Source organism: Zootoca vivipara, chromosome 16, assembly GCF_963506605.1.
Source record: "Zootoca vivipara chromosome 16, rZooViv1.1, whole genome shotgun sequence".
Lineage (NCBI taxonomy): Eukaryota > Metazoa > Chordata > Lepidosauria > Squamata > Lacertidae > Zootoca > Zootoca vivipara.
In genome coordinates, this window is record NC_083291.1 from 38242112 (window position 1) to 38364007 (window position 121896).

Genomic DNA, 121896 nt, shown 5'->3' on the forward strand with positions numbered 1-121896 from the left:
AGACAGGGTTTAATCCTGTATTGGTTGTGTGTCCTGTTCCCATTTGGGATGTTAGCTGACAGGCAGCTGCCCCCTGCCCTAGTCAGATTTGGCATGCAGGACAAAAAGGTTCCCCACCGCTGGTGCACTGAATGGAGAAAGCCAACCATCTGGACTCCTACCACCCCACATGCTAAGCCACACACTGCTTTCCCAAAGCTAATAACTGAGCCCAATGTCGCATGGAGCAAAGCTCACCTTGACAGTCCTGCGGTGCCCAGAGCCATCCCAGTAGCTGAAGGTGATTTCTATTTCTTCACCTGGTGGGAGAAGAAAACCACAGAGGAGTTAAGAGAAGGGGAGAATAAAAACCTCTCTCATCAGAAGAAATAGGGAAACCTCCAGCATCTTCCTGTAAACAATACCCCTCCCCTGCTATGACCACACGCCAGGCTCCGATAGCCAGTGGTCAAGGCCAGGCCAACGACACCACATTCCACCACTCACTCTTTATTTTCTCCTGTTTGGCTTCCCACTCCTGGCGAAGTTCTTCTCGCAGGCGATTTTCTTCCTCCTGGAAGAAAGGGGACGCTTGAAGCAGGGGAGGGCAAAAGCTGTCAAGGTGATGCCTTGGTGGGGCTGGGGAAACCCAGCACCTTCCCTATGTTTTTGGACTCCAACTCCCATCAGCCTCCAGCCAACAAGGCCAGTGGTCAGGGATGATGGTAGTTGGAGTCAGTCCAGTAACTTCAGGAGAGGCCACAGGGTCCTCACTCCTGCCTTTGTGCAGAAAGGAACAATCCACAGAGGGAAAGATAGGAGCAAAGTGCCTTGCAAGATGCAGCTGGCAAGGGGCACTGGATTGGGGCATTGAGGATGGAGGTGGGTGGGTGCCACAGAAGGCAGATAAGCAGCATACCTCACGGTCACGGTCAGGCAGGAAGCTGGTGTCCACATCTGGGTTCTTCCCAGTTTCTTCTTCTTGGGGGGCAGCTCTGAGGGAGGTGGTTCAATCAGACAAGAGTGAGGAGCTACCCTTGAAACTTCACAGCCATCCCTTCATGGCCCCACCTTGCTTCCAGCATCACCACTACTACCCAGGCCCACCTGGGCTTCCCTCTCCACCTGGGAGCACCCAGCCTTCCAGTCCTCACCTTCCCGCTCCAGCTCTGCCTCTTCCTCTTCCTCCTCAATGCCATCATCTTCCTCCTCCTCATCCAGGGTGAAGGACAAGCTTGAGATCTTGCGCTTCTGCTCCTGCTTGCGCTCCCGCTCCCGCATGCGCTCCAGCTTCCTATGAGGAACAAGCCAGCATCAGCTTCACAGGGCATGTTCCCTCATGGGGAGGGGGAAACAAAGCATTCCAGAGATGATTGAGGAAAGCAGAGAGTTAAAAAACAGCAAGTGACCTGAAGAGGAAAGAGGGGTTGATGGTAGAATATCCCAAGATTGGTCGTACTTCTCAGATTAGGGAGATGGGCAGGAAGGGAACTTAAGAGTCACAAAGCTGCTACACTCGAGGGAAGCGAATAACAACATGTCCTTATTTACGTATTTAGGATTATTTATGTCCTGCCTTTCTTTCATCTTGGAACTTTCATGGGGTTGTCAGGCAGTCTCCCATCCAGATCAGACCCAGACCCAGTGAGTGGCTGCATCATAAGCCTTCAGGCAATACCTGTGCTTAACAATGCTCAAAGTGTTTCACAAGCATTACTGCAGTAATCTTCACAGCAACCTTGTAAGTTTGGCCAGTATTATGCTGCCTGTACTGCAGGAGGAGTCACTGATGCGGAGAGAAAATAGTGGCTTGCTCAAGGCCCTGCTAGATCAGATCAAGCCCCCACATAGCCCAGCAGCCTTGTTTCCAACCGTAGCCAGTGGTTGCCCTGAGAAGCTCACAAGAAAGGCATGAAGGCCTCGGTCCAGTATACTTGAAGGAGCGTCTCCACCCTCATCGTTCTGCCCGGACACTGAGGTCCAGCTCCGAGGGCCTTCTGGTGGTTCCCTCGCTACGAGAAGCCAAGTTACAGGGAACCAGGCAGAGGGCCTTCTTGGTAGTGGCACCCACCCTGTGGAATGCCCTCCCACTAGAGGTCAAAGAGAACAACAATTACCAGACCTTTAGAAGGCATCTCAAGGCAGCCCTGTTTAGGGAAGCTTTTAAGGCGAAAGATTTATACAATCTGAAGAGAAACCAGAGTATGTTTAGGGAAGCTTTTAATGTTTGATGGATTTCTGTATTTTAGTGTTTTGTTGGAAGCCGCCCAGAGTGGCTGGGGGAACCCGGCCAGATGGGCGGGGTATAAATAATAAATTATTATTATTATTATTATTATTATTATTATTATTATTATTATTATTATTATTATTATTCCTTGGTTTAGCTCTAGTTTTTTCTTAATTTTGTACAGATATAATGCCTCTGGACATAGAAGTTCCATTCGGTTAGCTGACCGGCTAATTAACAGACAGCAGATTTATCCCTTTTTTAAACTCACAAAGGCTTAGTGGATTTCAAAATTACGCAATGCATGAAGAAGCACCTTATTCTGCCTCTCCTGAACATGACTGATTGCATGTCTTAGTGTTCTTTGGTTCAAAATGGGATGCTCTCACTGCACAGACTACATCTGAATACCCACCAGGGATGCTGAAGGTACATTGTGCCAAGGGCTAGGACCAGATGACCTCCATAGCCCATCCAACTCTACGGTCTTAACCATTACGGTACTCCAGATCTTATACACCACTCTATAGTACAGGGGGAACATTCATGAAGGAGAGGAAAAAATATTCCCCATCCCAGTCTACCCAGAAAACCCACAACTCACAGCTGCAGCTCTTTGGACTGCTCCTTCTTTGCCAGCTGCTTCTCCCGTTCCTTTACAAGAGCTTCTTGCTTGGCCTTCATGTCATTGAGGGTCACCAGGCCTATCAGAAGAAAATGTGCTGGGAATCAGGCCTCCCGTGTGATGATTACCCAGCTCTGTGCAGGGAAGTAGTGTCTATTCATCCATCAAAGAATGGAGACCAGGACTCCTGCAGCTTCATGCCCCAGCACTGGGCTCCCTTCCCACACTCACCAACAGTGCTGGATTTCAGCTCAGCTTCCACTGCATCATAGTGAGCGGAGAATTTCTTGTCAATGTTTGACTTCATGATGTTCTCCTGCCATGGGAAAGAGGAGATTGAGTTTGCTGCCGCAAGAAGCGAGAGACTCAGTGATATTCCAGTTACTACTTCCAGCCCCACCTTCTTAGACTAAATCTACAAAGATGTACAACTACCCCAAGAGGAGGAGGAGGAACACAGATTAGGGGACATCAACCCATGTGCTGTTTGGGGTCAAGGCAGCCATAGGAAAATCTCACATGCCCTTAGTGTTCTCATCTCATCCTGCCCTTGCTTAAGATAAGCACTCACTCACACTCTGTATCCCAACTATTTTAGATTCATAGCCCACCTTAACCCAAATCTTGGGACAGATTATGTACATTTTCTACTGCTTCTGATTGAAAGAAAAAGAGGAAAATCCTTTTCACCAAGGAAAGAAGACGAGTTGGGCACAGAAAGGTCCTCAACCAGAATGCTTCACTTCACAGGCAGTGCTGCCAGGAGGAATTCAGTGTCTTCGAGGCTGAGAAGTCAGGCTCCACAAGAAAGGGCCAACACCCCAAACTATATTCGTTTTATCAACACCTTCAGCCACTGCCTTGTCAATCCAATAAGTGATCTACAGCACACTCACTACCCTATCTCTCTGGTGCCCTCCATATGTTTTGGACTCCAGCTCCCACCTGTCCCAGCCAGCATGGCCAATGGACAAGAGTGGCGGAAGCTGTAATTCAAAACATATGAAAAGTACCACACTGGGAAGGCTGATCTAAATGGTTGGGAGATGTGAGCCTAGAGAACAAAGTCCAAGGATCTGTAATCATTTTTGGAAGGAACAAGTGCCCTGCAGAAACACAGAAAGGTCCAAGGCAAGAAGAGAGCTCAGCTGAGACTTTCAAGCACATAGCATTTTTGTATACTAAGAGGGAACCCAGGGGAAGCAAGCAAGGTGAGCTAAACATTGTCAGAAGCAGTGGTACTGTTGGCAAGACTTGTTTGGGAAAGCTCTCAAGACTTAAGTGTCATTATTATTCAGGGGGTATAGCTTGTTATAAAAACACAGGGAAAGGGAGAAAGTAGTCTATAAACTCAATGCATTGCAGAAAAAGTATACGGTCACCCAGGTCCAAGATGGAATGGCAATACCTGTGAATGTATCTGGATGAAGACAGGAAAAAAGATAACACTGTGAATGTCTGCTTAGAGACCCACAAAATCAATCAGAGCCGTTGAATGAGGAATTCTCTAATAAAGAATTAGATTGTTCTCTGGCACTAAATACACACTGCACAATCTAAGCTCCACTGCTTCTAGGGAAACACCTTTTCTGTTTGGTGAGCTTAACACTACAGAAAAAAGCAGTGTTGCAGCCCAGGCACTTCATATAAAACTTTAAATCCCCTAATAAAGCAGAAGAAAAGGAAGTTGTGTATGCTCCCTCACTGGTCCTGTCATCCACCGCCTCCCTCAGGTACGGCACACTTGGGATTCCTGCTTGTGACAGCAGGTAGAGGGAGGGAGATGCCAAGACTGGAGTAGGTAGAAGCAGCTATGTTATGCCCTGCTGCTCAGAGGATAGGGGGATTTCAAAGGCATGTGCTTGGTGTTCAAGTTGCAAAGCAGCAAACCAATATTCAAGATCAGGTGTTTGGCCCTCCAAATGCTGCTGAACTACAACTACCAACATCCTTGGCTATTTGCCATACTGATGGGAATTGCAGCTCACTGACATCTGGAGGCCCCAGTGTTTCCCACACCTGTTCAGTATAATAAGGGACTAACTCAGGACTGGAAAAATTTCGTGTTTTGAGGCACATTTCTGAGCACCTATAATTTTTCTAAATTTGCTGCAATTACCATATTTGTTGGAGACAGAACGTATTTAACTATGCAAGGGACCTTGCATGCATTTGAGTCCCCCCCCCCTTTCAGCAGGTTAATAGAATGGTCAGAATCTCAATTCATTTAAATCTTAGTTCACTTTGACAGAGCAATAATAACAGACAATGTGATGGTGATGATCCAAACATGAAAGATATGATTAGTCAAATAAAAGGAAAGAGAAAGGATGACAAAGTCCAGGTTTTACAGGAGGTGGGGTGGAGGGAATGTCCTTCACCATACTCAGACAGTCAGAAAAGTATTTTGGAAAGATATGTTATGTGACAGACAAGTTGAGGAAGATGGACAATTTCTGACAGTAATAAACAAAGAAAACTGCAAACCATAGTCATGTAGAAGACGAATATTCACAAAAAGGGATACAACCACACAGGCATTTTTCAATCTGGTAGCCAAAACGTACAAGAGGTGGGATAGACAAAGTGATTGAAAAGAAGGCGAGAATATACAGAATATATCAAGCCAGAAGAATAAAAACCTCTAAGAGAAATCTGGTGATAGAGAGATGGGGAACCTGTGACCCTCCAGTTGCTTTTGGACTAGGACTCCTGTCATCCCTGATCATTGGCTATGCTAGCTGGGTTGATGGGAGCTGAAGGTCAACATTTGGAAGAACAGAGGTTCTCCATCCCTATGGAAAAACAACAAGTTGTGAAATCTTCCTAGAGAGGTTTGCAAGGAAAAACATTTAAGGTTGCTTAGGGCAGGGATTGAACTGCCCCATAGTACCCTTTCAACTCTATAATGGAAGAGAGCAGTGAGGTTAAAGAAAAAAAGAAAAAAACCATGCCAAGGGCCAACTGAAATGTAGTGGGGGGAAGGAATCACGAGGAAACTATTATCCACAACTATTACCAAAAGATAGATATGTTGGTTTAAAGTATTTCTACTCAACATGCTCAGTTTCAAAATGAGCTAGAGTGTTATATTACCTGCAACCATAATTTGAATACACTGTTAAATATTTATTAGAACTTCTGCTTGATTTTTAAATGCCTCAGTTTGCTTTCTTATACTGTATGAACACTACAGATTGCAGAAAAATGGCTTAAAGGTGCATTTGAAAAGCATCACATGTGAAAGGCATTGCAACTTTTTAGATGACTTTTGTGGTCACTTCCAACTCTACAAAATTCTATGATCATTTTGAAAACATCTTTCCGTATTTTTGCACTGGCTCTTCCTGACAACCTGGCAGCAAAGAATAGACAATTCCATGCTGCTGCCTTCTTTCCCATTCCCTGCATTCAGAGTCCTCCAATGCTTCTGCACCACACCCTCATGGTAATACCTCTCTCAGCAACCAAATACCCGCCCCCCCATCTTGCCCCTTGGGACCTTCTGCTTCCTATCACCTCAGCAATCCGTTGCCTCATCTGTTCCATATGTTCCCGCTGCCTCTCCCTCTTCTTCATCAGCTGGAGTGCCCGGCCAGCCTCGCTGGCAGCTCCTTTGTATTGCGCCATGGCTGTAGATGGACCTGTGAGGCAAAAATAAAAATCCCCACAGACATGAATGTATGAAGCAGCAGCTTTATAACAGGCAGCCATTGGCCCATCCGGCTCAGTACTGTCTGCTCTTGACTATTCATTTATTAGTTATTCATTTCTTAAGATACCGCTTGCTTGTAAAACAAAAACAAAACAACAACAACCTCAAAGCAGTTTACAGGAAGACAAAACAATAAAATTAAGAAAAAATTACAACACTACTTTAAAACCTACATAAGTTGAAATACCAAGAGATTTAAAAGTACTTTAGCCTGACTCTCCTTCCTTGAAGGTTTTTAAACACAGGTTGGTTGGCCCTCTGTCATGGATGCTTTAGCTGAGATTCCTGCATTGCAGGGGGTTGGACTAGATCAGGGGTGGTCAACTCCCAAGAGACTGCGATCTACTCACAGAGTTAAAAACTGGCAGTGATCTACCCCCTTTTTGGGTTCAGGTCAAAGTTGTTGAGCTTTTTTAGGGAGCCAAAGTTGTTGAGCTTCTTTGGGAGGTGCCAGTGATCTACCACAGCTGTCCAGTGATCTACCAGTGGATCACAATCTACCTGTTGGACGTGCCTGGACTAGATGATGGTCCCTCCTAACTCTTAAGATTTTATGGATAGCTCGGCTGGATAGAGCGTGGAGCTGATAAGGCAAAGGTTGCAGGTTCGATCCCCCTATGGGAGAGCTGCACAGGAGGTTGGACTAGATTCTACTGTCTACAATATGATTCTGCTTCAATTTTCTAACCATCTGGGTAGGGTTAGGGAATGTTTCTAAGCAGGCGCCGAAGAGAGTGCAGGGAAGGCGCCTGCTTGATCAATCGGCAGGGAGTTCCAAAGTGCAGGCGCTGCCCGCACTAACCGGCCGGGTTGTTGCGACTGCGGGCTCGCAGCGTCCCTCCTCCCGGCTCACAGGCAGGCAAAGAGATTTCCCGGCCTCATTGGCCAGAATCCTTTCAAGCGGGCTTGTGCACTGACGGCCCCTGCGCCCAGGGCGTGGTGGGCTGGCTCTACCACAGACCCCCCAGCTCTGCCCCTGAAGCAGCAGCTGCACCCAGTACAGCAAAGGCTGCTGCCCGGAGAGCAGGAGAAGGCAAGGGGGAAGAACCTGGACGACTGAGGGCCTCGGATCTGGCCGGGGAAACGGGCGCGCAAATGGACGGACCCGGTGCGAAGAAGCTCTGCGGCCTTGCCTGGTCAGGAGAAGGCAAGCAGGGGGTGATTTCGCCTCTCCTTTCTCCAGCCGCAGATCCCACCAGCTACCTTACTACTGTACGTCACTCGCGAGCGGAACTTCCGGCAGAGGAAAAAAATGGAGCCGCCCGCTATTGGTTAAGTTCCGCTCTCGCCCGTGGCATCACTATGGTGGAAGCCCTGGGTAAACTGTCGCGATGAAGCGGCTTCCGGAAACTTACTCAGGGAGGAGTCACTGCGCAGGACCCATTTCCGGTTCCGCGATTCGCGGCGACACGGAGCCAGCGCCCCCTACAGGGCCGCCGCCGAGCGGACGGAAACAGTGTGGGTTATTGACCCTTTATGTCAGGCATAGGCAACGTTGGCTCTCCAGATGTTTTGGAACTACAACTCCCATGATCCCTAGCTAACAGGCCCAGTGGTCAGGGATCATGGGAGTTGTGGTTCCAAAACATCTGGAGAGCCAACGCTGCCTATGCCTGCTTATGTGTTGTCTCTGGAGGACTCGGAGGGAAGGACAGCGCAAGCCTGTAAATACTGTACATCTACTCAGAAGTAAGCCCCATTGAACTCAGTGAGGCTTACTCTCAGATGTATAAGATCGTAGCCTATATAGCAGGCATGTCCAAAGTCCGTTTTGGGGGTCTAATCCGACCCTCCGGTTGGTTTATTTCCTAGGGTAAAATCATAAATAAACCCTCAACAACTTCAATCCTTTAAAAAGGTCAACCACTTTGGTTGCCCCTTTGGTCAGCCCTCACGGCCCTTCACTTCCATCAAATCTGGCCCTTTTTGGAAAAAATTTGGACACCACTGCTATATAGTCCTATTTTGTCCTCCTTCCCCCACCCCACCCCCATCATGGTAGTAAACATGGCCCAAAGCATCATGGTTATTTGCTGATTAAATTGATTTCTCTCTCAATTGCCCTTTAATCATTTGAATTGGTTCTACAAGAGGCATTTTTGGATCACTTGTTTTAGAAAATCACTGGTCCAGCTGGCTAAGGATGAGAGAAGTTGTAGCCCTACAACAGCTGGAACATCCTCCCTCCCCAAGGTTGGGAAAGGCTGGTTTAGGCAGTCAGCCTGCAGAAAGCCGTTTTCTTTTTTTGGTTTGCAGGGGGAAATACAGCATCCCCCTCTCCTTGCATCTAGCTGCAGTTGTTTTATGCCCTTCAAAGTTGTCACACTATCTGTTAATCGGTTTTCTTACAAAGATGGAAATGACTAATATGAAAATCAATGAAAATCAACAATAAAAACACAACCTGGGACAAGTTTTTTTGGGGTGTGGGGGAAGGCAACACGATGCTTCCTGTTCTTCCAGAGTTCTACAGGAAAGAAGACTTGCAAATCCTGTGCCCTCAAAACTTATTACATGGTGTAGAAATTAAACAAGTTAAATCTTTCCCTGCGCATCTCAGGTCTGTTGAATTTTTGTCTTTTAAAGGTACAGACATCCCAACAGAAAAAGGATTTGAACCATGGCTGTGTTATCTTGCCTTCATAAAAAAAACCAAAAAATAGAAAGTACTTTTCAGAGTACTGCAATGAAAGGAAAACTTCAACCTTCTCTGTACCTGGAAACTATACCCTTCAGAGACGTACAATTTCCAGCACTCTTAAACGTCTCATGATTCTTTCAGGGAAGCCATGTGCTTTAAATGTATGGTGCAGGTGTGACCAGTTTTATTTAAATGTTCTGATTGCATTTACAGTGATTCCTGCGTACTTCTATGACACCTGCCCAGATGTGGAGAATTCTGCAATTGGCAGCTGGGAGTAAGACCTGTGTGGATATCCTTTTTAAAAGATCCTGGTTTGAAACCTCTTCTGTTTAGAATTTCCCACCTTTCTAAATATTGTAAACCATATTTTCATTCTACTTGAGTTGGCTTTGCAGCTCAACAAGAAATAAGCGGCGCCCTCTAAATTCTTCAATATGCAAATTTCACAGTATCTGCCCAAGAGGTTTATCCATATATGAACTGGCCCAGACCCTGCAATCATCATCTGAAGCTCTTCTTCATGTGCCTGTCCATAAGAGTCAATTAGTGATTTATTCTAGAGCCTTTTAATGATTATTGCTCTAGTTTGGCAGAAGCACTGTGCTAGAGGGAGAATAAAAGCCAGCACTCTTATTGTAAAGAGACGCTCCCCGAGGGCAGAACTGCAGAGAAGGCCTAAGAACTCTTCACCAATTCTCCCCTGCAAGTAGGGTTGCCAGACTCAGTAGACAACAGGACTTCTGTGCCTTTAATTGCCCTGCTCTCTTTTGAGTCTGGAAACCTTAAAGAGAAACCAGCAGACCCTTTGCTTGGAAATTAAACAAAGGGTCTGCTGGTTTCTCTTTAAGGTTTCCAGACTCAAACGAGAGCAGGGCAATTAAAGGCACAGAAGTCCTGTCCTCTATTGAGTATGGCAACCCTCCCTGCAAGTACTGCTCCTGCCCCCATATTATCTTGGCAAACAGGGTTTCTGCTCCAAGAGGAAAGGGTCATAAACTAACTGGGCCAAAAGGTCTTAGCCCAAGGTAGATGAGAGAGAAATGCATGACGTCCAAATATGTGCCACACTTCTAGATACATATTAAGGGTAGTATTTTGCTAAACCCTGCACTTATCTGCTTTCAGATCTTGGTGACACACAGGGAGACTGGGGGAAATTTGAATAATCTGATCAATTCCAACAGCTGGCTTCCTAAAACAGCAATTCTTCATTTCCTTGCTTAACTCTAAATTCTTGGAAAAAAAGACGCTGAGCAGTAGAAAAAAGGCAGATGAGATGAAAGTTTGTAACCAGAGTTAAGCTGTGCAGGTTAAAACAAATTTCAAGTTTCATGGTTCACATGGCGCTGGGCTCTACATTGGAATTCCTTTCCAAAAAGATTAAGCCACAAAGGCCAGGCTGTGGGGCTTCTCCAACATTCTCATTATGCCATGTCTCACATGAGATTTTTCATCCGTCTCCTGAGTTTAACATGGTCCTTCTCTACAAAAGCCTCCCTTCTCTACTTAGGAGACTGACTAAACGTGACCTCCCCTCCCCTCCCCCTCTCATTCCCATGGTGGTGGTACCAGACAAGAGCCAGAGCTAGACTAAGTGAATTTATTACTTTGAGACAATTGAGCAGCTGTGGGGTGGAGGGAGGTGACCCCTCATATCCCCCTAGAGTTACAGACAGATTGTTAACCATAAAGCCAGCTTTGGCAGGAAGGAAGCCTCTGACACAAAACAGACCCCAGGCCTTTTTGCTCATGCCAGGGCCTAACCGCCCCCATCCAAACCTCGTTAATTATCAAGTGTGTCAACAAAAGTTAGACCTGCTTCATTAATAAGTTACAATAAGTTACAGCAGGTGGCAGCAAGTGGAAGGGGACAGAACCACCACCCTGTCCCTATGTCCAGCACACGAGAGACACATACACACACACACACACACGCACACACACACAAATCTTCCCCCACTTTAGGCTAAAGTAACTAAGAGGGAATTGAGGGGACAAAATGGACACAAGACAAACAAAGAGGCTGTGAGAACCTGAAGTGGCAAGGTGGGGGAGGGAAGGGACTGGCCAGAGGGACAGCATGTGTGGAAAGAGGCGGTTCAGAGGGGCCCTTCATGTCCCCCCCTCATCCTGTAGTGCTAGTCATTCCAGCCTCTTCTCAGCATACAGAAATGAAGATTCACACCATGATCATGATAAACATGGAAAGGAAGGAGGGCTGGTTATATGTAAGTGAGGGGAAGAATGTCTGTCACAAGTGAAGCAAGCAAGCCAATTCACTGGGATCAGAACTGGAAAAAAAGGGGGGGAATTGTGAGGCACAGAAAATAACATGGTTGCTGAGAGTAGAGAGGAGGGCAAAGTGGAAGAGATGAGGAATGTTTGAGATTAGCAGCAGGAACAAAGGCCAAAATGCATGCTCCATGCAATCACATGCCTTTAAACCCCTGGTGTCTGCTTCTTCTAGGAACAGATTTGTGATGGGGCAACTTGAAGTGGAAAAGTGATTAGTGTGCTTACTTCTGCCCGCTTTCAGATGTGTGTTTATCCTTACAAACATGCAGAGGGAAGGAGCTGCAGCAGAAGAGAGTGCCAAATCACCCCTGCCCAAGCCTGCATTTTCCTAGAAGTTGGTAGCCAGCAGAGGTTAAATGCATGCAATTGAATATAATACAAATCCCTGTTCTATAAGAGAATGGGTCCCCAAAGAATTTCAGTTGCACCAACTCTGATGCAACCTCAGTTGTTGGGGGAGGGGCGGAGGGGGTCTTTCTCTTGTGAGCAGAAAGATATGGAGATGGAGTGGAAAAATAAACTAGGAATGTCTTCTTGGTCACAATTAGGAGAAATCAATTACAGTGGTACCTCTACTTACAAATAACTCTACTTACAGATTTTTCTACTTACAAATGGCTCCGTCCACCATCTTGGATGCGGTTTAGATAGGATTTTTTCTACTTATGAATTTTTAGATAGGGTTGCTTCAACTTACGAATTTTTTCTCCCAATGCATTCCTATGGGATTCGACTTACAAATTTTTTCGACTTACAAATGTCTGTTCAGAACGCATTAAATTCGTAAGTAGAGGTACCACTGTATAGCTGAATGAATATCTGGAAGAGCCAGTCTCAGATGAGGTGTGGGGTAAAGCCAGTCCCTAATGGGAGTATGGTCCCTTGCATGGGGAAAACTCAGGGGGAGGAAGGATGGGGATGGGGGGGGGGAGAGAAAGAGAAGGGGAGTAGTCACTGCTCATCCTCGCCGAAGACATCATTCTGGCGCCGTTTCATGCTCTCAAAGTCAAAGGGAGCCCCTGCCATGCGCCGGTAAATGTCTTTGATGTCATCGCATGTTGTCTCAAAGTGGGTGGTGGCATCATACGACCGTGAGCAGAATACCTGCAGGGGAAACAGGCAAGAAAAACCACAGCTGCATGAGATGGGCAATGGAAGCTAAAAAAGCCAGGATCTTCTTTAAAGCCAGCTATGGACCATGCAATAATGCTCTCCCTTCTCTAAAACACTTCAGAACACCAAATACATTGCAGAATCTCACCTGACTTTCAGTTCCATCATCGGTAGGCTCATATATGTCACTGATAGCCACAAACCTATTAAAAAGGAAATATGCTTATGAAAGTCTTACGGGTTTGAAATATGAGACAGTCTTCACTCCCCACACACTGCTTTTGCCATTTCTGGTCAAACAGGCTTTGAAAGTTTTTGAAAAAATAGAGAGTAACCTGCAAACTCTGTTTATCACAGGCAAAAATGAGATTCACACATATACCAGCAGCGATCCCTCTTTCAAAGCCATTTCTCTGTTCCTTGCTACTGAGTTGCTGACTCAACCCTGCAGCCTGAAGAGCCATGGAGGGCCTAGCTAGCCCAAAGTCTTTGTTTCCACAGCATCCTTCAGCAGGCATTCTATTAATTTATCTGAGCTTTTATCAGATCCAGCATAAACCTGTTTTAAACTTTCTATGTAATCTTACATCTCCCTGCCCCTTGTTTCCTTCCATCTCATTATAGCCTCATTTATTTTTCTTTTGTTAAACTGTTTTCTTATTCTATTCAGAGGCCTGGTGTCTTGATTGTGCCACTTCAGATTGCAAGTAGGGCTTGCATGAGGGAACATGCCCACTCATAGAAAACTAGCATGTTAGGGAGTGACTAGGCTAGAATCTTCCTGCCATCATTTTTAAAAATCTGGAACAGCAGTCACTCACTCACAGTCCAGATATTAGTGATTGCTGCATCTCTTGTCCTTGGATGTTCCTTCTTTACCCTATGTGGAAAATCTCCTAGAAATTACCATCTTTAGCTACCTTGAATGAAATGCAGCTGTTCCCAAGTATTTGAAGGCCCTTGTTATGTGTGTCCCCATTCCCTATCCTTTTATATTGTGAACTGTAGGCAGGAAGTTCTGTGTCCTAAAGCAGAAATTTTGTCCTACGGCAATCATCATCATAATCATAACCATAATCCTAGAGACTAATTCTATTCCCCGTGTTTTCCCCTGGCCCACTCACTTTTGATCAACAGGCTCAAGAATGTCGAGGGCTGGCTGCACTTCATTCTCAGGAGAGTCCGTCTCCACAGTAGTGCTGACAATTGCAATGTACTTGCCCTGCGCAGCCACATTGTGGGCAGAGGAGATCAGGCAGACATAGATATCTGGGTAGGGATGCAAAGGAAAGGGTCACAAGCCTGATGGAAAATAGCTCAAGCTAAGCAGCCCCCCACCCCAACACATACACCGTACCAACGTTATCTTATACTGGATGCCAGAGGATAAGAGTATGTGTTTTCATAACAAAGGAAAGGATCGTAGCTCAGTGGCTGTAAAGTCCCCTGCCTGAAACCCTGGAGAGTTAGCAGTAGTCATTGCTTAAATCCCGGGCCCACCATGAAGTTCGCTTGGGCCATCCTAGTCCACAGAATTGTTACAAGATACGGAACTGGGTGAAAAATGCAAGCATTATAATGCTCTTGGTACACTTCATATTGGGGATAGGGAGTCTGTGGCCCTCATGTTGCTGGACTCCCCACTCCCATCAATCCCAACTATCATGGCCAATGGTCAGGGTTGATGGGCCACTGGTCCTGAAGAGCCACTGGTCCCCTGTCCCAGCTATATATGATACTGTGGAAGAAGCCCCCAAACATTAAATCCTGCCTCCCCTTCCCCCAACTCTACCCACAGCTCCACATCCACCTGTACTCACCAGATTTGCGCCCCACTTGGTTCTGGGGGATTATGATTTGACAGGAGTTGGAGTCATTGGTGCCACGGATAGGGTGGCTCAGGATGCAGATGACACGCACCACCTTCCCTGCTGGGCGCACCCGATCTGGCACATAGCTGGGGTCGCAGATCAACTGCTTGCAGCGTGCCACCTGGAGTGGGGGAGTAAACATTATGTAGAGGGACACTGGCAGAGCCCAAGACTCCATGCAGTTATAGGTTCGAAAGGCCCAAGTGTATAACTAAGAAGCTTGGCAGAAAGATGGTATATAAATTCCAAAAAATAAATAAAACAGAACAAAATGCTCCCTCCCCAAATTATGCTCCCGAAATGAAAGTGGGTGGGGAACTTGAGAAGCCAGAACTGGATTTTTGTATGAAATGACTTTAAGATCAATTCTGATGCTGAAAATAAATTCCAAGGTGCTCAGAGGCATCTTGTTCTATTCTACACTCTCCTCTGAGGCACTATTTTGCACTGCTAGCTCTGTTTGGTGGACCTCTGGGATTCCAGTAATCTTCCAGAAGCCTTATGTTTTTCCATCTCTGCCCTTGCCCATATCGCTTGTCCTGGTTCGAGCTGGCAAAGTATCCAACAGAAGTGCCATGCGGCACAAGTGCTTGCTAGGTTGTGCTGCCTTAAGACTGCATTGGGAGGAATCACCTGTTTGAATTTGTCCCCATATCAAAAGCAACCAGCCAAAGATAAGGCTACACTAGGTTTACCTCACAAGCCACAAGCTCAGGCAGGAGAAAGGATGATTCCCCATTCCAATTGCTGCCAATCCACATGGACTAACAGAATCAGCTTGCGGGCAGAGAAGTGGGGGGGGGGAGTGGACCCTGGATGCAGATGAACAATGGTAACTCAAGCCTCTTGAAACAGGTAGTACCTCTTTAAAAACCAGGTACTTCACTTACGGAACAGTCTTCCGAGCACCATTGCTCCCAGGATGTAACTTGAGACATCCCCTTACCAGCCTTTCTACCACAGAGGGGTGAAAGGTCAGCTTCCCATTCTCACCTCGCCTTCAGATTTGACCCCGATGACCTTGCCACCTTCCATGACAATCTCATCCACTGGCTTGTTGAGCATGTAGGTGCCACCATAGATGGCGCTGAGCCTGAGGACATGAGACGGGTGGGTGGTGAAGGGCACTGACCAAAACAGACCACTCCCTCCTCAACCCCAACACACACCTCATGCAGTTCAGCTACAAGGGCAGAACTACTTTGCCAAAATATCTAAGCAATCCTTTTCCCATTACTTTCATCCCTCTGTTAATTAACAAGACAAACAAATTGCTTGTTTTCTGTGACTATGATCAAACATAATTGAGTTTCTTTAAAATCTTTAGATTTTTAAAGTATTACCCAGTGCCTTATGCTTATGAAAGCATGCAGATGGGATCTATGAAAAAGCGATCAAGGGGTTCAAGTTTCTGTGCTCCTCACATGCATTTGTTTCTCCCTTGGAGTAACATTCATGTTTCCTTGTACAGAATGTAAATGTGTCCATCACCCCAGAAAACTAGAGAACTCTGCAAAATCTTAGGTACCAAGTTCAGAATAAAGCATATACATTAATGCAGATTTTGCATATAACCTATTTGAACAGCTCACATGTAAAAGCTCAGAGTCTCAATATCTTGGAACAGAACTGGGGGTGGGTGGGGTGGAAATAGTAACCGTGACTGGACTCCATGCCATTTCTTTCTACTGGTCTAAGGATGAGAAGTGGATCCGAGGCAGCAGTTGCTCCATGTATTTGGTGCCCTAGGAGATAGCATACCTGGCAAAGCCCTGGGGTAGTTCACCCAGACCATAAAGTGGGTAGAGATAGGGACTCTTCCCATAGCGGGCCAGGGATTCACTGTACAGTTTGATGCGATTGATGGTCTCCAAGCAGGGCTGGTCCAAGTAGCTGTGAAAAGAGAAAACAGCCTCAGTCCCACCAAGAAGGAAAAACAGGCAGCAGAGGACAAGAGAACTGGAAGTTTCCTAAGGGAAAGATCAGTGCTGTTTTGTGGGCCTGAAGGAGCCAATGGCCAATTCCCCTTTTTTGCAGGGGAGGGGGGAGTCCATAATTTTTCATAGGAGTTTTCCTTGGGCATCTCCCCCTGCCCACCCTATTTCTAACAAGTCAATGTTAGACACCAGGTCACTCTCAGCTGACAAGAAGCTACTAAAATAACCACAGGATGTGGCACAGCTACATAGCCAGGGGGCATGGGGAAAGCTGTGCTCCCTGTTAGGAGGGTTTAGGATCAGCTACTCACTCATCGGTGCGGTAGAGCGCCAGCGCATGGCCTGTGAAGTCAATGACATCCTGGCCCAGGTCAAAACGTCGATACACCTCGCGCATTGTGGTGGCGTGAGGATCCACCCCTTCCAATGTCTTCGAGTCATTCTCATCAAAGTTTGCCACAAACACCAGGAACTTACGGAAGCGCCGCTTCTCAAACATGCCCATGAGATCTAAAGGAGGAAGATGGCTTGGAATAGAGACGGCACACTGGAGAGTCGCATTGAATTACCAGGGCCCTGGCTCAATGGGAGAGCATGTTTTGCATTAGGAAGGCACCAAGTTGAATCCCAGGCATCTCCAGCTAAAAGGATCTCAGGTGCCAGGGTGCCACCAACAGAGTACAAGTTCAACATCTTCAAGGGAGGAGAGAGGGAGAGGGTGCTTCCAAACTTGGAGAAGAGTGGTGTAAAGGTTGGCATCAAGACACTCCCTGGACTCCAAAATTTTAGGTAACACTTAGAATGAATAAAGTGTGGCAAAAATGTTCCAATTTAGGGCAAGCAATCCCATCTTGTAAACTGCATGGCAATAAATAATGTGGGTCAAATAATCAAAAGGCACCTGTGAGCCCAAGTCTTCACCCACAGAGAAGGCTGCCCAAGAGAAATGCTCCTGACTTTGCTGCTCTGATTTTGTACCCTTCCTTCCTCTCAGCCTTTTCTGGGGGTGGGTGTCCTGCTGTGTCTCTACACTGGGCGTGATTTAGATCAGTCAGTCTCTCCTGATGTGGTGATGCAGCAGAATTACCTGCCTCTCAAAGGATGCACGTCCATAGCAGTGACTCACAGACACACAAGGCACAGGCTCCTCCAAGAGTAGGCCCTTCTCAAAGAGCAGTTTTTCAGGTGCAAAGACTGAACTATGCCTCCAACTTTAGTTTTTTTTGGGGGGGTGGGGTGGGCTCAGTTATTAGAAGTTTTAAAAACTCTAGAATTATCTTGCCAATGTCATTATTATGGATTCCTTTAAATTATTTTATAGTCATTTAGCACCATAGGTGGAATTCAACACCGACTAAAGTATTCATTCGGTCAAGCACAAGCATTTTGGCTTGCTAGGTGGAATGATCCCTCCTCTTCTCCCCAAATATGCTGTTTGAAGGGTTCTCCCAGAGGAAGGAGAGCAGGGGAAGCCCTGGTGCGCAAGTGGAAGTCCTTCCACATACAGTAGTTTTTGCTTGTGGGACTCATTAGTTCAATCCTGCCCAAAATGCTTTGTCTGCTTCCTTGAGATTCCATTATCTATATATAGTGGTCCCTCGACTTACGAATTACTCGACATCCCATGTTTTTGACTTATGAACGGGACAAATGGCCGCACACTTACGAAATTTTCTACATCCGAACGGAAAGCATTGGCAGTTTTAAATGCGGTTTCCTCGACTTACGAATTTTTCCGAATATTTTTTTTTCCTATGGGGAACCACTTTTTGACTTACGAACTTTTCGACCTACAAATGTGCATTCGGAACAGATTAAGTTCGTAAGTCGAGGGACCACTGTACCAGTATATAAAAATGTAAAAAGGGCATGTGGGTATGTTTCCACTTTTTACCGAAACCGCTTGACCGACAGTGTTCAAATTTGCGCACAACGTCCCATGCTACTGTGAGAGGAAGCATATACCGTTTGCGTAGACAGATGTCACACCTGCGCAAAGTAAAACCCCAAAACCCCATGTTTCAGAACACACAACTCACCCAAAAGTGCATGCTGGGAAAAAGAAGCCAGAAGAGGTTGCAAAACAGCACCCTCTAGCGGCGGCTACGCTGGTACTGCAGCTAGAAAACATTCCCTCTCCACAGCAGCTCAGCTCGCCTTTACAGACTAGGCCGAATGGAGGTGGGGACTCGCCTGGGTGGGTGTTGGGGGAGGAGGGGATGGAATAGGTCATGGGTCGGGACAGGGTGGGGGAAATCACAGGGATGACCTGAGGGGGTGGAGGGGGGAGATGGGATACGTCATGGATTGGGACAGGGGGGGGGGGAACACAGGGATGAGCCACAGCAACGCGTGGCCGGGCCAGCTAGTCTACTATATATTTTGAAAAGTTGTTTGTCTGTTTGCTATGTGTTTAGGTATCTCTCATGTTATTGTAACTAAATTTTGCATGATGGTTCCTGAGATCAAGGAGCAGGTTCTTGTTCGTGTTTGAATACAACTGGATGCCATTTTTAATCAAGATGGTAGACTGAAGTTTTCAAAACTACACTGATCCTTAAATTTCTGAGCAGTATTGGCAGTGAGGCTGCTAGTTGCATTATAAAGCAGGAAATGTATTTTAAAATAAAATGCAGATAAGTATAGATATGAAGGTAGATGCAAACACTGAGGATCTGAGTTTGTTTGTTAATGTTTGTTTGTTTCATTGCATGTTACTTTTTTTGTACATCAGTAATATATATTTACCACAAAAGGAATACAAAGGTCCCTGTGAGCCAGACACAGTACAGTTTTGCAATAAATAGGCTCACTTACTGGATGCCAGAGCCTCTGTCTCGGTGGACGGCACTTTGTAGATCTTTCCTGCCTTGTAGACAAAGCTGCCTTCCACCACTTTGAAGTCTAGATAGCGTGTCACTTCCGTATACAGCAGCATTTTCACCAGTTGGCCTGCGTGGGGGAAGGAAAGCCTCATTTAGAGCCCTTCTACCTGCCACCATAGATAAGGGGAGTATTATATATTGAGCCAGGATGAAGATACATGAGACCTGCCACTTTCTTGACGGTAAAGAGGTTTGGGTCTGACCAGTGTTTTGACAGGCGAACTCCAAGAACCATTTGTATACCACCTTAGGTTCCATAATGAAAGAAATCCAGGATAGTAAAGTATCGGTAAAGTAAATAAAATGCACCTAGTACAAAGGTTCACAGTAAATGATAGGTGAATAAGAGGGGAAATGCTTGCCAGATAAATGTGTGTAGTGCATACAGGCAGAGCTGTGGGGTGTGAGTGACAGAGCTCCATCAACTGCAGAGGGCCACTTTTGGCTGCTTGTTCTTCAGTGCCCACCAATGATATGCAAAGTCCTGACCCACTTCAATGAGCCAAGACATCTCACGATACTATTATGTGGGCCTGTCCTGTGCCACTACAGATTGTCCTTCTAAAGAAGAGGGTGAAAGGTTGTTTTCTGCTGCTCCAGAGAAGCGGACACGGAGCAATGGATTCAAGGTACAAGAAAGAAAATTCCACCTAAACATTAGGAAGAACTTCCTGACAGTAAGAGCTGTTCGACAGTGGAATTTGCTGCCAAGGAGTGTGGTGGAGTCTCCTTCTTTGGAGGTCTTTAAGTGGAGGCTTGACAGCCATCTGTCAGGAATGCTTTGATGGTGTTTCCTGCTTGGCAGGGGGTTGGACTGGATGGCCCTTGTGGTCTCTTCCAACTCTATGATTCTGAGATTCTAAAGTGATTCTTCAAGCTCATCTCACCCCATTTTGAGTAAATTCTCTGGCAAATAGACCAAGAGACAACAAGGGCATGGACTTACCATTGGCCATGAGGAATTTGGGGATAAGGTCAACATTCCAGTCCCGGCCACGCCCCATAGATTCAGGGGGACCATCACCAATCTCAAAGCGCTTGTAGAGCTGGTAGTTGAGGAAAAACAGTACATCACACAAACTCATTCAGACAGGGCACTTCAATTAGAATATACATATTAGCCTAATACAAATGTATCAGTGCAACCAAAATGCAGGAGGGGAATCTATCGCAGCTGTATCAGCCAGAGAAGCGTCAATTCAAAAAGGAGACCAGGATACTGCAGGAAGCAGCCCATCACCCCAAACCACTTCTCCTATCTTCCAGTCTCCCTAGTGCAAGTTATCTATGAAATACTAGAACTAGCATGCAAACATTTACTTTGCCTTTTCACACAGCTGAAAGGTATATGGCCAGAAGGATTCTGGGAAGTGAAAAGATGCCATATAGAATAACAATGTTACTACATATTTATATCACACTTTTCCTGAGCATTTTTCAGGGTGGATTTGATTTAAATCAAATTCATTTAATCGCAATTTAAGTAATAATTTAAATCACTAGTCAGTAAGACTTGATTTAAATAATTTTTTTAACAGAAAGACTCATTCTTGCTGGTACAATCTTAATATTTACAACCAGATGAAGGTTTCATTTTTGGAATAATAAATTTTCAGAGTAGTTTTTACAGTTATATAAAAATTACTGATTTGGTTATACTATTAGAAATACATTGACAGATACCCGTATATTCCGGCGTATAAGACGACTGGGCGTATAAGACAACCCCCAACTTTTCCAGTTAAAATATAGTTTGGGATATATTCGCCGTATAATAAATATGACCCGGCGTATAAGACCTCTGACTTTTGAGAAGATTTTCCTGGGTTGTACTTATGAAATTATGGTGAGGTTTAATAAGTTAACTGTTTATATTTGGACAACTTTTCTCCTGTACTTTATTGGAAGGAGAAAAATAATCATTTCCTTAATAACATTTTATTTAACTAAAACAATAACATTATAGCATATGTATCCATGTTTGTTAACTAATGTGGTTAAACAATTTTATTTTATTTTTTAAAAAACCCTTAGACTGAGTTTTAGCACACATGAAAAACTTAAAACAAATCCTTATTTCCTGATGAATAGCCTTTGGACTATAATGTAACTTAAATAGAAAACTATCGTTAGAAAGATTTTTCCTCCAAAAGCATTTTATTTTAAAAATCTTAAATAAAAAAGAAAATCTGATTTAAATCAAAAAAAATCTGCTTTTTTAAAAATCATTTATTTTTATCCACCCTGACATTGTTCAAAGCGCTTTGCATACATTATCACAGAATGGGTGAATTACACCCTTTTCACAGGTAGGGGAGTGGGATCAACAGGGAATGCCTTGGCTCAAGCCAACTACCGGTATTGAGTTCAGGACTGAGGAGAGATTTTAAATGGGAGATTTCCCACCTTAGCCATCAGAGCACACTTTCTCTTAGATCTACTCCAACAAAGGTATAAACATGCCCTATGTTCCTGGTTCCTTACCTCTTCCAGGGGGGTGATTGATGAGCTCTCGCCCCCGTAGTAGGGATTCCGGTCCATGTGCAGGACCTTCTTGCCGTTCACAGACATGATGCCAGAAAGGATACATTCCTAGGACAAAAGGTGAGCAGGGTTATGGATGCCCTACAACATGATTAGTTCAAAGTATGTCCCCACAGCATGGTGGGTTTCACAGGGCAGGGTTGGGGAACCTGTGGCTCTCCCAATGCTGTTGCACTCCAACTCTCAACAGCTGTAGCCAGCGCGGCCAATTGTCCCAACCATACCCGGACCAACAAGAACAAGCAACCAGATTTTAATTCTTTATTGGTGAAGCAGTAGGTTACATCAGCAAGAGATATCCAGGAGCACTCCCTGCTAACTCGATGTCTAGGCAACCTACAACTGCAGACCTATGCTCTGTCTCAGATAGATAGCTCTTTCTTGAGTGGGGAGACAACGGAGGGGGGATTCCCGGGGATTTTGAAGCCGTGACCCCCTCTGGGAGCTTTGCAGGCTCTCTAGGCTCCAGGACCTCATTTGGCTGCCTCCTGCTCCTTTCCTCCTTGCTCTGGCTGCCCACTTGCCCGGTCTCCTTCTCCTGAGCCCCTTCTTTCTCTTCTGCTGGCAGCTGCCTCACAGGGGCTACAAAACCCCACAACCCACTAGTCCCTTCCCCTGGATCCTCCTCCTCCCACTCTGTCTCGCCTGCCTCCACATTCCCCCACTCCTACCCATCCCTGCCACCAATGTTCAGGGATACTGGGAGATGTTGTCCCAGAACACCAGGAGGACCACAGATTTCTCCACCCGTTTTACATATAGTCCTGGCGGATCAAAATCAACACAAAAAGCAGGTTAAGAAGTACACACGTGTATGTGAAGAAGGGGAATAAGCCTGAGGCTGTTATTTCCCCATGCCATGTCACTGCGTGCTCCAAACCAGTATACAGGGGTGCTCAATTACAAACAGTGGAGCTGGCACCAGGCAGAAACTGGTCTCAAGGAAGTTTGGGGAAATGACAAGGGTTTCTGCACAAACAGAATCCACAGCAAGACTTGTACTGGGATTTTAGGGGTAGACAGCTACGGTGAAACTTACAAGGACCTAGGAGCCAAGGCTAAGGTCTGTAGAATGCTCTTGTTGGTTTCACCTCACCAGCTTACAGCTATAATAAATACTCAAGGCAAAGTCTAAAGTCTAGCTGCTGTTGGGTGGGTAGATTTATGGATGGGAGAGAGAGAGAGAAAAGGAAGCTCAAAAGGGAGATTATCTACTCTCCCTGGCTGGATCCCACCGCGGTAACACATGGATACCTGAAATCACCAACTCCTTTGGGAAGCACATATGTAGCAACATGCAAATTCCCATATAATCCACCCCACACACATAATTTCAACCAATTAAAGTTATTTGTTTTCAGTTTTCAGAGTGGCAGGGTATTCGGCCACAAGAAGATGGCAATCATGCTGTTCCTGCAATGCAGGTGGTAGCCAACCTGTGCCCTAATTTCATGCAGCAACTTGTCCCTCCCCCAGCAGCCTACTGGAAGGGAGAGGGGAGAGAAAGAGAGAGGGGTGGGGGGCAGCAGAGAGAGAAACACTGTGCTGCAAGCATAAGGCTTATTATTTCAGCTCTGTGAAAGTTCCCAAAGCAATTGCATAATGTATTATTAGTGATGTCACAAGCACTATTCAATAGGCTCCTGGGACATTCATGCAACTCCATTCCACAGTCATCTCTACTAGCTGTAGAAGGAATTACATTTCATTATAAGAATGAAATTGCTCTTTGAGTGCAAGGGAAACAGTGGATGATCCCTAAAACAGAAATGCTTCCATAAGTAGGATATCTGGATACCACTCCACAGATGAATACTAACTGCATGTTTGCTGTATTGTGAACTGTTCATTTGAAAAGGTGCATCTATACTACAGACTTAAAACTGGCTGAATAGTTATTCCCTCCCCTTCAGGAAACCATGGTTCTACCAGGAGGACTAGAGACTAAAAGAGAATACTTTAGGAACACTCTCACTTAAGCTACAGCTCCATGGCAGTTAAAATATGTTTGTGTGAATTTGCTGTTAATGCATTACAAGTGGTGAAAGAGAGCTGCTTGCTTGCTTGCTACAAGAGGATGAACAGCTTCTCATGGGATATCAGTTCAGATTCATCTAAGGACAAGCCTGGTTTGTAAGGCTAAGGTTGGGAGGAGGAATGGAAAACATTTTTCTCCTTAACAGATTCTGTCTTAATTGTTGCTCCATAACACAAGATAGGCTGGTTCCATTGTGAAGGGTCAGAGTTCAATGGAAGAGCATGTCTTTTGCATACAAGAGGTTCCGGATTCAATCCCTGGTGTCTCTACTTAAGAGCTAGAAACTAGAACTAGACAATTAGTGAGCTAGACAATCCAATGGTCAGACCCATTACAGGGCTGTTTTCTATGTTCCAGAAACATGGGAAATTCAGTTTAGCCCCCTACCAGATAGGGCTGCATGCAGAAGATTGAGAAAAAGCTGTGTGTGTGATGAATCAGAAAACATCATCCTTCTAAATTATAATTTCAGGGGGGAATGGAGCATGAACAGGGCAGAGTAGACAGTGCTCTCCACACTAAGGCCAGGAAATCACAAGAAAAAGAAGGGAGGGAGCTTGGGAGGATGCCAAGCTGAGAGCTGCATCCCTTTGATGTTCATGGGAAGAGGAGAGATAGAACAGAAATTAAGTTCTGCAAAGCGCAATTAATCTGTAGAAAAACATACCAATTACACAAAAAAGAGGCATCAATCCACTTGTTGAGGGCAAGAAGAGGTGCCTACATTGCTTTCCAGAACAGGAAATCCCATATTGCAGTAATGTGTAAAGAGGGACAAGTCAGTACTGGGGCGGTGATGGTTAACATTCCCGTCAGGAGTAGGAGCATGGAGAAAGTTTTTTAAAACTCTGGGAAGAGAGAGCCGTTTATTCAGTTCTACTGAAAACCATAGATAGCCCAAAGCCAAGCTGATACAGTAAGAAGACACAGAGCTGCTAAGGAGGCTTGAAAGAAAAAAGACCAGGAAAAAAAACCCCTTAACATCATGGAGACTGCAAGAGTCAAACAGTATGTGCTTCCTAGACTGCAAGGAATTGCAAGGGGAGATGCAGACTAACCACCTAAGAAAAGAAGGAGCAGCATTTACTTTAGTGGAGCAGGTTTCTTTTTTTATAAATATGCTTAAAAGTTCAGAATGGGGAAAACACTGGCATGGGGCTGCATTAATAAGAAAAACCAGGAAACTGCATACAGTAGATGCAAGGTTTATCTCTGCACTTCGACCACCTCTGCAGTAGGTGCAGGGGCGCTCAGGACCAGGCGTAGAACACCCTGCGCTTCAGACCCTTCAACCTTGGGTGCTGAAGGGGCAGTCGGTTCACTGGGACTGCAGGATTTGGAAGTACAGTTAAAGGGATGCACTGGAAGAGCTTGAAGGGATGCTGCTGAAGGGATGAGGGGGGCATAAGGAGCATGGGAACTGCAGCAGCGCCCCTTCCTCCCCCTATTGAGATGTAAAAGAGGACAGGGTTGCTAACAGACCAGAAAACACACACAACTGGCCTGCCCCTTGAACACCCTGTAGCTCGATCTCCACAAGTCGCAATGAATAGTTTTCCTGCATTGTCACAAGGCACTGCTAGATGCACAGCAGCCAAAGCCAGCTGAGGGCTTTGCAACCCCCGAATGAAGGAAGGCCGCTGGGTGGGATAAAGGGCCGGGCAAGGGTGCGAGCAAATGGGCGCCCATCGCTTTCACCCGTTCAGAGGGCGGCTGATGGCGTCGCGTTGCATCAGAAGAGTTGAAAGCGGGGGCTAAAACGCGCCTGCCGTCCAAGGCGGAGGGGGTGCCGGGGAAAACGGAGCGGTGCAAAGAAGCCCGAGGCGGACGCAGCTCTGGGAGCAGCAGCTGCTAATTTGGGGGACAGGTGCAATATTATGTGCAGAGGGGGTCGACTGCTGCTGCTTCTGGAGCTGCGTTGCTGCAACGAGAAAGGCCTCGTGGGCTGCGGGGAATTGCAAACCCCGCCCGGACATGGCAGGGATGCTGCTGCTGCTGCTGATGGAGAGGGATGCAGGAGGCTGCAGCGGGAGAGCACGGGATGCAAGAGCAGCAAGGCGAACGCGGCTGATGCTGAGCGACGGCGGGGCGGGAAGGATTGCAAAGCCGGGGGGCGGGCGGGGTGGACACTCACGGTCAGGCCGGTGCCCAGCACGATCACGTCGTAGGCCTCGTCCATGGTGCCGGGTGCGGAGCCGCCGCCGCCGCCCCCCCAGCCCCGAGCGGAGCCAAGATGGGGCCGCAGCACTGGCAGCCCGGAGAAGGATCCCTCCGTCGCAAACGAGTCCCGGTAGAGGGATCAGTCAGCCACCGGGAACCGCCCCGCCGAGGTCATTCTCCAAAAGCTCTATGTCGTGAACAAGGGGTGGGCGGGAGGGAGAGGAAGAGGAGTTGAGAGGCGTTAGCCTCTCTCCTTTCTCAGCCTCCTCTCTGCCCAGATGGTGCTTCCGCGAGAGAGGATGCACACAACAAAACAAGTTCCGGCTCTGCTGCTGCTCTTTCTATTTCTGTCATTGCAGGTGGGGGGGGGGGAGAGCAAGGAAGAAGCTCGCAAACCCAGAGGACCCCCCCCAATCTCTCGTCCCCATGGCAACCGTGACAGCACCATTGGCTTCTTGCGTCCGCCTCAGATAAACAAAACCCGTATTGCTGAGAGGAAAACTCCCTCAGTCCGCCCAGTTAGTGGAGAGTTTGTCAGTCGCGGCGTGAAAAGTCATCCTCCTCGCCCCCCCCCCCCGCCCTGAAACAACCCCAAATGAAGGAAATCCCTTCGAAACTTATTCTCGGGTCTTGGAGGAGTTACTCCCGCTAAGGCAAATAGTTCTGTTCCTAATGAAACCCTCTTTGTCAGGGTGGGCACCCATTGCTGAGGGGGATGAAGGTGCCAACTTGAATAAAATGGGGGGCAGGTAGGCCCCGCCCAGTCGATCGCATGACGCAATGCACGCACACTATTTGAATGGCAATGCCCATCAACTTGGGAAGGGATAAAAGGCCCCCTCAAATATTTTCTTGGGGGGGCCGGGGGTCGACGATCCCTGCACCCTAGGAGTTGACTCCTATGCGTCGAAGTGTTGCGTGCTATTTCAGTGTCTTATCGCTGCTATCCCTTATGATTAGGTCTGGGTCTGCGAGGGGAAAATCCTGTCGTTAAAACGGGCCCAGCTGCTCTACTTCCCTCGCTTTGCAGGCTCGCTAACAGCCCCCACCCCACACCATGAGGTGTGCAATGGAGAATAGAGATCTTGTTACTTTTCCACGGTATTGTTAACAAAAGGAATTTAGGGCAGCGTAATTAGCATTGTCTCACAGCTTTGCAAGTGAGGAAAGTTATATTGTCATAATTCTTCCGTCCGAATCAACACAAACAGAAAGGGACAACAGCCCCCATTCTTCTTGGCATTCAATCATGTTCCTAGCAAAGTCCACCTTCAAATAAGCATCCTGGGGGCTCCAGCCAACAGAGGCTATCACACAGGTATTAGATAAGTGGACCTTCCTTGTAGCTCACCATGCAGTTTATTATTCTGTGGAATCTTCCATTTGGAAAAATGGTAAGGTACATAGACCACTTACATACCCAAAATATATTTAGGGTTACAATGATTCATAGGAGTCCACTCTTCTTATGTCAATGTTGGCATTGCTTGTTAAACTGATATAGGGTTGCATTTAAAAAATAATACACAGGCACTCCACTGTATATCATGAGGAGTAAATTTTATCCTTTCCATACTGGTAAGGAAGCTAACCTTTTCCTACCTTCTGTAAAAGCCCAGTTGTCATACCTAAATTGAAGGAGCCTGCCTTGATAGTCTAGTTCTTTACATTTATTGATACCAGTTGGGTATCATTACGATGCAAAAGTTTAGAGGCACCAAGCTTATGCTAGTTGCTGAACAATATACTTTTGAAGATCTGAAACATATAGAAGACAAACACATTCTTACTGTGTTTGTGTGCTTGTTTGTGTGTATGCACACACGTATGTATATATTATGATGTCTTAAAATACCCCCAAAATCACTGTAATGTTGATCATTTATCACTGGACTACAACAATGGTTGCAGGAAGGGGGAGAAAAGAGAGGAAGATTACACACTGAGTAGCAAGACATTTCTAGTGGTCAACCCCAAAAGAAAGCTGCTTCGGGATCTTTTCACTTGCAGAGTTTCCTAGAGGACACAGACACACACACCCCAGAACTCTCTTTTATTCACATCGTTCAAGTTGACTTAACAGCAAGGCGTCACAGGAAGGAAGCCCCCACCCACCCTGATCATGGAGTCCCAAATACTGAGTCACTGTAAACAGAATTAATCACAGATACCACATAAATAAATAAGGAGGGGAGCACTTATAATACAGCTGCAAACAAGGGTTTGGGAAGTGGGCAAGGTAAGGAAACTATTAAACACCACCACCACAAACTTAGATGATGTACATCAGAAAGCAGGCCTGATTCTGTCCCGCTGGACAGAACTGAAGGGGAATGCCAGTGCATCCTTGAAGATATTTACCTTCAAGCAAAGTTCAGTGCAGACAGCCTTGATGCTGCAATAGACATAGCACTTCCACACAATAGTAAAACTACACCTCCCCTCTTGTCCCTTGGGATGTTTTAGGCTGGAGAAGCTAGAAAGAATCAAAGGAGAGAAAAGAAGTGACCAAGGAATGTCAGTGGAGAAGCAGCTATTGGGCAAAAGGAAGAAAGGCTGGGACCAATAGGGTTTAATGCATTGTGCTGGGCAGGTGGGGGGGAAGGAGATGTGACAACAGATGGAATGAACAGCACAAACCCAGCCCTGTAAGAAAGATCCCAGGGCAGGGAATACATCAACTGGCCCCTACTCTGTCTGGGGCACAGATATGGTAGGTCCCTTGGGGTCATCAAAACGGTCCATAGTCTTGAGACTCATGACCATGTGGAGGCCATAGGTGAAAATGGCAACAAGCAGCAGGGAGGTCAGCAACCCCATCCAGATTCCAGGAGAGAAGAAGCCGGCACAGTCACTGGCGTAAGAAAACCTTTCACCTGTCACGTTATAGCTCTGGATCTAAAAGGAAAGAGAGTTCATGCGTTAGTGACGGAGGCTGATTTGTGGCCCCCCACCTCACTCAACACATTCTGTTAACACAGCATAGGATGAAACCTAGTTTTACTTTAGAGGCTGTAAGAGGGCTGTGGGAGGGGGTATAAGAGTCCCTTAGGGTTTGCTCAGAGAAAGGAAGTGATACCCACACATCTCCCATTGCTAGAAGAGCTTGTAAAGCCTTGATTCAAGGTTGGGGTCACAAAACAGTACAACACAGGGAGACTGTCAATTAACTGTCTTCCTAAAGGATCTAAAACAGAGGGCAGTGGGGAAAAACTACTGACAAATCCTACCACAGTACATGCTCCCACTGCAACATACCTGAAAATTCATCATGAGCACCCTCCACTGGCTAGCAAAACTGTTGTTAGGTATTAACATGGCTTCCGAGGCTGTTGGATGACTGGCCACATAGGTGCAGGCAAAAGAATAATCACTGGGTGCCACAATCTGGGTGGCATTGAAGAGAGCTGGGGGGTTCTGAGGCCTGACCAGCTCCACATTGTGGAGGGTAAACCAGTACCGTGCAGAAACTGGGTACAGGATGTTCGTCATGCGAAACCTGAGAGGAGAACAGGGGTGCAAAGAAAGTGAAGACCAATAGCTGGTAAGGTCACCTGGAGCAGATCTCTAATATCCAGTTAGACTCCCCCATCACCCCACCCCAAATCATGAAGTATTTCTCAAACCTCAATTGTAGAACCTCTTTGGAATGGCAGGGCTCTGTCATCTTACTCCCTGAAATAGTTCCCATCTCCTTTTATTGGGGACTTCTAAACCCCTCTTAAAAGTTTTGACTAAATGTTGCCCCCCTGGCTGCGTATGGCCTTAGACTCAAAAAGGGAGGCATAAATTGCTACGTGATTATATATGATGTCATAAAAGCAAAACTCCGAGGAGCTGTGTCCATCATACTTACGTGATTTTCAATGGAGCCCCACCCACATTTGAGTATTTCAGTACCAACCTACAATGCGGAAAGAAAACAGAAGCGTTAAAACCTGCAATATACATCCCCTCAAGTCTACATAGCCCTGGGACAACATTTCCCCTCCCACCCATCATTTCTATAGCCTTGCCTCAGCCCTTAACCAATTTCGTGAGAAGAGGGAGTATTTTAAGCCCAGTTTCTAGTTCGTAAGACCACAGAGAGTCAAGTTGCAGGGAAATGCAGGCATTCTGAGATCTCGTCCAGGAACCCAGAGACAGTGGTGAGCAGGACTCTTCATGGTTTGGAGACAGGGCTTCCACCCCCGCCCCCCACCCCCATCATGGCTGGAGAAGCAAAACTGCACCAATCTGTAATTATTTGGAGATTGTTTGCGAGCCACCATCTGGCTGTTTGTGCATAGTGCACATGTTGTCTTGTGTCCGAGTTTTATTGGCGTAGCTCAGAAGATAAGCCATTTTTGGCTTACAACACACACACATTTGATCCTCTTCAGCACCACTGGCAGCCAACATCCTTACTGCACCCACACACTTTCCCCAACTGTCCCAGCCCTCTCTTCTTCATTCCTACCATCCATCCATCATGCACCTAATCTCAGATCCCTTGCCCAGCCCTCAACTCACTCAGAAGCATTAGATGTCCACTTGGACTCATCCACATTGACCGAGCGTTGCTCTCCAAATGTGAGGTTAGTAAGATCATGCCATGTTGTGCCATTAAAAGCCACGGAGAAGTTGCTGGCCCAGAAGAGTATCAGTGGGGTCCCAGTGGCAGGGTACCGAAGTGGTGCAGCCGCAGTTTCCTTCTGGAGCAGCTGCCGACCCAGCCTCTCAGGAACCATATCAGAGATATCTCGAACAACCTGGAGAGGGAGAAAATAGGGCAGAAGGGGATCAAAATGGGATTGAGAGGCTCCAGAGAACTGCCGGTGCTGCAACTTTAAGTGCCTTCCCCAAATGAGCCTCCCTTCCCCACACCTCTTGCTTTGCTTAGGCAAGCTCAGGATGCATTGCTTTAAGAGCCATGGGTATCCATAGTCATTGTGGTAGCCAAACACAGCAGCGCCCACTCAATAATGACACTGGTTCCCTGGAAAACTTGCCCTAAAAGCTTACCAAGCTCCTATAGCAGGCTTCCTCAACCTCAGCCCTCCAGATGTTTGTTTTGCCTACAACTCCCATGATCCCTAGCTAGCAGGGGATGATGGGAATTGTAGTCTCAAAACATCTGGAGGGCCGAGGTTGAGGAAGCCTGTCCCATAGTGTTGGGTTTCTGAGCAAAAAACATAAAACAAAACAAAACACTTTGTTTTTAAAGAGTGTTTGGATAACCCTGCTGGTTTTAGAACTATCTTAAGGTATTTTTAGTTTACTGTATTTTAATTGTTCTTAAATGTTTGCATCCCATTAATGTGCCTGCCTTGGGATCAATGTTTGGCGGCCTAAAGGCAGGGCATAAATGGAACATATTAAGTTAATGAGGTGAAAGGACATTTCCGGGAATGGGGAAACACTCAGAGCAGGTATCTAACCAAGGTAGGATAGGAATCTAAAGAGCCATGTACCCGTGAGGGCCGCAAAGCAGTCAGGATGGCCGTGTAGGGGATGTCCTCTGACTGAAGAGCACTCAAAACTTGTCCAAGGATTTCATCTGCAAGGAGAAATCTTGTTTTAGAAAGAGAAACTCTCTAAAGGCTAGAGACTCCCACTTACAAAAGCACAAGCTCATGAAAAAACTTCAGCCCTAAGCAGCGCCACTTGTATCCTAAGAATCCAGCCTCATTTATAAACGCACCAAACTTCCTGGCTTTCCTATAAGACTAGTGTCCCTTCTCAGAGAACAACAGTCACTTTACAGCTATGGCTCACTTGCATGCATTAATTCACAGAGAATTATGCAAATTGTAGTTGCTCCCCCACTCCCTATTTACTGAACATATCCTGCCCTTCTTCCTGAAGGAGCCCAAGACCTCAAACTGCGAGGCAACAAATACCCACCGAGAAAGCAAGGCCAACCTTGGTGTCAGTATACCCTCTAGACCTTCCAAGCAGCGACCTCTCAACCCAAACTCAGCCCCATCCTGAAAGCTTCCAAACAACCCTGCTCCACAATGCTCACCATTGCTGGTCAGAACTTCCTTTGGGGCCATGAGACTAGAGCTGGAAGGTGGGGGATGAGGAGAGAGAGAGAAATAAGTTCTGTTATCTTCTTTATATAGGAAATGTCATCAATGCCGTCCTAGCTGGCGGGAAAGGTTTGTGTCATTGGTTCAATGGCACCTGTGACCATACTGCGTCTCCATGTACAATTATCTGGGATAGAAGAGAGTCCACAACGTTGGCAACTGAATGTACATTTTAAGACCATGCAGTAGCACTGATGGGTTTGTTTGGAACACCAGGGCAGCTGTCCTTGGCCTGATGCCCTCCAGATGTTCTAGGCTACAATCCCCATCAGCCCCAGCCAGCATGGCCAACCATCAGGCATGGTGGGAGTTGTAGTACAACAACTTCTGGAGGGCAGCTGGTTGGGGAAGGCTGTGCTAAGGGAAGTATAATATACACTTGGGAACAGGGAGTTTTGAAGCAGAAAAGGAGGGATGCGTCCATATATCCTATAAGAACAGGAATGTATAAGTGCCAAGAAACAACAGCAGGCTGGAAGGACTAGGTGCAGCAGAACAGGTTGAAGACATTAAGATCTTGGGGTGCCAAATGATGCTGAGATGTCTAAGGCTTTAAATTCAGCAACCGTAAGAGCTGGAAACTTGCTTTTTCAAAGTTAAAATAAGATAAGTTTCTCAGGATGTTTAATTTCATGCTAAACAGCACGCTCTGTTCTTTGGAAGTTAACCTCACGGACACATGAATACACCAGGGCAGCTCATGCATTAGGGGAGGTAAAGCAATTTGCTTTAGTCGCAAGATTCCCCCACATCACTGTGCTGCTGCCAGCCCCACCAGGGCTTCATCTGCACTGCTAACCTGGCCCCAATGCCTTCGCCATTGCACCCTTACCGCTGCTGCTGCATTGTGGCAGCAACACAGCCACAGGTACAGTTGTGGTGATGGGACTGGCAGTAGCGCAGGCATGACAGTGGGGGGCCCAGACCTGCCGGGGGGGCGGGCATTGTCGTGGGCCAGTCAGAAGATTCCACTTTGCATCCAGTGCCATGGGGCCCCTTGGCAACGCAAAGAAATGTACTGGTTACAAACCCAGTGGCATACGGCAGTCGTATCAACAGCAGGGCTGGCAGGCTGGCATTGAGCCGCAGCTCCTGCAAGGTGTTCTGATCTACGTGAAGAGGAGATATGCCCAGCTTGGCCTTCAAGAAGGCGGGGACAGCACTGGCTGCAAACCAATCCACAGATGGAAGCACCAAGGACGACGGAGCGGCACCAAGTGCATTCTGTCAAAAAGACAGGGTTAAGAGTTAGAGCCAGAGCCACAGGATTTTCTAAGGCAAACAGCATGCCTCCCCCAGCCTGGTGCTTTCCAGATAATGTTGGACAACAACACCCATCATCAATGGCCACATGGCTGTGGCTGGAATTCAGAGCTCAATCCGAGACATGCAACTTTCTGAAAATGTACAATGCGTTGAACATGAAAGTTGTGTGTTGAGAAGGCTTATTGTCAATAACCCCCACTTGCAAGGCATCTAAAATTCTGTGTGGCCACAAGAGGTACACTAATGAACCACAGATAGTTTGCAGTAAAGACAGAGATATACGTTTGTATTGCATAAGAAATCCAGCAGCCGTTTAAATCCAGACATGTCCATTTTGCTTGATGAAAAGGGTCGGACTTTCCAGAATGAACTTAGTCCATGTTCTGAACATATAGTGGAAAACATACACACTGCTTCTCCTTTGATCAAGCTTATGCACCCTTCTAAGAATGCTTCCAGGCGGCTTCTTCCCCCAGCAACAGCAGTTTAAAAACTTAAAAACAGTGGGCAGGTTGGTAAGAGAGGCAGAGGTGTTATTTCATAGAAGTCGTACATGTAGGATGAGAATTTGGCACTAACACTGCTGGCATTACATTGCAGATTTACAGTATTTTTATCCTGCTCTCCATCATAAAGGAAAATGAAAGGAATGCTAGGGGGGGCTTACATATCTCAATAATAAGACAGTCCCTGCCTTCAGGCTTACAATTTAGAAGTCACAACACAAAAGGAAAAAGGAATTGGCGAGTGGGAGAAGCAAATTTAGGCACTAGTTCTTAGTTACAGAATTTTTGAAACAACTAGTTAGACTGGAACGAGTTCAAGGAGAGAAGGAGCCAGAAACTGCTAAGTCTTTCAGCCGAGTCAACGGACAGGCCCTGCATTCCCATCTCTCCCTCTGCTATTGTCTGATAGAATGGCTGCTGCTAGATGACAGTGGAGGCAGGAGCCAGGTGAACTACTAAAGGCCAGCATGACAATCTACTGATTCCTAGCATAAAGTAATTCTAAAAATTGTCTCTAAGAAGAAGGTAGTGTTTCCCTGCCCAGTGCATGTGATGCTCAGTTCATGCACTGGCTGTTTCACTCTTTCCAAGGACATCATTCCCCACGGCAGTGAATCATTTCCATCTCTAGAAAGAACTTCTCTAAAGCCAGAAGTTAGGTTTTGTGCAACACACTTTTGAAGCATTTCAGAATCCTACCCTGATGAAAAATATTTAGCATCTTCAGCAGGGTATTCTATGTTTCTTTTATATTGCAATTTGTAATTTCTTTTCCAAAAAATATAATTTATTTAGGTTTCTCACACACCTTGGGTTCTTTGGAAGAGCCAATATCGAGCAAAGCCTCTGACAGCTTAGAAAGAAGTTATTGTTGCATTATCTTTTATTTAATTCAGAAGAGAGGTGAAGGTACAGAGAGGAAATGTACATGTACTTAATTTTTTGTCTGACCTACACCCAACTATTGGCATCTTCCAATTCTAGCCAATACAAAACTTAGTTAGAGCTTGCTAACGTTGTAGCTAGAATAAAGGATAATCAAAGTTTTATTGCACACTTTGTCCAAGGCTGCAAGTTTCTCCCTCACCCCCCAGTTCAAGTTATTTTTCTTCACTTTATCCTCTAATCCAGCCTTTCTTAACCTTGGGTCCCAAGATATTGCTGTACTACAACCCCCATCTTCCCTGACCACTGGTCCTACTGGCTAGGGATGATGAGAGTTGTAGTCCAACATTTGGGGACCCAAGGTTGATAAAGATTGCTGCAACCCAAGGAAGTGGAACCTGTGTCCCTTAACATGCCCATTATCCCTCACTATTGGCCATGCTGGCTGGAACTGATGGCAACATCTGAAGGGCCTGTATACCAACAGAGGATCAAAGAGCAAGTGCGAGATGTTCCAACTTACACTGCAGACCATGAAAAGAGGAGGAATGGAAAAAGCACAATCCTAGTTAGCTGTACCAGAACTTGAATTTACAAATGCTCTTAAAGTTCCTCTTTTTTATTTATATTCTTGACACAGCACAGCAGTGCAGTGGCCCATCGAAAGTATAGACGTATATATAAAAGCAGGGGGAGACACCCGCAACTCACCTAAAGTATAGCTCCCCATTTCTCACTTACCTCCAGATTGGGGAAGGCACTGTCTGGCTTGTTTCCAAAAACCCCTCCATAGGCTGTGAAATCCTCAACACTGAGCTGGGAAAGAAGATTGATTTTAAACAACTTTTTAAAAGTACAATTTTTAATGTTTCACAGTGATGCTTTTGTATTGTGTTTAAAAATATATTTTCATTCTGATTGTAGTTCAAACACACAGAATAAAGAAAAAACTAGGGGCAGGGGAAAGCTTTTGACAGCAAGCACTCTGCAGGCTCCCAAACCCTCCAGATTAGAAGCAGCCTAGCTTCTCCAGCCTCCATCTTATATCCCCCCCCAAAAAAATCATGTTAAGAAACAGTAGATGCAAAAAACAGCCTAGCCACAATTAGACTCAATCATCAGAGGAACTAGCAAAGAGAAGGGGGGGGTGAGACATGTAATGAGGAAGTGATAAATAGAGAGTCATGAGACACCCAATTCACATGACCAGCAGAAAAAAGTTTCTTCTCCTTTATGCTGTACAAGCTCTGAAAAGGCTACAAGCAACTCTTTCTGCCAAAGCACCAAATGGATGAAATGGGTGGAAACAGCCCTTTCAACAATTATTGAATTATGCAGTTGAAAAAAGGCAATTTCCAGAAGATAATTCCGACCTCTGAAATGAGAACTAGATTAAGTGGGGGAGAGGTAGCTGAAGGGTATGCCTGCAGTAAAAAGTGAATAACTGAAAACGGCCACGTCCCAACCATAAAAGAGCCAAGCGTGTTTTGCTTGGAGAAGAGGAGATTAAGGGAAAACATGACAGTGGTCTCCAAATATCTGAAGGGGTGTCATGCAGAAGATGAAGCAAAATTGTTCTCTGCTGTCAAGAGAGCAGGACTAGAAGGTATGGGCAAAAATTGCAGGGAAGCAGGTTTTGACTAAATAGTGGAAGAAACTTCCTATTGCTGAGAGCTATTTAAGCAGAAGCTGGATGGCCATCTGCCAGGGATGCTTCCTGCATGGCACAGCCTACACTGAGCATAGGTTTAAGCTAAATGACCTCCATAATTCTACGAACTCTCAGCACTGTCACAACAAACCCCAGGGTTCCTTAGGAAGGAAAACTTTTCACTGAAGATCTGCATCCGCGGTGCATTTGTGTCCTCAGCAAAGAGTTCTGCCAGGGGCCAGACTCACTTTCTCCTGAAGGAACAGCAGCACATTGTGAGGTCCGCCGTCTAGTGCAGAGTCCAGTAAAGCTGCAAGCTGAGTTTCTGTCACCACATGGCCCTCGTGTGGTACTGCCAAGGGAGACCATAAGGAGCTGTATTCACAGAACGAAGAGAGACAGTGAGAAAGGGATAGACACAGAAACAGGGTCATAAAAAGAGCAGTTGTGGGCACATAGATGGTCTTTTATTTCACAGGTGCCATCTCCCTACTCTTAGACCAGCAGACAGGAATACAGTCGTACCTTGGACTTCCAAAGCTTTTGAAAACCAAGTCACGGCTTCTGATTGGCTGCAGGAAGCCATGGAAGCCCCATCGGACGTTTGGATTCCAAAATATTGTTCACAAACCGGAACAATCACTTTGCAGCGTCCGGGAGCCAAAACATCCAAGTTCCAGGGCGTTCGGGATCCAAGGTACGACTGTATATTTGTCTGTTTCATGAGGACTGAAGGGCTACTTCACCCATTACAAAACAAAGGGCAGAGAAACCCAATGAAGGTTTGTGTTCACTATATGGTTGCTGATGAGGCCAACTCAGGCCCCATCTACACTCTGCTGTACATTTAAAGCAATATCATACTGCTTTAAACAGTCATGGCTTCCCCTACAGCATCCTAGGAAATGTTTACAGAGTTCTCCGGAAAGAGGGATTGACTGCTAAACCACTTTGAGAATTGGAGCTCTGCAAAAGAAATGGGTGTGTGTGTGTTTCTCCAAACAACTCTCAGCATGCTTTAAAAACTGCAGCTCCCAGGATGCTTCATGAGAAGCCCCAATGGTTTTGATGATGCTTTAAATGTATACTGTAGTGCAGATGGAGCTTAGTGCTCAAAGTTATGTGCCATGTGCAGGCTGGGTTCAAACCCCCCAACTCAACCATATTCTCAGAGGGGAAATCACCATTGTTAGCTTCTACAACTGAAAAAGGAGAACAAACCACACAATTCCAAAGAGGAGCAAGACAGTACAATATCAAATATCTTCTCTAAAACCTGGATTCTACTTAAACAAAAAGGGGGTGGTGGTAGGAAAACCAAATGCCAATCCTTCTCACACCCACACCAGGTTGGTCACTAAATGTTTCAAGGACACAAACACTTCTGCACTTGCACAGTCTTAAATCAGACTCTGGTCAACTGACCATGGGTTGTTCATCCTCATCCAAGTCTATTGGCTAAGGCAGCCTTCCATAGTCTAGTGCCCTCCAAATGATTTGGAGTACAATACCCATGGTGGCTGGGGCTGATAGGAGTTGTAGTCCATAATGTCTGGAGAGCACCAGACTGAGGTGAGGGCAGTCCAAAGAAGCCTTTTTAAATTCCCAATTCCACCTCCAATACAATTTCTCACTTTAGAACTGTAGCTCCGCCTTGCCAGACAACACCACCCTTGCAAACATGCATTTGTGTTGCGTTTCTAAGTACAGTGCAGCACACTTTCAATACCTGAAGCCGCTAGTGTGAACAAGGACAGCCCAGAGCAACTGAAGAGACATTGGGTCAGTGGTTCTCAAGCTTTTCTTGTCTGGGCCATACTTTCAGAATAGAAATTTGCTTGTGGCCCACCGAATACATTGGAAACCAAAAGGAAACAACTCCTGGCAGTGCTTAATTTATAACACAGAACACAACTGCTTTATAATATGATCATGGGACATCTAGAGGGTACAAAACAATGCAGCTACATAAGAACATGAATCAGTACATTCAGTAGAGCATGAGACGCTTCATCTCAGGGTTTGTGGGCTCCAGCCCCAAGTTGGGCAAAAGATTCCTGCACTGCAGGAGGCTGGAGTAGATGACCCTCGCGGTCCCTTCTAACTCTACAATCCTATGATTCCCAAAATATAGTGATTGCCCTTGAATCTTCCCCCCTTTGGAGAACCACTGCATTCGGGGGAAGAGGCTAGTTGCCCGTGCGCATCAAGCCGTCTGCGGATTTGCCCCCAGGTCGAGGCGAGCCTCACCGCACACCCCCAGCCCAGGGCCACCCACATACCTGCGGCTGGACCAAGCCACCAAGGGCACCTGCCCTGTCTGCGCGGACACCAGACCCAGCAGCGCCAGCAGAAGAAACCCGGCCGCCTCCCGCAACGCCATCTTGCCTTCCCTTCTTCCTTGCTCCTTGCAGCAGCAACCCTTCCCCTGCGCGCCCCAGCCAATCAGGACGCTGGGAGATGCGACGCCCGGGGAGGCAGCCAGTCTGGGCGCGAGGCGGGGCCAGCGGCAGCCAATGGGACCCTCCAACTCCGCGCTGTTTCCTCCTCCGCCACCCGGCCTCCGACTTCCTGCCCTTCTTACCCCTGTTCTGCAAAACCCGCAGCTCCGGTGATTCATTCCCGTCCGCTGTCGCGCGTTTGGCTCGGCGAGAGGCCAGGCCAGCTTCGCCAGCTTTGGCCACAGTGACGCAGGCCTCGGCTACGTCTCATGTTGACTACTGTAGCGCACTCGATGTGGGACTGCCCTTGGAGAGTGCTCTGACCCGGGCTGGTTATCTAGGAGAACACGGTTCCCTTGCTAGAATACTCTCCTCAGAGAGGCTCGCTTGGCACCTTCATCTATATACAGTATATATATATATATACCGGTAAATGCTATAAAGGTAAAGGTAAAGGTCCAGTCGTGACCGACTCTGGGGTTGCGCGCTCATCTCGCATTATTGGCCGAGGGAGCCGGCGTATAGCTTCCAGGTCATGTGGCCAGCATGGCAAAGCCGCTTCTGGCAAACCAGAGCAGCACATGGAAACGCCGTTTACCTTCCCGCTGTAGCGGTTCCTATTTATCTACTTGCATTTTGACGTGCTTTCAAACTGCTAGGTTGGCAGGAGCTGGGACCAAGCAACGGGAGCTCACCCCGTCACAGGGATTCGAACCACCAACCTTCTGGTCAGCAAGCCCTAGGCTCAGTGGTTTAACCACAGCGCCACCTGGCTATATATATATATAAATGTAAAAGGGGCATGTGGGTGGGTCTCTACTTTTCTGAAACCGCTTGACCGATTGCATTCAAATTCGGACACAACGTCCCATGCGGCGGCAGTCCAAATGTCCAAAAAAAAAAAACCTGTTCCACAACACACCACTCAGCCGAAAGTGCATGCTGGGAAAAGAACCAGGTTGCAAACCAGCACCCTCTAGCGACAGCTACACTGGTATTACACCTATAGAACCTTCCCTCTCAACAGCACCTCAGCTGCCGTTTACATACTAGGCCAAAGCCTTTACAGACTAGGCCGAATGGAGGTACTGACTCGCCTGGGTGGGGGGGGGGAGGAGGGGACGGGATAGGTCAGGACATGGTGGGGCCAGTCACAGGGATGACCCAGGGGGTGGGGGGAGGAGGGGGCAGGATGCGTCATGGATCGACACAGGGTGGTGGCAGTCACAGGGATTAGCCACGGCACCGCGTGGCAGGGCCAGCTAGTCAAGTAAATAAAAATATACTTAACTAACTTACCCATTGTGTTGCAGCTAACTCAGTTCGCCCCCCCAATCCCAGTTGCCATGTGTCCTCTTTTTTTCAGGTCACACCCTCTTTTTCAGGGGAACGTTTTTAAAATTTGCCAAAATGTCTCTGGCTATACTTTCTGGATGATTCCTAGACATGACTGTTGATTGAAAACTTGCTTTCCCCTTCTCTTCTCCTGCCCCCCTCAGCAATATATCACAGCTTCTATAGCCTACGTATAAAGGTAAAGGTACCCCTGACCGTTATGTGCAGTCGTGGATCACTCTGGGGTTGTGGCGCTCATCTCGCTCTATAGGCCGAGGGAGCCGGCATTTGTCATGTGGCCACCATGACTAAGCTGCTTCTGGCAAACCAGAGCAGTGCACAGAAACGCCGTTTACCATCCCGCCAGAGCGGTACCCATTTATCTATTTGCACTCAACGTGCTTTCAAACTGCTAGGTGGGCAGGAGCTGGGACAGAGCTCACCCCATTGCAGGGATTCGAACCGCCGACCTTTGTAGGGGTATTTAAAACATCCTCTTTTTTGCTCTTTGAAATATGGCAAACCTAACTCCCCCCCTTTAAAATTAATCCTGGCTACACCCATAGCAGGCGGTCGTAGTGACACTGCCAGTTTGTTGATATAATCAATGAACAATTACCATGTATTCAGAAATTTATCCTTCTTACCCTGCCCATTTATCATCACGCTGCTGTGTTGATTCAACTCCCAGATTGTGCCATTTCCCATACCTGGGTAAAACAAAGATCGTAAAATGAGAGCCTCCCTCCATTTCCCACATGACAGCTATTTCCATTCTGGCAGTGGCTGTTAGAAAAGAGACCATGGTCAAAGATGGAATATTGTGGTTGTGATCTCCCCCACCCCCCACCCCGGATCCCTGTTTAGTTTATAACCCATTATGATTATTTCAGTAATTATTTATTTACCCAAAATGGTACACAAGAGTTTTTGCACCATTTGCTCCCTACCGGGATGGGGCTTTCCAAACCACTGGAACAATGGAGAGACAAGTAACCAGTCATTTTTCTTTCCTCTTCTTGGCAGGCCTATTCACCCAACATGTGCATGGTTGGTCCTTAATGCAGGAGCCGGGAAGCTGTGACCACCAGGCGTTGGAAGCCAACTCCCATCATCAGCCCCAGGCAGCAAGGATGAGGGAAGCTGTACGCCAACAACAAGAACAATTCACATCTCAGAATACTGTGGTCTTGTTCCCACAATGTTTGTTGCTAGACACTGGAACATTAGAGGATGAATTGCTTGTGTGAATCAGCTGTCATGGGTTTAAGTTCACATGCATTTGATGCGTGGCAAAAGTCCAGTCTGTGGTGTCCATTCACAGGTGAAACTTATTGCTGGGCGTTGCAGTGATCGGGTGATGAGTATTTGTGTGTGTACAGTCCTTAAAGCAAACTACAAAACAAAATACTTGTGTCTGCACTAGTAATTTCTGAAACGGTCTTCAAGGATCGCTCCACTAACAGTGCATGGCAGTAATCCCACTCTGGAGTTACCAGAGCATGGATAACTGGGGCAAGACTATCCTGGTTCAGAAACAGCAATGGCTGGTGAGAAGCGCTCTTGGGTCTTTTTACACAAGCACAAAGCCTTCAAGAGGGAGCTGCAAGCAGCTTGATGATTAGTGTACCTTATGACAAATGACAAACAGAAATTCAACAGGTGAAGCTTTCACCAGAATGCAAAGGTGGCGACAGAGGTGGGGAAGTTTCGCTTGCTGTTTAAAAGTAGGAGCCCTGCCAGAAAGAAAGAAAAAAGGCAAATCTTGCTATATAAATAGGACTTCAAGGCCAAGGCCAGGCCATCCGTTTTGGCTCCCCTGTCACTCCCCCCCCTTCCTCTTCCTCACTGCCAGCTATTAGCTGCTTTCCCCGTTGGCAAGAGAGACAGAGAGAGACGCAGCAATGGGGTGGGGAATCTGTGTCTCTGCAGATGCTGCAAGGACTACAACTCCCATTATCCCTGACCCTCGGCCATGCTGGATGGGGCTGAAGGGAACTGGAGTCCAGCAACACCTGGAGAAACACTATGATTAAGATTTTGCTTGTGTTTGTGTAACTGATTAATCAATATGGTGAGCTGGCTCAAATATATTTAATCAGTTAACACATGCAGACTAGAAAGTAAAGTACACTGGATAATTTATTAGAGCACCAGATTCTATGTACTTTGTCTTCCATCAAGGCAGTCCCAGGCTTGCCTGCTTCTCAGCACCCAAAACAGGGGCGTACCCAGGATCAAAATTAGGGGTGGGCAAGGGGCGGGGGCAAGGGGTGGGAGGGGAGGGGCCACAGTGGGAATGTGGGCGGGGCTACATGGCCTGCGTCCTCCCAGCTCTTCTGAGGAGGCAGCCCCAGGCTCTTGTTCCCGGCGCGAAGCTCCAGAGGCGCGGGGGGAACGCAAGCCTGGGGCTGCCTCTTCCGCGCCTCCCAGGTCTTCCGAGGAGGCGGCCCCAAGCTCCCATTCCCGGCGCGAAGCTCCAGAGGTGCGCGGGGAACGCAAGCCTGTGGCTGCCTCCTCCACTTACAATCCCCGCTCCTGCTTAGCGCTCCTCCGCTTACGCTCCCCTCGCGCCTCTGGAGCTTTGCGCTGGGAGCCGGAGCCTGGGGCTGCCATGCTGCGCCCCTTAGCCTTTTGCTTCTAGGGGGGGCAATTGCCCCCTCCTGCCCCCCTGCCCACGGCACTGGTCGCCCCTCTGGGCAGCTCGCCCCATCCCCCGGGTGCACTGTTTCTGCCCCGAGCGCAGACGGCTCAGCCTCCTCCTCCTCTGATTCCCACCCGGCTCCCCACTGTGCCTCCTGGGCTGGCTCCGCAGCCACTGTCCCTGGCTGAGCTGCCCCTGCAGCTGCTCTGCATAGACATCAATGCACCCAGCCAGAAAAGTGAGTGTGAGTGCCTCGATCCGGGGAGAAAGTGGGGGGAGGGAGGATCTTGGAAGGGTTGAAGGAGCCTGCAGTGTGTGTGTGTGCGCGCGCGCGTGTGTGCGTTTGCTGCTGCTGACTGACTGTATTTTGAATTGGGGGAGTGTCTGTTTCTCCTGCTGCAGGGGAGAAAACTACAAAGAAGTGACTTCTTGGTGGGGGTGGTCGGGGTGGGGTGGGGAGAACAAGCGAGGATCCCTCCGTCTCTTACGTTTACACCCCACCGCTTTTGCAGCTCGATAGTGGGAGGGGGAGAGGAGAAAGTGCGATGGGTTCTGGAAAGGGGAAAGGGGAAAGGGGGGAGGGCTGGTCTGTTTCTTTCTGGCTGGGGCCACGCGCCCCGCTTTTTGCATTGAGATTTCTTCTTTCTTTTTAGCTTGGGGGGGGCAGCTGGCTTCTAGAGTAGGGCAGCTGCCCTAACGTGCCCCATGGCGGGTACGCCCTTGACCCAAAATCTATCAATGTCCAAGAGTATCCGAGAGGAAAGAGTTCCCTGCTGGCTCCTGAACACAAAGCAACATCTTGGCTCTAAGGATGGCATGTTCAGTGCCTCCTCTGACATCAGTAGCCCATGGGCAAGTCCAGAGTCCAGCCAAGACTATGGGGAAGCTTCCTGTTGCAACCAGCTATCAAGCCACAGGAGGCCCAAACAGGTCCATAGTTTCCACCACCAAGGAGAGATGCTCCAGGAAGGAGCTGATGGACACACGCAGAATCCGGGCTTCATCTGCTCTCCATCGACTGCAAAAAAATAAAATAAATATATTTTGTGTAGAGTGAAACATAAAACGTCAACACTTGCACTACACTTAACACAATGAACATGCCACTCCTTCTGCCAATATCCTCTTTCTATTCCAGTCCTTGAGCTTCTCTTTTACTCTTGGCAGACACTGGGCCCCTGGTCCAATACATATTGATGCCAGAAAATATACTGTTTCACTTAATTCATTTATTCTTATCATAGCACCACCTGAACACAAAGGACTCAACAGAGAGGATGGGAGGAATGATTCTTATTCTCCTCCTCCTCTATATAGTATCATCAGCTTGTATAGCACTTTACAGAAAATACAAGGGGATAGATCTCTGCCCTGAGAGGCTTACAGTTTAAAATTTGGCACAACAGAGGAAGGAAAGGGATGTGGGTGCAGGCGAAGGACGCGATGATTTGACTGACAAGTGCTCAGGTTTAGTTAGAGGCCTGGGTGCTGCAGTGACAAGGGCATCCCACCAACCTTCATTCACTAGCAGTGGGCACAACACCCCACTTGGGGAAGGGCCCCAGCTTAGTGGGAGAGCAGCCATGCAGATGATCAATCCCTGGTAGGTCTGGGAGCTATGCCTGTCTGTCCCCCTTAAAAACTGCAGGTGGGCCTGTGCTAAATGGATGGGTGATAGGCAGATTCCTACGTCCCCAGGAAGTTGTCCTGTGTGCAGAAGCACATTGATCCAAATGCAGGTCTTGCTCAGCACACCACTTTATTTTACTTGCACCCCACTCTTCCTCCACGTTATGCTCAAAACAACCCTGCAGGGTAGGTCAGGCCAAGAAACAGACTCATTCAAAAGGGTTCAGCTCCAAGGGCCTTCTGGCAGTTCCCTCATGTGAGAAATGAGGTTACAGAGAACCAGGCGGAGGGCCTCCTTGGTGGTGGCACCCGCCCTGTGGAACGTCCTCCCGTCAGATGTCAAGGAGATAAATAACTATCCAACTTTTAGAAGACATCTAAAAGCAGCCCTATATAGGGAAGTTTTAAATGTTTTATGTTTTTATATCTATTGGAAGCTGCCCAGTGGCGGGATACAAATAATAATGTTGTTGTTGTTGTTTAAACCCTGGGTCAAGTCCAAGAAGCCATCCATTACAGCGCCACCTTGTCTCTCATCCTCCTGCAGCTTGTGCAGGAGACCTTCCAGCAGGCTGCACCCAGGACTCAGAGCCCACCATCTGCCCCGACTGGCACCACCCCTTGCCTCTTGTAGAAGGGGGCGCCTGGCCAATACTCACACATGCAAGATGTCGTCCGTCACGTCCAGTTCCTTGCTGATCCCTTCTTTGCGGGGCTCAGGGTCAGGGGCCAGGGAGCCCAGCGCAATCTGAGCCAATGATGATGATGGGAAAGGGATCCTCAGCTCACTGATGTTGGGGGGGGGTAGCGTTAAGGAGCATAAAATGTACAAGAAAATCCCCCCACACTCACACACAGGCGCACACTGCCTACCTTTCCAACAAGAGACACGTTCTCTATTCAAGGTCACCTTTGTATTCCATGTTTAATATTCCTGGGAGAGCTTCATCTAGTCCCTGGTTTTCAGCTGAGGTGCTCTGACACGGATTAGAATCCCTGCTTATCCATGACTGTGGATGGGAGAAAACTCAAGACCAATGTTCAAATTGCAGGGTGGAGGGCAGAGGGGGCCACTTTTGTTCCGATCTCTTTCGCCTACTATTTTTAGAGGGGGAGGGGGAGTTGCATCAGGGAAGCAGGGGAAGATGTGCTGTACCTAAAACAGGAGAGGGCCCAGGAAATGTGGATTTCATTAAATGCCTTCCTAGGGGCCCCTAGGAACCAGGGGCCCCTTTACCTTTAGGGACCCAGGTGGCGCTGTGGGTTAAACCACAGAGTCTAGGGCTTGCTGATCAGAAGGTCGGCGGTTCGAATCCCTGCAATGGGGTGAGCTCCTGTTGCTCGGTCCCAGCTCCTGCCCAACTAGCAGTTTGAAAGCACATCAAAGTGCAAGTAGATAAATAGGGACCGCTACAGCGGGAAAGTAAACGGCGTTTCCGTGCGCTGCTCTGGTTCGCCAGAAGCAGCTTTGTCATGCTGGCCACATGACCCGGAAGCTGTCTGTGGAAAAACGCCGGCTCCCTCGGCCTATAGAGCGAGATGAGCGCCGCAACCCCAGAGTCGGACACACACGACTGGACCTGATGGTCAGGGGCCAATTACCTTTACCTCTTTCCCTTCACCCACGCAATCACCATTCTGTCGTATTTGCAGTTAGTGGTCAAAAAGCATTAAAGGGCAACTTATCCCCATTTCTCTCCTCACAAAGAATCCTGCGCACTGTAGCTTACCCCTCACAAAGTGCCCATAATACTTTGCGAGTGAAACCCTAGCAACCCATCACCTTGAATTCCCAGCAGATCTAGAAATGCAACTTAGCACACATGCATTTTATGCAAATGCATGTCGTGGGTCTGCGCTTAGAGTCCCTTCAGCAACACCCTTGCAAGTGACCACGGACTCCGGCCCCCTTCCCACCCTCCCAGCAACAGTGTCCGGATCCAAATCGCACTTCTACTCTGAACATACAGCACAGGACGCGTTCCTATTTTATTTTTACGGTTTCAGTTGCAGGACTGGGCAAGGCTTTTGCACTTCTGGCACGTCAAAGGCGCGGGTATTTTAGCAGGAGCTGAAATCCCGTTTCGATCTGCAACCGGTGAAACCCATTTCAACCGCCTTTGCGCCTCCTGCCTATTTCCTGAAAGGCGGTTGCCAGAGGCTGTCGGGGCCAGAGGCGCCTTTACGCAGAAGCAAGTCCCGCAGCCGGGGACCTGATCCCCCCACTCCCCTCGCTCTTGCCCCGCGATCCCGGCGTTGTTCCCTCCCCCCCCCACCTACGGTAGTTCCTCCCTCCCACCCAGGAAAGGAGGACCCCAGCAGGAATTCCCGCCCCCCTTGAAAACAGATAAGGTGGTGGGGGTGGGGAACCGCGATACCTCCCTCCAAAGGACCCAGGCGTCCGACAGCCCACCCGCCCCCTCCGCGGGCGCATTGCTGCCTCGTCCCGCCTGCTTCTTTCCCGCCGGATACAACGCGAGGCCTGGCCGGGACACAGCGCTCCCTCCGGCCGCCGCCGCTCCTTCCATCGCCGCCGCCGCCTCCCCCTCGCTCTTCCCCACGTGGGCGCCGAGGGGTGGATCCCAAGGAGCTGCCAGCCCACGTGGGTGGATCCTTCCGAATCCACCAGCATTAGCTGTAGAGTCTGAGACGAGGTGGCGGCGAGCAATATGCGTTTATGAATATTATAGGGACATATACCCAATGTGTGGTGGGTTGGGGTTTGTTTTTGTTTTTAATGCATTTTGTTGGTTTTTCCGCAGAAGAGCAATAAACACAATCAAAAGCAAAACTCGGGAACATAGCTTGCCAATCACTTTTGGTATAAAGTACAGCAATTTAACCTGCAAGCTTTCAGCTTTCTGCGCTCAGCAGTGTGTTTTGTTTTTGTTTGTTTTTTAATTAAAAATTAAATTAAAAAATTGGGTTTGAAGGATCTGGGGGGGAAAGACTTTGGCAATCTGGCACACCATTGCACCCAATGTGTTTTGACTACACACGATTTTGGCTTTAGGTGCGATTCCAGAACACAAGCCCCACCTAAGTTGAGGGCTTTCTGTGCCACATTATCAGAGCAGGCCCACTGAGGAGGCAGGGCAAAGCACCTGCTTCAGGCGGCAAAAAAGCAAGAGGCAGCGCTCTGCCCACCCCTTCTGCCAACTTGTGGACAGTGGAACGCTCCCTTCTTGCTGAGCTTGGCAAGGGGGGAGTGTTCCTGTGTGTGGTGGGAGCAGAGGTCACATAATGGTAATTAATTTGTTGCTGATTTAGGCCTCTGCATAGAGAAACGGGTTGCAGCAAGGAAACTACTGTCCTCTTGTCAGTGGAGAAATCTATGAGACACTAGAAAGTGCGGATGGAACTTTGGTCCCATTCACACTATACATTTAAAACAAATGGCTTCCCCAGAGAATTATGGGAACTGTAGTTTCTTACATGTGCTGAGCATTGTAGCTCTGTGAGGGGTAAACTATAGTTCCTACGATTCTGGGGGTGGGGGTGGGGCCATGTGCTTTAAATGTGCTTTGCATCTAGTGACTGTGACCTTTCACACATGCTTGATTTTCTGAGAAAGCTGTAAAAAAACAAACAAAGGTTTACGAGTACGGCTGTAGATTTATGGTGAACACGATGGTTTGTAGAATCCTGTATAGCTTTCCAAGTTGGTCTCTGCCCAGGCCAGAGCACTTCTGTGGCATATAACCAGGCCCAGAACATTGGTACCAATTGAGTGCCACATTTAGTGCCATATGCACTTCATTCTAATACAGTAATATTGGAATTTTCACAAAGGGGAATTACACACACTAAAATAAATATTGGAAGAGGAAGTGTGAGTCATTGGTGCTCTCATTCCCCAATATACTCTGTGTGTGTGTGTGTGTGTGTGTGTAGGAAGGAATTCTTGCTGCAGGGGAAGGTGGTCCGTTCCCTTCAGCAATATACCGCCCTGAAGAAAGAATGAAATTTCCACAAACTAATGTGGAAAATGTTGCAAAATGCCATTCTGGCCCTCCTGAATATCTGAGTGGATAGTTCTTCTAATGCCTGGGTATCCCTGACTTGCAGTGGCTCTCTAAGGATCTTTCTTAGCAGCCCTATCTGGAAATTCCTGGGACCCCACCCAGGAAGCATGAACTCTGAAAGGGGGCTATAGCCCCACCCCAACGTGCACTTACTAGGGAGTAGCGGTAAGTCTTTGGAAGCACTCGGACTTCCTTCAAAGTAAACTTACTTAGAGAACAAACTGAAAATTGACAACTGTCTTCTGTAAAATAGGACACCTGAGCATCTTATATTTGCTCTTCATCTGTTAATGAGTGAATGCCTTTTCCACATTCTGCATAATCTAAATAGGATCTGTTTGAAAATTTAGGTTACTTCCTAAACAACAATGCAAAATTAAGAGACAGTCTTTTGAGCACCTTGCTTCATTTAGCTCTTAAGGGAGAGATAGAGAGAAAGAGAAAGAGAGAGGAGGGAGAGGGAGAGGGAGGGAGGTTGCATTGGAAGTAAGCAGGGACACCGCAGGGGCTTGAACCCCGTCCTGGAAACCAGGAGCGCCAACCACCAGCGTCTTTTGCTTTTTTTTGGCCAATGCAACAAGGTGAAAAGCAAAACCTGAGAGAACACTCTGAATACAGAATGTTCTCTCAGGAAAAAAGAAAACCCTTAAGAGTTATGAAGTTGCAGACAAAACACAATCGAGGTTTTATCCCTTGCCAAGCAAGGGATATTCACCTACCGTAGATGTGTTTAAGTCACAGAGTGCCATGTTGACTGCCATTAATTTGCAGAGACTGGTTCCAGTCGTTAAACTCTGCCTTTATGCTCACCTTTTTGTTTGTCCCTCTGAAGTGTGAATTCATGGGCCTGGAAGTTCCTTCTGCTGGTCTGTGAAAAGCAATCTGGACTCATTAGTTTGTCCCCGGCCCTTTCCCACCAATTCCAGAGAAATGTTTTTTAAACACAGCTGTTCTTACTGACCTGACTTCTGCAGGAAGAGCTGGCTTCACCTGAGTGTGGTGGGCTCTTGGACAGAACTGTGAAGAGATCAAGCGGGGGAAATGGAGAAGCCAGCACAAAAGGATTGTACTGAAAAAGATCACTGAATTGTGAGGTGTGAAGTTCACTTGCCGTTAAGTTTCCTGAAGGCTTGCAAAATTCTATTTCTTGTGTCGCTGAGATGCACCTGGAAGAGACTAGGGTCTTCAGCAGCCCTCCCCTCCAGACACAGGAGCAAAAACAGCCGGTTACCTAAAGCAGCGCAGTCAAGACGCAGGTGCCTCTCAGTCCTACACTGAAGATGTTCACTTGATGCATCAAGAGCTCTGACACTGCCTCTTGTCAATGGAGCAGATTTGCCTCCGGCACAGGTGAGGTCTGTAAAAAAAAGAGCTGGAACAAAACAAGGATGGCTGTCCCACCAAAAGATGTACCTTATTGTGTGGTGATGGCACAGGAAGGGGCCTCCCCTGCAGTGGTGTCCCGACAAGAGACGTCCCTCTAGGTAGAAGCACGGAGAACGACTGCATTAGGCTTTTGAGTTCGCAGCTCTTCTGAAAAAGTGATTGAATAACCAACATTGCTCAATACAAGCTCTTTGGAATATTTAGTTTGCATATTTGATGTATGATTCCATTTAGAGCCTACCTTTTCTCCAACAGGCTCAGGGTGCTTGAATGGTCCCCCTCACGGCAACCTGAAAGAATCTTTGTACAAAGAGTTGCAGGCAGAACACAACAGAAGTTTTCTCCTCAGTCAAGCACAAGATACTCACCTAGTTCACCTTCAGCCAGAAGACACACAACTGTATTCCTGCTATAATTATTACGATAGAGCATTTAGAGATTACTTGTTAGTTATTAGTGCCTATCACCACCTCTGATAATTCAAAAGGTTTTTTAATAGAAGCTACGATTGCAGTTGAAGGTAACCAAGTGAGAGGTTACAGGCAAAGGAAGAAGTTTGCTACACCAGGTTTTTAAATATATTACCTTAGGAACAGAAGTACTGGCAAGGATCCAAATTTTAGTATTTGTTGGAAACCCAGCAACTATCAATCCTATCATGCAAGTTTTCACCAAAAAGCCAGTAATACAATTTGGGTCAAATTCAATTTCTAATAAAGTCTCAGCATTTATGGATCATGTTCCCTGCAGTAAATAGTCATACCTGTACCTCAGGCAAAGAAAATTGGGAGCTACATGCCTCCTTTATCTACAGGATTTAAGGGTACAGACCTCTATTCCAAAACGTTTCACAATTGTGGGTTATTATTATTTTGTGTGGCCCCGCTCTGGTCATTAGTGGAACAATCCGCCACCCCCTTATGTATGAGTAAAAATGGCCAGAGTCGGGATTCATAAGATTTCAAATATTTTCTCAGTCAGTTCAGCCTTACCATTAACAGACAAAATATTCTGCCCTTTATGTACAGGAAAAAATGGTTAAGGCTCATCCTTCCTAATTCTGAATATGTTTGTGCTTAAACGTTTACTGGACTTTTTTTGCTGAAAAATGGCTGGCAAAATGGTGAAAACCTCTACTCACTCTAATGCCTCTACCAGGCCGCCTCTACCATTGCCATCAGTAGATTGACCCTCAAAATGCTTTATTGGCTTTTTAACACTGAAATCAGCGACAGACAAAGGAAGCCGTTTTGATGCATCAGCTTTTAAAATGGGTATTCTAAATGGGTATTCTACCTTAGGAACAGAATTACTGGCGATGATCCAAAATGCTGGCATGTTTGGAACCTTCTGGATTTATACACATCTGAAGGAACAAAAACTCAACAATATTTTGGTGACCCTCTTCTGCAGTTGCCCAGTAACTACAATTAGGTATAATACTCTCACCCTTGGTTGGTTGCTTTTTGCTGCTGCTCCTTGTGGCATTCTCAGTTATTTCCCCCTTTTTTGCTCCCCCCACAACCAATTCTTGATCCTAGTGGCTTCCAAACCTTTTATCACATACCCTTCTCACTTCTAAGTCTTACCTGTGTTAAAATCTTACCAATCTTGGTTTGTCCAACTTCTAGAGCGAGGTTCTGGAGCAGGTGGTCGCAGACCAGATCCAGGTGCGCTTGGAAGAAGCTGATTTTCTGGATCCATTTCAATCAGGGTTTAGGCCTGTTTTGGCACAAAAACTGCCTTGGTCGCCCTGTACGATGACCTCTGTCGAGAGACAAGGCGCTCAGTGACCCGGAGTGCCTTCCATCACCTTCAGCTGGTGGCCCAGCTACGCCCCTCTCTGGACAGGGATAGCCTGACTCCTGTTGTCTATGCTCTGGTAACCTGTTATTGGGTTGTTATTTTTGTTGATTTTGTGTATTTGATGTTTTATGTGAACCGCATTTAGACCTTCAGGTATAGGGTGGTATAGAAAACAAACAAACAAACAAACAAACTTCGGCAACAGAAACAGGCTTCTTTTATGAAATGGCTTCTCCAGTTGTGTTATGTATTGGTTTAATTTGTGTACATGAGTTTCTCTGCTAGTCCTGTAACTACCTTTCCCGCTCCTGGGCGATTCAAATGGGTGCGGTGACAGTTGCTATTGGTTAACTTGTTAGCACAATTTGGATCCTCACTCTGATAGGTTCCAGCCAAAATCTAAATGTATCCTTTCTCCAACCCCTGCTCCTGAGAGTATCAAAGGAGCTCACCCTTTCCCTCCAGTTCAGTCAAGATTCCTACTGCAATAAAGAAGACTGTTCCTGTTATACTTGACTCCTAGCAGTTCCTTGCTAGTATGCTGAATCACTATTCTGAGCTGACTTCACGAAGAGCTGAAATCACGCTCACGACTTAACAAGTTGCCTTTTAAAAGAAAGGCCTTCTATTTTCTGCAATGATTCTTCACTCTGCTTGAAGCAGACTTCATATCCACTTACCCTTTCCTCTGCTCCTTTGTACATCCAAAGACTTGTTGGTTGAAAGGTATATCAACTTGATTTTGCCCCTCATGTTCTTTCATTTTGTCTTAGTTTTCCCTTGGCGTATCTGCTTTTCTTGATTCTCTTTAAAATCTTCATCTTAGTATTTTTATGAGTTTTCAGTTTAAATATTGCCTGGCTAAGCTTTCTTTTGGGGGCTTTCTCAAAGTCCATCATCTGTCCACAATTTATTCTCCCTGTTTTATTATGATTAATTTTTTGTTGGTCTTCTATTTTCTTTCAATTTCCTTTTAATTTAAAATGCATTGCCTCTCCTAACACATTTTAGGGAGTTACTGAATTAAAATATCTATCTATTTATCTTCTATCTATCTATCTATCTCTATCTATCTATCTCTCTACAAGCAACATTTAAACTTGCCAATTAGGGAGATCAGAAGTGAACGTTTGTTGTATCTGTTTTTAAAGTTGTAAATAACAACTTCAGCTCTGACCAGTGAGAGGGCTAAAACCAGTATTGTAGCCAGGGACAGTCTCACTCACTAGACTCTGGCTCGCTCCTTCCACCACCTGTTGGTCATAATGACAAATAAAAAAAGTCCCTTGGCGCATTAATACAGTGGATACAAATGTGTTTGCTTTCAACATAGGATCATTGTGCATGGGTGAGAAATTAGTACCGGCCCCACTCCCTAATAACAGGGTTCCTGGGGTGCCAACTTGAATAAAATTGGGGGGGGGCGGTAAGCCCTGCCCTACATAGTCACATGACACGGCACACACAATTAAATGGCAATGCCCATCAACTTTGGGGGGCGGGTTTCCCGGTCCCCTCAAATATTTTTTTTGTGGGGGGGCTTAAGAGGAGTTAGCTCCTAAGCTGGGGTATGTGTCATTCCTGGATCAATGTCTTTGTTTGCTTGGCTATGTGTAGCACCTGCTGTGCCTTTTAATGACATTTTGCCCATGTATCGCACTGATCTGAGCATTAAAGATTTTGGTAGACACTGCAGTGTGAGTTTGAATTATTCTTTGAGTGGGAGCCAGGAAACTCTCATTCACAGAGTGTTTTTTGGAGGTTCTCCTTGTTGGAGGGCCCCCAAAATGGATAACCTATCGCTTTAAGAAAATGATTTAAGAAACTGTTAAATCTATCTATCTATCTATCTATCTATCTATCTATCTATCTATTCTATCTACAAGCAACATTTAAAATTGTCTACTATGGAGATCATAAGTGAAAATTAGTTGTATCTCTTTTTAAAGTTGTAAATAACAACTTCAGCTCTGACCAGTGAGAGGGCTAAGACCAGTTTTATACCAGGGACAGTCAGCGGTGGAGGAAGCCGCTCGGGCTCTTGGGGCACGAGCTGCCCATAGGGGCAGGGTGAGGGCGGGGTGAGCCATCCATAGGGGCAGGGTGCATTGTGGGGCCTCCAGAGTCTGCCTGCCTCCTCCCACTCAGTCCCCTACATCTGGGGGGGGGAGGCACCAGGCAGACCGTTTGGACAGATTGGAGCCTGCACACTCCCAAGCCACTGCGTCCTGGCATTTTGTCACCCCTCTCAGAGGTGACACCTTGGGGCGGCTCTGCACTTACCACACACCCCTTCCTCCGCCACTGGTGGCCGGTGGTGTGGGGGAGTATTGCCCCCCCTTATCTATCTATCTATCAATCAATCTTCTATCTATCTATCTATCTATAAATGTAAACTGGGCATGTGGGTTATTATCCACTTTTCTCCGAAACCACTTCACCGATTGCGTTCAAATTGGAACACAACGTCCAAAGCGAATGAGCGAAGGCTCTTATGAGGTTTTCAAAGACATATGCCACACCTCCACCAAGTGAAACCCCAAAAAAACCCTGTTCCAGAACGCACCACTCAGCCGCAAGTGCATGCTGGGAAAAGAACCAGGTTGCAAACCACCGCCCTCTAGTGGTGGCTACACTGGTACTACACCTATAGAACCTTCCCTCTCAACAGCACCTCAGCTGCCATTTACATCCTAGGCCAAAGCTTTCACAGACTCCGCCAAATGGAGGTATTGACTCACCTGGGTGGGGGTTGGGGGGAGGAGGGGACGGGATAGGTCAGGACATGGTGGGGCCAGTCACAGGGATGACCCAGGGGGTGGGGGGAGGAGGGGGCAGGATATGTCATGGATCGACACAGGGTGGTGGCAGTCACAGGGATTAGCCACGGCAACGCGTGGCAGGGCCAGCTAGTTACATATATTTGGCTCATTAACACCCTATGTCCTTTAATTATCCGTGGGAGGGGGGATATTAGAGTTGTTTTTTACTTCCGCTTTTGTTGTATTGTGTTTTTTGTTTTAATCTGTATTTTAATGTTGTGAACTGTGATCTTCGGATCAGAGGCAGTATACAAATTTAATCAATAAAATAATAACAACAACAACAATAATAATAGAACAGCTCCACTGCCTATTGGTCTGTTTCCACTTATAATTCAAAGTGCTGCTTATGACCTATAGAGCCCCATACAGCTTGAAGTCCAGACTATCTGAAAGACCGTATTCCCTCATACAAACCTGCCTAGGTTCTGAGATCTTCGGGGCAGGCCCTTCACTCGGTCCCACCACTCTCACAGACACACTTGGTGGGGATGCAGGATAGGACCTTCTTGGTCAGGCATCCCCAAACTGCGGCCCTCCAGATGTTTTGGCCTACAACTCCCATGATCCCTAGCTAACAGGACCAGTGGTCAGGGATGATGGGAATTGTAGTCCAAAACATCTGGAGGGCCGAAGTTTGGGAATGCCTGTTCTTGGTGGTGGCTGATACCATAAGCTGACCACCCACCCTTATAAAAAGGGTTTCCTTCTGTGGATGGGATGGCTGTTGTTAACCAAGATAGAGCACCATATGGAAAAAAACTCACACTTCGGCAGAAAAAGAAATAAAGACTGCACTGGATTGGAAAGAGACAAAGATTTTCCAGAATCAGCTGAAAATCAAAACAGTATTGGTACCTAAAGTGGCCACATCACTGAGGTGCATCAGGCCAAGGGAGCTGTCTTAACTGCATGAGTCCTCTGGGCAAGAATTGGTGCAGATTCTTCCAGCACTTCATGAATTAGGCCACAAATATCTGAAAGACTGTCTCCTTCCCTACAGGGGTCAGTAAACTTTTTCAGCAGGGGGCCGGTCCACTGTCCCTCGGACCTTGTGGGGGGCCGGACTATATTTTGAAGGAAAAAAAAGAACGAATTCCTATCCCCCACAAATAACCCAGAGATGCATTTTAAATAAAAGGATACATTCTACTCATGTAAAAACACGCCGATTCCCAGACCATCCGCGGGCCGGACTGAAAAGGCGTTTGGGCCGCATCCGGCCCCCGGGCCTTAGTTTGGGCACCCCTGCTACAAACCCTCTCAGGTGTTAAGGTCAGCAGAGGGTCATCATGCTCAGAAGTTGTGGACTGGGTAGCAGCCCAGAAGAGAGCAGTCTTTTTAGGCTGTGGAATCCCCTCCCCAGAGAGCTGCATCTGGCAGATTTCATTACGACACAGCTCTTTTGACACCTGAGATATTTTTTCAGGACCTGCTCTAATTGCATTTTTAAAAACCGGTTTCAATAGATTTACATTGTTGTAACGTGCCCTGGCGAGGGTGGCGCTGTGGGTTAAACCACAGAGCCTAGGGCTTGCCAATCAGAAGGTCGGCGGTTCGAATCCCCGTGACAGGGTGAGCTCCCGTTGCTCGGTCCCAACTCCTGCCAACCTAGCAGTTCGAAAGCACGTCAAAGTGCAAGTAGATAAATAGGTACCCCTCCAGCGGGAAGGTAAACGGTGTTTCCGTGTGCTGCTCTGGTTCGCCAGAAGCAGCTTAGTCATGCTGGCCACATGACCCGGAAGCTGTACGCCGGCTCCCTCGGCCAATAACACGAGATGAGCACCACAACCCCAGAGTCAGTAACGACTGGACCTAATAGTCAGGGGTCCCTTTACCTTTAACATGCCCTGAGACCTGATGGTGAAGGACAGGTAAGAAATATTACTGTTGAAAAGGGAAGGTCCATCCTGGCCAGTGCCATAAGAGTCATCTTCCCTCACTCCCCACCGCCCGCAGTGGTAAGTCAGGGTAACATTGCAATGGGTATGTTCGTGTGGCACTTAAATCACCAGAGAGAGAGAGAGAGAGAGAGAGAGAGAGAGAGAGAGAGAGAGAGAGAGAGAGAGAGAGAGGGATGCAAATGAAGAGAGAAGCCCTGGCAACTTTCTAGCACAATGTCTCCTCTGGTCAGCAGCAGGGAGGCATTTTCCTTGACACTGTAAACCACAGCCTTTCTCAGCCTGGCATCATTTAAATGTTTTGCACTACAAATCCCATCAGCCACCTGGCTGGGAAAGGCTCCTATAAACAGAGGCGAACTGATATACAGTGGTACCTCTACTTACGAATTGAATGCGTTCCGAATGCACATTTGTAAGTCGAAAAAATTTGTAAGTCGGATCCCATAGGAATGCATTGGGAGAAAAAATTCGTAAGTCGAAGCAACCCTATCTAAAAAATCGTGAGTAGAAAAAAATCCTATCTAAACCGCATCCAAGATGGCGGACGGAGCTCCGTTCGTAAGTAGAAACATTCGTAAGTAGAAACATTCGTAAGTAGAAACATTCGTAAGTAGAGGTATACCACTGTAAACGGATGAGGCATCCTTTGCATGTGTCTCTCTTTCTGAACAAAGAACAGCATGTGCAGATAGCCATCGCCAGTCCTACCCTCCCCCCAGCCACCAGAAAGAATTCAGCACAGGCTGCAGCAGGGTTTAAAATCATTTACTGGAAAATTGCCAAGTATAAAATCCACATTGGGGCCAATATTCTACAAAAAAGGAGAGAACTGACAGAATCAATCACCGATCATTTCCAGCCCCCACTAAGCAATGCAGGCCGGTGCAAAAAGGGGTCACTGCAAAGAGGGGCAGAGCCTGCTTTACCGTCCCCTCCCCAACTCCTCCCCTTGGTCCTGTACATCCATCACCGGCAGCTGCCAGTCTGAGTCCAAGCTCCTTCCAGCACCTCTGCTTCTGGTCACAGGGAACTCCACATTCAATAGTCTTTCTGTGTTTCTCCCCTCCCTTTGGGAGACAAGCACAACAACAGAGTGTGAGGCACACGGGTGGGGGGTGAGGCTCCATGAGGCATGTAAGGAGCCTTCATCCATCTCTCTACATGCAATGCCAGTCCACTTGCGGCGTGGCATGGGCAACAGGTGGCAAAGTGGGAACGTCAGAGGTAGTTCATGCATTGTGCCGCGCAGGACTGCACAATCCATGCTTGGGTGGGAGAGCCTCTGGTGCTCATCCTGTTCACATCACTAGCCCTGAAGCTTGAAAGTCTGATGCAGTCTCTCGGCCTGGTCCTTCAGTGCCTGGATCTCCTCCTGAATGAAATCAGTCAATGCTTTCCGCATCTCCATCTGCAAGCACAAGGAGCCATAGTCAGCAAGTCCATGCAACACACGGCAGCTCTCCGCCTATGTGCGGATGGGTACACCAAGAGCAGGTGTATCCCCAGAACTATTCCCCACCTCCAGTTCAAACAAATTCACAAGCCTGGGGCCCAACCTAAGCCATCGTTTGGGATCTCAAAGACTCCAGACGCATAAATCATAAAATCATCATGCAGCTAAGGTGAACCAATTTATAAATCAGCCAGGTAGGCAAAGCTTGAGCCCCTCCCCCCAGTCTCTCCCATTCCCCTCAATGCCAGCCTGAACTCATCATACCTTCAACAGCTTCTGCTTCTCTTAGCAGATCAGTCTTACTCAGGCATCCCCAAACTGCAGCCCTCCAGATGTTTTGGCCTACAACTCCCATGATCCCTAGCTAACAGGACCAGTGGTCGGGGAAGATGGGAATTGTAGTCCAAAACATCTGGAGGGCCGAAGTTTGGGGATGCCTGGTCTTACTTATTCTCATCATCGATCTCCCACATCTAGAAAGACAGCTGTTGGTTTCCAATTGTATTATAAAAAGGAATAGTCCCATGTTTCAGGGAATTATATGAGAGCCACAATGGCTGTGTTTTGCCTCCCCTGCCAGAGGTATTATGCCTCTGAATACCAGTTGCTGAGAATGGCAGGTGGGCAGAGTCCTGTTGCACTCATGGCATCTGGCCACCCACTGTGAGAACAGAATGGTGCCCTAGATGGGCCACTGGGCTCTTTTTTATGTTCTTATGAAAGGCTAAGATAAGAAGCAGGCTTGGCACACAGTCTTCCCTCATTGGGGGGGGGGATTTGTAACTGCTCATCCCTGCAATGCCCCGTTTTACTAGTGCCCAACTCTACGGAGAATGAACCTTAAGTATGAATCCAGCTCTGAACCCATCAGTGCCGTATGCCAAGCCCTTAATGGTCAGCCATCCTATTTCTTCCCTCCTTTGCACTCACCGCTGATTTGTTCTCTGCCCGCAGATGCTCCAGCAGTGGACGGGCACTGAATGGCTTCCCAATTAGCACGGTGATCTTCTGTAACAAAAAGAAAAGGCAGCATGAGCAAACCGGTAACAAGGGAGACAAAATGCTTCACTTGCACAAGTCCTCAACTTGCTGGTGACTTAGAATCCCCTGCCACTCCTGTCTGCAATGCTAGGAGCGCCTCCTTCCCATCTCCAACTCACCTGCCCAGCACGGGGCACGTATGGGGGTGCATTGGGGAGTACATCATTCATTCCTAGGGAGATGGGGGGGGGGGACAACAACACAAACAGTTAGTTTTGATCCCAGCCCCACCGTAAGCCATATATATATAAAAAATGACAAAATGGAATAGGATTCCTGTGTATTTAATAGCTGTACAGAAGGGATCATTTTAGCAGGAGCTGAAAAGAGTCTCCACTACTAAATTCGTAGCATTCCATGTGGATTGTGCAAGTAGGTTAAACATACAGCCTATCCAGACAAAGTAGAAATTGACATGTTTTTAATTATATTTTGATTTTTTAAATAATAATAATAATACCTGGATTTAAGAGTTTTTATGTTTGTAAGATTTTACCAAAAATAAAAATCATGTGCTGGATAAATGTTGAAATTGTGTGTGGAGCCCCGGCTCACTCAGCAGCGGCAGAGCAGAAAATTGGGAGAGGCTCCTCCCACTTCAGAGAACAAGGTTTAAATAGAGCTACCTCTGGAAGTAGAAGGGAGGAGTTCCTTGTTCCAGAGTACCCTCCAGCATCAAGTGAGAAGAAGAGGTCATGCTGGTTTTTCAAAACCCATTCCCACATCCTGAATCTCAATATTCTCACTAAATTACTTCTGAAATACAAAATGTTGGTTCGGAAAGTAAGATGGAGAGTTAGTTTGTGTCACATTCTGCCAGCCTTCCTTGTGCACACTTTGGGCATTGCCTTTGGAAGCACCCTTGGGTGGGAAATCTGGTCCCTGCCAAAATCAACCTTTCTACACAGATCTTAAAGGAAGACAAGGGTCCTGTTCCACCAGAAATCTGAGAACCCTTCTATCTTCTACCTATGTGATTGCCACCTGCTTAATGTCAGACCTTGTCCCTCTCCTGATTCAGGCCTCACCTACATGCCAGAGTGGCAGTATAATAGGGTGAAGGCGGCATTCAGCCAGAAGACGCCCAATGCCTGGAAGAAATAAGAGGAAGGGGAAGTTAGAGAGGATGAAATGGCCCCAGAATGCTCCTCTCCTACTAAAAAATACCTACCCCATTTGAAGCGCATGCATTCCTGAGTCATGTTTACTTTCCCTGGAAGAGGAAGATGGAGAACAGTTAGGGCAATTGGTGGGCAGTGTAGGTTAGCCTCTGAAGCAGACAATATCAGCACCACACCTATATCTATCTGCCACCCCCAGTATGCTCACAGAACCACTTCCAAGCATTGCTACCTACCTTCTGGGAACACGTGAACCCAGTCTCCGTGGTTGAGCTTCTCAAGAATGTAGTCCATGCCTTTCTGATAGACTCCATCTCCTGCAGGGAGAATGAACAGATTAATGGCAGTTCAATCCCGCATGGAGGGCTCATGCAGCCCTAACTAGAACATTCTCTCACCATGCCTCGACAAGTCATAAGCATTAAAAATAAAACAGATTTTTGCCTTTAAGTGTGATGCTTAATTAGAACCCTTTTCATTTGCAAAGCGATTAAAAATCTCTTTCTTCACAGCATCCTTGTTGATAAGCCACTATTATTCCCATTTTACACATGTCAGCTGGAAAATAGAGGCTGGGAGAAATGGAGGCACGAGGCTACAAACTGAGTAAGTGAATTACTTCTCAGGCCTGGCTTTGCTACAGCTGTCCTTGGCCCAAGCCTTATCTGGGCAACTACCCCATTTATAACCCAAGAGCTGCTTGCCTGCCCCATGTCTATTAAGCAAACCACCTGCTTACCACGACAGACAGGTACACATCGCCCAAGGCTGAAGAAACGGGAATGCAGCTCCTTGGTGAAGCAGATGTCTGCAGCTGTTGGAGTCCTGGGAGAGCAAAGATACTGTTAAAACCACATCACAACAAGTTTTCATCTGGGCTCTCCAAAACCTTGGGAGCTCAAACTGAATATGATGGGCAGCCCTACAGATACCCAGGAGCTTTTATTTTTATTTATTCAATTTGTATACCGCCCTAACCCTGTAGATCTCAGCTCATTCCTTCCTCACAGGGAATAACCACCTTTCCCAAAACTTACCAGCGCATTTTCTGCAAGTTCCAGACGTGCCGTAATTTCAGGATCCCTGGGGGAGGCACAACTACATTAATACAGGGGACAATCCAAATTAAATCTACCATAGCTAATGCAGAAAAATGCTGCATGCACAGGAGTCAGGCTTGGGGTTCATCCTTAAGAAAGGCAAGTTAAGCCTCCTTCATGAAGGTCCTAAGGGAGTGTGGGGAGCACCCATTCTTGCCCACCGTGCTCCAGACCTCAGGAAGGTGATTGGCCTGGTCTCTCAAAACAGAAGAGCAATACCTTCCCCTTCCCATCCACCAGGTGGCAGCACTTCCCTTCTAGTACCCTACCCCACAGATGTGGATCATCCATGCAGGACTGGTGGTTGCAGACCGTCAAAAGAGGGGTGCCTTCCTGGCGCTTCTCAATAAGCTCATACAGTACTTCTTTGTTATGGACATTCACCTGGTTCATATACCCTGAAAGGGGGGAGAGAGCAAAATGACAGCTCAGTGACAGCAAAGGTACAAAGAGAGTGTACAGTAGAGAGAAAGGTTGAGGAGTTCCTAGGCTCCGATTCAGGCTGGAGCAAGATAGGTCACTCTGCCTAGGTTCCCAGTGCTCTATCTAGCCATTAATAACAATGGATAGCTGCAATAATTTGTGGCTTTCCATATTTAGCAGTCATATGGCAGTTTTGAGCAAAGTATTAGGTAAATGAAAAGGTAAAGGACCCCGGAACGATTAAGTCCAGTCAAAGTATTACACACAGTTCACATACGACGCTGCCTTGGTACTGGCTACACGGACTGGCAGCAGAACTGTCTGGTTCCTGGGTTCAGGGGTCTTTCCCAGACATGCCTGGAGATGCCAAGGATTGAACGTGGGACACTCTGCATTCAGAGCGCAAGCTGCCCCACTGAGATGCACACATTTGTTTTGCTGCGACCCTTTAAACAACCTTGCAAGGCCAATACTGTTACGTCCACCATTGCCAGAGTGCTAGTAGCGAATGGGTTGCCTAAAGATGCCTAGCGAGCTCTTGGCAGAGATGAGCTACAAGAGCTCTCATTAGGAGCATGGGATGGGGAGAAATGGGGAAAACAGAAGACCTAGTTTTATACAAGACCTGGCTCCTGGGTTCTGGTGGCCCTCAGGCAAGACTGAGTGGCTATAAAGCAGAGGGAGAGGCCAAGATATGTAAACCACGGACAGCTCCCTCACTGGCTTTGCATTCACCAGGTCCTCTCTCTTCTCTCATAAAAAGTCCAGGGCCAGATTGTGGCCTTCCAGGTCTATCTAGCCTCAAAACTCTCCTCTGGCTGCACCACTTCTGAGCCCTGCTTTTCACCCTGCTTCCTGAGAGATTTTGTCTCTTGCTCCACCCACTTTTGCTTCTGGCTCCACCTCCCACTGGCATATGGCCCCCAGACGTTTGCCCAAGAGACAATTTGTTCCTCAGGTGGAAATAGGTTCCCCACCCCCACCCTATGCCCACCCCTGTCACTAATCTAGTTTTGACCCCTAGAGCTCAGTCTCCATTTCCCTGCCCAGCAGAAGAGAGTCAAAACCCCGGGATCCCGTCCACTTCTACATATTAAGATTCTAAGGAATCTCCACATGTCTTCCTGAGCTCCAGGCCCAGCATGAGTCTCTTGTACTGCTGTAGCCTTCCAGGGAGCCTAAATGGCAATGCCGTCGAGCATTCTTGCACACCCTGCCATGAACCTTTTTTGTCCCTTTTGTGACAGTAGCTGTGTAGGGGCAGACGTTACAGGTACTCACTGGTCCAGAAGCAGCTGTAGGTGCCCACCAAGCCCATGACCACCCTGCTGGCCAAGATCCAGGGCAGATGCGGGGCCCGGGGAAAGGGCCATTTCACCTCAAGGGGCATCTTCCCATCCCTGGCAATCCTTGAGGTAAGAGTGTCAGCTGTCCCTGCCAAAGAGAACAGCAGAATGCTTTGCAACTGATCACATTTGCCTATGGCTCTTGGTATACAGTGGTACCTCTGGTTGCGAACGGGATCCGTTCTGTAGCCCTGTTCGCAACATGAGCAGTACGCAACCCACGTCTGCGCTTCTGCGCACGCGCGGGCCGCAATTCAGTGCTTCTGCGCATGAAGTCATTTGACGATTCTGTGCATGCGCGAACCGCCGAACCCGGAAGTAATCAGTTCTGTTACTTCCGGGTTTGGCACATTTGTAACCCGTGTTGTATGCAACCCACAGCATTCGTATCCAGAGGTATGACTATACAGTATAGTCCTCTCCCCTGCCAAGAAAGTTCTGTTGCAACATGCAGGTGGCAGCACCACATCCTGCCATCTCACCTCTACCTGAGGGTTGTCAGGACATTTAAAAAAAAGAAAAGAAAAAAGTGACTAGGCTAAACAACAGGATTAAGCAGAACAGTGCAATGATGAGAAGCAGAGAGGTTGTAATTGAGGTTATGTGGGACAACCCTATAGAAATTGCAAAACTGCTGTTGCAAGTCCACACCCAGCAAAAACTATTGCTAAAGCACCTCTGTTGTGTTGATTTACCCCAGTTCTAGAAAAAGTTTTGAGGTGGAGGTGTGAAAGGGTGGGAAAGATCACTAGTTAGTGGTGCAGGGATTTTAGTAAACACATTAAATATAGATATACTGTGAATGAAAGCTTGGAGAGAAGTGGTAATTTTGAGAAGTACCAGTATTTTGAGGGAATGCCTTCTTTCCACTTGTCATCCTTGATGCATCCATTCTTTTTTAGATTGGTCCTCTAATCAGAGGAGCGATCTGAGCAACACAACAACACAAACTCAAGAAGTGGCTCTCAAATGTTTTAGGTGGATATTTATTGCACTTTTGTTTGTATTTATTTATTTCACTTCTTGATTGTAGAAAAACCTCGAAGTGGTTTACAAAAAGAACAGTACAATAAAACTATTTTTAAAATAATAATCCTATATAATAATGTCCATGTTGTCCCTGCGTCCAGATGTCCCGTGTGTCCCTGGGGTACTGCGCATGTACCCCAGAGACACAGGGATTGGACGGAGGGACAACGGCCAACCGCCGCTCCGCCAACCGCCGCTCCGAAGCCCAGTCTCATGCTGGAGGTGCACGGCGAGGCGGCGGGGGAAAGAAGCGCTCCCCCCGGCAGCCTTGCCGCGCACCTCCGGCATGGGACGGCGCTTCCTCGGCCGAAGCGGCAGCGGGCGCCGAGGGAAGCCGGCTTTGGCTTGGTGGCGGCGGGAAGAAGAGGAGGAATTCCTCCTCTTTTTCCCGCCGCCGCCAAGCCAGTCCCCAAGCCAAAGTGCGGCGCGGCGGGGGCTTTTCGCCGTTTGCCTTCCCGGAGCGAAGGGGGAGGCAAACGGCGAAAAGCACCCGCCGCGCCGCACTTCGGCTCGGGGACTGGCTTGGCGTGCGCGGCGAGGCGGTGGGGGGGGGGGAGAAGCGCTCCTCCCCCCCGCCGCCTCGGCACGCAGCGCCGGCATGGGACGGAGTTTCGGAGAAGGTCTCCGAAGCCCCGTCTCATGCGGGAGGTGCGCGGTGAGGCGGCGGGGGGGGAGAAGCGCTCCCCCCCCCCTGCGCCTCACCACGCAGCGCCGACATGGGACGGGGCTTCGGAGACCTTCTCCGAAGCCCCGTCTCATGCGGGAGGTGCGCGGCGAGGCGGCGGGGGGAGAGAAGCGCTCCTCCCCCCCCCCGCCGCCTCACCACGCAGTGCCGGCATGGGACGGAGTTTTGGAGAAGGTCTCCGAAGCCCCGTCTCATGCGGGAGGTGCGCAGCGGGGGGGGCAGGAGAAGTGCTTCTCTCTCCCCCCCCCCGCCGCCTCGCCACGCACCTCCCGCATGAGACGGGGCTTCGGAGACCTCCGAAGCTCCGTCCCATGCTGGCGCTGCAGGACAGCAGCGTTCTAGCGCCCGTTTTTAAACGGGCTGAATTCCACTAGTAATAATAATAAAACATTCAAAAATTAAAAACCAGGAATAAACTTAAAACACATCAGAATTCTAGAAATCTGGGTAATTTCTTTTGTGAGCCGAATCTTCTTCCCATGTGCTCTCCATCCCCAAGCCCACGGCTCCCCACCTGCGCCCAATACCCTCCCACATCTCTCCCATGGAAAAAGGGACATAGTAAGGCAGGCATGTCCCAAATCCGTTTCGGGGGCCTAATCCGGCCCGCCGGTCGGTTTAATCCGGCCACTGTGATGGTTCATCTCCTGGGGTAAAATTCTTTTAAAAAGCTCAACTTCTTCAGTCTTTTAAAAAAGCTCAACACCGTCAAATCTGGCTCTCTTTGAAAAAGGTTTGAGCACCCCTGTACTAAGGGAACATTCCTAAGGGACCTTCCCGCATGAAATCGGAAGCCCAGGTCGGCTTTCCTACATCAGGGGCGCCCCTGGAGAAGAGGGGGGTCCGCGCGCCCCTTTCCGACCTTTGCCTTGGCGCCTCTCTCTCTCTCTCTGCCGGGGGGGGGGGGTGTCTGGGAGCCCCTTTCCCTCCCCGGAGCCCCTCGCCCTCGCCCTTCTCTACCACGCAGCCGCTGCCGGCTGCCGGCTGGTTTCTGCAAGGCCCAGAAACCCAAGAGGGGCAGCTTCCCCACCTCGGCGCTGGGGGAAGTGGGTGCCAGACGGAGATGACAGACTCCGGGAATGAAGCGAAAGGAAAGAGGCGCCTTTGTTCACCCACCGCGCCTCCTCTCCTCTTCTCCCCATTGCACCCCACTCACCTCCTGCTCCTGCTAGCTGCCTTCAAACGCCTCTTCTTTCTTATCGCGGCGAGAAAGAAGCAGCTCGGCCCAGAAGCGCCCCAGTTTTGCAAACTCTCTTCCCACGCAAATATTTTTATTTATTTATTTTAATTTTAATAAAGAGGCGTAATGAGAAACAGAGGGTCGTAAAGCGTTCTCGGACACTTAGCGGTCGTGAACTGTCGCAAAAGGTTAATCGAGTGACACGCGCGCTTTCTGGCAAGGCCTCGGAGCCGGATGGTGGTTCAGAGTGACGCGCGCGAACGGAGCTTCCGCTAAATGTTGAAGGCGCCCCATTAGGCAGCAATGTCGCTCTACCCCGTGGCATCTCTATGGTGGAATCCCTATTCGCCTCGCCTTGGGAGTTAAAAGTGGGAAATATCCTGCTTTAATTTAGTGAGGAATAATCACGAATAATGAACCTCCTCCGGCCTTGTTTTATGATACGAGTGGAGAACTCCGGCATTTTGAAAGACAAACAGAAACAGACAGGACCGGCTTTTGTTCTTAGATTAGGAACTTCCTTATGGGTTTTAAAAAAAGAGCTGGCTGAGCTCGCTTAAAACATGCTGCCCCCCTTTCATATAAGCATATTTTATTCCTTATCTCTCTGTGTGTGATACACATATATTTTAAATGGGAGCAAACACAATATTCCAAGTGCAATGTCCCTATATTTGACGCCCTTTAACAGCGCGATCCTATACATGTTACTCAAAGGGACTTGCTTTGTTTCAGGAGACTCACGGCGCAATCCTGGTGCACGTTTTCAAAGAAGTGCTACTGAGTTACTCCCAGAAAAGCGTGCATATAGAATTGCAACCTTTATTTAATGTAATAGATCACGGGATATTACTTTGTTTTGTATGTTGTTTATTTCAAGTCATAACCATAGCTGCCAAGTTATCCCTTTTTTAAAGGGATTTTCCCTTATGCTGAATAGGCTTCCTCGTGAGAAAAGGGAAAACTTGGCAGCTATGGTCATAACTACTTGTATCGGATCGGATTGCTATAAGATGTGCTACCTTTGCGGTATGTGTTGTTGCTTCTTCAGCTTGTAAAGCCCCTTGCATATACAGAAGGTGATATGCAAATAAAAAGTGATGATGGCGATTTGTAACTGAATCTCATCTCGCCACATGCAAATCCTTTCCCCCATGGAAATGCGTTGAAGCCGAAAGCGTGAATGGATGTAGCACGCGAGCATCCAAACGGCAGCCAGTCCTAAAGCAAAGATCTCTCTTATTGTGAAGGAGAAAAACAAACGCAACGGCGTGAAACGTTTGGCAAAGGACTACATTTCCCAGTAGCCGCTTTAGGGTTGACGCTAGAAGCCGTCTCCAGCTGGCCGAAGCTTCCCCGTGCCCCGGTTCCCATTCATCAGTCCCGGAGCCGTGCACGATCTCGGGAGCCGCCGGCATGTCTTCTTCTTCTGCAGCGGCGGAACCCGAGAGCAAAGCGCTGCCCATCGTCGTGAGGACGTACTTCTCCGAGGTCGTGGAAGACGACGGGAACTTCATCCAGGCAGTTTGTAGCCTGTGCAGGCACAAGAGGAAGACCATCCGAGGGCAGCACAAGGCGCCATCCAATTTCACCAAGCACGTGCAGGTACAGAATGGCAGCAAAGGGCCACTACGCATTCGTACGTGAGCCAGCCCGATTTGCAGATAGGTTTAAGATTAGCGATCCGGTAGCCCCCGTGGGCACGGCCGGCATGCAAACTCCCCGTGCCATCGTGCAAAAGGGCCTGCGGCTCAGGTGCTCCGTGCGCTTCTACGCGGCAGGGCCGCTTATTACGCTCAGGAGCGCTTTGCCGTTATTACCTATCCACCCGCGCGGCAGCATCTTGTTTCGGACCTCGATGTCGCCTGTTTCGAGTGCGCGCGTTCAAGCAACCTTGGCCGTCCTCAGGAGATCAGATTCAGGCCATGGGCCTCCTCCTGCAGTTCCTAATCTCTACCCTTAGGGCTGGAACAGGGATGTGGCTCTCCAGGTGTTGTTGTTGAGCTACCGTACTTTCATCAGCCCCAAGCCAACATGACCAGTGAGTGGGTCAGGCATGGTCCAGCAAGATCTGGAGAGCCACAAGTTCCCTGCCCCCAGGCTAAATAAAGAGTTCTCTGCATTGCAAGGAATGAAGTCTGGATTCTTACATCACCTGATTCCACAAATTGTGGCTGACCTCTCCAGTCCTCAAGGATCCTAGTCTTGGACTGGAGAAGGGATAGCATGCCACGTTGGAGAACCACATCAAAATATTTTCGTACAATTACAAATGCCAAACTACAGCAGATAAATTTATTGTCTTTAGGATGATCTTACTTTAAAATAATAATAATGAAATAGGAAATGATTAGAACATAAGAAGAATCTTGCAGGGATGGGGAAGCTGTGGACCTCCAAGTGTTGTTGAACTACGGCTCCCATCGTCCCTGACCACCGGCCATGGTGGCTGAGGGTGATGGGAGTCTGACGTCCTCTGGAGAGTCACCAGTCCCGTCATCCCATGTTTAGTGGCTCCAGCCAAAGGTCCATAGGAAACCATTATTCTGTTTGGTAAGGCCTGCCAGATGCTTCAGGAAAGCTCATAAAATGAGTGGGAAAGTACCCATCACCAATTTTTTTATGCCCAGCATTTGGTATTTTACAGATATACTGCCTCTGAATACTGTATGCTGATTCTAATCGGTTGTCATAGCTAAGAGACTTTGCAAAAAGCATACCTTAAAATCTGAGGTGTTATTAAGTTTTAGCAAGTTTAGTGGATCCTTTTGCTTCTTTGCTTTTTCCATTTAGCAATTTGGCAGCACTCCTGCAAATTTCTCTGTAAGGTTATGGAGACTGGATATTTTAAAATAAAAATAAAGGGGCTGGATTCAGCTAATGAGTGGACATCCACGTAAGGACTAGTGCAATGGGACTTTCCTCCCCACTGCAACCCCCATTGGCTTAGGTTGGGGTTGGGAGAATCCCCAGAACAGCACATGGGGTGTGGTAGGAGGAGAGGGGAGTTGATTCCATCAAGGAAGCAGAAATGTTTGTGCTGATGAAGCAATCTCCTTAGTGCTATGTTGAATTCCTCCCAATATCTGTGAGATCCTGACTCCACAGGCCACTGAGCAATTCATCAGGTCTGTCAGTATCTTTGCATGTGACAAGCATTTTTCTATTTCTGTATGATTCCCACAATAATTTCTATATCCTACAGCACTGATTGAAATAGTTCTCCTCTGTTGCAGAGAATCCATGGAGAAAAATATCTGAAGCTGATGCACAAAAGGAAAAATATCCATTGCAAACAAATTGGTACTGGCATGTTAAAGGTTTCTGAGAAAATTCCAAAATACTGTGAGCCTCGTTGGGACCCTTACTCACAGTATCAGCTCTGTGATCGGTCTTTATCCGAAGAAAACCTGGATCAACTAATTCTCAATTTTCTCATCACTGATATGCTTCCCTTGTCGATTGTCGACGGAAGTGGCTTCCACACTTTGATTAAAGGGATTATTCCCAGTGCTACAGTCACTTCTACAGAAACCTTACGGAACAACCTTGCAAGACAGTATGCCTTGGTTCTTGAAAAAATTAAAAGGAAATTGGACTCAGTTTCTTATGTTTGTACAACTGCAGATGTGTGGACGCATCAGGGGCAAAGTTATGTGGGCGTCACATGCCACTGGATCAATTCAGCTAACTTGACAAGAGAATCTGCTGCCTTAAGCTTCCAACGCTTTCCTGGGCCATGTTCATACAGCAAGCTTGCTTCTGTGCTGACTGAGATCCATTCGCAGTATGATTTGGATTCCACAAAAATAACACACATTGTCACGGACAACAGGAACCATTTCCAGAAAACCTTTCAGCTGTTCCCTGGACCCAAAGAGCAGCTGGACCAGCAAGAGGGGAATGATGTGGAGAAGCAAGTGGATCCCACGGATGCTGATGCCTGTGTCAATGTGCGCATTTATGAAGCCTTGTCAAATGACACCATTGATTCTTCGGACCTCTTCTACCTGCCACCCCGTGTGGCCTGCTTTTCCTGCACACTCAGCTTTGTGGCTGCGACAGCTGCTTCCAAAGCACTGGCCACCAACCCTCCATACAAGCACCTTTTCCAAAGCGTGGCAAGCAAATGCTGTGCTTTAAGGAATGTTTCCCAAGATAGCTTGAAAAATGCAGAGCTTGTCAATTACGCCCTTGGAAAGTCTCTCCCCAAACCAGCCTCCGTATGGAATTCTGAGTTTGACTGTTTCTGTCGCATATACGACATGCGTGACACGGTGAATCTCATAATGGCCTGCCTCCAGCTTCCAAAATTTACCAACCTGGAGCTGGAGTTCTTAGGGGAGTGGTTGGAGGTGATGTCTCCGATCGCTACAGCACTTGACAAGCTTCAGACAGAAGAGGCCATCGAGTCTTTCTGTGGTGCTGTCCTGCCCATGGTGCTTGTGTTAAACAGCCGACTTGAGTCGGTGTCTCCAAAATACACTTCTTGCCTGGCAGATGCACTGAAGGGGGAGCTTCAGAAGCAGTTTGCGCACATGCTGACCTTTGACACAGCCGTAAGTAGTAAAAATACCAAGCCACTAGTCGTTGCTTCTGTATCACATCCATTTTTTAAATTGCGTTGGCTGCAAAGTCAAGATGATAAGAAGATTGCTCAGGAGCTTTTCTTACGGGAGCTGCTCCGCTGTGACACTCTGTCGTCGAAGGCTGACAGTCAAGCAGCAGCAATGAAAGCTGCCGACGATTTTTATGGCTTTGATGATCAGGGAGTGGCGGCAGCTGAGTCTGCATTAAGAAATATTGGGGTGCAGTTCCTCAACGATCCATCGCATGAGCTGAGGCAACTGAAAAGATACCCAGCCATCGCCAAGCTTTTTATCAAGTTCAACACCACTCTGCCAAATTCTGCTCCTGTAGAAAAACTGCTCTGCCACAATGGACAAATCCTGGGACCCAAAATGGCCTCCCTTCAGGATGACGTGTTAGAGATGATGATGTTGTTGCAGAAAAACTCCCAGTTTCTTGTATGATATATGTCCATAGAGCAGTGGCCTAAAGCCAACATGGTGCCCTCCATATGTTGTTGGACGGCAACTCCTATAATCATCTCTACCCATTGGTCATACTGGCTGGAGTTGGAGTGCCACAGGCTCCCACACCACTGCTCTGCAGGCCAGTTTTTCCACATGTTCCACCTTCAGAAAAACTCTTTCCATGTTGCTCCTTCTGCTGAGGCACCAATGAAACTGTCACATCCCTCCTATGCATTGCAGAGTGTTTTGGGGCATGTTCTAGGGCTGGCTCAAGAAAGGTGCTGTTGTTGCTGTTGCTGTACTAAGCAGCGTAGCTATGTTGGGATACAGGGACTCACCAGTAACTTGCCAGTACCTTGCCCTTAAGTAGACCTCAGTCCCTACCACCAAGCAACGACAGGGCAATGAATCCTGAGGAGGTCGTGTTTGCTCTCCTTGCCTCCATTTGTGCTAGAAGGGGCATGGTAGCTCTTGTTCATCTGCTTGGTGGGAGAGATACCTGGAGGATATAAAGCCACAGGGAGAGGGAGGAGGGGCAGTGGAAGGACAGAGAACAGGCTACCTAGGCATCTAAGAGGGCTCTCCACACAAATAAGGGTGGCTTGGCCCATGCAATCTTACGCAATCTTGCTGAGTTTTCCCCAGACAGTTGCCCATTGCGCCTGCATGGTGAGGACCAGACCTGTGTTCACTCAGTTCATGCTGAGCACTGGACAAGCTTGTTGGCTTTCATAAAAACTTGAAATTTGAAATTTGCTGCTTTGAACTGTATTCTTTTGATAAATATTTTACACTATGTTTTATGTAAAGCATAGCATTGATTAAGTGACATATACATTTTGTTAAAATAAAACATTTCCATGGTCTTGAACTGACAGTGCACCCTGACTGTATATTGCACAGGAAGATAATAATAATAATAATAATAATAATAATAATAATAATAATAATATATTTATTATTTATACCCTGCCCATCTGGCTGGGCCTCCCCAGCCACTCTGGCGGCTTCCAACAGAAGTAAAAATGTTCACACTGCGTGCGCAGATGTAGCAACCTTCTCCTCTGTAACCGCTGAACCAAATTGCATCAAATTAGGGCAAAGCGTACCTTACCAATCAGGGAGGGATCTGGCATAAACATTTTTTTAAAAAAACCCACCTTCCATACCTAAAATAATGATTAAACACAAAAAGTGGTGCCCAAATTAGACATCACCAGCAAAACCTCTGAAGACTCCAGCAGCATCCAATAGAAAGGCAGATCTCCAAGGGTGGGGCCAAATTGTTATCTCATCAACCACCGTCCAGCAACCGCCAAAATGACCATTCCACACCCAAAGCCTAAGGACAGACCCCGGCACCACCACACCCACCCCACGATCCAGGCCCTACTCCGACGTCCCCACCAAAGCCATAACAGCCGGATTTAGAAGGCGATTGGGCTGCATCCGGCCCCCAGGCCTTAGGTTGCCTACCCGATATAGAATCTTGCCTAAGAAAGTGAGCTGGCAAATCCCCTGGTTCAAATCTCCCCTCAGTTATGACCCCATTAGATTGCCTCAGGCAAGTCACTCTGGTAGCTTCAGCTTTGCATGCAGAAGGACTCAGGTTCAATTCTCGGCATCTCCAATTAAAAAAGCACTTTGAGTAACAGTTAGTTAATTGGGGCAGTATCCAACTAACTTGTTCCATCAGTGCAAGGATTTCACTTATCTTCTGGCACATATCTGCAATAAAGAGGTAATAATGGTGGCCTACCTCACAGAACAGTTATAAGAAGTATTGAGAGAATATATATAGCTTTCAACAATTGGGTTAAGCACTATATAAATGCTAGATATTATTGTTGGATGATTTATATAATGTAGCAGACATGTCAGAAGAATACCCACATTTTCATGGTTCACTGTTGTTTTTTGTCAAAACATTTGCATTTATAACATTTAAATTTCAGAAAGCCACTATATATGATACTTTTTAAAAGTGCAAATGAAAAAAACTGACCATTGAAATTCTTCATAACTCAACAAGCAACAGCTGAAACCCCAAACAGATAACTGTTTCATGTGGAGAAAGACTGTACTCAGAGCTGGCCTACCCATGAAGCAAGTTGGGGCGACCACCTCAGGTGGTAGGATTCATCACCTGAATTGGCAGCAGATCCTGATGTTGATCTTCTCCCCCCCCCCTTGTTCCTGATGGGGAGCAGGGCACCATTTTGGGGCCCTGCCTATACTCAGTGAAACTCCTGCATAGCATTGCACCTTCTAGCCAGGAAGTTTTGATTAAAACAATGAGGAGGATGTAAGGATGTTTAAGATTCTTTTGTGTTCTTTGCTTATCAGATTTTCCACAGAAATTGTAGATTTGGATTACAGTAAATGGAGAAATAACATGGGGTGGCATTTTGACGAGGGTGATGTCCTGCAGATACGGCACAAAACATGCACGCATGAGCAGCTCTTGAGTGCACAATAAACTACTGTAGAAGTGCCCACAAGTTGCTTCTTCAAGTATACATGGCACAGACCTCTGAGGGCTCGGGTAGGTAAAAGTATATATAACTAGTATGTCTGTATTGCTAGCAGACCTAGAAGTTAACTGGCAGCCATGCGTTTAAGCTGTCCTGGTTCTTGGTGTCTGCCTCCAGTCCCAACCCCTGCCATGTATATGATCTGACCTGTTATCCTGGTATGTCCAACAAGCAGTAACACACATTGCATTGAAAATGCTTTTGCTTTCTCAGATGTTGAGCTTGGTACTTAAGGAACTTTTATTAGTGCTAGTGAAGACATACAGTACTGCATAATGGATTACCATAGTATTACCACATCAGTTTTAAGCAAGTTGCCCCACACTTTCACTGAATGTGATGACATTCAGTTGTTGCTTGATATAGTTTCACTCATGGGCGTAGCCAGGATTTTTGTGAGCGGGGGGGGGGGCAGGCCTTTGTTGGGGGGCAGAACCTAATTTACCTATTTATTTATATTTATTTATTTATTTGGGGGGACAGCTGCCCCTTCCTGCCCCCCTTGGCTACGCCCATGGTTGCACTGACCATACATGGTTGTGATGACAAAACCAGGTTGGAAGCACAATTTACTATTCCATAAGCATGGTTTTATGAAAGCATGGGTCTTTCTGACATTTATTCCTATTATTATTAGTGCTTAGAGTTATGTCCTTTTTGTGTATGTGCTGAGTTGCTGTGTTCAAATGTCTATTGATTTTTTATTTCAGTGTGCTGATGTACACGTTTGATTTTGAGTCACTTGAGATTTATTAGATAGGGGAATGTCCTGAGGATGCCCTGGGGAACAATGAAGCCTGTGGGATTCCTGAAACAAAGAAATGTGGGGGCGGATGGAGAGATAGGAGTATGCTGAGTAGCCAGTAGAACAAGAATTGCACTTGTTTTACTGGTTTGGGAATTGATCAGAGAGGAGAGAGAATGAATATGGGAATTCCTGTTTGAATTGCAAACTAGTTGCAACATAGGGTATGGGATAAGAAAGGCAAATCCTGCACCTTTTCAGACAAAAAATAATACTCGAAACTGTTATTAAACTATATCCATTTTGTGCAGTATCCATCCTATCACCATTGAATGGAACTGGAGTTAATATGCTTGCAGGGATTATTGCCCCCCCCCCCGTAACAAGAAAGGGTGGTAGATGTACACCACTGTGCTAAAGGATAGGGCTGCACATGTTTCAAGTGAAAAAAATAATAAAATAAAAGTTTATGTAAATAAAATATTTAAATTGTTTTTCTAGAAATTGCAAGAGATCACAATATTGCCAAGCAATAGTGTTCACTATCCCTCCTGAACGAAGTGTGCAGAAGCTTTACATACATTAATTAGTGTGATGATGTATCTGTCCTTCCACCACAAACATGCCTTGATCATGAGAAGGTGTCCCTCTGACTGCCATATGCTGTATCATAACATCAGACAGTAAATAATGTTTGCTTTCTTGGTTGTTTAGATATGTGGCTAGTAAGATGCAAATACTGGCAAGCAGCAACCATTTGGTTCCTTTTTTAACATATGTAGGTCTGGTTCATACATTTGGCAACCCCTGTTTGACCACCTAAGGAAGCACCCAGAAGACTCATGGTCCAGGCCAGGGAGAATCAAGTGGTACCAGTCGCCACAAAGGTAAAGGGACCCCAGACCATTAGGTCCAGTCGTGACCAATTCTGGGGTTGCGATGCTCATCTCGCGTTATTGGCTGAGGGAGCCGGCGTACAGCTTCCAGGTCATGTGGCCAGCATGACAAAGCTGCTTCTGGCGAACCAGAGCAGCGCACGGAAACGCCGTTTACCTTCTCACCGGAGCGGTACCTATTTATCTACTTGCACTCACTTTGATGTGCTTTCGAACTAGGAGCTGGGACCGAGCAACGGGAGCTCACCCCGTCACGGGGATTCAAACCGCTGACCTTCTTCTGATCGGCAAGCCCTAGGCTCTGTGGTTTAACCCACAGCGCCACCCTCGTCCCTGTACTGACACCTTAATGTGGCAGCTAGACATGCCACATGATCTATGTATATATTGGGTCAAATGATACACACCAGGGGCAAGTCATCGAGCTCTATAAGCCCCATCACATTCATTGAAATGCACTCAGTATATGTGTGGAATAGGCTATATTAGCCATGCCAGCCACCTGCCCCTCCTGTCAGTCATTGGCACGAAAACGCAACACCGAAATGGGCTGATTTGTGGGTTACCCCGGGATGGGAGCCCGTGAGAGGGTGCCCTACGAGGACGGGGTGGGGAGGCAGAACGAAGCCAGCTTCCTTTGTACGTTTTATCCACCTTAAAAAGTTCTGCCCCGTTTTCTGACGAGCTTCCTCCATAAAGCGGCTTACAGTTTTATTTAAAACAGAAGGGTTGCACAACGCAATGCGCGTTCGCAAGGGAGGCCCCCTTCCTCGAAAGCGGGCTCGGGGAGACAGGCGACTGGCAAGGGGCCCAAGCGCTCCCTTCTCCCGCCCGGCTCCGCCTCCGCCCTCCTCGGAGCTCGCCGGCTAGACCCGGGAGCGAGCGGGGCGGAGGAGGCTCCCCGAGTGGCGCCTCCTTCAAGCGCGGGGCTTGACTGTCCCGCCCGCTCAGTCCGGCTGTTCTGGAGAGGCAACGGCGCAAGGAAACGGGCACGGCGCTTTCCAGCCCGCCGCGATGCGGGTGAGAGGAGCGAGGCGAGGCCGTGTGGTCGGAGGGCGGGGAAGGGGCTGGGGGACTAGCGGGCGACTGAAGGGCAAATGCGGGAAACAGCCGCCCTAAGTTGCAAGGCAGGAACGGGCGCAGCGGGAGTAACAGCAGGCGCTGCATCGGATCCGCCCTTCCCTTTTTGCCTTGACCGCGGCGGACGCCCATAATATGTTCGGCTGCTGGATGGCTCCTCGGTGGAGTGTCTCAAGATCGGGAGCCCCCTTCCCGACCAATTAAAGGACAGTCCGAGTCTGGGGGAGAAACTTCCTGTTCCTTGCAAATAGACACCGCATGCAGTTCTAACAGGTTAACTTGGAATGAACTCATTTCCGGATAAGCAGGGTTGGGGGTGCATCAGAGCTCTCAGCCAGGCACACACCAGATCTGATTATTTTGATGGTGACGATGATGATGATCGAGCAGGAAGGTTGTTCTGTCAATAGATTTTGGCGCTGTTATAAGAATAATAAACTGTCAGTTTCTGGCTATATTCCTACGCTATATCCTTGCACTTCGCATAAATCAGGAGGAGTGGCTGGACTCAAACTCCCATCAGTCGTAGCCAACCTAGCCAATGGTCAGGGGTGATGGGAGTTGTAGTCCAGCAACATCTTGTGGTGCCGCAGGTTGTCCACACCTGCCATAAACAATCATGCAGATCTGGCTTAACTGAGAAAAATAATTTGGCATTTGCTCTTACTTTACACACAGTGGGTTCAACACCTGTTATTAATTTATGCAAACTAAAGCTTTTTCTGGTACAGTCAAACCACTCGGAAGCCACGCTTCGGTTGTCAGAACATTTCGGAAGCCGAACAGGCTTCCGGAACGGATCACTTTCAACAACGGAGGTCTGACTGTACTAATAATTCTGTCTGACATTATAAACAGCTTGGAATACAGACAACTGGGTTTCTTTGTTTTGGCTAGCTAACAGGAGGACCAGTGTTCAGGGATGAAGGGAATTGTAGTCTCAAAACATCTGGAGGGCTGAGTTTGCCTGTGCCTGGGCTGGTCCTTCTGACGTCGCAGCACCCACACGCTGGGCACCCACAGTGTAGCACCCAAGTTGGCGCCACTGCACTGTTGACTTAAGTTCAGCTTGTGGTCTAGTAAGACAAGTCAGGTGTCCTCCATCTTATATTTTTACTGCTGGTTCTTACTGCCTAAGTGCGAAACCTTACATTTGTCCCTACTGAAATTCATTTTGGGCCCAGTTTCCCAACCTGTTAAGGTCCTCTTGAATCCTGATTATGTCTTCTGCAGCATTAGAAACCCTCCCAGTCTGTCGTCATCTGCAAATTTTATGAGCATCCCCTCAGTTCCTTCATGCAAGTAGTTTATAAAGACAGTGAACATCAACAGGCCCACGACAGAACCCTGTGGTCAATGGCTATGCTTGCTGGGGCTGATGGAAGTTGTAGTTTAACAACATCTGGAGTGCCAAAGTTTCCCCACCCCAGTTGTAGAAATCACGAAAGAGGAACTTAGATGTGCAGTTGCTGCTCTGGGCAGCACCCACACAACAAGTGTGGTACTCCTGTGGTCAGACTTAGGACCGAGTTCAAATCCCCACTCAGACATAACTGTCCTTGGGGCACTTAATCTCTCTCAGTCAAACCTATCTCATCAAGTTGTTGTATGGATAAAATGGGAGGAAAGAAGATGAGAGAACCATAGACTAGCCTGAGCAACTTAGATATCAATGTAATAATACTGTACAAATGTAATGTCTAATTTGACCCTTAATGCAACTTGTGAAAATGCTGTTAGTCTATGAATACCTTACATATTTCTTTGCTTGGCACTGGAGAATGAGACAATAAAAATCGAATGTATGCTATCTTCTGTAAAAGCTGGGTCACTGAAAAGAAAGATAAGAGTGTGAGAAGCCTCTGTGAGCCAGTGTGTCATAGTGATTTGAGTCCTAGATTAGAACCTGGGAGACCATGGTTTAAGTCCCTACTCAGCCCTGAATCTTACTGGTTGACTCAGCCTCTACCTCACATGGCTGCTGTGAGCATTAAATGGGGAGGGGAGAACCATATCTTCCCCCCTTGATCTCCTCTATGGAAAGGTGAGATATGAAAGCAAAAAGGAATAAACAAGAGTATTTATTTGTTTAGTAACATTCTTTGTATGCCACCTTTCATTGAAAAGGAATACCAGAAGAACAGCCCAAAGGCCCACCTCGCCCTGCAGCCTGTTGTCAGAGTAGCTAACCAGAGTCCTGTGGGAATGCCATAAGCAGGGCATGAGCGCAGTAGCCCCCTCCATCCATGAATTATTTTGGGGGTAGCAAATTCCTTAGTTTTACTCTGCGACGTGTGAAGGACGACCTTTCGTCTGAACTGAATTTTCCGACGTTCAGCTTCCCTGGATGCTGAGTTATGCCTGCATGGAAGCTGTACCTTCTGACTCCCTAATTTCAGATAGGAAGCTTGTGAGAGATGGATATAGTCTGCCTTTTCTCGGCAGGCCCCCACCGCATGTTCTAGAGCTGATGCTGGAGCTCAAGGCATTTTTAGCATCAAAGCAGAAGATAGGTTAAAGTTCTTTGTATTTGAAAATAATGCCTCAAAGGAGCCTGACCAACTTCATGGCTGCAGTCTGCGGGGGGGGGGGATCTTTCTCGCTGCACCATGTTCCAGTTTAAAATTGGCACATATGCCCCCTGAAGTAGCTGTCCCCTCCAAGAGGAGAACTGCCTCTGTGCCAGTGCCCCCTGGCTCAAACCAGGCCTTGCCTAGGAGGAATCTGTTGGCATGTGAATCATGAACTAACACGCTGCTGCTTTCTGTTCTTTAGTTTGTGTTGGTCTTTATTTAGTAGCACTCACCTCTATATTTAGATTCGTCCCAGGAGATTCATGAGTGGCCACTATTGCAGGAGTGATTACCTCTACAGGCTCCCAGCCACTGCCACCTCTTCCATCGGCCTGCTTTTACGTCTTTCTCCGATTCACTTTTATCTTGCACAGAATCCATCTGTAGAAGGAACCTGACTAGATTCCCAAGGATGAAGCCCTCCTGCTTTCTGCGCTTCTTGCCACTCTTGTTGCTGTGCCCAGCAGGAGCCCCCTTCCGGATCTGTGCCTTCAACACTCAGCGCTTTGCCCAAGGGAAGGCAAGCAAGGCCAGCGTCATGGACACACTTGTCAAGGTGGGGACTTCAAGGCAACCCCTGGCGGATGCCCTGATTCTTCTGGATGCATGTAGCTTCTGTGGGTTGAATTCCTTCTTTAGACAGGATTTGCTCACATGAGCAACGCATATTAACAAGTTCTAATGGGTGTGGAAGGAGTAGGAAGGACAGGTTAGGAAGAGAAGCCACTAAGGTGTAGGAGTGGATCTGCTTTGAAACCAATGAAGCTTAAGCTTCAGAGCACCGAATTCCAAAGGAGCCGCAGAAGTGACTTTAGTCTACAATGCTTTAAAAAATTGGGTCTGGTAAACCCAATTTGAGTTGCATGACTCAAATTGATTAATTTTTTGTTGTATATATTTCGATAATCCCAAAGTTTTTGAGTAAAGCTGTTGTAAAGGTGTGGCATTCCATTGAAGAAGATAACCCAGACCTTTTTGCTGGTTGTGAATGGGCCCCCATGGCAGTTCAAGTTTCAGGGCCCCCAAAACTGTCTGTCACTGGTTAGAAGCTCCAGGGGAGAGCCAAAGTTCAGTGGTAAGGACACATGCTTTGCAGGCAGAAGGTTCACCTTTAAATGTGAACTGAATCAGAATTCTCCCCCATTCCCTAGGTGCAGCCCAGATTTACCATCTTGTTTAGGACTAACATGTTGAAGTCCAACAACATTTGGGCTCTCTACCCCTGATATACAGGCTAATGTGTCTCCTGTTGCTCCGTTCTCTCCCACAGATTCTCTCTCGTTGTGATATCTCTGTCCTACAAGAGGTGATGGATGCTAAGGGAAAAGCAGTTCCTGCCTTGGTGGCTGCCCTGAATCGGTGAGTGTGAGTAATATGGGGGAAATGTAACCAGAGGGAGAGGGAGAGGAATCCATGGAGCAGGAGACGACAGGGCCTTTGGAAAGAATATGGATTGGGAAAGAGAAATGAAAGGGAGGAAAGCTGGACAGGTGCATGAACGGCAGCAGAGCTGACCCATATATTTTGGTGCTTGAGGTGGAAAAACCCTTCCCCCCCCTAAATTGTGTGGGGCATAATTCTGCAGGCTGTTCTGCATGAGTCGCATAGGAATGAGAGTGAGATCTGTGCAAGATTAGCAATATCATTTATTTCAATGAGGCTTGTGCAGGAAAATTGCACAAGAAAACTGACTTACAAAACTCCCACATTTGACCCCCACATTGCCTTATAGTAGGGCTGGAGAACCTATGGTCCTCCAGATGTTGTTGGAATTAACTCCTGTCAGCCCCAGCCAACAAAGGCCAATGATCAGGGATGGTAGTTGTAGTTCAGTAACTGGAGGAACACAGGATTTCCATTCCTACTTTACAGTGAGACTTTTTCTCTATTGATCCACTCACTAGCTGAAGTGCTTTTTATATATCCACGTATATTTTCAATGCAACTGGATTCTCTTTTCCTGTCAGGTATCATAGTTCTAGTCCCTATACCTACCTCACCAGCCCTCTGCTGGGCCGGAACAACTACCAAGAACGCTATGTATTCATATACAGGTGAGTGTCATGAGGGTGAGTGTGCATTTAGGTGGTGGTGGTGGTGAATTAACGTTTATATAGTGATTTTTAGTACATATATAGAGCTTTTAACTACATTATCTCAGATATCCTTTAGAATGCTGTAAGATATGGAGAAAATAATACTGACCTATCACAAATGTGAGATTGGAGGCTGATAGAATAGAAGCTTGGGGTATGTCACACTTTAAAATTGTGTCTTACTCCCCATCTTCGGAGGATGAGGCTGTGGGTTCAGAGGAGATACCAGACTGCCCTGGAAACTCTGGCACAAGAGGAGCCTGTTTTTGCCAGCACCTTTCTTGCAATTATTGCCGTGTTCTGCTTTGACTTACCATCCCTTCCTTTGCTTTGCCAGAGCCTGGACTTTGCTTTATCTTGCCTTGCTTTACTTGACTCTGCTGCTTTGGCCGAACCCCGGACTTTGCCCTGCTCTGCTGGACCTTGAACTCTTGTCACTTGGAACAGAACCAGGTTATTTGAGGGAGTGCCTTCTCCTGTACAAACCACCCAGGTCACTGTGGTCTGTGGATGGGGCTTTTGTGAATGTGCCACATTTTTAAAATGCAGAAATAACGAGACCCTTTTATTGTGAGATAAAAGCAATTGTTGGTGCCCAATGTAGGGTGTGCTATTGACCTTGGTGAGGGCTCTGCATCAATTTCCTGCCCCACATATTGTCCTTAATTGGAATCCCCACAGATGCAAGGAGTCAAGTTTCTCTCTTAGCAAATATCCACCACTTATTTCATCCTTATTTGCTAGACCACAGATAATGTGAAATAAATTATTCTTTTTGTTGCTCACACAGCACTGTCTCTGTAGGTTCAATCTAGCCTTCAGCTTCACCCTGGGCGCTTCCAAACTGTTGGGTCCGACTCAATCGCATATCAGCAACTTCAAGTTGCACAATTGCAGTTGATTAGAAAGTGTTGTACAACAAACCCACATCCCTAGAAGATTTGACTCTGTGATCAGAAAACTGATACGAAAATGTACTGGAAAGTGTGCTCTAACACATTGTCATATAATCTCCCTGTAAACAAATCAGGCTCAATTAAAAGGTCATTTGGAAGCAGCCCATGTGTTATCCCTTCTGCAAGCCTGTGACAGGAGCCTTGCCAGGGGACAACAACAACAACAACAACAACAACAACAACAACAACAACAACAACAAATATTTATATGAGTACCCACTGAGACAATCCACAAAAAGCAATTGTATCATAATGAATTATTGTGAAAACAAGAAATAATTATAATAATAATTTATTTATACCTTGCGGGTTTCCCCAGCCACTCTGGGCGGCTCCCAACTGAATATTAAAAACACAATACAGCATTAGACATTAAAAGCTTCCCTAAACTGGGCTGCCTTCAGATGTCTTTTAAAAGTCAGATAGTTGTTTATTTCCTTGACATCTGATGGGAGGGTGTTCCACAGGGCGGGCACCACTGCCAGAAGGCCCTCGGAGCTGGGCCTTGGGGGGGGGGTGCCAAATGGCCAAATGTTGTCCTCGCTCAGGGCTCCACATTATTAAAGTCCACCCCTGTATACTTTCACCTCTTCCCTGGGGTCAGAGTCTGCATTTTTTTCTGTGTTCTCCCCTCCCTCAGAGAACAGAAGACTCAGATGCTGGACTTCTTCTCCTATGAGGACAGACATCCAGACCGGCCTGATGTCTTCGCTCGCGAGCCCTTCATTGTCCGCTTCAGCATTCCAAACAAAAGTAAGGGGCCTAGGACATCTCCGGAGTGGGGAGCTTGAACTTTTAGAGGGTGACATCTGGGTTTGATATCAATTTTATTTTATAGAAAGTAGAAGAGTTGGATGCTATTCTGGAGCAAGGGTTTTGCATAAGTCTATAAAGCTGATTAGGTGCAGAATCAGAAATATTTCTTCTTCTTTCTTCATTTCCTCTCTTTTAGTTTTTAATATTAAAAATGCTTGGTATTTGATGTTAACTTTGATGTATTATTTTCTCTTGTTTCCCAAGCTTTAATAAAAAACATAATAATAAAATAATAATAAAAAAGAGGGCTGAGAGTTGTTAGAAGACTCCTATTCCCCTTACAGAGCTACAGTTTCCAGAGTTGTTCCCTGGAAAGAAGGATTGCCTGTTAAACCACTCTGAGAATTGTAGCTCTGGAAGGATAATGGGGGGGGGGTGTCCTCCTTTCAGCATCCTTGGCAGAATACGGTTCCCTGGATGATGGCGGCAGTGGGGGGGGGGGGAAGAGGTTTGAAAGCCATGACTATTTAAAGTGGCATGATACTGCTTTAAACCTATAGTGTAGATGCAATGTAAGAGACCACCTACCGGTACTTTCCTCCTGCATTTTCTCAGATCATCCAAGCAAACATCTATTGACAATCGCATTCGTACAGCATGACTAATTTGGACATAATAGAAAATCATGGGTTTTTGTTATGAGAACAAGCTGCAGCGAACCTTGTTTTTGTGTACTCCACACTCTCCTTTATCACATGCTAGAGTAGGAAATCAGCAGTATCCAAACAAACCATAGTTCCTGTGATGTATGAACTAAGGGAAATATGATTTGCTCAAATTGTGTTTAGTGAGAACAAGCCAGGATCAAAATGGTGGTTTCAGATCTTGTTTTGTTTTCAAACCATGGGGGCTATATTGAGTTGGAATTCCAAGTTGCCTAGATTACTCTGTACCTTGTGGTTACCTTTTTCTCCATTTCCATTCTCGAGAACTCAAGGAGCTGGTGTTGATCCCCCAGCACACAATGCCCAAGGCAGCTGAAACTGAAATAGATGCTCTCTATGATGTTTTCCTGAGTGTGAAGGAACGCTGGGCCACAGAGGTAAGGGACGGGGACTTGCAAGGGAGCTGAGGTGTAAGAGAATGGCTGGGGATTTGCTGTCTCACGGTGCATCTACATGGGATTTTTTTCTGTTGCTTCACTGCTGCAGCTACTACTGACCATGTCCAGCCATTGCAATGTTTGCAATCTTGTTGACCATTGTAGATATCGTGGACTGGCTGGATGCAGAGGAGGCACCAGCTGGGGAACCCCCAGGGGAAGAAGGCTCAGAGCCAGGGGAGGGGTGGTGGGATGACGATGAGGGGTCAGAGGGAGCAGTCTGGGAGGTCACAGGGTTTAGTGAGCAGGAAGAGGCTGTGGCAGAGAGCAGTCCAAAATCAGAGGTATAAGTGGAAGCTGGGGAGGGGGGAGAGGCAGAGTTCAGGCAGGATGCTCAGGGCCGTCTTAAGCACCTTTGGCGCCGCGGTGCGACGGATCCCTCCACCGCCCCCCGCCGCCCCATTTTCCAGCGCGGCGGGCGGCCGGCTGGGCTCAGCGTGCAGCGGGGTCGCCGAGGGTCACTGCTGTGCGACGGGCGGGCGGGCTTGCTGCGTGGCGGAGCAGGCAGGCGCGGCTGTGTGGCGCTCCCCCCCTGGCGGGCCGGCGCCGTGGCGCACTGCGCCACCCAGCCTGGCCATAGAGCCGGCCCTGAGGCTGCTGAAGAAGCCAAGGAGTTTCCCCCTCAAACTACAACCAGCCCCCCTTTCCCCTGGTCTCCCAGAAAGCAAAGAGGGAAGAGCAAAGGCAGACAAGGCAAAGAAGTATCATATTTCTTGGGGGGGGAGATTTAGAGAGCAGTGGGAAGGCAGGGGGGTCTTCAGTTCTCACAACTGCCCCATTGGGGCAAGACCTAGTTGGAAGAATTGCTGTGCTCATTAGGCCTGAGCTGTTTTGTTTCTTTGACTCAAGAGTTAACTTCGCTGACACCTTGTAAGTTATTGCTGACTGGCCAATGGCTTCCACCTTGACAGTAGATTCTGCCATATTGGAAATATGTCTGGATGAAGCCTGTGATGCCACCACAACCAATACAGCTTGCTTCTCAGACAGAGCACAAGGCAAGTTCTCTGATGTTGAGCCAAATATATGAGATGGCACATATTGGAGAAGCTGGTCCTTTAGGTAACCAGGCCCCAGGCGGTTAGGTTTCCTGTCCTGTTCCTTGACATAAAAAGTTCCTCTCCCCAAATCTGAAGGACAAACACTATCTCTGGTTGAGAACCTGGCAACTGCTTATTTTCCAACCAGCATCTCTTTTCTGCTCTCACTAATCCCGTTGCTCACTTAACGAATCTTGGCGAGCTGATTTTTTCTCTTTCTTATTCCTCCCCAGGACATGATTTTCTTGGGTGATTTCAATGCTGACTGTGGCTATGTGGCAAAGAAACGCTGGGGACAAATCCGCCTACGCCAAGACCCTGGCTTTCACTGGCTCATCAGTGACAATGCTGACACCACCGTTCGGGACACAACCCACTGTGCCTATGACAGGTGAGATCCTGGAATCAGCCTTACTGGTCAGGTAATGAATTGCATGGTCCACTCTACTTTAACCCATGCCTCACTCTTCCTTACACCTAAACAGGATTGTGGTGCATGGAGAACGCTGCCTGGCTGCTGTGGTGCCTGGATCTGCTCAGCCATTCAACTTTGCCAAAGCATTTGGGCTCTCAGAAGCAGAGGTAGCTGGAAATTCCTGTTGGGAGGGGGAAATTGCTTGCACATAGTATTGTATGTTTCCGCATGCACTGGGCTGGTGGCATGTTGGGACAGCCCCATGGTCATCATGGCAGCCATGAAGTCCTGAGCCAGTTGCTTTGGCATGAATGTTGAAGTCCCACAGAACCAGCAGCCTGGGAGTCCTCACCACCGCCTCTGAAACCAGCTCCGTCAATTCAGGCAGGGAGACTGCTAGGCGGCGAGGTGGGCGGTAAACCAGCAGGCAGACTCCCTAATCTGTCCTGATTGCCTAGTGCCAGGATCCCCCCCAACTGGACAGAAAGCCTGGAGAGAGAGATGAAATCTGTATAGACCACAGCAACTCCCCTCCCTGACCCTCAAGTCTGCCCTGATGTTGCACCAAGTACCCAGGTGGGCAGAGCTGGGTGAGACCAACTCCACCTTGCACACCCACCCAGGTCTCAGTGATACAGAGCGGGCTGACCTCTGCCTATGCCGTGTGCCCCTTACCTGTCCTGTCCCACCCCACCCCCCACACCCAGAGCCACTGTCATTGGGGTCACCTAACACACCTAACACATGTTAGAAGCAGTTAAAAACCATTTAAAACGTTTTAAACAATTAGGGCAATAATAACAGCAATGGAAACCCCTAACAATATCCGAACCCAAGAGTCTGTTCAAGCATCTTAGCTTTGCTGCTGGAGTCAGTCAGGGCCCAGCCCTTCCAGGCCAGGTGGGAAAGCCCTGCAAGGCAGGGAGTAGGTCTTCCAGGACTCACAGCCAAGGTGGTTGGTGCTTCTTTCTTACCTGGAATGGAGGGAGTGTGATTGCATGTAGAAACTCTCCCAATGTACAAAAAGCTACATTATTCATTCTTGCAATTCCCCCTACTTTTTCCTCCAGGGAGCTCAAGGGGGCATATATAGTTCTCCCTCTCAATCCCCACAACATCCCTGTGAGGTCAGTTAGGCTAAGAGGCAGTGACTGACCCAATGTCACCCAGTGAGCTTCATGGCCAAGTGGGGATTTGAACCCTGGTCTCCCAGGTCCTAGTCTGACCCTCTAACCACTACACCATATTAGCTCTCAGTTGCTCCTCCCACTTCTGCTTCTGTCCCCACCCACCAGCCCTCAAGCTGAAGAAGGTTCCCCACTCCTGATAAAGAGGGTTACAGGGTTGCCTATGCCTGCATTAAAGCACTGGAATCTGCTATGGAAAGGAACCCTTTTTTGTACAGGGAATAGAAACCAGATCTCTTGTTTCCCAACTCCTCATTTTCTCTTTATCTGCTGTTTCAGGCTTTGGAGATCAGTGACCATTATCCTGTAGAGGTGGAACTGAACAGAGCCCATTGGAGATACCAGCAAGCCAGTCCAGCTGGCCTTGTGTTGCTGGCCTTAGTCATGCTGGCTGGGTCAGGATATGACATCTAAAGCTGTTATGATACCAGGGGTCCAAATGCTGGTGGCTGCCTTGGCCCTACAGTGACAGAAGCGTAGAACTGCCAAGAGGATTCCCTTTTTTTACATGAGAATGGATGGCTTGCCTATGGTCACCCATGGAGTGAGCTTCGACGTGGGACTTTCACAGTTTACACTTGGTCAGCCAGCATATTATGTTTTTGTTGCCCCTGCAGTCCTGTAGAAGCAGATTTTAAACACTGAAGGAAGCAATATATTGATGCAGTCGGAGCACCCTCTTCAGCAGAAGAGATCCTTCAGTACAACTGGACCACTTATAGGAAGGTGAATTCTGTCTGGCAGCTGCACCAAAGAAGATTTGCATGGATTTTCAGGCACCCTCAATCTCAGGCTTCCCAGGACCAGATCTGGGTACAGTTTCAGGCTACTTCACATGGGCGTACCCAGCATGGGGCAGGGGGGCAGCTGCCCCCCCAAAGCAATTTTTTTTAAAAAAATCATCCTGCTTCACGGTGGCTGCAGCTGAGCTGGAGACGTGTCGGGTCCTGCAAGAAGAGCCTGAAGCGGCTCAGCAAGGCGCAGCGGCGTCGCTAGCCTTCTGGCTGCCCGGAGCAGCAAATCAGAAGGCACCCCGCCAGGGGGCAGGGCGTCCATTGCGTGCATAAAGGCTAGCGACGCCGCTGGGAGGAAGGGACCCGCGCGAAGGGAAAGGAGGAGCAATGGAGACAGGGAAGCGGCTTCCTTCTCCTCTCCATTTCTCCCTCCCCTCCTCAAGCTCCAGCGTGAGGGCAGCACGGGAGCCGCGTCCCTAACCAGCCCAGCCCCGGCGGTGGCGCCACTTACTGCTCCTGCCGGCCGCAGCCCGACAGTGTGCCCAACCCCGCTCTCCCCGACTCCAAGGGCTGCACATGGGCTGCTCCTGGCAGCTGCAACAATGGCCCACAGCGGCGCAGCGCCTCAGCAGCTCCCGGGATCGGTGCACCCTCAGAGCAGACGCCGCCACTGCTTCTGTTTGGGCTGCAGCGGCAGCAGGAGCTGCGGAAAGGGGAGGGGTTTCGCAGCAGGAGGCAGAGAAGGCGGAGGGGCTCCAAGCCGCAGAGCCAGGCCTTGCCCTCAGCTCACGCCCCCGCCGGGTCTGTGGGAAGCAGAAGCAACTCGAGGACGCAGCTGCTCGGCTGCTCGGCCAGCCAGCCAGCCCTCCCTCTCTCCCTCCCTCCTCCTCCTCCTCTGGCGGGGCAGCCGTCGGTGGAGGTGGCGAGGGGGCGCCGTGCTGCCCCCCACAAAGTGGAGCCTGGGGCCCCCGCCCCCTATTGTGACGCCCCTGGCTGCACACGCGCGCTCTCCCCCGGGGCAGCGCCCAGGATTAAACTTCTTCCCGGAGTCAGTTTCACCTGGGCTCCGTAGCCCCGCCCACATTCCCACTTTGTGGCCCCTCCCCTCCTGTGCCTTGGCCCAACCCCTGAACGACCATGGCTCCCCCCCCCCCCAGTTTTGATCCTGGGTACGACCCTGCTACTTCAGAAATTTGCAAAAAGGGAATCAGCTGGCTGCTGATGAAAGTTTGTGTCACTGCTCAGTTACAATCAAAGAATTGGGATGGGCCTTGAAAAGGGCCAACAAATCACCTGAACTTTTGCCAGAAGAACCTTTCTACACATAGCACAGACATGGGACTGTACCATTCTGGACTACAGGTGGGGTTCATTGAAAATGAACGCTGCTCTGTGTCAAATACTGTCTCTCTGTAAAAAGCTGGCATATCAGAGAGGAGGAGGCCCCATCTGCACCATTTAAAGCAGGATCATAGCACCTTGATCAGCCATGGTTTCCCCCAAAGCATCCTAGGGAGATTAGTAAGTTAAGGGTGTTGAGAGTTGCTAGGAAGCCCCTGTTCCTCTCACAGAGCTACAATTCCCAGAGTGCCCTGGGCAGAGGGATTGACTGTTAAACTACTGTAAAAATTGTAGCTCTGGAAGGAGAATGGGGGTTGCTCCTTCTAATTCTCAGCACCCTTAAGAAACTAGGGCTTCCAGGATTGTTTGGGGGAAGCCATGGTTGTTTGAAGTGGCATGATATTACTTTAAAATGGGTAGTGCACCCAGAGCCAGAAGCTGCTATCATTCTCCCTGTTGTGTTAATTCCCAGGGTGCAGGGAGGGTTTTTTTATAGGAGGTAGAGCCTACAGTACCTGCATTTTGAAGTAGCACAGTCCCAATAAAGCTTCAGAGGACTTTTCCCACATGAGTAAATCTCAATATCCAACCTAAAAAAAGTCTTCCAAGCAGAGGCGTAGGAGAGGGAGCGGTGGTGGGAAAACCGCCCCGGGTGCCCTTACTGAGGGGGGTGACATTTGGCATGCCGCCTGCCCGCGACTCCCAAGCATACCCTAGCTGTCGGGGTAAGGGGGGAGCTGTGCCGCTTTGCTGGGGGCATTCCCCCCCTTCCCCCTTCATTTTGACAGCTTGGGGGAGGGTTGGGAGTCATGGGCGGGTGGCATGCTGAATGTCCGCCATGGACAGCTTGCTCCACCCCCATGAGCGGCTCTGCCCCTGGCTGCGGGGTGCGTGCGCCGCCCCAGGCACCCTCCGCGCCACGCCCCCTTCGGGAGCGCACCAGCCCTGGCCAGCACGGGCATATGCTCTGCCGCTGCTTCGAAGCCAAAAAACATGCAGCAGAACTTCACCACCTTTCTAATCCTCCTCCTACTGCTGAAGTGCTCTTTAGGAAGAACTGTTAATGAAGTGCAGTCTAGATCTACCTCTCGGTCGTTTATATAATTTACCTCTTGTACTTCTTCCTCACCTACAATTGATAGGGTGATATATCAGCATGTCAGCGTGCTCACTGATCAGGCTTTCCACTCCCTGCCTTTTTTTTAAAAAAAAGAACAGGTCATATGTGCTATTCTTCCTGAAAAACAGGGCAGTCTAGGTAAAAGAGAAAATGGTAAAGGACATACAAAGAGGAACCATGTTTCTCCCCCTTCAGCCTTCTTCTAGTCCTGGGAGGCCAGGGGAGAAGGTAGCTTGCCACAGCAAGAGCTGGAGAACTCCTGGCTTCTTCACCAGCCTGGCTCACCTCTGCCTCTCTGGCCTCCCCTCTTGCTTCCGCTTCTGATTCTGCACTTCTCTCTGCCACAGACTCCCTGCTCACGAAACCCTGTTACATCTTCAGCTTCAGACACATCCTCTTCCCAGGCTTCTCCCTCTGACTACTCATCACCATCCCACCACCAAGCCTTAGTTCCTTGGGGGTTTCCTAGCTGGTACCTCCTACCATTCCTCTGTGTCCAACTAATCTAATCCATGACACAGAGAGACAGGAGAGAGAGAGAGATGTGTACAGTGGTACCTCGACATATGAATGACTCGACAACCGAATTTTTCGACTTACGAGTGGGGCAAATGGCCGCACGCTTATGAATTTCTCGACATCCGAACAGAAACCGTGGTGGTTTTAGGTAGGGTTTTTTCGACTCACAAATTTTTAGATGGGGTTGCTTCGACTTACCAATTTTTCCATTTCCAATGCATTCCTATGGGAAATCGCGTTTCCAATGGGGTTTTTCAACTTACGAATTTTTCGACCTACGAAGGTGCTTTTGGAACGGATTAAATTTGTAAGTCAAGGCACCGCTGTATATGGACAAAGGGATCATTTATGGACAATAACTGAGGCTGCATATACTGTTCAGCTTATTCTGAATGATTGCTGGTTCTGGAAGGACAGTGGCAGCAAGTGAGGAGGAGAAAGTGGGAATCTGACTTCTGGGATTCCCTTCTCTCTCAGCATACAAGTAATCATGCTGGTGTGGCCCAGCACTTTCTCTGCTAGGTTGTCATATGTCAAACGCAACAGTCAGTACAAAGGCCTTTTTCCTCCCCTGCCTGGATGCTGATGCAGCAATACAGTCCTCTGGGCTATCATCACCCTCCAGCATCAGTTTGATACATACATCAAGGAACACCAGGGCTATGGGACAGAGCTTCACCCTTCTGCTCATCTTTCTGGGCGTGCAGGTTGTGGCAGGAGCCTTCAAAATCTGTGCTTTCAACATACGCAGTTTTGGGAGAGCCAAGGCAGCAAACCGGAGGGTCATGGGAGCTCTTGTCCAGGTGAGTTTGCGATTTATTTGGACCTAGGGCAATGGTGATAACAGTGCTTCATTAGTTTAATGAGCAATTCTTGCTCTCAGCCCTGCTTAGAAACCATGAACTGTATCCCTAACCCTAGAGATCTGGCGGCAGCTGCGGTTATGGCAGAGGTAAAGACATTGTGAATGACAGGCTGCAAATGTATTCCTGCTACAGCGATAAGCAAATATAATCATATAATTATAGGGGACCTGAATGGTAGTCTAGTCCAACCCTCTGCAACGCAGGAATCTCAACTAAAGCATCCATGGCAGATGGCCATGAACAAAGAGCATGGAGAAAAATGTACCAGCTACTCCACAAGATGGGAGATTTAAGAGCATGTAACAAAAATGAATTATGAGCAGGAGCTCTTTCAGTTGAGGCAGTCTGACAAGCAGCTAAGTTCAAAGGCCTGCTCTTGCATGTATTAAAGTTGGGTTTAATTGCATAGGAATTTTAAGAGCATGTATCTCCTAACTATAGCAGTGTTAAGGGAAGGGCTCAAGCTCAGTGACAGAGTATCTGCTTTGCATGCAAAAGGTCCCATGTTCAAATCTTGGCATCGCTAAGTAAAGACTGTTGTCTGAAAGCTGGAAAGCTGCTGCCAGTCAGTGTAGATACTAAGCAACTGTCTGGCTTGGTATAAGGCATCTGTTTAATACAAGTCAGACAGCCGCCCCTTGTTTTTAAGCAAAGAGATGTGTGCTCTTGACAAACATTGGCTCACTTGATTTTATATTATAGGCAATGCAGTGTGTAGAAACCACACATTGGTCAGCTTCACACTGACTGGAGTGCTTAAGCAATTCCTAATTCATCTCTAGGCAAGGCCCGAAAACCTTTGCATGGAATCTTAGAGACAGAATTGTAGAGTTGGAAGGAAGGGATCCTGAGGGTCATCTAGTCCAACCCCCTGCAATGCAGAAATCTCAGCTAAAGCCCTCTGCTTAAAAACCTCCAAGGAAGGAGACTTCACCACCTTCTTATGGAGTCCATTCCACTGACAAACAGCTCTTACTGTCAGAAAGTTATTTTTGATGTTTAGTCAGAATCTCCTTTCTTATAACTTGAAGCCGTTGCTTTGGGTTCTAGCTTCCACAGCAGAAGAAAACAAGTCTGCTCCATCTTCTATGTGACATCCCTTTCACATCCCGTTGGAGTCGGCTATCATAGTCTCCTCTTTTCCAGTCTAAACATACCCAACTCCCACAACCGTTCCACATAAGTCTTGGTTTCCAGGGCCTTGTCCATCCCCACCATGTCAACGTCCCGGGTGTGTACACAAACAGAAATGAATCTGATGCTAATGAATCGCTGCTGATGCAAAGCTTTAGAAAGGAAAGGTGTGAGACGCAGCAGGTGGGTGGAAATAACTTCACCGCATGCTAAGGCAGTGATATGGACAAATGCTGCATCTGGTTACCTTTGGTCATTCTTTCCAATCTGTTTACTTGAGATTTTGGTGAGATCTTGTGAGATCTGGCAGATGTTGATGCTGTTTCTCCACTAGCGGCAGAGGGGGCCGGGCCGGGTGCCTACATTCCTTTCTGTTACTAATTAATTCATCCACAAGTCAATGAATTTCCCCATCACTTGCTGCACCACAATCGTACTGTTGTTTTTAAAAAGCGGGCGACAAAGCACTCCAATCCACTATGAAGTTCTGCAGAACAGTGACAATGTGGAAGCGACCAGGGCCAAGAGAAAGGGAGAAATACGTGTGGCAGTGACAATGCCCAGAGCACCTCATTGCCCTGACCACCCACTCTTCTCCCGCTGCCAGATCCTCTCTCGCTGTGATATTTCTGCGATCCAAGAGGTGCGAGACTCCAAGGGTGCAGCTATTCAGACGTTGCTGCGGGAGCTGAACAGGTAGGACCAACAGAGGCTGCTAATCATAGACCAGGGATGGCCAACTCCCAATAGACTGTGATCTACTCACAGAGTTTAAATCTGGCAGTGATCTACCCCCCTTTTTAGGAAGGAGGAAGGCCCATTTTGGGGGGTTCAGGACAAAGTTGCTAAGCTTTTTTTTTAGGGAGGAGGAAAGCCCCGTTTTTAGGGGTTCAGCAGGGCAATGTTGTAATGTTGTTAAGCTTTTTTTAGGGAGGAGGAAAGCCTCATTTTTTTTTAGGAGGGCAGGGCAGATTTGTTGACCTTTCTTAGAGGAGCCAAAGTTGTTGAGCTCCTGAGCTCCTTTGGGGCGAGCCCATGATCTACCAGTGATCTACCACAGACATCCAGTGATCTACGGTACCAGTAGATCACGATCTACCTGTTGGACATGCCTGTCATAGACCTAGTCAAAACATGCAGTGGAAGGAGGGGGTATAATCTGAATGGTAGCATTTCAGGTTACAGGTGTGTGGGGAGATCGTAGTTTGTTTTTATTCACAGGGAAATTTCTTTTTGTTGTGGGGGAGCATTCTAACAAGCCCCCCCCCCATTGCTCCATTCTTCATCTGAGGATCCTGTATCACCCCATTCTTCTACATGTGTAGATGATCAACCCATCACATATTCTCCTGCTTCATATAATTTGCATTTTGTGATGATCTAAGCACCCAGATGGTGGCCATTTCTCCAGGATTATGGAATATTCAGTGGAGGTAGGTGGATATACACACAGTTTGCAGAATTAAGCCCCCAGCTGGAAGCACCCGTGGACATTTCAGTTGCCACACAACTGGGGTGGGGACAGGGCAGGATGCAATAATAATTGTGCATTTCAAATGTTTGTACATAGCACTAGCAAAGGTCCAAAATCCTGCTGGTGGGTAAATATGTATTGGGAGGTATATGCTTGAGGGTTTCCTATAGGCATCTAGCTGGCCACTGTGAGAACAGGATTCTGTTCTAGATGGGATTCAGCAGGGCTCTTAGTGGCGTAGCTAGCCTCTTGGGTGCCGGGTGCAGCGGGCGCATTCTGCAGCCGGGGGTGGGGCGCGCTGCGTGGAGTCTCTCCACCCCCTCCCCCTCAGCTTTAGGGCGGCCAAGGGAGAGGCGGTGGGCAGACGCAAGCCCCACACTGCTGTTTCGGGCAGCGCGGAGCTTGCAAGCACCCAAACCACCACGTCACTCACAGGAGAGACGCATGGCTCGGGCATGCTGCAGGCCCTGCAGTAAGTGCCAGCCGTGTTTCGTTATGTTTGTTGACTGAACTGAAAAGTTTCGCAAGCCCAATTTTAAAAATAAAAACCCTCATATTTTTGTCATTTTGTCACCCCCCTCAGTGATGACACTCGGGGCAACCCACCCCCCACCTCCCTCCGCCACTGGCTTTTATTGTATTCTAGGTAAGCTCTTTAAGAGTAGGGGAATATCCACACTGGTGCTTGTTTTTTGCAGTTGTACTTACACAGCACCTCAGCTTCCTGAAGTCCACATCAACAGTAGGCTGCAAACTAGTGAAATTAAGTAAAAAAAAAATCATTCATAAGAAATTCCCATCGTGAAAAACAGGTTTTAAGTGCTTATGCTCACAATGTTAAGTAAATAAACCAGAAAATAACACTTGCAACTGTAAGTATCTTATATTTCCTTCTTTTAAAAATTTCAATGTGTGTGGGGAGGTGACAAGACCTTTTCCACACAGAGTACCACCTGACCTTGCTGCACCACTGAAAATAGGGACACTTGGAGGGTCTGCTATTAGGCAAAGTGGCATCTTGAACTCTTTCTCCCTGGCAGGTATGATCCCTCTCATCACTACAGCCGCCTGGAGAGCAAGAGGCTGGGGCGAGGAAGCTACAAGGAGCAGAATGTCTTTGTGTATCGGTAATGTCTGGGAGAGCTGGGAACATGACTATATCAGAGGTCCAGGAACCAAAATCCAACTCTGGCCTATATATGCATGTACTGTATATCTCTCTCCCAGGATAGTGTTTTACAGGGCTGGCCATTTTGTTACCCAAGGTGAAGGACAAAATGATACCTGCCTTCCTCCATTTCAAGCACCAATGCTGAGCAGATTGAGAATTACTTATTTCATTAATAAACACCCAAGTCACTAGGCAGTAAGGCTAAAAAGATACAATGAATATGAAATCAGTTAAAACTAACAAACAAATCAGAAAACGTAGCTAAAATGCCTGCTTTTTTTTTTTTAAAGAAAACATTTCACTAGATGTCAAAACTTCAACAGGGGGAGGGGGCTATCTGTGGGTTCCACAGAAAATGGAAGTTGGGGAACCAAGGCCTGGATCTCCTGAGGATATAAACCTGTGTTTGGGCTGAGACTTTGGCCTGCTGAAAGAGGCTTACCTGATTTAATCATAATAATGACCCCTTCACAAAAAAAGATTGCAAATCGGGGTTAAATCAGGGTGCTGACATCTGGCTTGCTATATGTATTATTATTATTATTATTATTATTATTATTATTATTATTATTATTATTTAAAAAAAGGATGGAGGAACATTCAGTCATGAGAGCTTCCACTTGCAGACTCTGTATTGGTACAAACCTAAACACAGGTTTACTTGGATAAGAACTAGACCTGAGTGGAACTCACCCAAAGGCACAGACCCAAATCTCCCAGATCGAAGTTCACCTTCATATTCAACAGTCCAGAGATAAATTATGCATACTTAACCTTTTGAGGAATGAAGGCTCCTTGGATGCACCTTCCCTCTGATGCCTACTTTTCCCCCCTTGACAGAATGGATGTTGTGTCAGTTACTGATTGGTGCCAGTTTGGGGATGAGGATGCCAGAGATTATAAGGCATTTGCCCGGGGGCCCTTTGCTGCTCGCTTTCACTGTCCATACACAGGTAACACCCAGTTTCTCCACACAGAGGTCTAAATTGTTCTGGATACTTGTCCACAGATTCTTGGTGATCCAGGAACTGTTACAACCAAGGCAATTATGGAAGATTACCTTGGTTTTAGGACTGAAAGCCTGGCATTTTTGATGGACACTGCTTTCCTGCTTTCTGAAGTTGTATGGATAGTAAGGAGGAAAATAATTCACTAAATACGGGGGGGGGGGATGTTCCTGCCATTTTGGCCAATTGCTCTCTTTAGAGCACTAGTGTAGGGAGGACTGTGCATACTCTGTATTTAAAAAATTACAATTCTAAACTAAGGAAGTTCACCAACCCATATACAGTAATTTATTAAGTCAACAACATATGGGTAATTTATCTGGCCATTTATATTATTTTGAAAAATTTGTTTCGGTGTTGCTAGTTGTGGGAAATTTCAAGAAGCGTTTCAAGAAGCATTTTGACCATATATTTGCAGCCATAAGGACTAGAAACTTGCTCTTTAAAAAGACTAAAATGGTAAAGGGACCCCTGACCATTAGGTCCAGTCGTGATCGACTGGGGTTGCGGCGCTCATCTCATGTTATTGGCCGAGGGAGCCAGCGTACAGCTTCCAGGTCATGTGAACCAGAGCAGCACAGGGAAACGCCATTTACCTTCCCGCTGTAGCAGTACCTATTTATCTACTTGCACTTTGACGTGCTTTTGAACTGCTAGGTTGGCAGGAGCTGGGACCAAGGAACAGGAGCTCACCCCGTCACGGGGATTTGAATCGCCGACCTTCTGATCGGCAAGCCCTCAGCTCAGTGGTTTAAGTTTAATGACTAGTTCTATACTAATTGCTGTAACATTTTGTGTTGTTTTTCAGTGTTCCCGTGGCGTATGTATAGCCCTAGTTCAATGGTGCTTAGGGTAGATTAGTAAACAGAGGAAATTAAATGTATTGAGAAACTGAGGAAAAGCCGCTAGCTTTTGTTAAGTGTGCATGTGTGTGTGAAAACAGCCACCAAGAGGAAAGATTAGGGAAATCAGTAGTGAAACCTCTCCCATCATCTGAACTGCTGTCATCCACCCCACAGCTATCCTAGACTTTGTGCTACTTTTACACCACACCAGTCCTCGGGAAGCTGCGCATGAGCTTGATCTGCTGTTTGGAGTGTGCACAGAACTGATGCAACGGTGGAAAACCGAGGTATATTATGGGGGCAGATGTTGTAAACTCGGCAAGTCACTAAGAAAATAAAAGCCCTGCTGGATCAGAAGACCCATCTAGTCCAGCATCCTGTTCTCTCAGTGGCTGACCAGATGCGTATAGGACAATTCTCCTGCTCCCGATTCCCAGCAACTAGCTTTCAGAGGCATGCCACCTCCCCTAGTGGAGTTGATATTCACGTACAACCCTTTCCTTATGATCTGAATAGAATGTGATGCTGCTGGGAGATCTGAATGCTGCTGGTGCCTACATCCCAGCAAGCGCTTGGGCTGGGATCCGCCTGCGCAATCACCTTGCTTTCCACTGGCTCATTGGTGACAGAGAGGACACCACAGTCAGCCACCGGACCTGCTGTGCCTATGACAGGTACCAGACGACACTTTTCAGCTCCACTTACCCATTCTCAACATGCCTCCCCTTACTCCCAAAAGCAATCCAGTATTTGCCAACCTTTCAAGCAAGCATGCCAGACAGAAAGCAAGCCCTGAGGAGATTGTGTCACTTACAGTGTACTATAACAGGCACGTCCAACAGGTAGATCGTGATCTACTGGTAGATCACTGGACGTCTGTGGTAGATCACTGGCTTTCCTCTTTCCTAAAAAAAGCTACACAATTTAGACCTGAACCCCTAAAATATGGGCCTTCCTCTTCCCTAAAGAAAGCTCAACAAATTTGACCTGAAGCCCCCAAAAGGGGGTAGATCACTGCCAGTTTTTAACACCGAGAGTAGATCGCAGTCTCTTGGGAGTTGGCCACCCCTGTACTATACCATATATCTTTTTTTGGTGTGGTTTTGCTTCTGGTCTGTTGAGCTGGAGAGCAGACAGCACTAGAGGCAGAGATCTGTGCCATAGCCAGGCCAAGAACTCAAGAGCTAACCTGGAACACTAGACTCCTGCTTTGCGTCACGTAAATTGGCCATGCCTTTTTTTGTTGGGGGCAGAGAGCAGAGACCCATCACACTCCACTTTTGTACTCTGTCCTCCCATGCTAGGATTATAGTCCATGGAGAAGAGCTGCTTGGCGCCATTGTACCCAGATCCGCCAAGCCTTTCAACTTCACACAAGCACTTGGACTATCGGAGGAAGAGGTGGGTGTAATCGGGCTCATTTTTTAACTGGCTGCTAGTTTGAATGTGATGTAGAAACCTGAATAATCCACACCATCTCATCTCTACAGGCCCTAGCAGTCAGCGACCACTATCCTGTAGAGGTGAATCTTCGGCCTGCTCCGAAAGCCCAGCGAGAGCTCTAAACCGTCAACCATCCTTCTGGCTATAGAAGCAAGAGCAATGGCAGGGCAAAAAAGAGACTAACTTCTCTATTCCATTCAGCAAGATCCATCTAGGGCAGCAGTGGAATTCCCATACAGTAAAAGCCATCTAATGCACATACACCTCCTCCCCCCACCTCTGCACCTTGCCCCCAGCATGAAAATCAAGGTGACACAAGAGCCCCATCTACATTGTAGCTAGGACTTGCAAGCCTTCTTGCAGGCCTATCCAGGTGTGCCACAATATTCACCACCTAAGCTTGGGGCTGGGGACCCAGGTGGCGCTGTGGGTTAAACCACAGAGTCTAGGGCTTGCCGATCAGAAGGTCGGCGGTTCGAATCCCTGCAAAGGGGTGAGCTCCCGTTGCTCGGTCCCAGCTCCTGCCCACCTAGCAGTTCGAAAGCACATCAAAGTGCAAGTAGATAAATACCGTGTTTCTCCCAAAATAAGACGTGCCTATAAAATAAGCCATGGCACGATTTTCTTGAAGCAACAAAATATAAGACATACCCCGAAAATAAGCCGTACCGGGGTAGTGGTGGGAGCAGGTCTGGATGGTGCTTCTGTAACAAAGAGTAAAAGGAAGATGCCTGTCCTTGCCGGAACCGCCACGTGGAGCTCAGACCGAGCGGGAGCCGGCAAAAGCTGCAGCACGCGCTGTGCCGAGCCCCAACCTAGCGGGACCTGGCGAGAGTCGCAGTGCGCGCCGCGCCCTGACCCAGCGGGAGCCGGCAAGGGCAGAGGCGCGCGCTGCGCCGAGCCCCGACCTAGCGGGACCCGGCGAAAGTTGCAGCGCCGCGCTGCGGCCCCGCGGGAGCCGGCAAGGGCAGAGGCACGCGCTGCGCCGAGCCCCGACCTAGCGGGACCCGGCGAAAGTTGCAGCGCTGCGCTGCGGCCCCGCGGGAGCCGGCAAGGGCAGAGGTGCGCGCTGCGCCGAGCCCCGACCCAGCGGGAGCCTACAAGGGCATCGCCGCGCGCCACGCCAAGCCCCGACTTCAGAGAGCTCTGAAGTGACGATTTCCTCCCAACTCACTCTCAGCTATCACGCTCCCAGCTACTGCGTTTAAAGCAAAAGAGAAATGCCAATCGAAGTCCGAAGGCTGGGGATTGTTTGCTTTTTCATTTACATGTAAATAAATATGCACTCGTAATAACCAAAGCCGGGACCTCCTGGTACGCTGCCAATGAGAGATCTCTGGCAGCTCCGATTCAGAGCTCCAGACTCACAGCAGTTTAGCAGCTATTTAAGGCGCCCCTCCACCGGTTGTTGACCGAGCATCAGGCAGGCTCTATTTGAGGTGCATGCAACGCGTACTCCGTTTCAGAGCAGTCTCAAGCCAGCTCGGGAGGCTGGTTCAGCAGCCCGAAAGCTCTGCCCTTTAACCCTAGAGGTTTGGCCGCTTTGTGGTGAAAAGGCAGTCTGCACAAACTCATGATCCCAGGGTCGGGGTGGGGAGGTCAGCTGGTAAGCCTCCTCACCAGCCCATATAACTCGCACCTGATAGGCTCTGCCATGCCGAAGGACTCAGCAAGAGCCGCAGTTGCAAAACTCTGACTGTGAAAGCTCTGTAAGGATACCAGCCCAGTTGTTGTACCATACTTAATAATAATAAAAAAGACATCCCCTGAAAATAAGTCCTGGTGTGTTTTTTTGGAGGAAAAATAAAGACGTGTCTTATTTTAGGAGAAACACGGTAGGGACTGCTCTGGTGGGAAGGTAAATGGCGTTTCCGTGCGCTGCTCTGGTTCGCCAGAAGCAGCTTAGTCATGCTGGCCACATGACCCGGAAGCTGTACGCCGGCTCCCTCAGCCAATAACACAAGATGAGTGCCGCAACCCCAGAGTCGGACACGATTGGACCTGATGGTCAGGGGCCCCTTTCCTTTCCTTTAAGCTTAGGGCTGGGTGAATTTAAATATCCTACATGGGTCCAACCCTGATGAAGCAGGATACTGCCTCAGTAAGCCATACATCTATAATGCACACACAACACAACTGTGGTTGTGTAGTGCAGGGCAAGATTAGTAATAGAGGATAAGCTGTCTGAAATGGCCCCCTTCCCAATCTGCTCTGAATTACAGGGCAACCTTTTCCTGCTTACTTTGCCCTGGAAGTCCTGCAGGTTTTTTTGCCCCATCCTTAGGAATGTTTATGGGATTCACTACTGTGAGAATTGTCTTGTGTGACACAGACAAAGGTTTACTGATATTCAAATTCATTACCATGTTCACTTGTTTCCAGAAGAGGGTGAACGTATGCTTGATGTTATATCAAACCCACAGTAACATTAATGTGAGAGGAAACACAGCAGCTCAATAGACATTTTTTTATTTCTGTTCATCTTCCTTCAAGAATTGAGGAAAGCAGCTTGTGGATACACACCAAGCACTTATGCTGCATGCAGTGCACGCCACTTGTCCAAAGGGCCTCTGTTGGGGATGTATTTCACTCCACAGCCATCAGGAATAAGGCGCTTCTCAGCCACCATGTCCTCAAACTCATCAGCATTGAATTTGGTGAAGCCCCATTTCTTGGAAATATGGATCTGAGGGAGAGAGAAGACACCAGAAGCTCGCCTCAGACTTCCCAGCTGTTATGCATCTATTGCTGAGTATCTACTACTGAGTATCAGCCTGTCTTTGTTGAGCTGAGAAGCAACCCCACAGGTCAACTGGCTATACCATGCTGCTACACCACCACCAGTCAAGCACCTCACCAGGACTCAAGTGTTCCCAGGGTCCCTTAAGGTGCACTGTACCAGGAACAGAGCACGTACACAACCAAGGGAGTTACTGTGCGCAGTCAGTGCACACCACCCCCCGATAGCAGCAGGGGCTGGTCGGCTTAATTGACTGCAAGGTCAATTTTATCACCAGACATTACAGTCACGTCACTGTAGATGAAAGTCATGTGACAAAGTTCATTCTGGGCAAAAGGTTGTAAGAGCAGTAAACTAAAGCTTAAGATCTCACTAGCTATATTGAGAGATTTATGATGTTTTGCACTCTATCTTTAGTGGTGCAATGCCTGTATACTTCTGCACTGACAGTATTCTTCCCCCACCAACACACACATTACCTTCTGGCGACCAGGGAACTTGAACTTGGCTCTGCGCAGTGCTTCAATGACATGTTCCTTGTTCTGCACCTTGGTACGGATGGACATGATGACCTGGCCGATATGCACACGGGCCACAGTACCCTGAGGCTTGCCAAAGGCTCCACGCATTCCTGTCTGGAGTCTAATAAGAAACCAAAACCAAATCTTAGTTATCCTCAAGGACTATACCATGCTGCTACACCCACCATCAGTCAAGCACCTCACCAGGACTCAAGTGTTCCCAGGGTCCCTTAAGGTGCACTGTACAAGGAACAGAGCACGTACACAACCAAGAGAGTTACTGTGCGCAGTCAGTGCACACCACCCCCCGATAGCAGCAGGGGCTGGTCGGCTTAATTGACTGCAAGGTCAATTTTATCACCAGAACTGGGTCTCTAGCCCATTCCTCACCTATCAGCTCCAGCACATGACAACATCTTGTTGATGCGGATGACATGGAAGGGGTGCAGGCGCACGCGAATGTGAAAGCCATCCTTGCCACAACTTTTCACCATGTATTTGTTGGCACAGATACGGGCGGCCTCTAGAGCTGGAGAGAGAGAGAGAGACAGGGTGAATGGGACAGACCGTAGAACAGGCATCCCCAAACTGTGGCCCTCCAGATGTTTTGGCCTACAAGCCCAATGATCCCTAGCTAACAGGACCAGTTGTCAGGGATGATGGGAATTGTAGTCCAAAACATCTGGAGGGCCGAAGTTTGGGGATGCCTGCCGTAGAAGCACAGCAAAAAGAGTGGTTTGAGTGATCTGTTGGTGCTCTGTACCTTCTGATGAAAGCTGCTCATATTCATCTGACACCATGTGCCCACAGAGTGGGAACTCATCAACCTTGGCCTTCTTCCTGCCCAGGTCAAAAATCCTGATCTTGGGATCTGAAGAACAGAAAATAATTTTATTAGCCAGTTTCATGGGGATACAGGGAAGCTCACTAAAACTTGCATTTCCTAACAGGCCAAATTAGGTGCAATCCAATCTGACCAGGCAATTAAGTCTCATCAGGCTATCCCCTCTTGGATTAAATCCTACATCCCTATCTGAATGCATGCAGTTCAATTTTAACAGTTCATCAGGCAAAAATATGGCATTTGTGTCAATATCTTACTTACCAGGAACACCTCTACAGAAACGGGACTTGGGGTAAGGTTTGTTCTTGCAGTATCGATAACTAGAGGAAAAAGACAGATAAGATGGTCAGTAAAAAATTTTGAAATTAAAGTCACAATTGCTGAATATGCTAAACCAGAAACGGGGAAACTATAGCCTTGCATAGGTTGTTGAAGTACAGCTCCCATCAACCCTTGCCTTTGGCCATTCACATCTGATTGGGGGTTGGTGGGTTAGAAACTGGTCCAAGATGCAGTCCCAGATATTAGCCTTTTAAACCAATTTACTAGCCTAACGGAGTTTAGCAATGGAAGGATGACGAGCTCCAACCTTCCTTCAGCAGATCACTGCTTGTCTAAGCTGGGCAAACATAAGGAACAGAATCCTTCTTCCATGTTGCTAGTCTGCTTACTTGCCACATTCAATTTATTGCTGCTCTATGGCTACCAAGCAAATGCTAAATTAAAAGTATGTCTCATATAATTAATAAAGAGCATCTCTGTATTTATTGACTTTTATTTTCATGCTAGTAGTGTTTCTTAACAGTAAATGAAGTTCTGTGAACCCAAGAACTTCTACTTTCCCCATTGAATGTAAGGTGTTTAACTGGAATTTACATTTGGGGCAGGGGGAGAAAGGAGAGAATCATGAGTTTGGCCGAAAGAGCATTTATTGGCTGACAGATCTGGCTCCCTTCCCAAGATCAGTAGTAATTTCTGGGGCAAAGTTTACCTCAAAGTTACACTTGTCGCTAAACCTGGTATATATGAGAGACTGATATATAAATCAGAACGTCCAAGGTTTTTAGCTACTCAACAGCTTGGTTTGGACAATCGTTTTTGGCTCAACACACCATGGTTTTTGAAGCTTGGAATGGGCGCTTGTGAGAATATGTCTCCTATTCCTCATCAGTTTCTATGCAAAGATCTTGGCTTGTATTAAGACACAACCAGGAAATCTGGCTTTATGCTGGCCTGCTGGAGGTGGCGTGTGACAGAATGGTGAAACGGGGGAATGCTCAGCCCCAATGCTAGGGCCTGGCTTCATAAAAGTTTATGAGGCCTTGAATTAAAGTTTGAACCATTAGGCCATTAGGTGGTCTCAGGCAAAGCCACAACTCTCTAAGCTTAGTATCTAATGATTAGTGTTGTAAGAATAAAATAAAGAATATTTATGTGAAGCACTCTGAAGACTCTCACGCATATTAATATCATACTGTACTCAACTACATCCTACTCAAGAGTGCATCCACTGAAATTAGTCATACCTGCTTGCTTCAGTGGGCTTACTCTGAGTACAACTAGCAGTGACTACCACCCAAACCACTAACATTATGGATATTAGAGACAAAGAACATGGGGAGGCTTCAGCCTTCATGTCCTGCTTAAGGGTTTCTGATGCATGCATGCAGCTGGCCACTGCTAGGAGGTAGGATGCAAAATTAGGCAGGCAGCCCCTTGCTCAAATCTGGCAGAAATCTCATGTTTTTATGCAAAACTCACGGGGTGTGCGTGCGTGCGCGTACGGGGTGCATAAAGGTAAAGGGACCCCTGACCATTAGGTCCAGTCGTGTCCGACTCTGGGGTTGCAGCCCTAGGCTCTGTGGTTTAACCCACAGCGCCACCGGTGTGTTTGCGTGCGTGCTTGGGGTCTAATAGCCATCCCACGAAAACAACCTTGCTGCTAAGAACCACCACAGGCGGCATCAAGCGAGCCGTGAAAGCCAAGAGCCCCCAACGCGGGGCCCGTTTTGGTCGGCCACCCTCGTCCTCCACGATCGCGGTCCCCGCCAGAAGAGGAGAGCGGGAGATGCGGCTGCCAGGAGAGACCCCTTTACGCCTCCGCCCTCTCCACTCCCGTTCCTGGCAGATCCGCCTCCCCAGCCCCCAACGGAGCCGGCCACGCGGCCTCCGCCAGGCCTTGCCCGTCCTCTGGGCGGACCAACTCACCAGCGCGCGGGTCGGCGGCCCATGGCTGCAGGTCTGAGAGGCAAAGAGAGAGAGAGATAGAGAGTCAGTCAGGGGTCGCAAAGGGAAGCAGGCCGAGCGCAGGGCCTGCTTCTCGCTCTCAGGCCCAAGTCGCGCCGCAGCCGCCTCACCCGCGTACTCACCTCGCCGAGCGGAAAGAGAGCGGGGAGCGCGCCTGCGCGCTGCTTATCAACGCTGCCGCTCTAGGACCGCTGTGGACACAGAGGATGGGCCTAGTCTGGACAGGAAGCAGCGGAAGCTTAACGTGTCAGGAAGGTCGGAGCGAGACATTAACTTCCGGGTTGATTTTAGGGGAAACGTTCTTCTTACTCCATTTGAGTGGACGTTAAGCCTTTAACTGAGGGATAGAAGGGCGAAGGAGTTGCCCGTGCAATTGAACATACATTTGCTGCCGAAAAATTTTAGATGGGAGATCTTAAAAACAACAACCCTCATGTCAGTGCTGATCGTTATAATAGCCTCAGTATTTTGAACGATATAACGTGTGGAACGCCCATGGCTTTTGAGTTAGGTGGTGATAGTTTTCAAGGTCTTTATTCATGGGAAGGCGCTGCAAAGTCTCTATCGACCTCCGCTCTTACTTGGCACTTCGAAATACAGTAACACAGTTGTTCTTTTTATAATCTATATATCTTCATCTACTGTATACTATTTTTGTTATCCTTTTACACATAATTAAACATGTATTGTACATGAGTGACAAAAAAATGGGTCACAGGGGGTGTAAAATGCTAAACATATTTACAGTACCATAATAATGAGGTGATCACAGTAAACCAGTTCAATGAATTCTTCAAAAAATCAACTTGGAAAACACAGAATAATAGTTGTTTTATTAATGTGGCTGTAACAAGCAATTTTGTCGAAAGTTTACAGAAAAACAAAACAGAGACTTAATTCACATTGATGTCCAATATGTATCATTTAACTTGCTGGCTTTCCGTAGTCTCCCTCCCCTCAACCCTGAAACGAGGAGCAATTTTATTAAGACGTCCTTGCTTACATAGATATACTCTTACTAAGGACGCATTGCGGCAGCTATCGCTGCATTCAGTTGAAATCATTAGTAAAAGCAACACCGGGAGTTAAAAGAATCAAGCTCTGTTGGAAGAGACAGGCTAAAGCAACTTTTCTGCGCATGCGCTCCTCCCGCCGCTTGTGTAGGAAGACGCGGTTTCTTCGTCACAGGTCTCGCGGTATCTGGATAAGACTCCTCTTAATTCGCCCCCCTCAGAAGATTCAAGGATGGCAGCTTCAGCAGTTTTGTACACTGGCAGGCAGCTTTGGAGGCCAGCCTTGTTGGCGTCCCGTTCGGTAAGACAACGGTTTCGACTGCGGGTGCGGACATTGACCTTGTCCGAAGGTGAAGAGAAACCGGCGCCGCTACCTTGGTTTCCTCTCATGGGAGTGGGCAGGCGGGCTGGCTGGGGGGGGGGCAACCGTTGCCATGTTTCCGATTGGTTAAGAAGGCAGACGGTGGGTGGGACAAAGAGAGAATGGTGCTTTCGCATTGGCTGGCCGACCCGAGGGCTCTTATGGAAAGGTTTTTTATTGGGAGCTTCCTTTGATACTCTTTGCGTAGCAGATAATTTTGATTGGGCGATAGATATGAAACTTCTTGTTTAGTCGTTTAGTCGTGTCCGACTCTTCGTGACCCAATGGATAGGGTTGCTTAGACTCAATAGTGGACAGGACTTCTGTGCCTTTAATTGCCCTGCTCTCTTTTGAGTCTGGAAACCTTAAAGAGAAACCAGCAGACCCTTTGCTTGGAAATTAAACAAAGGGTCCGTTGGTTTCTCTTTTAAGGTTTCCAGACTCAAAAGAGAGCAGGGCAATTAAAGGCACAGAAGTCCTGTCCTCTATTGAGTCTGGCAACCCTACCCATGGACCAGGGCACGCCAGGCACTCCTGTCTTCCACTGCCTCCCGCAGTTTGGTCAGACTCATGTTCGTAGCTTCGATAACACTGTCCAACCATCTCGTCCTCTGTCGTCCCCTTCTCCTTGTGCCCCCCCCATCTTTCCCAGCTTCAGGGTCTTTTCCAGGGAGTCTTCTCTTCTCATGAGGTGGCCAAAGTATTGGAGCCTCAGCTTCAGGATGTGTCCTTCCAGTGAGCACTCAGGACTGATTTTCTTAAGAAATGGATCGGTTTGATCTTCTTGCAGTCCATGGGACTCTCAAGAGTCTCCTCCAGCACCAGAGGAGGCGACTAGGAGACTATGAGAGAAGAATTAAAGGGCTAAAAGCACAACCAAGGAAATTAAAGGAAAGGAAACAGCCCTGTTTCCACGAGCTGCTGCTTCTTCTTCTTCTTCTTCTTCTTCTTCTTCTTCTTCTTCTTCTTCTTCTTCTTCTTCTTCTTCTTCTTCTTCTTCTTCTTCTTCTTCTTCTTCTTCTTCTTCTTCTTCTTCTTCTTCTTCTTCTTCTTCTTCTTCTTCTTCTTCTTCTCCTCCTCCTCCTCCTCCTCCTCCTCCTCCTCCTCCTCCTCCTCCTCCTCCTCCTCCTCCTCCTCCTCCTCCTCCTCCTCCTCCTCCTCCTCCTCCATAGTAATGAGTCTGGAATAACTGCCACCCATTGCTTTCATACAAACTTATTTATTAATTGCATTTATATCCCACCTTTCACTCAGGGAGCTCAAGGTGGTTCATACTTTTCCTGTTGCTCCCCATTTATCCTCACAACAGCAACCCTGTGAGGTAGGTTAGGTTGAGAGGCTGGCCCACAGTCACCCAGTGAGTTTCATGGCTGAATGTGAATTTAAACCAGGCACCCCCAAACTTCAGCCCTCCAGATATTTTGGACTACAATCCCTATCATCCCTGACCACTGGTCCTGTTAGCTAAGGATCATGGGAGTTGTAGGCCAAAACTGGAGGGCCACAGTTTGGGGATGCCTGATTTAAACCCTTCATTGGCATTAAATACTTGATTATATTTAATGGGACAGTTGACCAAGAATGCTTTGACAGATCAAATATCCATCTCTAGCTTCTGGCAAAGGGGAGTAAATGAAATATCTTCCTCAAACCTGGAATTTCATGGCAGGACACCTAGTGTTTCATTCCTGTCTTGTAGGAATCATTTATTTCTGGATTCCCCAAATCACCTTCCTTAGCCTATACTGTTTTTCTCTCTCCCTCACAGGTGCAGGCTGTAACAGATGGCAGTCGCAGGAATGTGGCCTCGGTTTGTATTGCTTGTGCTTGCCATCCTTTGTCACAGAGAGATGTTAGGGGAGGCACTTTTGTGTTCTATTGTACAGTACATTATTCCCCCCACAAATTCACTGACAGGTGTCTATGGACAGATGGGGGGTGTAAATGGTCCTGATGTAACATCAGTTTCTATTCTCTTTACTGATTGAGCACCCGAGGAGTTGGGATCAAATCTGGTATGCAAGCAAAATGTTGCAATCTAGGATAGTTTCTCCTCTTGGAGGAATGTGTTCTAATGGGCTCTGTCATATTGACCTGCCTTTTCCCTGTCTTCTCTCTGTTAAATTGGACTAATAATTCTGACTCACTTTACTGTGTAGGGAAATTACAAGGTACTAGCAGCCTTGTACCTTTTAAAATCAATGGTTAAGATCAGTGGAGTTTTCAAAGGTTCAGTCCATTATCTTGATTCAAAATGGCATCCGATTTTATCCCAAGATAGAGGAAAACCTGCTCCTAGATTCAGGAACTGTTGTGCAAAATTTGGTTATGATATCTTAAAGAGGTATCCAAATGCATAGCAAACAACTAACTTTCCAAAATACATGAAAAAATTAAAAAGATCAGTGGATAACATTTCAGAGGCACCAGATATACTTTCTGGACCCCTGGAAGTTTGTAGTCGTTAATACACTCTGGCTTCCCTGATCACTAAAGCTGGTGTTCATGAGGGTTAGAATCATGGTCATATTTGTTTAAAAATGAAAGTTGGAAGTCCCTGAAATCTTTGACTGAATCAGTAATGATAAAATGGGCCCAAGACCTGGGCTATAATGTCCTGATAGAAGTGGGAAAGGCTGTGGAGGGCGGACTTAAAATTTACCGCCTGTTATAATTTAAGAGAAAACATCTTAAAGGTGATGTACAGGTGGTACCAAACACCAGAAAAGCTAGCCAAGATGTACAAGAATAAATCATCCAAGTGCTGGAGGTGTGATGCCGAATTAGGAACTCAAATGCATATGTGGTAGAAATGTCTGGAAATATGTAAATTTTGGAATAACATTTATGAAGAACTTAAGAAAATGTTAAAATATACAATCAAAAAAAGACCGGAAATGTTTTTACTTAATATAATACCAGAAGACATAGAAACCCCAAATATTGTTGATGTATGGAATTGTGGCAGCAAGAGTCCTCCTGATTGCGAGGAATTGGAAAAATAAAAATTTACCCAGTACAACAGATTGGCAAGTTTTAATGAAAGAATATTCGCAGCTAGCAAAATTTACTGGAAGAATTAGAGGACAAATGAAACAAAAAATAAAAATGGAATGGAGGATATTTGATGAGTATATAAAGAATAATGGTATATTCAAAATCCTAACGGCATACTAAGGTTGAACCTAAACTGAATTTAAGAGAAGATTATATGTAAATGGAAGATAAGAATTGTGTGATATAATAAGGTGAACATACAGATATAAATGAATGATTTTTATTTTTTCTAGTTTCTGTTCCCCCCGCTTTTTTTTCTTGGGTTTTTTTTGTGATTGCATTTCTGGTTGCATGATCAGAACTTCAGAATGTGCTGGTTTTTTTGTCTGTAATAGTGTATGTGTATGTTGAGTGTTTATGTTTTTAAAGAGAGAAATTAATAAAATTTATATTAAAAAAAGAAATCTGACTATTGCAGTACACAGAGGAAGTCACACTCTGCAAATCACAGTACTATAATGGCTCTAAGGACATAAGAGATTGTAAAGCACTCTGGTTAATATGCTAGATGAAGGATCTTGGCAAATGTTTGATTAACAATATTTTTTTTTTACATTGCTGCCTGTGAAATTCCTGTTCTCCCCCCCCCCTTTCCCATCTCCCCAATATCTGTTCCTGATACATTGCCTACAGCAACAGACTATTGTAAGTAGTTTTCCTACCATTTCAATTTTAAACTTGGAGTTCCAGCCAATGGGTTTAAGTATCTTATTCCAATTATCAAGTATTAATCAGGCTGCAAATGTCCCAAGCTGGATGGTAACTGGCAATGGGTGGTTGCTAAGACTGACACTACTGAGCTAGAATATATGGACCATTAGTCCTAAGTTGTTCTTTAGCCTCCTCTCCCAAGTTGGAAATAGTGGGCTTAAACCTTTCTTCAATTTGGTTTTTGGAAACACTGTCTCCTGAATGGGGTTTGATAAGCTAGGATTGGGAATACTGATGTCTATATTTACCACTGGAAACCAGAGGTCAGAGTGGATACAATTCAAGGCAATTGAGAATATCATGACAATGCTTAGTGCTGGTTGAATGTAGTGTTGTTGTTGTTGTTGTTGTTTAGTCGTTTAGTCGTGTCCGACTCTTCGTGACCCCATGGACCATAGCACGCCAGGCACTCCTGTCTTGCACTGCCTCCCGCAGTTTGGTCAAACTCATGTTCGTAGCTTCGAGAACACTGTCCAACCATCTTGTCCTCTGTCGTCCCCTTCTCCTAGTGCCCTCAATCTTTCCCAACATCAGGGTCTTTTCCAAGGATTCTTCTCTTCTCATGAGGTGGCCAAAGTATTGGAGCCTCAGCTTCACGATCTGTCCTTCCAGGGAGCACTCAGGGCTGATTTCCTTAAGAATGGATAGGTTTGATCTTCTTGCAGTCCATGGGACTCTCAAGAGTCTCCTCCAGCACCATAATTCAAAAGCATCAATTCTTCGGCGATCAGCCTTCTTTATGGTCCAGCTCTCACTTCCATACATCACTACTGGGAAAACCATAGCTTTAACTATACGGACCTTTGTCGGCAAGGTGATGTCTCTGCTTTTTAAGATGCTGTCTAGGTTTGTCATTGCTTTTCTCTCAAGAAGCAGGCGTCTTTTAATTTCGTGACTGCTGTCACCATCTGCAGTGATCAAGGAGCCCAAGAAAGTAAAATCTCTCACTGCCTCCATTTCTTCCCCTTCTATTTGCCAGGAGGTGATGGGACCAGTGGCCATGATCTTGGTTTTTTTGATGTTGAGCTTCAGACCATATTTTGCGCTCTCCTCTTTCACCCTCATTAAAAGGTTCTTTAATTCCTCCTCGCTTTCTGCCATCAAGGTTGTGTCATCTGCATATCTGAGGTTGTTGATATTTCTTCCAGCAATCTTAATTCCGGCTTGGGATTCATCTAGTCCAGCCTTTCGCATGATGAATTCTGCATATAAGTTAAATAAGCAGGGGGACAATATACAACCTTGTCGTACTCCTTTCCCAATTTTGAACCAATCAGTTGTTCCATATCCAGTTCTAACTGTAGCTTCTTGTCCCACATAGAGATTTCTCAGGAGACAGATGAGGTGATCAGGCACTCCCATTTCTTTAAGAACTTGCCATAGTTTGCTGTGGTCGACACAGTCAAAGGCTTTTGCATAGTCAATGAAGCAGAAGTAGACGTTTTTCTGGAACTCTCTAGCTTTCTCCATAATCCAGCGCATGTTTGCTATTTGGTCTCTGGTTCCTCTGCCCTTTCGAAATCCAGCTTGCACTTCTGGGAGTTCTCGGTCCACATACTGCCTAAGCCTGCCTTGTAGAATTTTAAGCATAACCTTGCTAGCGTGTGAAATGAGCGCAATTGTGCGGTAGTTGGAGCATTCTTTGGCACTGCCCTTCTTTGGAATTGGGATGTAGACTGATCTTCTCCAATCCTCTGGCCATTGCTGAGTTTTCCAAACTTGCTGGCATATTGGGTGTAGCACCTTAACAGCATCATCAGCTGGAATATCATCACTTCCACTGGCCTTGTTATTAGCAGTGCTTTCTAAGGCCCATTTGACTTCACTCTCCAAGATGTCTGGCTCAAGGTCAGCAACCACACTACCTGAGGTGTACGAGACCTCCATATCTTTCTGGTATAATTCCTCTGTGTATTCTTGCCACCTCTTCTTGATGTCTTCTGATTCTGTTAGGTCCTTACCACTTTTGTCCTTGATTATGGTAATCTTTGTACGAAATGTTCCTTTCATATCTCCAATTTTCTTGAACAGATCTCTGGTTTTCCCCATTCTATTGTTTTCCTCTATTTCTTTGCATTGCTCATTTAAGAAGACCCTCTTGTCTCTCCTTGCTGTTTTTTGGAAATCTGCATTCAGTTTCCTGTATCGTTCCCTATCTCCCTTGCATTTTGCTTGCCTCCTCTCCTCCGCTATTTGTAAGGCCTCGTTGGACAGCCATTTTGCTTTCTTGCATTTCCTTTTCCTTGGGATGGTTTTCGTTGCTGCCTCCTGTATAATGTTACGAGCCTCCATCCATAGTTCTTCAGGCACTCTGTCCACCAAATCTAAATCCTTAAACCTGTTCCTCACTTCCACTGTGTATTCATAAGGGATTTGATTCAGATTGTATCTTACTGGCCCAGTGGTTTTTCCTACTTTCTTCAGTTTAAGCTGGAATTTTGCTATAAGAAGCTGATGATCTGAGTTACAGTCAGCTCCAGGTCTTGTTTTTGCTGACTGTATAGAGCTTCTCCATCTTTGGCTGCAGAGAATATAATCAATCTGATTTCGATGCTGTCCATTTGGTGATATCCATGTGTAGAGTCGTCTCTTGTGTTGTTGGAAGAGAGTGTTTGTGATGACCAGCTTGTTCTCTTGACAGAACTCTATTAGCCTTTGCCCTGCTTCATTTTGAACTCCAAGGCCAAACTTGCCAGTTGTTCCTTTTATCTCTTGATTCCCTACTTTAGCATTCCAGTCCCCTGTAATGAGAAGAACATCCTTCTTTGGTGTCATTTCTAGAAGGTGTTGTAGGTCTTCATAGAATTGGTCAATTTCACTTTCTTCAGCACCGGTAGTTGGTGCATAAACTTGGATTACTGTGATGTTAAAAGGTCTGCCTTGGATTCGTATCGAGATCATTCTGTCATTTTTGAGATTGCATCCCATTACAGCTTTTGCCACTCTTTTGTTGACTATGAGGGCCACTCCATTTCTGCTACAGGATTCTTGCCCACAGTAGTAGATATGATAGTCATCCGAACTGAATTCGCCCATTCCCTTCCATTTTAGTTCACTGATGCCCAGGATGTCGATATTTATTCTTGTCATCTCATTTTTGACCACATCCAGCTTACCGCCATTCATGGTTCTTACATTCCAGGTTCCTATGCAATATTTTTCTTTACAGCATCGGACTTTCCTTTCGCTTCCAGGCATATCCGCAACTGAGCGTCCTTTCGGCTTTGGCCCAGCCGCTTCATCAGCTCTGAATCTACTTGTACTTGTCCTCCGCTCTTCCTCAGTAGCATGTTGGACGCCTTCCGACCTGAGGGGCTCATCTTCCAGCGTCATAACTTTTATATGCCTGTTGTCTTTGTCCATGGAGTTTTCTTGGCAGGGATACTGGAGTGGCTTGCCAGTTCCTTCTCCAGGTGGATCACGTTTAGTCAAAACTCTCCACTATGACCTGTCCATCTTGGGTGGCCCTGCATGGCATAGCTCATAGCTTCTCTGAGTTATTCAAGCCCCTTCGCCACGACAAGGCATTGATCCATGAAGGGGTGAATGTAGTGTAGCAAGCTAAAAGAATGAGGTGAGAACGGGGTGGTCTGCTGGTTAGAATAGAGCAGCTGGTACAGTATTACCTGGCTGAGATCTAGGCCTCTCGGGGCTTCATTCTTCACTTTGAACAAAGAATCTATACCCTTGTTGTTTTGAAACTCTCCTGATCATCAGAAGCTTGTCAGGGGTTCCTCATAGGGAAGGAAGATCCATAAGGGTGAACCAGCTTGTTTGCCTTCCATGCTTTGTGTAGGCATAGGGGAGTGCTGAGCATGTTCTAGGATGTTGCCCGTAGTTAGCAAGGGGTGACAGTGAAGCCCAGTAGGCCTGACCAAGCACTGCCTGCAAACTAAGTGGGCGACTTAGAAAATGCCCCAGAACTCTCTGCAGTAAGTGGGGTGGGGGCATTTCATGGCAGACTCTGCATGTCAGTCAGTATGGAAAGGGTTCTTTGGAGACTTGTCTGAAAGGCATTGGTCTAGATCAGGCATCCCCAAACTTCAGCCCTCCAGATGTTTTGGCCTACAACTCCCATGATCCCTAGCTAACAGGACCAGTGGTTGGGGAAGATGGGAATTGTAGTCCAAAACATCTGGAGGGCCAAAGTTTGGGGATGCCTAGCCTAGATGAACATGGCAGGGATGTGTAGTGACTGAGAAAAAAGACCACCTAAGATTCCTGGGCAGGGGTGTGGCCTAGATGAAAGGATTACGATTTGCAAGATTTTGTTCTAAACTGCCTAAACCGGCACCTATTTCTCCACAGCCTCCACCAGCCAAATATGGGGGACGCCATACTGTGACAATGATTCCTGGAGATGGGATTGGGCCGGAGCTTATGCTTCATGTCAAGGAGCTGTTCAGGTACAAATTTCCTCTCTCTGTGCCTCTCCAGAGCTGTGCATAAGACCCAGGAGGACTGCTTGTGTGCACTGACTAGTCCTGCTAACTAGTAGGCACTTTTTGCCTCTCAAAGCCATGGCTGGAATTCACCTTGACTGCCCCACCCTTCTCTTCTCTCTACCCCAGGCATGCCTGTGTGCCTGTGGACTTTGAGGAAGTTCTGGTGAGCGCAGAGGGATCTGAAGAGGACATGAAGAATGCTCTCATGGCCATCCGGCGCAACCGTGTGGCCCTCAAAGGTGATCCTCTTTGCTTTTCACAGCATGCAGAATTGTGCCAAATTCTGCATAAAGTGAAGTCGAAAGGAGGAGAAAGGGATGTCCTGTGTATCTTTTGAGAGGGCGGTTGGAAAAGGCAGATTTGTTATACTGGGCTGCATGGGCTTAGTAAAGGCCAGTATCCATTTATTTTCCAAAGCCACATTTTGGATTCATCTGGTCCCCTTCCCTTCTTCCCTTCTTTCTTCTTCAGTCCAAAATGAGCCTATTCTAGGTTTCGCCTTAACAGTATTTGAATATGCTTATTTTTATTTATTACATTTATATACCACCTCTGTCTTCCAAGGAGTTCAAGATGGTGTACATGGTTCTCCTCCCCGCCATTTCATCCTCACAACAACCCTGTGAGGTAGGTTAGGCTAAGAGATGGTGACTGGCCCAAGGTCACCCAGTGAGCTTCATTGCTGAGTGAGGATTTGAACCCTGTTTTCTCAGGTCATTGTCCAATACTCTGCTGCATTTAAACCTATATCTAATATTGCATCCTTGTGATAGCTCTGGAAAACTGGTGCTGCTTATTCCCATTTTATGGCTGGAGGAACTGAAACTAACAGCCTCTCAGTACATGTCTGACTGCTGTGGAATCTGAATCTAGATTTCCCTGGCTTGATATTTTATCCACATTTGTTTCTAACCCATCAGGAAAGAGGGCAATTTATATAGCTGCAATTTTCAGATTGCCCCATATTGGTGTGTTACGTTTACTAGGGCCAGGGAGTGGATCCTCTTATTAACTGGTTCTCTTTTCCTGGCTTTATAGGAAATATCGAGACGAACCATAACTTGCCACCTTCTCACAAGTCTCGGAACAACATAATGCGGTGAGTTGAGAGAGAGGCTTAGTGCAGTTGCCAGGCAGAGCCTAAGAGTTGGGAGTGTGGTTTAGTCCATATACAACCTCTCATTTTCATTTCCTACCCCTGTCTAGATGCTTTAAAAAATAGTGGAAGTGGAAGAAAGTATGTAAATGAGGCCAGTAGTATGAATTTCTTTATTGCTTACCATAGTGATGCCATAAGTCACAGAACTGATATGCAGCTCTGCCCTCTGTTCCTTGGTGTGGTTTTGCTTCTGGTCTGCTGAGCTGGGAAGCACACTGGAAAAGCAAGTGGAAGCATTCTTGCTGGTTGGGTGTGATCCTGCATCACAGCCAGACCCATCAGCCCTCCTGGTCCCATCCAGGTGTGCCATAAAACCTCATTTCCAGTGATGTGGGTTGGTCGTCATCCATAGCATATGAGGTTCATCTCTACTAGCAACACAATACTCTTGTTAAGGCAAATGGTGAAATTAGGAAAAAAGTGGATCTGGGGCAGAAGGAACAATTGTGCTTTCTGAAGTACGCAGAATCACAACAATTGTTATTCTGAGTAGAATCTGTGCTGTGTGACCTTTCCCTTTCCCTTTCCCTCTCTGATTCCACAGCACAAATCTGGATCTGTTTGCTAATGTGATTCACTGCAAGAGCCTTCGAGGAGTGGCAACCAGGCACCATGACATTGACATACTCATAGTCCGAGAGAACACGGAGGGAGAATACAGCAGCCTGGAGCATGAGGTGCTAATTAGCAGAGGCAATCCCTTTTGCCCTCTTTATTTCTCCCCATATCCCCCTCCCTCCTCAACCCTATTAGCATGGGGGCAGTGCTGTTTCCTCTCCAGGTGGGCTTTCCCCCCTTTCCTTTCCTTCTAAAGCATACTAACTCTCCGCTTGTGGCATATCGTGATCAGGACTGAGTGTTGACGGGATAGTTTGCTATATGGCAAGTGAGGTGTCAAAGATTGTATGGTGGTGGCCAGCAATTGACAGTCTAGGGGTTCAGTCTGGGCTCTCATCCTTCAATTCCAGGGATTCCTTCCTGTGATTGCAAAAAACCAAGATGCTGACAAGTGGATTTTTAACCTTCCTCACCATGACCAGTCACAGGGACCGGTTCTGTAAAAGCTCCTCCATACATTACTAGCATATTCTCTCTCTCTCTCTCTCTCTCTCTCTCTCTCTCTCTCTCTCTCTCTCTCTCTCTCTCTCTCACACACACACACACACACACACACACACACAGAGAGAGAGAGAGAGAGAGAGAGAGACATTTGCTTTGTCTCATATGGGTATGACACAAACAGGCAAAGCCTGCAGCTCTTGCTCAGTTAAATACATGGCCTCTAACCAGGGTTCTATGATACATCATAGGGGAAAACCACAAGCAGAAAGTTGGTTTCCGAAAACTAGCAATCCCTCCAAGTCAAGGATTGCAGTAATCTTTCCAAGTAGGACATCATTTCCCACCCAGTCCCAGCTGAGCTAGAGGTAGAACCTAGGAGTTTTGATTTTGCCTGTTCTGCCCCTGCCCCCTCCAGAGTGTCCCTGGTGTAGTGGAGAGCCTGAAGATCATCACAAGGACCAAGTCGCTGCGCATCGCAGAATACGCCTTCAAGCTGGCGCAAGAAGCTGGGCGCAAGAAGGTGACCGCCGTCCACAAGGCAAACATCATGTACGTTAGGGGACATGTAGGCCTTTCTTCGGCGTACGTGTGTGGGAGCAGGGATGGGTGTAGCTGGGGGTGATGGTTTTCTGGCTCAGTGGTGTAAAGTGTGCTCAGTAGGAGATGGCCCCATTCTTATTTATGCACCCTGCAAATCAGGCCATTATGCTGTGAGGTTTTATTCCTAGGCTGCCAAGTTCTAGGATCAGGTTTCAGTTCTGTGTGGAAGAGGTAGGCAGTACAGGCCTGACTGTACGCTAGCATCAGAGACCTTTCTGCTCTTGTTCAGGAGTACCGCAAACTTTTGCTGCCTCTACAGTTTGTGGCGCCTTTGCTGCAGCTCTGGCTGATTATTTCCCCTCTTTTTCTCCCATATTAGGAAGCTGGGTGATGGCCTTTTCCTGCAGTGCTGCAAAGAGGTGGCAGCTAGCTTCCCAAACATCACATTTGAGAGCATGATTGTTGACAACACTACTATGCAGGTACTTGGATGTTCGAGTTTTATGTCTAGCTGCCATTTCAAACACAGGAAACACCACCGTAGGTCCCTTTCAGATTGCCACCTTAATCCATTCACATGGATTAAACATGTACAGGAGTCAGCCCAGTGTTTTGTGCCCACAAGCAGAACTTTGGTTTTTTTGTTTTCATAGAATCATAGAGTTGGAAGAGACCACAAGGGCCATCCAGTCCAACCCCCTGCCAAGCAGGAAACACCATCAAAGCGTTCTTGACATATGCCTGTCAAACCTCTGCTTAAAGACCTCCAAAGAAGGAGACTCCACCACACTCCTTGGTAGCAAATTCCACTGCCGAACAGCTCTTACTGTCAGGAAGTTCTTCCTAATGTTTAGGTGGAATCTTCTTTCTTGAAGTTTGAATCCATTGCTCCGTGTCCACTTCTCTGGAGCAGTTTTGTTTTGTTTTTTTAAAATAGAATCATGAGAACTGGAAATGTCAAGTTTTGTAATAGTTAAAGCAATTGTTATAAAGGAAACTGAAGACATTTCTCAGGATTTTCTTTGGAGGGAAAGCCAGGTTGGCTAATAATGTAACCTTCTGTTTAGAATATGTGACTTTTGCAGATCATTCAGAGAAACTGTTTAAATTAGGAGTGCTTTTATGCAAGCTTCCAGGCAGACCTGAAACTACATCACCGTTCTGTTGTGACTGGAATGGGTGGGGGAGAGGTGGGGGCATGAATCACTACTCTCACCTTTACACTCACTGCTGTCTCTGATTTTCCTAGTTGGTGTCCCGTCCACAGCAGTTTGATGTCATGGTTATGCCTAACCTCTACGGCAACATTGTCAACAACGTCTGTGCTGGACTGGTTGGGGGCCCAGGCCTGGTGCCAGGTGCCAATTATGGGCGTGATTATGCAGTTTTTGAAACGGTGAGTTTTTGAGAGGGTGGTAGATGTCAGGCTCTGGTAAAGTGGGGTTGTGATGAAGAAGCACCAAGGACAGGAATGCTACTCAGCTGAGTGAGAAAGGGCTCCTAAGGCAGAGGCTCTGGCTTCCAGATGGGCCTGAGCACCAGGATCTCTCCAATAAGCATTGCCTGGAAGAAAACTGAGGGGGAATGGAAGAGAACAGAACACACCAGCAAAAAAAGAGGCCACTTGTTATGGTTTCTTTCATTTTGGAAACCCTCTTGCTCCCTCAGACAATATAACCTGCTCTCTTAATGCCTTATCTCTCTTTTCTCCCTCTTTAGGCCACGCGCAATACTGGCAAGAGCATTGCTGGCAAGAACATTGCCAACCCCACAGCCATGCTGCTCGCCAGCTGCATGATGCTGGACCACCTCAAGTACGTGCGCATACCCTTTTCCCTGTCTCAGCTGCCGCTGCCTCTGCCTAATACAGCTGCCGCAATTGTTTCCCCATTTCCCAACTATGAGAGCCAACGTGGCATAGTGGGTTAGCCTCTAGGATGGGTGTGTGGAACCTTTGGCCCTCTAGATGTTGCCGTCCTCATCCCTGACAGTGCATGCTATGGCTGATGGGAGTTGTAGTTCAGCAACGTGTGTGTGTGTTGGGGGGGGGGGTACGACAAAGATTCCCTTCACCTGCTCTAGGCAGCCCCAAGTTCAAATATAGAATCATAGAATCATAGAGTTGGAAGAGACCACAAGGGCCATCCAGTCCAACCCCCTGCCGAGCAGGAAACACCATCAAAGCATTCTTGACATATGCCCGTCAAGCCTCTGCTTAAAGACCTCCAAAGAAGGAGACTCCACCACACCCCTTGGTAGCAAATTCCACTGCCGAACAGCTCTTACTGTCAGGAAGTTCTTCCTAATGTTTAGGTGGAATCTTCTTTCTTGTAGCTTGAATCCATTGCTCCGTGTCCGCTTCTCTGGAGCAGCAGAAAACAACCTTTCTCCCTCCTCTATATGGCATCCTGTTATATATTTGAACATGGCTATCATATCACCCCTTAACCTTCTCTTCTCAGCTACTAAATTATTGGGTGACGCTAGGTGGAGAGATGTGTCTAAAATGTGGGAGCTACACTTACCTGATCATCTTGGGGAAAGTGTGAGACAAAAATGAAATGTTTGTCTCAGTGGGAGATTCTTCCATCATAATAGGGGAGGGTGGGGAAGAGAGACTTCATTTGTGCTGCTGTTTCTCACCGCTTCACTCTGTTGTTCATTGCAGACTGCACAGCCATGCATCAATTATCCGCAAGGCAGTTCTGGCCTCTATGGACGAAGCAGAAGTGAGTTGCTTTTTCCATTCCCAGGCCAATGGCTTATCAAAAGAATTGGGGATGTGGGCTCTTAGCTAAGGTCACTGGGTGTTCTTCTTGGGAACTGCAGAGGACTTAAAAACCATCGTCAAATATCTCAGATTGATTTCTTGTTTGTTTTGGAGGGAACCCAAAATGTGACTTGCCATTCCAAGACATGCTTTTAGGGGGCGGGTCTAAATGATTCCTAGAGCAAGTGTGAAGGATGCAGCCATTGGGCCCATGAGTCTTTAAAGTTCCCTTAAGCAAAACAAAGACGGTTGAGCAGGTACTAGTCCATGTGCCCTACTGGCGGTGTAGTTGGATCAGAGAACATGGCCATGACTTGTACAGCAATGCAGGGACTTGTAGTGAGAAGTAAATGAAGAAGCTTGTGTTAGGTGGTACAATAGGGGAGCAGAAGTATCAAGTTGGTGGCATTGTGGAAAGAGGGTTGGGCGGAGTAGTCTATCCCTTCAGTTGGTCAAGAGCCACAGGTATCCAAGAGTGCACAACCACAGCATGTTGGTATGTGTCTGCATGTGGGTCTCCCTTGGTAACTGTCCTTACATTTTGAGTAGGTAGCCCATCTTCACTGCAAACGTTGCCTTTTTTTGCATTTTCATTTGTGGATGCCATGGGAAATAGTTTTTAACTTGGTGATATCTCTAGCTCCCCCATCCCTTTGGGAACTGCAGTTTCCAGTGTTTTGCTGGGACAAAGGGATGATTGCAGTGCAGATACACCAAGTGTTCAAGTGACTTGCAACAGTGTTTACAGATAAATTAAACAGTAAAAAAATGAAGGTCCCAAAATGCACGTTTGGGTTGAAGGGGGTTCTTGGCTCCCAAAAGTTTGAAGACTGACTGCTATTTAACTAAACTGAAGACTGTGAAGGTGACTTAATACAGCTTTAGTTACAGGTAGGTGTTGGTCTGACGTAGTCGAAACAAAATTTTAAAAACCCTTCCAGCAGCACCTTAGAGACCAACTAAGTTTGTCATTGGTATGAGCTTTCGTGTGCATGCACACTTCTTCAGATACACTGAAACAGAAGTCAGCAGATGCTTATATATAGTGAGAGGGTAGGGAGGGGTATTACTCCCTCCTTGTGGTGGGAGTGGGTGATTGACTGACTGATAAAGCTTTTTCTTTCTTTTTCCTCTCCAGACTCACACACCAGATATTGGGGGCCAGGGTACAACCTCAGCGGCTGTTCAGTCCATCCTGCAACATGTCAAAAAATCTAACCCGAACCTGGCACAGGTGAGTTGGGTAGGAAGGTAACAGGTTTGCAGCTCTCAAAAGGTGTGGGGGGGAGGGTTGAAGTGGAAGGTGAGGAAGGGAAGTTATAAGATTTTGATGAAGGGCAGACTTTTTGAAACCCTTTCCCAATGTCACCGTACCAATGTTTTTGTATGATTGTACTTGCTTGTCCTTACTGAGCAGTTCATAGCTTCTGTCTTTAGGGATTGGATGTAAGGCAGGAGAAAGAAGGGCAGGAGCTTAGTGGGCACTGGTAGCAGCAAAATTTAGGGGCTGCATGGACACGAAGGATCCTCCTGCAACTGAAGCCAAGCAGTGTTAAACTTCACTTGTCCCTGCCTTAGGCTCTGCCTCTTTGCAGAATGGGAATTTTAGTGATAAACCATAGAGTGAGGTTGGGCAGAATGGCATATAAATAATTCTTAGCCTGTGTACAGTAATAGTACCTCTGTGAACGTCCGCCCCATCAACCATCCATTTCAGTGAACGTCCATGGCAAACCTGGAAGTACCGGAACAGATTACTTCCGGGTTTGCCAATCTCGCTTTGTGCATGCGCAAAAACACAAACCGCTCTGTGTGTGTGCACAGAGCAGTGCTTTGTCGAGCATCCAGGGCTCCGGAACGGATCCCAGACTCAAAGCAAGGTACCACTGTAGATAGCTTTGCTAAGGACCATTCAGTTCTTTTTACCTTTGCCTGTGTTGTTGTTTTTAGTGACATTCTGAAGCCAAAGAACCAGGCTCAATAGCCGTTTAAGCTACAACGGAAACAAATGCCCCTCCTGTCTGCCTAAAAGAAGCCGGAGCAACTCTACCGCCTGTGACTAGAACAGACTGTTCCATTGCGAACTAGCTAAGCACAAACTCCCATCTTCTGTATATAGTGTGTAAGATGACAATTCATACCCACCTCACTAAAGGGAAATAAATGGAAATGTGAGGCCTATCATGTCTGTGTGTCTCCTGCTTTTAGGCTGACTAGTAGATAAGCACAGCTAAGTGGATTAATGGTGTGGGGAGAGGGAAGTTTGGGGCTCTGGAGCATGGTTTTTATCGTAGGGAAGGATCCTGGTGACCTACACTGAAGGAACTTTCAATCAAGGACCAGCTAAGGCAGCAGCCAAATGCAAGGGCCATACTTCCCTAGTTAGGGAAGGGAGCTGGCTGCTTCCTGCAGTATAACCTACCATCACAGCACCTGCAGATTAGAATCTAAGATTGTGTCAATTTTTAAAGAAGCAGGTTTTCCTGTGGCTACAGCTGCACATCCCTT

The 121896-nt window shown here is 47.3% G+C and overlaps 10 protein-coding genes, 1 long non-coding RNA gene and 2 other non-coding genes across 21 annotated transcripts in view; 4 read left to right on the plus strand and 9 right to left on the minus strand.

Annotated features, from left to right (window-relative positions):
- Nucleotides 1-7838, minus strand: part of FAM50A (family with sequence similarity 50 member A) — a 12755-nt gene extending 4917 nt beyond the window's left edge. Inside the window, 9 exon segments of the mRNA XM_060268876.1 lie at nt 207-299; nt 487-553; nt 899-951; nt 954-974; nt 1134-1273; nt 2814-2913; nt 3066-3150; nt 6354-6478; nt 7683-7838. Of these exon segments, the coding sequence (XP_060124859.1) occupies nt 207-299; nt 487-553; nt 899-951; nt 954-974; nt 1134-1273; nt 2814-2913; nt 3066-3150; nt 6354-6464 (670 nt within the window). The 5' untranslated portion in view covers nt 6465-6478; nt 7683-7838.
- Nucleotides 7839-10111: 2273 nt separating this feature from the next.
- On the minus strand, nt 10112-26595 carry GDI1 (GDP dissociation inhibitor 1). Its single transcript, XM_035140312.2, has 11 exons — nt 26011-26595; nt 21779-21886; nt 20241-20340; nt 19227-19361; nt 16721-16919; nt 16234-16365; nt 15466-15565; nt 14422-14593; nt 13726-13870; nt 12750-12804; nt 10112-12592 (listed from the first exon to the last, which is right to left on the minus strand). Exons 1-11 carry the CDS (start codon nt 26053-26055, stop codon nt 12440-12442), a joined length of 1344 nt encoding a protein of 447 aa, XP_034996203.1. The 5' UTR covers nt 26056-26595; the 3' UTR covers nt 10112-12439.
- Nucleotides 26596-28074: 1479 nt separating this feature from the next.
- ATP6AP1 (ATPase H+ transporting accessory protein 1) lies at nt 28075-38840 on the minus strand. Its single transcript, XM_035140311.2, has 10 exons — nt 38701-38840; nt 36667-36793; nt 35509-35583; nt 33141-33334; nt 32044-32084; nt 31490-31575; nt 30549-30787; nt 29893-29940; nt 29295-29535; nt 28075-28934 (listed from the first exon to the last, which is right to left on the minus strand). Exons 1-10 carry the CDS (start codon nt 38799-38801, stop codon nt 28725-28727), a joined length of 1362 nt encoding a protein of 453 aa, XP_034996202.1. The 5' UTR covers nt 38802-38840; the 3' UTR covers nt 28075-28724.
- Nucleotides 38841-42318: 3478 nt separating this feature from the next.
- LOC118097487 (EKC/KEOPS complex subunit LAGE3-like) lies at nt 42319-47029 on the minus strand. The gene is made up of 3 exons (XM_035140329.2): nt 46940-47029; nt 45127-45255; nt 42319-43856 (listed from the first exon to the last, which is right to left on the minus strand). The coding sequence occupies exons 1-3, from the start codon at nt 46993-46995 to the stop codon at nt 43745-43747; spliced, it is 297 nt and encodes a 98-aa protein (XP_034996220.1). The 5' UTR covers nt 46996-47029; the 3' UTR covers nt 42319-43744.
- A 2190-nt stretch (nt 47030-49219) lies between these two features.
- LOC118097488 (uncharacterized) lies at nt 49220-50754 on the minus strand. 2 transcript variants are annotated; one of them, XR_009556861.1, is made up of 5 exons: nt 50247-50752; nt 50120-50178; nt 49724-50025; nt 49454-49509; nt 49220-49360 (listed from the first exon to the last, which is right to left on the minus strand). It is a non-coding gene; the product is annotated as an uncharacterized LOC118097488 (long non-coding RNA). The 2 variants fall into 2 exon arrangements; XR_009556860.1 differs by having other exon boundaries at nt 49454-50025; nt 50247-50754.
- Nucleotides 50755-57333: 6579 nt separating this feature from the next.
- On the minus strand, nt 57334-65977 carry TAFAZZIN (tafazzin, phospholipid-lysophospholipid transacylase). 5 transcript variants are annotated; one of them, XM_035140324.2, is made up of 12 exons: nt 65765-65971; nt 63735-63822; nt 62830-62976; nt 61395-61523; nt 61063-61108; nt 60765-60850; nt 60262-60342; nt 60076-60117; nt 59933-59995; nt 59024-59076; nt 58794-58871; nt 57334-57818 (listed from the first exon to the last, which is right to left on the minus strand). In XM_035140324.2, the coding sequence occupies exons 2-12, from the start codon at nt 63784-63786 to the stop codon at nt 57717-57719; spliced, it is 879 nt and encodes a 292-aa protein (XP_034996215.1). In that variant the 5' UTR covers nt 63787-63822; nt 65765-65971; the 3' UTR covers nt 57334-57716. The 5 variants fall into 5 exon arrangements, 4 of the variants coding, with proteins under 4 accessions (XP_034996215.1, XP_034996214.1, XP_034996217.1 ...); XM_035140323.2 differs by having other exon boundaries at nt 62830-62982; nt 65765-65969; XM_035140326.2 differs by lacking the exon at nt 63735-63822 and having other exon boundaries at nt 65765-65970.
- Nucleotides 65978-66972: 995 nt separating this feature from the next.
- LOC118097475 (uncharacterized) lies at nt 66973-71646 on the plus strand. The gene is made up of 2 exons (XM_035140305.2): nt 66973-67393; nt 69025-71646. The coding sequence occupies exons 1-2, from the start codon at nt 67205-67207 to the stop codon at nt 70819-70821; spliced, it is 1986 nt and encodes a 661-aa protein (XP_034996196.1). The 5' UTR covers nt 66973-67204; the 3' UTR covers nt 70822-71646.
- A 4093-nt stretch (nt 71647-75739) lies between these two features.
- LOC118097484 (deoxyribonuclease-1-like 1) lies at nt 75740-89538 on the plus strand. The gene is made up of 9 exons (XM_035140322.2): nt 75740-76019; nt 79027-79208; nt 79923-80011; nt 80620-80706; nt 82345-82457; nt 83450-83562; nt 84896-85053; nt 85148-85244; nt 86544-89538. Exons 2-9 carry the CDS (start codon nt 79065-79067, stop codon nt 86676-86678), a joined length of 936 nt encoding a protein of 311 aa, XP_034996213.1. The 5' UTR covers nt 75740-76019; nt 79027-79064; the 3' UTR covers nt 86679-89538.
- Nucleotides 89539-89672: 134 nt separating this feature from the next.
- LOC118097481 (deoxyribonuclease-1) lies at nt 89673-98745 on the plus strand. The gene is made up of 8 exons (XM_035140317.2): nt 89673-90781; nt 92586-92674; nt 94493-94579; nt 95464-95576; nt 96650-96762; nt 96992-97149; nt 97780-97876; nt 97966-98745. The coding sequence occupies exons 1-8, from the start codon at nt 90509-90511 to the stop codon at nt 98038-98040; spliced, it is 1005 nt and encodes a 334-aa protein (XP_034996208.1). The 5' UTR covers nt 89673-90508; the 3' UTR covers nt 98041-98745.
- Nucleotides 98746-100371: 1626 nt separating this feature from the next.
- RPL10 (ribosomal protein L10) lies at nt 100372-104392 on the minus strand. Its single transcript, XM_060268875.1, has 6 exons — nt 104232-104392; nt 102285-102343; nt 101943-102050; nt 101570-101708; nt 101138-101300; nt 100372-100604 (listed from the first exon to the last, which is right to left on the minus strand). Exons 1-6 carry the CDS (start codon nt 104252-104254, stop codon nt 100449-100451), a joined length of 648 nt encoding a protein of 215 aa, XP_060124858.1. The 5' UTR covers nt 104255-104392; the 3' UTR covers nt 100372-100448.
- On the minus strand, nt 100784-100917 carry LOC118075505 (small nucleolar RNA SNORA70). Its single transcript, XR_004691382.1, has one exon. It is a non-coding gene; the product is annotated as a small nucleolar RNA SNORA70 (small nucleolar RNA).
- On the minus strand, nt 101392-101525 carry LOC118075506 (small nucleolar RNA SNORA70). The gene has a single exon (XR_004691383.1). It is a non-coding gene; the product is annotated as a small nucleolar RNA SNORA70 (small nucleolar RNA).
- Nucleotides 104393-105428: 1036 nt separating the features above from the next.
- Nucleotides 105429-121569, plus strand: IDH3G (isocitrate dehydrogenase (NAD(+)) 3 non-catalytic subunit gamma). 4 transcript variants are annotated; one of them, XM_035140313.2, is made up of 14 exons: nt 105429-105584; nt 107413-107454; nt 109335-109346; nt 113721-113818; nt 113984-114096; nt 114896-114956; nt 115561-115693; nt 116494-116627; nt 116998-117100; nt 117868-118014; nt 118338-118432; nt 119287-119347; nt 120527-120622; nt 121339-121569. In XM_035140313.2, the coding sequence occupies exons 1-14, from the start codon at nt 105516-105518 to the stop codon at nt 121339-121341; spliced, it is 1167 nt and encodes a 388-aa protein (XP_034996204.1). In that variant the 5' UTR covers nt 105429-105515; the 3' UTR covers nt 121342-121569. The 4 variants fall into 4 exon arrangements, with proteins under 4 accessions (XP_034996204.1, XP_034996205.1, XP_060124855.1 ...); XM_035140314.2 differs by lacking the exon at nt 109335-109346; XM_060268872.1 differs by having other exon boundaries at nt 105503-105633; nt 107413-109346.
- The last annotated feature ends 327 nt before the right edge of the window (nt 121570-121896 follow it).

Excerpts from the sequence above, each read along its gene's own strand:
- GDI1 (XM_035140312.2), bottom strand. The coding sequence starts at position 26,055 with ATGGACGAGGCCTACGACGTGATCGTGCTGGGCACCGGCCTGACC. Across the intron at positions 20,341-21,778 it reads CAATCACCCCCCTGGAAGAG|CTCTACAAGCGCTTTGAGAT; the intron begins GTAAGGAACCAG and ends CTCAACTACCAG. Across the intron at positions 12,805-13,725 it reads CTTGAGCCTGTTGATCAAAA|GTTTGTGGCTATCAGTGACA; the intron begins GTGAGTGGGCCA and ends CCTTTTTAATAG.
- ATP6AP1 (XM_035140311.2), bottom strand. The coding sequence starts at position 38,801 with ATGGCGTTGCGGGAGGCGGCCGGGTTTCTTCTGCTGGCGCTGCTGGGT. Across the intron at positions 32,085-33,140 it reads CGACTGCCGTATGCCACTGG|CTCTAGTCTCATGGCCCCAA; the intron begins GTTTGTAACCAG and ends CCCACCTTCCAG. Across the intron at positions 29,941-30,548 it reads TGGACATCTAATGCTTCTGA|GTTGGTACTGAAATACTCAA; the intron begins GTGAGTTGAGGG and ends TCCGCATTGTAG.
- LOC118097487 (XM_035140329.2), bottom strand. The coding sequence starts at position 46,995 with ATGGAAGGAGCGGCGGCGGCCGGAGGGAGCGCTGTGTCCCGGCCAGGC. Across the intron at positions 45,256-46,939 it reads TCCCGGCCAGGCCTCGCGTT|TGAGCTGAGGATCCCTTTCC; the intron begins GTATCCGGCGGG and ends CCCCAACATCAG. Across the intron at positions 43,857-45,126 it reads ACGGACGACATCTTGCATGT|TCGATGGAGAGCAGATGAAG; the intron begins GTGAGTATTGGC and ends ATTTTTTTGCAG.
- TAFAZZIN (XM_035140323.2), bottom strand. The coding sequence starts at position 63,786 with ATGGATGCATCAAGGATGACAAGTGGAAAGAAGGCATTCCCTCAAAAT. Across the intron at positions 60,343-60,764 it reads ATGTGTACCTGTCTGTCGTG|GAGATGGAGTCTATCAGAAA; the intron begins GTAAGCAGGTGG and ends TTCTCCCTGCAG. Across the intron at positions 57,819-58,793 it reads GGGCAGAGAACAAATCAGCG|ATGGAGATGCGGAAAGCATT; the intron begins GTGAGTGCAAAG and ends TTGTGCTTGCAG.
- LOC118097475 (XM_035140305.2), top strand. The coding sequence starts at position 67,205 with ATGTCTTCTTCTTCTGCAGCGGCGGAACCCGAGAGCAAAGCGCTGCCC. Across the intron at positions 67,394-69,024 it reads ATTTCACCAAGCACGTGCAG|AGAATCCATGGAGAAAAATA; the intron begins GTACAGAATGGC and ends CCTCTGTTGCAG.
- LOC118097484 (XM_035140322.2), top strand. The coding sequence starts at position 79,065 with ATGAAGCCCTCCTGCTTTCTGCGCTTCTTGCCACTCTTGTTGCTGTGC. Across the intron at positions 80,707-82,344 it reads CGCTATGTATTCATATACAG|AGAACAGAAGACTCAGATGC; the intron begins GTGAGTGTCATG and ends CCCCTCCCTCAG. Across the intron at positions 85,054-85,147 it reads ACCCACTGTGCCTATGACAG|GATTGTGGTGCATGGAGAAC; the intron begins GTGAGATCCTGG and ends ACACCTAAACAG.
- LOC118097481 (XM_035140317.2), top strand. The coding sequence starts at position 90,509 with ATGTCAAACGCAACAGTCAGTACAAAGGCCTTTTTCCTCCCCTGCCTG. Across the intron at positions 94,580-95,463 it reads CAGAATGTCTTTGTGTATCG|AATGGATGTTGTGTCAGTTA; the intron begins GTAATGTCTGGG and ends CCCCCTTGACAG. Across the intron at positions 97,150-97,779 it reads ACCTGCTGTGCCTATGACAG|GATTATAGTCCATGGAGAAG; the intron begins GTACCAGACGAC and ends CTCCCATGCTAG.
- RPL10 (XM_060268875.1), bottom strand. The coding sequence starts at position 104,254 with ATGGGCCGCCGACCCGCGCGCTG. Across the intron at positions 101,709-101,942 it reads TGAGCAGCTTTCATCAGAAG|CTCTAGAGGCCGCCCGTATC; the intron begins GTACAGAGCACC and ends CTCTCTCTCCAG. Across the intron at positions 101,301-101,569 it reads TCATGTGCTGGAGCTGATAG|ACTCCAGACAGGAATGCGTG; the intron begins GTGAGGAATGGG and ends GTTTCTTATTAG.
- IDH3G (XM_035140313.2), top strand. The coding sequence starts at position 105,516 with ATGGCAGCTTCAGCAGTTTTGTACACTGGCAGGCAGCTTTGGAGGCCA. Across the intron at positions 114,097-114,895 it reads CAACCGTGTGGCCCTCAAAG|GAAATATCGAGACGAACCAT; the intron begins GTGATCCTCTTT and ends CTGGCTTTATAG. Across the intron at positions 118,433-119,286 it reads ATGATGCTGGACCACCTCAA|ACTGCACAGCCATGCATCAA; the intron begins GTACGTGCGCAT and ends TGTTCATTGCAG.